This window comes from Dicentrarchus labrax, unplaced genomic scaffold (assembly GCF_905237075.1).
Source record: "Dicentrarchus labrax unplaced genomic scaffold, dlabrax2021, whole genome shotgun sequence".
Classification (NCBI taxonomy): domain Eukaryota; kingdom Metazoa; phylum Chordata; class Actinopteri; family Moronidae; genus Dicentrarchus; species Dicentrarchus labrax.
This window is the reverse complement of record NW_026136721.1, coordinates 6,467,203-6,591,123: the sequence shown is the minus strand read 5'-3', so window position 1 is coordinate 6,591,123 and position 123,921 is coordinate 6,467,203. Positions and strand designations below refer to the sequence as shown.

Below are 123,921 nucleotides of genomic sequence, written 5' to 3'. Positions count from 1 at the left end.
TCTCTGCAGGGGACAGGCGTCTGGAGAGGAAGGCACAGGGCTGCAGCTTCTGGTCCTTGGGGGATCGCTGGGAGAGTACTGCCCCAATGCCAGTGTCCGAGGCATCCACCTCTACCACGAACTGGAGGGAGGGGTCTGGATGATGCAGCACCAGGGCAGACGTAAACAGCTCTTTCAGGGCTAGAAAAGCTGTTTTGCTTCAGGGGGGCCAGGTGAACGGTGCTCTCACTGAGGTGAGCTTAGTCAGGGGGGCTGCTACCTTGCTACAATTTCTAATAAAGCGGAGGTAAAAGTTATCAAACCCCAGGAAGCGCTGCAACTGTTTGCGAGTGGTTGGTCTAGGCCAATCAGCCACAGCCTGAATCTTGGCTGGGTCTGCTTTAACCTGCCCCCGCTCAATAATAAACCCCAGGAAAGTCACGGATGTCACGTGAAACTCGCATTTTTCGGCTTTAACATAGAGCTTGTTCTCAATATTTCTCCATGGCTTCGCGTTCTGGTCTGGAAAGGCGACTAGATGGCAGAGTGGAACCAGGGAGCAGCTCTATAGCACAATCGTAAGGCCTATAAGGGACGGCATGATGTTTACTAAAAATCGCCCCTGGGTCGTGGTATTCTACAGGGACGGCAGATACATCAGGGGGCTCGGGAGGTTTGGGAACAGTGGGAGGCGAAACACTAGTGGACTGGAGACAATGTGAATTACAGTGAACACTCCAGCTAATGAGTGAACCTGTAGACCAGTCGAATTGGGGATTGTGAAGTTTAAGCCAGGGATAATCTAATACAACAGGAGCGTTGGGTGATGAAATAACCAGTAAACTAATCTCCTCACGGTGATTACCGGAAAGGATAAGAGTCAGAGGTGCGGTTTGATGAGTAATGTTAGCTAGATGTCTGCCGTCTAAGGCATTAACGGGTTGATTGTCAGGGAGTTTGATTGTGGGAATTTCGGCCTGAAGCACGAATGCTGAATCAATAAAACTCTCCTCCGCACCCGAGTCGACTAGTGCCGTGAGGGGAAAAGAGTTTAACTGCCAGTGAAGGGACGCATTTAATTGCATGCGAGTAAGAGGGGCTGAGGTGGAAGTGGCGACTTGGCTCACAGGAGTTCCACCATTCTCTGGTGAGCCTAATCTTTTGGCCACTGGGGACAGGCAGCCAAGAAATGACCGTGCTGGCCACAGTAAATGCATAACCTGAACGTCATCCGGCATTGGCGTTCTGCCGGAGTGAGGCGGGTGCGACCTAATTGCATCGGTTCCTCTACGGTCTCTGGGGATACCTGACACGGGGGTCGTTTGGATGGGACTACCGGCTCGGGACCTACAGAGGTGGTGGCTCTGGGTAGGGCATGGAAAGGAGAGGCTTGTGGGCGGCCCCACTTCTCACGGCGTCTCTCACGAAGACGATTGTCTAGTCTAATCGCTAGTGAAATTAGCTCCTCAAGACTAGCAGCGCTATCCCTAGCCGCTAACTCGTCTTTCATAACATCGGACAGCCCGTGTACAAAAATACTCTGTAGCTCCTCCTCTCCCCAACCACTTTCCGCTGCTAAAACTCTGAACTCAACTGAGTACTCAGCTACAGAACAAGGTCCCTGTCGAAGATTTAGTAACCGCTTAGCTGCCTCCTTGCCTTGCACTGGATGGTCGAAACTCTTCTCAATTCATCAGAAAATCGCTGGTAAGTATCACAAAAGGGAGAGCACTTCTCCCACAGGGCGGTAGTCCACTGAACTGCTTTCCCTGACAACAGGCTAATCACAAAAGCCACTCGGGCGCTATCTGAACTGTAGGCTGACGGCTGTTGTTGGAAAACTAGCGAGCACTGAAGCAGAATCCACCCACAAGCCCCCAAATCTCCAGCATAGTGGTGGTGGTAGGAGCTGTGGGAGGGGTGGAGACCGGATCGAACTTGGATCCAAGGTGAGCCACTCTGAGGCGAAGGTCTTGGATGGCTGCCATGATCTCGTGGAGAGCCCTCTCATGTTGACCCATTCGTTGTCCCTGGTAAGCCAGTGCGTGTCGGACGGAGTCTGGGTCCGCTGGGTCCATATTGGCCAGATTGTTCTGTCAGGGCTAGCTGACTGAACCCAAGAGCAGACACACAGACCAGATGGATGGTTTAAGGGTCTTTATTCCACACACACACACACACACTGGGGGGGATGAGGGGCGGCCACGACAGGAACAAACAGGTGAAATGGCAAGAGAGACCGGAGACACGGAGGCACAGGAGAGCTGACTCTGGAAATTGGACTGCACACGAGGGTTCCTGGAGCACAGGAGAGAAATGGTTAGATGGAGGAGCTAGCGCAGGTAGATCACGACAGGACATATAGGTGAAAGCTAAACACTGAAGGGAGCCACAAAAGTCACCACTAAGTTGGCTGAACAATCTGGCGATGAATGGGAGGAAGACCGGGGTTCTTGAAGGCTGAGGCTGATGAATTGATTGAGCGCAGGTGAGACAGCACACAGGTGAGCTGAATAGAGGCCGCACCCTCATCAGACACACACACACACACACACACACACACACACACACACAGGGAAGGAGGAGAAGCAAAGGGAGCAGGAGGGGAGCAGAGCCATGACAGCACTTTCCTTATGCAGGACCAGGCTGTTTATCAGAGAGTGAAGCCTCTGTGAATGAATAATAATCAAAATTGAAAAACTAAATTTTTTTTGTTTTCTTCACTGAAATGAATGAAAAGCTGAGATATAGGCATTCTGTGTACTTGAAAAAAAGTTTTCTTATTCCCCTTAACATCAAGAAGGACTCACAACCCCCTGTGAAGCTCTGGCGACCCCTAGTGGGGGTCACTGACTTAGACCTTTTAAAGGATGCGTCTTTCCAGTATTTTGTTTGCAGTGCTAAACCAGTCTTACAAGTTACAATGTTGAATATCAAAAGCATTTCTCTCAGTCAGCAGGCTGATTGGCAGCAGGAAAAATAAATGACAAAGCCATGCAGCCCAGATTCATGTCCAAATTAAAATCAGTGATCAGTGAGATTGTCATAAAAGATAGAGAAGCACATTGTAGCACAAAAACCACACATACCCGGATCCAAATCCACATTAGTCATTAGTTAGGTCATTGACCTGTTTCCCTGGGCCCAGTCTAATTAATGGTGTCTAAGTGTCAAATGGCTAACAAAGGAGCCTTATCTCTCCACAAACATGCTTTCCCTCCAGCCACTGTGTGTGTGTGAGTTTGTGTCAGTGAGAGAAAAAGCAATGGAAAGAGAGAATTGTTTTTTGTTTTTTACAAATTACAACATCATTTCCATTTTCCTTTTGGATATAAGCATATATGGAATATGTAAGCTGGAAATATTTGACAACCTTTTTATAAACTTACAGTTGCTCTCTTTGAGCCAACATAAAGAGAGTCATTCCCATGGCTCTACATCCTGCACCATTGTGTAGTATACCTGCACAGTGACTGTTTCTATGTATGGTCTTTACTCACTAACCTGCTGTACATTTGCCAGGGCCTAGCACATACAGTGCCCAAGGCAAGTATCCTTTGGCTATAAGAAGCATCCCCCTTGATACACGTTATTTTTAATTAATTAATTACCACATTTTAGACTTAGTGATAGGCGTAAAGGTCCAGTGTGTAACACTAAGAGAATCTATTGTCAGATATGGAATATAATATTTATAGGTATATTGTATATTCATAGGTATAACTGTATAATCACCTGTATATAATTCAATTCAATTCAATTCAATTCAATTTTATTTGTATAGCGGCAATTCATAACAGAAGTTATCTCAGGACACTTTTCAAATAGAGCAGATCTAGACCGAACCCTTTATAACATTATTTACAGAGACCCAACAATATCACCATGAGCAAGCACTTGGCGACAAGGGCAAGGAAAAACTGCCTGTTAAAAGGCAGACACTTCGGACAGATCCTTCAGCTCTAGGTGGGTGGTCGTCTGTCTCGACCAGTTGGGGTGAGAGAGAGAGAGAGAGAGAGAGAGAGAGAGAGAGACAGACAGACAGACAGAAGGACGCACAGCAACAACAGTATTGGTAATGGCAATCTAGCAGGACCATGGCAGGAGGCTCCACCAGGATCGATAAGAACCTGCGAGACGAGAAAGCACAAGAACTCCGGGGAAGAAGTGAAGTTAGTAACATGCATTAATGGGACATGAATGAGTGCAGAAAAAAAGAGGAGGAGAGGAGCTCAGTGCACCATGGGAAATCCCCCGATAGTCTAGGCCTGTAGCAGCATAACTAAGGGATGGTTCAGGACTCACCTGATCCAGCCCTAACTATAAGCTTTATCAAAGAGGAATGTCTTAAGCCTACTCTTAAATGTGGAGAGGGTGTCTGCCTCCCGAACCACAACTGGAAGCTGATTCCACAGGAGAGGAGCTTGGTCACTGAAGGCTCTGGCTCCTGTTCTACTTTTAGAGACTATAGGAACCACAAGTAGCCCAGCATTCAGAGAACGTAGTGTTCTAGAGGGGTAATAGGGTACTATGAGCTCTTTAAGATATGAAGGGGCCTGACCATGAAGAGCTTTATAGGTGAGGAGGAAGATTTTAAATTCTATTCTACATTTTACAGGGAGCCAGTGCAGAGAAGCTAATACAGGAGAGATGTGATCTCTTTTTCTAGTTCCTGTCAGTACTCGTGCTGCGTTCTGGAATTAATTGGAGCGTTTTAATGGACTTATTGGGGCAACCTGATAACAAAGAGTTGCAGTAATCCTGCCTTGAAGTAACAAATGCATGGATTAGTTTTTCTGCATCTGTCTGTGACAGTATGTGTCTAATGTTTGTAATATTATGTAAATGAAAGAAGGCAGTCCTAGAGGTTTGCTTTATATGGGAATAAAATGACAAAGATAACTCCAAGATTCCTGACAGTGGTGCTAGAGGCCAAGGTAATGCCATCTAGAGTAACTATATCTTTAGACAGTGAGTCTCTAAGATTTTTGGGGCCAAGTACAAGAATTTCGTTTTTTTCTGAGTTTAACATCAGAAAATTGCAGCTCATCCAGGATTTTATGTCCTTAAGACATGTTTGTAATTTAGATAATTGATTAATTTCATCGGGCTTGATTGATAGATATAACTGCGTATCATCTGCATAACAGTGAAAGTTAATGGAGTGATTCCTAATAATGTTGCCTAAAGGGAGCATATATAAAGTAAATAGTATTGGTCCAAGTACAGAACCTTGTGGAACTCCATGACTAACTGTAGTATTTATTGAAGATTCATCGTTAACATGTACAAACTGCGAACGATCTGATAAATATGACTTAAACCAGCTTAGTGCGGTTCCTTTAATGCCAATTTGATGCTCAAGTCTCTGTAAAAGAATATTATGGTCAATGGTGTCAAATGCAGCACTAAGATCTAATAATACAAGTACAGAGACAAGTCCATTGTCTGAAGCAATCAGAAGGTCATTATTAACTTTAACCAGAGCTGTCTCTGTGCTGTGATGAACTCTAAATCCTGACTGAAAATCCTCAAATAAACTATTGTTATGTAAAAAGTCACACAACTCTTTGGTGACTACTTTCTCCAGAATCTTAGAGAGGAAGGGGAGGTTAGAAATCGGTCTATAGTTGGCTTAAACCCCTGGGTCAAGAGTGGGCTTTTTAAGAAGGGGTTTAATTACAGCTACTTTAAAGGACTGTGGTACATACCCTGATAATAAAGAAAGATTAATCATATCCAGTAAAGAAGTGCCAATTAAGGGTACGACTTCTTTAAGCAGCCTAGTTGGGATCGGGTCTAATAGACAGGTTGATGGCTTCGATGTAGAAATTATTGAAGTTAACTGATGAAGATCGATAGCAGAAAAACTGTCTAAATATATATCTAAGTTTACATTGACAGAAGTCCCTGAACTTGGAGAGCCACTGATAACTGTTGATGGCAGTTGGTGATTCATTTTCTCTCTAATAGTAATAATGTAAATTATAAAAGAAGCTCATAAAGTCGTTTCTACTTAGGTTTATGGGGATATGTGGCTCAATAGAGTTGTGACTCTCTGTCAGCCTGGCTACAGTGCTGAAGAGGAACCTAGGGTTATACTTATTTTCTTCTATTAGTGCTGAGTAATAGGCTCCTCTGGCGTTACGGAGGGCCTTTCTATAAGTTTTAAGATTATCTTGCCAAATTGAGCGATATTCTGATCATTTGGAAGAGCGCCATTTCCTTTCAGATTTCCTAGCTTTTTGCTTTAATTGGCGGGTTTGGTGGTTGTACCACTGTGCTAGTTTCCTATGTTTTAATAATTTCCTTTTTATAGGAGCGATAGAATCTAATGTTCTTCGTAGTGAGCCTGTAGCACTATCGACAAGATTATCAATTTCGGAGGGACTAACGTTATTATAGGACTCTGTTAAATTCAGACATGGCATTAAATTAAACAGTGAAGGAATCTCCTCCTTAAATTTAAATTTAGCGCTGTCGGATAGACAGCTGCTGTAGGAAGTTTTGCCTAATGGCTTATAATCTAATAGTATGAATTCAAAAGTTATTAAATAATGGTCAGATAGGAAAGGATTATGTGGGAAGACTATTAAATGTTCAATATCAATGCCATATGATAGAACAAGGTCAAGAGTGTGATTAAAACAATGAGTTGGTTTATTTACACTCTGACAGAAGCCAATTGAGTCTAATAATGATATAAATGCATTACTAAGGCTGTCATTGTTAACATCCACATGAATATTAAAATCACCTACAATAATTACTTTATCTGATTTAAGGACTAAACTTGATAAAAACTCAGATAATTCAGATATACATTTTTTTTTTTTTTTTAAATTAATTTTTTTTTTTTTTTTTTGTTTTGGGGGTTGTTTTTTTGTTTTTATATTTGTTTTTTTTTGTTTTTTTCCCTTTCTTCTTTTTTGGTTGTTGGGGGGGGTGGGGGGGGGGGGGGGGGGTTGGGGGGTTTGGGTTTTTTTGTTTTTTTGGGGGGGGGGGTGGGGGGGGGGGGGGGGGGGGGGGGGGGGGGGTGTTTTGTTGGGAAGGTTTTTTTTTTTTTTTTTTTTTTTTTTTTTGGGTTGTTGTTTGGGGGGGGGGGGTTTTGTGGGGGGGGGGGGGGGGGTTGGGGTTTGGGGGGGGTTTTTTTTTGGGTTTTTTTTTTTTTTTTTTTTTTTTTTTTTTTTTTTTTTTTCCTCTTTTTTTTTTTTTCCCGTGTCTCAACCCCCCCACGCATAATCCCCCACCCCCTTTTTTTTGTTGGGTTTTTGGGGGGGGGGGGGGGGGGGGGGGGGGGGTTTTGGTGTTTATTTTTTTTTTTTTTAACAAAAAAATTTTTTTTTTTTTTTTTTTAATTAAAAAATTTTTTTTTTTTTTTTTTTTTTTTTTTTTTTTTTTTTTTTTGTTTTTTTTTTGTTTTTTTTTTTTTTTTTTTGTTTTGGGGGGGGGGGGGGGGGGGGGGGGGGGGCCTTTACACCCCGGCGGGGGGGGGGGGGGGGGGGGGGGGGGGTTGGGTTGTTTTTTTTTTTCCCCCCCCCCCCCCCCCCCCCTGGCGCACCGCGGGGGGTGTTTTGGTTTTTTTTTTTTTTTCTCCCCTACCCCCTCCCCCCCCCCTTCCTTTGTTTGGTGGGGGGGGGGGGGGGGGGGGGGGGGGGGGGGGGGGGCCCCCTTTTTTTTTTTTTTTTTTTGGGGGGGGGGGGGTGGGGTTTGGGTAGTTTTGGGGGGGGGAAATTTTTTTTTATTTTTGTGGCGAGTGTGTCTTTTCCCAATTTTTTTTCTTTGCTCTTTTGGGGGGGTTTTTTCCTTCTTTTTTTTTTTTTTTTCTCTGACATGTATGGGGGGTGGTAGGGTTTTTTATAGATGGGGTGGCCTTTCCTAATTAATCCAATTTATTTAATAAAAACAAGTAACTCCAAGGAAGGAGAGAACCCTCTCAAGGGGGATAAGAAGAAAGGGAGAGCATGTGAGTTAAATATGATTGTCACAGCAAAGGGCTGAATACTTAGACCATGTGATATTTCAGTTTTTCTTTTTTAATAAATTTGCAAAAATTTCTACATTTCTGTTTTTTTCTGTCAAGATGGGGTGCTGAGTGTACATTAATGAGAAATAAAATGAACTTTTTTGATTTTAGCAAATGGCTGCAATGAAACAAAGAGTGAAACATTTAAAGGGGTCTGAATACTTTCCATACCCACTGTAAAATCAGAGTACGGTCCAACATACTCCTTGTTGGACAACCAGGTCTCAATAAGACAAAGTAAATCAATATCATAATCTGATATTAATTCATTCACTAAAACAGCTTTAGAGGACAGAGACCTGATATTTAACCGTCTACATTTCATTCTCTTATTTTGTGCTACTGAGGAGTTGGTTTTAATTTTTATTTGATTTTTATGTTGAACTCCTCTTGTTTTTATTTCTTTAAATAATTTAGGTGGTCGGGGGACAGACACAGTCTCTATGGGGTTTTGGGTGGGTGACTGTTCTAAAGAAAGCGCAGAGAAGTGTGTAAGACAGCAGCTCTGCTTCCTGGTCCCAACTCTGGACTGTCAGGTTTTAGAAATAAACTTCGCCATATTTCTAGATAAGAGAGCCGCTCCATCCAAAGTGGGATGGATGCCGTCTCTCCTAATCAGACCAGGTTTTCCCCAAAAAGGCTTCCAGTTATCAATGAAGCCCACATCGTTTTCTAGACACCACCGCAACAGCCAGCGGTGGAAGTTCGACATGCGGCTATACATGTCATCACTGGTCACATTGGGGAGGGGTCCAGAGAAAACTATGGAGTCTGACATAGTTTTAGCATAATTACACACCGACTCCACATTAATCTTAGTGACCTCCGATTGGCGTAATCGGGTGTCATTACCGCCGACGTGGATAACAATCTTACTATATTTACGTTTATCTTTAGCCAGCAGTTTTAAATAGGATTCAATGTGCTAACTTCACGTTTCTGACTATGGAGCTGCCAATAACCAGAGTTGGTTCCTCAGCGGGTGTGTCACTGAGTGGGGAAAATGTATTGGAAACGTGAATCTGTTTGTGGTGAACTGTGGGCTTCAGCGTTTTAGTCTTCCTTCGCTCAGTCACCCAGCTTCCCTGTTTTCCGGCTGCTCGGGAACTACCAGGGGATCTACCGGGGGTACTACCGGGGGACGGCTAGCAGAAGCTACCTTCGGTCGGACCGCACCGGCTACTGGGGGCTGGCTAACTATAGCGGCTAAAGATATCTCAGTGGGGCGGTACTGTTCCTCTAACTCACTAAGCCTCGCTTCCAGCGCAGTAAAAAAACTACACTTAATACATGTACCATTATCATTAAAGGAGGCAGAGGAATAACTGAACATCTGACACACTGAGCAGGACAGAGGAGAGGAAGAGGAAGAAGCCAATGCTAACTGCTAATGCTAATGAAGCTAGCGTGTATGAAAAACTTTTGAAAATAGCGAAAAGTCGCTAAAAGAAGGAGTAACTCCAAGTGTTTAGATAGAACTAGTCTACGTTTAAACGTTAAGCTGGAAAATAACCGCTGTAACGAGTAAAACAAATTTAGATTTACCATTCACTGACAGAGCTACAGCACCAAACAGTGTACACAGAGCAGGAAGTAAACCGGAAATGAGTCAGTACGCTTACCATAGCCAAGCCGGTAAGTCAGATGTATAGTCAGATATAGGAATTGTTGTGTTTTTGTTACCTAACAATGAGCTGCTTTTATCTACAGAGGGAGCGGGTTCTCTTCTATGGCATCTTGCCATGATGAACCACCATGTTCAACACTCAACAATCAACTATCTTCAAGCTTCCTATCCAAAGTGTCCTTATATCTTTCTCAGCTCTGATTGGTTGTTTTCGTCCGAGCCCGGTGGATTCTTGCAGATGCCATTAGGAGCACTAGGAGGAGCCAGAGGAACCAGATTGTTTTACAGATTATCTGTCTCATGTTCTTCTGTCAGGATTTAGTGAAAGTTTTAGCAAATATGACAAAAGGTTATTTTCTAAAAGTTACAGACTTAAAGGGGAACTTGGCAACTCTAGCCATTTCTTCGCTGGTTTTCACTTTTGTCGTCGCATGTTTTCTCAACGAGCTCCCCCTACAGCTCTGGGATGTATATTTCAAAACACTCGTAAAAAAACTCACTTGCGGCACCTTCCTCCCCCTTTCTAACGCTGCTGATGTGCATTTGTTGCCGGGCAACTTTTTCGTGTGGAGCAATGTCTACCGAGGTGGGTAATACATTCATCGTCGATTGTTCTTATAGCCGGCGTGGCTAACCGGTATTGAGGGGGGCATGTGCGTTTATGTGGAATTGCTGTAAAGCAGTTTGTGTTTCTCGCTCGTTCTTGCTTTTCACGATACTTCCCATTGCCAACTTAACGGGATGGTAGTCCCAAAGTTGCAAGGTTGGTTTTCCGCCTGGGGATGCTAGAGGGAGCTGGGGAAGTCACCATTTTCACCAGAACAGGCCATTTAACGATTCAAATGATTTCTAAACGGGTTTATTAAGTTGAAATAGTTCCCAAGTTCCCCTTTAAAATCTTAAAAGGTTTATTCTTTTACTTCTCTTGCAATATTAGCCTATTTAGTGCAAGTCATGTGTACATACAATATGTGGTCATTTGATTATATAAAACATGCAATATGCTTTTTATATATTTGAATTTGTGTGTGTTTTTGTACTTTCCAGGCATCTGTTTGTTTCCATTTATATCACACTTAAACACACTAAAAGAGACTTCAGCCCCCTGCTACCCTGCTCAGGATAAGCAGGTATAGATGATGGATGGATGAATAGTTTTTCTGCACTTGAGCCATTCAGACTTCCATACAGACCTTCAAACACAGTATAAAGTATATCAGGCTAAGGCACACACACACACACACACACACACACACACACACACACAAAATACCCTACTACCACCCTGCCCATTGTTGTTCAGTTCCGGTAGAATAAAAATTCCCACAGTTGAAATGGGTGGCTGAGTACACACAAATATGACAAATATTAAGCATTCCCCCCAGAACTGTAGAGCCTTGGTGGACTGGAACTGCAGTCGTGGAGTCACTGGGAACCCCCGTTAACTCTTTAATGTCCTCAAGAAAAAGGAAATGTATTTCTTGGAGGCAGTAATACCAATAATCAATATTTTTTCATGCCCACACAATTGTTTAATATAGGCTTACCAAATGATTGTGACGACACTTCATCTTAAAAGTAAGTATGACAAATAGATACAAGTAGTTAGTAGGTAAGTAATAGTTATATTATTTAGTTAGGAATGAATCCTTTGAATCACCTGCTCTACCTCCCGAAAAAAGATTGGCTAGTCAGGTGTCAATTAAAGCTAACTGCACAGTAGTTCAAGTCTGCTGCTGAACTGCTGTTTTAAACAACGTGCAAAGTATATGTATCAGGATCCTCTGACTCCTCCTAGTGCTCCTAATGGTATTTGTAAGACATTTTAGATTATTTGATTTTCTGCCACAACAGGTCAGTGAGCCTACAAAAAAATTGCTAACCATTGCTGATTGTTCACAAGTCCATTAGAATTGAGGTAATGAATGCTAATAGCTAGGGGTGTGCTTCTCTCCCCGGACGAGCTGAGCTGATATGTATGTATCTAGATACACGGCTATGATACGCTTCAGGGACAATGCAGTTTACTATGGAACAGCGATTCAATGCGATACAATCTCAATCTGATACAGTTCTTAACATTTGTTTAATGTAGACACTTATTATCCATTCTAAATTAAAATAAGCCAGTTCTGTAAAAGTGACATTGCTTACCTTCAAATACATACATTATATAAAACACCAGGGAATCCTTTTTTATTTCTTTATGGGAACAAAATGGAAGACGAATGTCTCATTGCAGAATTACGCGTCATTGTGTAACAGCCATGTTACGCTGATATTACTCTTGTTGCTCTTGACCCTGGCGCTGACCTTTTACCTCTGATTGGAGTGGAGACGCCATTACCAGCAAAGCTTCAGTCAACAGATTCATAACTTTAGAATTGGACCATCAACCGGTTCATGGTACATTTATAGTGCTATCCATTTGTCTCGTAAATCCCCCGCACGAGTTGCTCTACTGCGAGAATGTGACATCATTGCCTGGCTTGTACCACTTATAGCGTTCCAGTTGTCTTTGGGCATTATGAGTCGGAAAGAAGTGCAGCAGCTGTCTTGTTATTGCTTGTGGCTCTTCTAAACAAGCTCAATGTGAAATAATAATGTTTTTCTACAGAAACACTAACATTTCAAGTAATTCCGTTATTGCAAGTCTTACATTTCAATAATATTTTGCCATTTTCGCCTATTTCAATTTCAACAAGTGCTGTGGCGTTTGTCTCGAGCCACCAGGGGCAGTGGCAGGCTAGTGTTATTGTTAGCTACATTAGCCTATTTAGCAAACCAGCTCGAAAACAAAACTTTACTTGTATTGCACGCACAGCAACACCGTGCAATACATAAATTGGTGACTAAAGCAGCAATGTAAACAAGTGTGTAAGAGCATTTAAAATCGACATTAAAACGACCAACGTAGTACAAATACAAAGAAAATACATCTCAATATGGGCACTGCCATCTTTGTTTTGCGGGTCGTACGTTCGTCCTCGTTTAGCTCGGTGTACTGTGAGGAACCCCGAGCTGGACGGCTGAAATTACGACCAAAAGGGGGTGTGTCTCGGTGAAATGTCGCGAGATAGCTGCGAGATTTATACTTTCCAACTCAGGCTGGGGGTTTACGAGACAAATGGATAGCACCATCAGATCCATCCAGGGGTCTGTGTACTGATGCAGTCGCATCTATAACGTTAAAACTAAAGTTCTGACTTGTATTGGTAAACCTTTACACCACTACTAATAGCATCTGATTTGCATTTATACAAAGGCCCACGATCAGATGCTATTATTGAGATAACATGTCCAGATACACTGCAGATTGTTCGATAATACCAGATACTTGTTGTGGGCTCCTTATGTCAGGACACCATGTTCTGTATTGAATTGTATGAAGTGAAACTTGCAACTATTTGTAATGTGCCGGTCGGCAACATTCCAATTTACACCACTGCGACTAGACAAGACGATGTATTGTCTCCATAGCAACGACTCAGCAGGCTTTTCAGTTTTTATTTTGTTGCTGGACATAATTTGTAGTGTCTCAAAATATGAATGAGGATATAGTGATAGTGAGTTGCTTGCTACAGTTGTATTTTCTAGTATGGATGAAACAGTGAAAACATAAAGATATATGGGTATTCTTCATCTGAGTAAGTTTTAAGGCTTGTGTCATACAGACATTGCTGTTCCTCAAACAAACTGATGAGGTGATCCTCTCTTTCCTGTCTGCCATTTCCACTCACTCACAGTTAGTAACTGACTTGACCTGTTGACTTTGCCACAAGTTGATTGGGTGTTAAAAGCGGTGACGTGCTTTATGTTCTAAAACCGGTCACTGGAGATTTGACAGTTGTGGCAATGCCATCGGCCAGCTTGAGTCGTTCTGAGATGGGTAACTTCACGTCGCTGCAACGTCTCCCTGCAGATGGTTTCATGAATCTTTGGTCTGAACTGAGCTTTACTTGATTTACATAAAACAGGCAAGACTCTGTCACTATCTGACTGGATGTCCATCACAGTGTCGGTATGACAAGCCTAAATCAAGTGTCAGGTCTTTAAATCAGCGTCCAAGATTGCCTAAAATGCATCAGTAATCAAATGTTAAGTATGGAGGATGTAGGAGTCAGTTGGTGGATAATCTCACTCTGAGCTCAACGTTTCAGTTAATACCCAGGAAATGGCTGCATGTTAATCCCTTCTGGATATGCCTATATATCTCCGATTCTGGGTACTGCCGGCCACACTAGTTGTTGTTGTCATGGCAATAAGTGATCCCCCAAACACCGGGTCTGGCCTGCAATTCTTTGGATTGACCCTTGACCTCTGAGGCACAGGCCAATCAAAACAATGCATAGCCAAAAAGTAATCTCCGCTTGGTCCTAATGAGGAGCACGGGACACACACACACACACACACACACACACACACACACTTATCTGATGTTTAGCAGCCTTAAGGTTATAAAAACAAAGATTTCATACAATATGCACATGTTTCAGTTATAAATTGTCTTAGTAGACACAAAATAAGTATTTTTTCCTGAATGACCCCAGTTTACTGTTGTTCCTGCTAACTCCCTCAGTTTAATCCAAACTGAATATACCCCAAAGGAAAAAAGTCAATTCAGGCTGTTGCTGTTAGTGTGTGTGTGTGTGTGTGTGTGTGTGTGTGTGTGTGTGTGTGTCGTGTAATACTTTGGAATGCCAGCCACGCTAAAGGATTTCATATCCCTTAAGAGTGCAGAGTGGCCCCTCACACACACACACTCATTCCTCACTATAACAGAGTCTTGGCTAAACCTGGAGATGGGGAGGGACCCCCTGCATAGCACTATATTTCCACTTCCCTAGAGTGTGTGTGTGTGTGTGTGTGTGTGTTCGGCTTGCGGCCCAAGGTTCAATAACTCTGCCGCTCCATCTCTCTCTGCTCCATGCCAAGTTATTTCAGCTGAAGCCGTTCACCCTGTTCACCCCAACGCTGCTACCCATCAGCCCTGAATAGCTCCTCCGAAATGTAATCAGCTGTAGACACATTCTGAAATAATAATAATAATCCCAGACATTTTCCTAAAAACAAGCAAAGGATATTTGTGGTTTGAGAAAACCTGAAATGGGTTCAAAATTCATACTTAGAAAATAAAAGGACTGACATTAGGTTTACCCAAAACACAACAAAAAGAAAAAAGAAGAAATCTGATTGGTCGGCTATCTCCTACATGTATCTGATGCCAGTGGAGCCCGTCAAAAGTGACGACAACATGGGAAAGTAGAGAAAAATGAGAAGGCTCAATTATCTGCTACTTTTCAGAAATACACACAAATCTAAAAACCTCATCTCAAGTATTGCAACAGCGCAGAAACAGTCTGATAATGGGACAAGGCAGATCTTTCCACCATCGCTCTATATCACAAAGACAATGAAAGAATGTAAAAAGAGTTAAAAATAATTAAAGCACTTAAGGGATCAGGTAGGCATCACCCATCACATGTGAACCCCTTGCATCAGGTATAAATCCACATACTAACGTAATTCTTTATTACGGCTTGAGTCTAATGGCAGTTATCACCTCTACTGGAAACACTATTTTGTAACTATGTGAGTTTTGTGAAGTGCTTATTATTGAGGATAAAAAGGGTGTAAAGTTGTAGACACATACTTTCGTCTCTTTTTTACCCTAAGCTCGGCCAGCAGTGTAAGTGTGGACCTGCAGACCCTCTCATATAAAAGCCTGCAGATGTGCACTTCCTGCTGTAACAGCACTGAGGCTTTGCCAAACGTAACACACGCTACACTGAGTCATCCATATGAGTGTGGTGTGTTTAACTAATTTGTGTTTGGTTAACTGAGTACCCTGAGGACCATAACCAGGCTAATATAATAATAAAACAACTCTAAAAAATGAAAACCATACATCATTAGAGAGGGAGAGCAGGTGAGCAGAAAGGGCCCTGCAGTTTCATTCAGTATGATTGTATTTGTATATATTATATATATATGTTTTAAGGTCCAGTGTGTAACATTTAGGAGGTTCTATTGTCAGAAATAAATAATATTCATAGGTATATTTTCCATTGTGTATAATTACCTGAAAATAAAATTGAATATTAGAATGAGCCATTTTTATGTACAGAGGGAGCGGGTCCTCTTCTAAAAGTGTAAAAATATAAGAAAGAATAATAAAATAAAATATAACAAAGATATAATAGAGAATAAAAAAAGTATTATTAAAATATATACACTATATGCAGTATGCAATAGAGGAATATAGTGTGCAAAAAATGTTTAAACAGTGTATAACTAACTGTACATGTAATTATTACAAGGTAAAGTTTGCGCATAGTAGGTTTAAACAGTCTCACATCAGTGGAGGTGGGAGGTAATGGGTGCTATGGTTGAGGATCAGTCTGTGGCTGAAAGTGCTCCTGAGCTGCCTCAGCTCAGTGTGGAGAGGATGAGAGGGGTTATTATTGTTATTATTATTATTAATATTACAGTTTTCCTCAATTGTTTACACACAGTTACTGGTACTTGAGACACAATGACCACAACGTATGTAACTCATGCACCAACCCCCTGAACCAATTCTGCTAAACTACAAGCACAATTCCTGCTTTACACTACACTTTACACAAATTGCAGTTCTAAAACACACTTTTTTCAAAACACTACAAACAATTCTCTGCATTTGAAACAAAGTTCATGAAGAAAATATCTTGTTTTCACGAGGAACACACTGTCATTCAAAATTCTAAAGTTAATTGCCCTACTATGCACACTGACTCATCACATGGGCAAACACCTGTCACAAAGTGCAAAAAAAAGTATATATTTGTTACCGTGTATTTAAGGCCTAAGTCATTATGATGAATGGAGAAGAAGTGTTTTCCATTCATCATATTGTTTTACATTGAGCACATCAGTGTTCAACTGGTTCTTATAAATGTCTATTCATATGATGGTTTGTGTGTGTCCTTTGAAAACAAAATACTATTTTGAGAAGAAATAACATTGTTTTGAATGTGTGTTTTTTGATTTTAGTGTAGAGTTCTGAGAGTATGAGGCATGCTTTCAGAAAATGTGTGTAAACAATCGAGAAAAACTGTATTATTACTACAGTTACTATTATTACTATTGTCACTGCTCATTGTCCCCCATCGTTGCTGTTGTCGTCGTCATCATCTTCCTCATGTTCATCATCATCAGTCACTACTATTAGTGTAGTTGCTGCTACTGTTGTTGCTGTGCAACTGTCTGTCTGACTGTCTGTCTCTGTCTCTGTCTCTCTCACCCCAACTGGTCGAGAAGCCACCCACCTAGAGCCGGAGATCTTCCCTAGGTTTCTGCCTTTTAACAGGCAGTTTTTCCCTTGCCCTTGTCTCCAAGGTCTTGCTCATGGTGGTACTGTTGGGTCTCTGTAAATAATGTTATAAAGAGTTCGGTCTAGACCTGCTCTATTTGAAAAGTGTCCTGAGATAACTTCTGTTATGAATTGGCGCTATACAAATAAAATTGAATTGAATTGAATTGAATTGTCCATAATGGCTTTCAGCTTCCCTGTCCCTCTTCTCAGTCACAGCCTCCACCCTATCCAGCTCCATCCCCACCACCGAGCTAGCCTTCTTCCCCAACTTGCCCAGTCTGTTAGCGCCACAAGTGCCGATGCAACCTCCCCAGCACCACAGCAAGGAAAACTACATACTTGGAAGACTGACTTCAAACAACTCAAATAACTAATTAACACAGAGGCTACATGCTTTATGAGCTATACTGCAGTCACCCACCAGGGGGCGATCACTTTAGAGAGCTGTCATGTCGTCCATCTATATATGTGTCGATGGTGGTAACACAAAACTGTTGTACTGCATTATTTTCAAATGCTCTGTAACATTTTTCACAATGTTGTTTATGGACCTCAAAATTTATCATGGAGAAGAGAGTTTATTTCTGGTCAGGTTGTCAATTTGGGGTTTGGAAAGTTTACTCTTGATTGTCCAAGATTCAGTCTGAAGAGTTGGACACCATTTTATATCAGTGTGGCGGGCCAAACGAGAGGAAATTTTCCTTTTTATGCCTTTATATCTTTATCCAGACATCCCAACTGTCCCGGAAGCTCCGGGAGTCTCCCGCATATTGATAGCGGCTCCTTGACCCCCGCAAATGAGATCCAATCTCCCGGAATCTGGAGCAAGACCGCGCACTAGTGTGTGACTGCGTGCATGTGTGTGTGTGTGTGTGTGTGTGTGACTATAAATGCAGCGCGTGTGAGAATGCGGCAAAGTATTAATGCCCGTCTTGACCGGGTGGCGATGTTGCTGCTGCCTCTCAGGCGCATCCCCTCAAGTCTGCGCCCTTAAAATAGCATCTGAATAAGCGCCACTGACTTTAGACTAGGTTTTTCCTGGTCTGTGGCGGAATTATTTTCTGAAACAGCAAAATAGCACCAGGGAACATTTGCGCCGGAACACGCCTCCTCTTTTCGCTGAACCGCCCCCCGGAGCGCAAGTTCATTCCCTAATTTAAGGACGTGCGTCAGTGGAGGGAAAATTCCAATGTGCGTCGAGTGCAAAATAGGAATTATACAAGCGCCAGTGTACAAAGTCAATTGCGCTGAGTACAAGATAGAGCCCAAAGTGTCTTTATATCTTTCTTGGCTCTGATTGGCTGTTTTCGTTCAGACCCGGTGGATTCTTGCAAATGCCATTAGGAGCACTAGGAGGAGCCAGAGGAACCAGATTTTTGTTCATATTTGTTTTCAAATGGATGTTCAAATGGAGGATTTGGATGCTTTTCAGAATGTGTGGGATAATGAATGCATGATTTGGAAATCACTTTTGCAGGTGTGTCGCTTTCATTTATTTTAAGTTAGTTTAGTTTAGTTTAGTTGATTTTGTCTTTGTTACAAATTATAGTAAATGTGGATTTATTTCTATTTCTGAGTAAATGCTTAAAAACGTCTCTCTGTGTGTCTCTCTACCTGTCTGGTGAATGCTGGGCTGACCACTGCTCTTTTTTCCTCAACTCAGTTCTCAGACTCACATGTGAAGCAGAGCAGTGTGAAACTCACAACATTCAAAAAATAACTTCCTCTTCGACCTTTCTCAATAAAGCTACACTGAGCTTTCATTAGGACAAAGCTTAAGGATGGAGTTGTAATCAATTACCTAATGTAAAGTGTCACTTATGACAAAAGTATAAAAGTTCAAGCTAAATAACTGCATGAGTTTTAAGCTGACCATTTTCAGCTTTGAAAATAATATACAAAATTTCCACCAAATATAGCCTCATGTCTTTTCTTTGCCCTCTGTACCCGAGCTTCCCAAACTTTTCCACGCCAAGGTCCCTGAAATAGCATTTCCTTAGCTTATGGCTGGAACTGGAGGGTCGTCGGTTCAAGTCCAGCACAGACCACAGTATGGACTGGTAGCTGGAAAAGAGCCAGTTCCACCTCCTGGGCACTGGCTGAGGTGTTGAGGTGCCCTTGAGCAAATGAACTGCTCCCAGTGTCTACTGTTTACCATACTGTATGTATCATATGTATCCATTATGTGCAATAAACCATTCTAATTCCATACATTCATTGGTGTGGTCTTTGTTATTAAAAGTAAAATATGAGACAGAAAAATGCCTGGCCACCCCAACTGCCACCCCAGTTTGATGTGAAATTCTGTCAAATTTAGCACATTCATTTAGATTAACATATTACATAATAACATATAAAAAATTGAATTTTACACTTATAATGTGTCTGTTATGTTCGTTATGGCTAAATTTGAGACTTAGTGATAGGCTTAAGTTCAATGATCTGTGATATGATGTCAAAAACATAATCTAATCTAGCTCGGAAGATTATTTCTTCTACTTGTGTCATATTTAAACAAGCTAATATTGATTTAGCATCTCAAAATATTGAGCATCTCAAAATATTAACATAGCATCTCAAAATAATGATATCAACATTTTCCTTATTACAATGATTTAAAAGGCTTTTTTTCCATCACGTTGGGCTTCCATACCATGCCCCCTGTGGACACCCCATGAAAACTCCTCTAGATCCGCCCCTGCTTCTGTGATGAAAGAGCTGGCATCTTTGCTGCAATTACTATCAAATGACGATAGAGGTCAGTAGAAAACGTGCTCATTTTAAGTTTTAAGTCTGTTACTAAAAAAAGCATGCTTTTATTTTGAAGGCAGACCGTCTGTTTTGCTCTAACTTTGCGCAAAATGCTCTGAACTGACCGCCGGATTTCTCTGCTTCCATCTGACCGGGCTTTCATTCATAGCTGGGTCCGTGTGTGGGGAACAAGTACTGGACCCTGACACACACACACACACACACACACACACACACACACACAGAGAGAGAGAGAGAGAGAGAGAGAGAGAGAGAGAGAGAGAGAGAGAGAGAGAGAGGGCCAAATGACAGAGGTTGATCAGCGGCAGAAAGAGAGGGGAGCACAGACACAGGGGAGGGTTCTTTAAATTTCTCTTTTTTCTTCTTTCTCGGAGGATCACTGTCACTTGAGGACTTATTAAACATGCACCTACTGGGAATATCTCTCCTACTGGCTTATCTCCTCTACAGCAACCTGGCCAGCGACTTCAGCCACAGCGACTACTATGATTACTACGAGCTGCAGGAGCAGATGGACGAGCCGGTGAGTCTGGGACAATGTGAGCACAACTTGTTTGAGGTGAACCTGGCCGCGTCTGTGCGTCCGAGCGCACGCAGCGGTGCGGATCCAGGGGACCAGCAGGGTCCAGTATGCGGCTTCAGAGGGGTTCGGAACCACACAGTCAGAATTGAAGTCTCTTAATTCAAGTGTCAGGTTCTTAGTGGAGTATAGGGGATGAAATATGAAGACTAAATATATATACACACACACACACACACACACACACACACACACACACACACTTATTTCGCTTTTATTTTAGGCTTGTGGGTATGCAGCCTACACTGTTAAAGCAAAAGCAAAAACATAATTTCAAGTTTCTGTCTTCATTAAATGTTTTAGTTTTAAGTCAAACTCAAACTCCCAGTTTTCAAATAAATTAATAATAATAGAATAATAGAAAAAATAATAATAATTATAATTTCATTTAATTTTAAAGCACCATAATGAATAAAGAAAAATATTTCTAACATTCAAAAGATTTTATTCTCAATTACCTCAACAACATTTTTTTGGTCTATTTTAAAACTTTAAAGTTTGAGTTTGACTCAAAACTCAAAACAATGAGGTAAGACTGCTGTCTTGAAATAATTAGAATTTTTGCACAACTTGGAATCAATGGACTGCCAGGGATCTTGAGACGATCCCACTGTTGTCCATCACAGCAAATCTAAGTCAATAAAACTCAAGATGTTGGTAAAGGAGGGACTGTGGATCCTTCCATCCCCCCTACTGATAATCCATTAGAGTCATCTTTTAAAGAAAAAACATTCTCTGATTTCACCTTCTCAAATGGGAATATTCTATGGTTCCATTACACCTCTATGACAGTAAGCGGAATATCTTTTGGTTCACCTTGTTATTTTTGCGATTCTGCAGCTAAAAATCGAAAGATAGTTCAATATCTCAATTAAAGATAAACACAGGGAGGTGAATCTAAGGACAGACAGTGTGTAGTGGAGAGTAAAACCACTTGAACTCAGCAGAGCCCCCTGCTGAGGTTGGCATTAATCCCAAGTACACTGTAGTAAAATAAAATCATTCCAGTTGGGTCAGGGCATAGAACATACATTATTGCTGCAATAATTTAACGTTAAAAACTTGGCATTACAGCTATCACTGGACAACAACCATTGTATATCCAGGTAAGTCAATTAAAAAAAAAATGTTGAAACTGATTACATTGAAATTTAGGTAAGTAAGTTAGTTAAGTAACACTAACTCAATTTTGCAAGTTAAATTCTTGATCAAGTAGCTTCAGTAGTTTAAAGTGAGTTAATTTTGTATTTTTTACTTGTAATCTACTTGAAATTACTAATGGAAGCTGCTAAATCAATAATCTATTTGAACTTAAAATGTTTTCAGTGTAAACCATTTCAACAATTTTTCAATTCATGAATTCAAAGCCCAAGGAGACGTCAAATGTCTCTTTTCATCGGTGCCTGGTTAGCTCAGTCGGTAGAGCTGGTGATCCATATACACAGTGGCCCGGGTTTGAGCCCAACCTGTGGCCCTTTGCTTCATGTCATCCCCCCTTTCAGTCTCCATCTATCTCTGTCAAATAAAGGCATAGGAAACTACAATGATTGGTCAAACTTGCAGTGATTGGACAAAACTTAGATTTAGTGGTGCAACTCTGTTGCTTCACCCTATTCTAAGCGCGGAGGAGAAACTACATTGGCTGCAACTAGTGCTAATGCCCCTATCTAGAGCCAGTCTTTAGTTTGTCCCTTCTGGGCTACTGTAGAAACTTGGCGGTTCAAGCTAGGTAACAAAAACACAACAATTTCTATATTCAGGTGATTATACACTGATGAAAACATACTTATGAATATTATATTCCATTCCTGATTATAGATCCTCCTAAATGTTACACACTGGACCTTTAACAGCTGACAGCTTATCGATTAATTGTCAGATCGTTGCACCTCTATTTCCTTGACATAGATCCTGGGAAAATATACCAGTATGACCAGAACAAATAAAAAGAGGAACCACTTTCCTCTCACTCAGTTTGATCTAACTTTCCAAGTTTTATTCCCCTGGTGTGTGTGTGTGTGTGTGTGTGTGTGTGTGTGTGTGGCTTTGGACGAGCAAAAACTTAGGGCGTGTTAGTAATAGTCGGAGCTCCGAATGAGAAACCGCAGATCTCTTTGAGTGTATTTTCCTAACTGATTGTAATGTTCTGGTGCGCAGGATATGGTTAAAGGTTTAGCCTAAGCTCTCTCTGCTGAGCCTCAGGATCTGAGGGGTCACGGTGAGAGAGAGAGAGAGAGAGAGAGAGAGAGAGAGAGAGATGCACAAACACTGATCACATTATGAAACAGCCATTTATTGTTTCACCCACAGAAGGTAATGCTGATATCTACTGGCTTTTGTTAACCGGTTACTATCCATCTGTCAGGTTTTATAATAAGAGTTGGATCGATAGAGCATTGAAACATACTTTTCTTTAATGTCGTGCCAGCACAGCAGATTTGAACCGAACTGCCAGAAAAACTGGACAAGAGAGGAATGGAAACACTGAGAGAGAGAGAGAGAGAGAGAGAGAGAGAGAGAGAGAGAGAGAGAGAGAGAGAGAGGGGTGAATATTTTCCAGGGGGAGGATTAGGAAGGAGTGTTTTCAAATTAGCCAGAGAAAAGAGCCAATGAAGGCAGGTGTCACAGGGGTCACACAAGTGTGTGTGTGTGTGTGTGTGTGTGTGTGTGTGTGTGTGTGTGTGTGTGTGTGTGTGTAAGGGGGGGGGATAAGTGCTAAGCAGTACCATGCAGCCATTTGATCACAGTAGACTCTTAATTGGGATGATGAGTTTTTTCTCCCAGCTCCTGTCTTCCACCTTTAAAGCACTCACAGTTATTGTGAGGAATTTAAGCAGCAACTGATACCAGCTCTTCCCTGCTGAAACCTCAGATAGCGGTCAGGTGTCTGAGGATTAATAAAACACATGTACAGTTTTTACTTGAGCTTGTTGGAGATATTGCAGTATGGGTAGGAATGAGTGTTGTTTTTTTTTATTTAACAACCCGTTTAATCTGCTTTTCCACACTTGAATTGCTTGTTTCATGCTCAGAATAAGTGGTTTGGTCTGTTTTGTTTAACTCAGTTCAAGATCTCAGTTTCAAGACAAAGCCATCTCTAACACAGTAACACAGTAATTGATGAGTAGAGCCTGACTGATATGGGACTGTTGAGACCGATACTGATTTTAGAGGGCAAAACTTCATCCATTATTGATATGGTGGCAGATACAGTGAAACTTTGATCTGAAATATTCTATGTGGATTGTGTGATTTAAACATTTTAAAAGGTCCTAAAAATATCAGGAAAACTCAATCTGATCAATATTCACAAGAAATAATCTGCCCCAAATCCATCCAAATCACTCATTTAACACAAACGTCCTGCAGTTATTGTGTTTACTGAACAAGTTTCTTATTGCTGATGATAAAGTGTCTGTTGCCCAGGCCTATATTAAAATATTGGTTGACTGGACTTAACTGATGGAGTGCACCAATCTGGTGCAATGATTAGCACTGTTGTCTCACAACAAGTCATTATCATCGGTCACACTCATGCAGAAATCCCATATCCTAATCAACTATAGGGCTGCATATCTTTCGCTATAAAACCCTTGTGTGAGCTGGGATCAGCACCAGTGCCCATCAGAATGTTTTACTTGCAGTATGATGGATACAGATTTTCAGCCTGTTAGTGTTTCGTTCTGAGGTTTGGTTGGTCAGCCCATTCATCCATCCAATATGCTGGTCTAAAGGAAAGTGCCTCCTCAGCTACTGATCAGATAGATGTGAAATTTGATATGGACATTCATGGTTGACTGAGGATGATTCCTAACAACTATGAAGGAGGCTGCTTGCAGGGCTTTACAGAGTCTTGTCAAATGTATTTTTATTGCCAAATGAATCAGTGCTACACTGGGTTTCTGTGTGCAGTCCATTATCATGAATACATCAGATTAACTTGATTCCAAAAATGTCACAATGAGTTCTGGCCTGGAATGCTCAAGTTCTGACAAGGAACAACAGTGCTGTATATATCACATCAACATGCTCAGTGAATCATCTACAAAGCTGTACATAGTTCAGTTTAGACCCCCCCTTTGAGTCATTTGACATACAACATTTGGCCTCTTATGGAGGAAAAATCCCCAGTCATCCTCTCCAGTGAACCCTGTTCAGTACCATTTGTCTTTGTGAGTTTCCTAGTGGTTCCTCTTTGTTTTTTACCTCCCTCCATGTTTTCATTGGCTTTCCACATGTACTTTTCCTTTTGACCTGCAGGATCTGCTCCAGATTTTTTTTTTGCTTCATTGCTTTGGGTTTTTCTGAGGGCAAGACCTACCAACCCACCGGTCCTGCACTGAATATTATTTCAAACTAACAGTGTTAGTGAGTAATAACACGATTTCATTTATTAGTACTTTAGTAGTACTTCTTTTAAACATGTGCATGCGTGAAAGCTGCTTGCTGTCTGTTACGTTACTCCAGCCAAGTAATTTCCCCCTGGGATTATTAAAGTACTTCTGATTCTGATTCTGATTCTGATTCATGGAGTTCTAGATGGAAGGAATGTGGGGTACCACATGGCAATACAGTGAATGCCAAGAAGTTTAGACAAACACAACAGAATACTTTAATGTTAAGTCATACTTGTTGTTATTGGACACAGTTATCAGTGCTATCTTTTCTAGATTGTGATAATGAGCTTTCAACTTCAAGTCTCAATTCTGTTCAATTCAGAACAGAATCTTTCTCATATCAACACTGTCTCCTAAAGACCTTAACATGCCTTTTGCACTTATCCATGCACCATCTCTGCAACCAGTGAAGTGTTCACACTGATGCACCTTCATCCTTGGAGGATTTGCCATTGCACTTCGACCCTGTAGTTGGCGATGTGAACAAAACTATAGCTACACATACAATACTGGAATTTATATACAGGACTTGTGTTGATACTCATCAGCGTTTAGGTTTTAGTCGCATCTAGCATTGCAGATCACAACCATTTCAATTCCACTCAGCCTTCCAAGCGTGTAGAAGAAACAGTATTCAATTCAGTTCAATTCAATTTTATTTGTATAGCGCCAATTCATAACAGAAGTTATCTCAGGACACTTTTCAAATAGAGCAGGTCTAGACCGAACTCTTTAAAACATTTTTTCAGGTATTGGTATCCAGTTTCTAGCCACCTGATGAATGTTACTGCAATACTCACTTTCTTTTAGCTCTGTTATTAGGGACCGAGCCAGCGACTGCTGGGAGGCCCTATTGTATCTCTAGGAATTATTATTATTTGCTCTGGATTCGACTGCATATTTGGCGGCCGCAACATGCTTGAAAGCTCAGGAAAATTTGCACAAAATTCAATCGTTCGAGAACTCAACGTATGCAATTGTCCCCGTGTACGGGCACCGCTAAATGGCTAAGCCCCGCCCCCAGAATCAGCCCCCAAGACACATACGACTGACGTGTACAAAAATTGGTACGCATGTCTATCATGATGGGACAAGCAAAAAAGCCTCTTGGACCCATAACCCAAACCCAACAGGGAGTTGGCCATTTTGAATTTCGTGTTTATTCTCTGCAAATCTTTCGCCTTGTATTTGAACGAACTCCTCCTAGGGAATTTATCGGATCAACTTCAAAATTGGTCGGTACAGTCAAAAAATATTGCTGATTAAAAGTTGTGCTATTTGTGACTGTAAGTTGAAGTGCGTGTCCATGGATTTCCGTCAAAGTTTGCCAGGTTGAATCGAATGTCCCTCGGCTTCTGGCGATGAGGGCTTGGGCGTGGGGTGACGTGGTGTGGCGCGGCTGTGGCGGGTGACCACCGTGCAGGCCCCGACGTGAGTCGATGGCAAGGTCCCACCCCCAACGCTGCTTGCAGCTTTAATTCTTTCTGTATTTTTCCTTACTAATGCCAATTCCGATACAGAGTACTGATCCTATATTTTAAAAAATAGATACATTATTATCTTTTAAAGGTATCAGTGTGTAACATTTAGGAGGATCTATTGGCAGAAATGTAATATAATATTCATAGGTATGTTTTCATTAGTTTATAATTACCTGAATATAGGAATTGTTATGCTTTTGTTACCTTATAATGAGCTGTTTTTATCTATAGATGCTACAGGTCACCTTCCATGTAGTCCACCATGTTGAACCACCATGCTTCAACAGTAGCCCATACAGACAAACCTAGCATTGGCTTTAGATAGAGGCATTGACATGTATACTTGCTGATACCAGATACCGCATTTTAGTATCAGAGGAACTTCCAGTAGTATGAACCGCCCGGCACAGCTCAGCATGTGTTAACCAATACGTTATACTGCTGCTGTTACTTTTTAAAGTAATGATTCTTTAAATCTCAGTGCAAAATTTCAGTGAAATTATCTACAAATGATGACTGGGTTTTAAGTGCGACTGACTTAAACGCCATCGCTTTCAACTCCACTAAATAAAATCCTGCAGGCGGTAACTTTTGGCATTTTCAGTGGTATAATTGGGAAACTAGACATACTTGTTGTTCGTAGAAATCGATCATAACATTGTGGTGCCTTTCCCTTGACATATAGCTCAGCTGACCAGGGGACCTGCAGTGTCTCCACCAATAAGATTTGAGCAGGACAGTGAGGCTACAAAGTGTAGAATTATTATACTGAATAGTGCATAATGATGTACCAGGATATGATCCGAACTGTGAGTATTTTGATCCAGTGCACCCCAACCAGTTGGTCACTAACTTTGTTATGGAAGTATTGACGACAAAAGATTTGAGAAAGCTGAGAGCAAATTCTGAGCGCTACTCAGTCTGCAAGTCAACATTTGAGAGCCAGTGCTTTATTGGAAGTCTTTTTGCATGTGCTGTTATTTCCATCTGCTTTTCCTTGACTAATACAGTAATCAGTGGATATGTGAAATTTGAACTTTCACATGTTCACATGCCAGTTTTTACAGTCCAGTACCATTAACAGAACAGTACCATTCAACAACAGATTTAGGATATATATCCTGCTGAGATCATTTAAAAAAATATGTTGGCGCTCTTGTTACACTTACAGACACTTGTTCAAGTTGAGTGTTAGATTTTCCATCAGAGTGCACAGAAACAGTTATGTTTCAGGGATGAATCTTTACTTTTCCTCCAGGAAACCTTGGCCAAGTCAGGGTGAAAAAACCTTCTTCCAAGTCAAATATTACTGTTATCTTTGAAATTCAATGATGGTTTAAAGTGATGATGGTTTCTAGCCGCGCACTGTAGTACACCAGAAAGTTTCCAACCTTTATGTAATCTGTGGATGACCCTGAACTCTGAAGTAGACAGATGGATGTGGTGAAACACTCGACACAATGTCAGCATCCTTCTCTCTCCGCTTTCCCAAGTCTGTCTCAATGTCTCTCTCTTGTTCTCTGTGGACTTATGTTGCTCCACCACTCTTACTTCATCATGATGAAGATGACTAAGAACAGAAAAATATCAATGCTTTTCTCTCCTCCTTTAGCCTTTATCCTGACCCAGTCACCGCACACATAATCTCCCATCTCTCAGTTTCTATTTATTCTCTACCCAAATGCTTCACCTCCTCTCTCTCTTTCTGTGTCTCTCTCCGTCTGTCTGTGTCTCTCGCCCATATTTCACAACCCCCTGGAGTCTGCAGAAGAATGTGGTGTGTAATTAGCGATCATTTCGAAGGAATTTTCTGTGATTACTCTGTGGACAGTCCAGCTCAATCTCACTGCTCCGCCTGAGTGTTGAGATTCATGTCCATTGGCTCCAAACACAAACCTTGTTAACTATAAAAATAACTGTATAAAATGTAAAATGTTCCTCCAGATTCAAACAGACGTAGACATTGTGCGCTTCTGTTCAGCATCTGTTTGGCTGCCTTATAGTATGTGGTTCAAAAGAAAATATTAACATTTTAATTTGCTAAAAGTTCATATTTGATAAGATGGACACAGCTAGTGATAGGCTTTGGTCATTTTGGAAATTCTAACATACAGCATACAGTCCTATATTAATTTCTTGATCTATTTTCAACAAGGGGACAAGGGGAGCCCACATCATTCCAGTCTTTGGGGTGGCTGTGGCTCAGAGGTAGAGCTGGTCATCCACTAAGCGGAAGTGTGGTAACTTCAGCTGGAAAAGAACCACTCGACAATGTCTTGGCCGTAGTTGCACTTTATATAAGGATGGCAAAATGAACATTACATCTAGAGCTCATCTGTAACATCTCTGTCGGCTGGAGGTCAAGCGTACAACAACGCCTGGGGTGGAAATGTCCTTCAAAAGAAATGCAACATATGCAACATCGACCCCTGGTGGGCACATGGCTCTTGTGCTCTTATTCTGAAAAAGATTAACTTAATAATGTTCACATTACAACAGGAAGGTTGGTAGTTCAATCTGTGGCTCCTCTCGCTGCATCTCGAAGTGTCCTTGAGCAAGACACTGAACCCCAAAGCATCATACACACTCATCATACTGAAGTGTGTATGAATGATTAGCTTCCGTTCTGGTGAGCAGTTGGCACCTTGCGTGGCAGCCACTACCATCAGTGTATGAATGTGTATGAATGACATGACATGTAGTGTGCAGTGCATTGAGTGGTCGAAAGACTAGAAAGGTGCTATATAAGTAAATGGACCTCTACTTGTATAGCGCCTTTCTAGTCTTCCGACCAATCAAAGCACTTTTACACTACGTGCCACATTCACCCTTTCACACAGTGATGCAAAGTCCATTGAACAGAAACTAACATTCATACACATTCACACACCGAAATGGCATACTTATTGCACCTCATCCCTCATCTGTATCTATACTATTGGAGCAATTTGGGGTTCAGTATCTTGCTCAAGGATACTTTGACATGTGGCACCAGGAGCCGGGGATCGAACCCACAACCTTCCGATTAAGGAACGGGATGAGGGATGAGGTGCAATAAGTATGTGTTTCTAAATGTATGTATATTTTTTATGTATTGCAATTATTATGGCCAAGATAATCGTAACATAAAATTTTGGTAGCGTCCCATGCCTACATTGAATACACAGAAAATCCTATCTGCCCAACAACTGGCGATTGCATATATTCACACGTATAACCCCACCCCTATCAGGACCCCTCCAGGTTCAGCCGGAAGGTGCGACCCCTTGTGTCCAAACTTAAGGGTACAGTTCCATTCAGGTCAAACAGAGTCAGGGTGCTACTATTGTATATTTTAACATATACACGGAGCCTTAATTAGTATCATTGGTAACACCTGTGTATACCCTAATATTTCATGACAAAATTGTTGCTGTCAAAAAGGTCTCTTTATTCTAGTCTGGAGGAAGCAGTGTGTAGCTTTTAGTGACATCTAGTGGTGCAGTTGCAGATTGTGACTCCCTCGTTCCACCACCGTCCTTCCAAGTGCAATGGAGAAACTAAGGAGGCTGTAAAACTTGTGGAAACGCTAGAACCAGTGAGGTTTTGTCTGTTCTGGGCTACTGTAGAAACATGCCGGTTTAACATGTAGATAGAAATGTCTCTTGATTCTAATGAAAACAGGAATCCTATATTCAGGTGATTATACACTAATGAAAACATACCTATGAATATTATATGCCATTTCTGCCAACAGATCCTCCTAAATGTTACACACTGGACCTTTAATTTCTCAATTTGTTTGTTTTGTTTTTTAATTATTTTGGCATTTCAGTGTGTATAGCGAATTATAAAGGACAGGACATGACTTATTTTTTTGTATTGTGCACAAATCCCATATAAATACTCAAATTTGTTTTAATACTTGTCTCATTGTATTCACATGTATTTAACTGCAGTGCAACTTTTTGCACCTAGGCAGCCAATGTATCATTTCCTGATAGTACTTAAATTTCCTGTAACAATACACAGATGTCCTATTTGGAAATTATTTCTCTAGGGCAAACTGGATGATTATAATATTGTGTATCTATCCAGTGACCATTAGTGTAGTGCTCAGAAAGTGACTGAATTACCTACTGTTTTCAGTGCACTTGTTATGGAGCAAAGCCTGCGAGCTGGTTCAGGCAGTCAACTCAAGCTGCGCTGCTGTACACATGACATACCTCACTCCATAATCAGTAACCAAGCGCACCCTTCCAACCTGCATCTGTATCGCTGCCTGCTGCTCTGTAAGCTATTGCTGCCTGCTGCTCTGTAAGCCCAACCACCAACCCAGCATCCACCTGTAGGCTCCGGCTAGGGGTTTAAAGAATTTGCCTATCACCCCCAATATCTCTATGTAAACATATCTGCAGGGAATCATGAGGTCGGAGCCTAGATGCCAAAATCTAAATATGCTATACTGCTGTAATAAACATTTCAAACGTGAGTTGGCTGACTGTTGTTTTTACTTATGTAACTTAAATGCTGTCTGGAAAGACACCTTGTACCCATTCTGCCCATTAAAAGCTGCATTTTCTGTTAAGTATGGTCATGAACACACATTTGTCCATTTATCCTAGTCTTCATGAAGACATTGTTATTTGTTAATCTGCTTGCCTCCATCTTGGCATGTTAGTACTGTGTTAGACTGTGACTGTGTTAGCAGTGTTAGACTTATTTGGAAGTGAGATCGGTTTATTCAGCATGGAATTTATCAAAAGTGCAGTGGTTGCGGTCTCTTTTTAGTTACCTTGGTTCTCATACGCAGCTCTATTGTCGGACGAAACTTTCATTATATCCTGACAGAGGCAGATCAGAGCAGGAGGAAGCCAGACGAATCTGATCTTTTCACAGATTATCTGCCTCATGTACTACTGTCATAATACAGTGAAAGTTTCAGCAAATTGGTCAAAAAAAAAAAAAGTAGTGTTTCAGAAGCTTTTCCTACCCCTGTGTTGTATATGATCATAAATATTGCCTGACTGATATGGGATTTTTGAGACAGAGACCCATTTTAGAGGGAAAAAAGTTTTTACATTAGATAACATATACGTAATACTAATACAACCAATATGTCTACAATAGCAGCCAACTGATATATCTGCCGGGCTCTAATTATAACTTTCAGTCCCTTAGTTTAATTGAAAGATTGTCCAGATGTCATTCAGGTGACACATCCCATCTTTGCCAACATCATATTATACAGTGGTGGTAGCCTGCTCATTGTAACATGGTCTGCCCTGTACAGACGTGTGTGTGTTCATCTCTAACCACTGTAGATGGAAACCAGGTGAATGAGATTACTCACATGTGTTGGTTATATCCAGAACTCACACAGGCAGAGACAAGTTAAGGTCTATAAACTCTCACTCACTCTTTAAATGGTATCATCATTTCGAAGCTGTCCACACTCAAACAAATAACCTCTTTCTTCTTTTCATCCTTTCTTTATCTCTTTTCTTCCTTCCTTCTATGCCAAAAACTACCAGAGTGACCTTAGTACCTGATTTGTTATATATTATGAAACAGTGATGGTAATAATAGGATAGAGGGACAGCAAGTGGCTAAATGAAGCCTCAATAATGAGATCTACCAGCAAAAACTGTAAGATTTGAATCTGACATCTTCTTGTCAGAAAAAGAATTTAAGCAAAAACCTGTCCCAGATATCCCTGATATACACCCAGTGGCCACTTTATTAGGTATCCAATGCAACAGCTCTGCCATGAGTTCTACTTTTACAAAGCTTATAGATACAATAATTGTTGGTTGTTGGCTCAGACTTATGAATTAAGAATTACATTTTTCAGAGTTTTGTGCATGTTGCCTACCATATGTTGTTTACTTGTGTATTTTGTTTTGGGTTTCTCCAATTCAAATCTCCTCTAACCTGCCTCTGACTAATGACTGACTTCTGGCCTGCTGCCGCAATGTTGATCTAGCGCGAAATTTGATCTGGAGGCTGCACGCTGTATTTTATCTTGAAAATGTACCCTTTTCTTGTTGACTTCCTGTTAGTACAATCTTCTCTGTGCTACTTGACGCAAGTGAGTCACGGCTTCCGTCAAAAATAGACTAGACGCGGACTCTACGCAGAGCAGAGTGGAGGCATACTTCTGGTGGAATTTTGAGCATTGTCTAGAACAGACATGAACAGCTCCAGCAACCGCCAGAAGTTGTCGCGTCTGTGCCGGATGGGATTTGGGGGTTAGCCATCTTTAGCCCTTTGCTAACCTAAACCCTTAACCCTGACCCAAATATCTAAGTGATATTTATAGATCTGTAATGTCTCATTCTCCTCGATGTATCAAGGACCACAGTATAGTCTTATTGTGCCATCAATGAGTTTACAAAATGTATTCAAACAATGTATTTGTACCATTACTGTCTCCTAACTGTCTGTAAACCATGTCCCTGTGGTCTGTTGTGGAGGAGTTTATAGTTTAAGAGGAAGGGTCAAATATAACTGGATAATATTAACAGCCAATAAACCTAGCTTCTACCATTTTACTTCAATTGCCTGAAAGGGAAAAGCATTATCAAGTAAGGATGCACCAAAAATTTTGGGCTGAAATCTAAAATAACAATTTGGCCAATAGCTGATGCCGATATATGTTTATGTTATTATACATTTTTTATATGCCTGTGTTTTCCTTTTAGAAAAAATCAATTCAAACCAAAATGAAGACATTTATATTTTATATTTTTTTGGTTTCATAAGGTGTAACACCGGCAATTTGCTGCTGTCAATCAAACAGACATCGACACACCTCTTCAGTTGGCTGAGCTGAAAATGAGCATTTCTAATACCTGGCAAAAACCTTTTTTCTATCTTTTAATAACAAAAAACTATTAACAATACATTTAAAAACAATATTATTTTTTACCACAAGTCCACTTTTTCAGCTAATATGTCCATCAACAGGCCCTCAGAGCATCCACAATGAGCCAGCTCTCTGTCAGGATGAAGCTTTACATTGTTACATTTCTTTTTGATAATCCCAAAATAAATGTGACAGTGTTCTTTTTGTAATTTCTAACATCTATCGTGGGACTGATACCTAATCCAAGCTAATGTAACTCGATAGCCATCCTCCCTTTCCCTCCCTTCTCTCTTTCATTCCCTTATCCATTTCTCCCATCCTGTCCACCTCCCTTCCTCCCTCTATCTGTTTGTGTCTGAAAGAATTGTTGTAAGAAAAAACTGTAGAAAAATATTTTTCTTAAAGATTATATACTCTTCCATGTACCCAGCCAAAATAAAATATATTCAGATTTTTCTTAAAACCAGCTTTAATAGCTTCTATGTGATTCAGTCCTCTGGGACTCATTTTGGCCAACCAGTGTTACTGCAGGGCTTTTTGACTCTTGATGCTCTTTGAACTCAAAGTATGTGGAGGCCCATTCAGAGTGCGTTGACATCTGAAGGTTAACCAGTTGGTGTTGGACCCTCCAAAGACTGACCCGCAGACCTCACCAGTTGGGGCTGTGTGGGTCTGAATGGGAGGTTGGGGGGAGCTGTGAATGGGAGTGAATGTGGGTGACAGTGGCTCAATGAGGACAGAATGCATAATGAAGTGAGATTGTCACAGTTGAGAGGTTCAAGAGGCAGTCTAAGTCTAAAAATTTGTAGTTCAACTGAAAACATAGCCAGCGCTGTGGATCCCTTATTTCTTCCTTACATAAATATATGTGTATCTCTACTCCTTCATGGTGACGCTCACAAAAGTTTATATAATTTAAGATTGATGTGTGGGACGCAAATGTAATGTGTAATGTGGTCCACACGATTAAAAGCACAATACAAGCACAGGTGATTACATCTTTTTTTTTTGTTTATGAAACAAGTAGGCAAAACTACAGAAGAGGATTAGGACCTCATGGGAAAAATTTACTTGAGTTCTGAGTTTAAAGTCGGAATTCTGAGTGGAAGATGGGTAGAGCTGTGAATGGGAGTGAATAGAGCGACTTTAAAGTCAGAATTCTGACCTGGTGGTAACCAGAAATGTAATTTTTACACTTTTATGTATTTCTCCCAGCAGATTGACCACATCCAGCTAAAATTTGGTCAGAAGAACCTTAGATTGTTGACAAGGACATCTTATGAATTTTTATTCAACTGTGTTGCTATAGCGACATGGCGAATATCACCTTGTCGTTTAACATTTGATTGAATTTTGCTGTGATTTTCTGCCATTTTTTCGCGTTGTACTTGAATAAACTCCTCCTAGGAAATTTATTGGAACTACTTCAAAATTGGTCAGTAAACTCAAAAAACATTGCTGATTAAACGTTACTCTATTTGTGACTGTACATTGAAGGGCGTGTACAAGTCGTGCCTTGAAAGTCGGCCATTTTGACTTTCGTGGTAATTTTCTGTGATTTTTCGGGTTTAATTTGAACAAACTCCTCTCAGGGAAATTTATCGGATCTACTTCACAATTGGTCAGTAGAGTCAAAAAATATTGCTGATCAAAAGTCGTGCTATTTGTGACTGTACGTTGAACGGCGTGTCTGTTGCATGCTGTCAAAGTCGGCCATTTTTAATTGAATGCCAAACTGACACCCTTTTTGGCTATTTCAGGGCTTCTATTTAAACAAACTCCTCCTAGGGAATTGATCAGAACGACTTTAAAATTAATGAGTACAATCCAGAAAAGTTTAGGATGTTACGTTTTTTAAATCTTTACATTCTATCAAACAGTGTGTCTGTGGCGTGCCTTCAAAAATCAGTCTTAAACCCTAATCCTACTCCTACTGCTAAACCTAACTGCAGTACAGATGCTCCATTTGGAGCCAAACTTCACAAGTGCCAATCATCTAAGTGCCAATATTCAGTCACTTTCATAGAGCCAACTACTGGCAACAGGAAGTACGTCTTGTGTGGCGATTGTGTTGTCATGATGTACTAGTGCGTGACCCGACAGCTGCACACCCTGACGTGCATGGATTGCGAAGGCCTGATCATCACTGCTTGCAGTTTTAATTAGGGCCCGAGCACAAATCGTGTGAAGGCTTTAGGAAGTGAGCGCTGCGTGGCGTTTTGATCTGATTTACGTGAAATGTTCACGTGTTACGTTGGCACCTGACGTGGCTTTAATATTATAATTATTATTTTAATTTCAGTGAAAATCTGGACATTTTGGTGTTTTATAGATGTTTGTCAAACCTCAGGAGCTTGAACTGGTACAATCCCAGACAACCAGGACATTTGGCCATTGTAGCCAAGGACACCAAAATGTCCAGAACTGAACAAAAAAACTAGGCTTTCTGACAACAGCTGTGAAAACAGAAGTTGAACAATCAGCCAAGTAGCATGGTGAAGACACCCCATGTACTATAGATCAGCTAATTAGTTAAAAATATGCAGCTTTAGTGAGAAAGGCATGGAAAATACTAGCCTTAACACTGAGATGCAGCCATTGTTAATGTAAGTTACACCTGTGTTTGAGAAGTCAGAATTTCAGCCTTCAGCAGTGAGGTTTTCTTTCCGTTGTGTTTTCACTTTATTGCCCATCTCTTGTCCCTCTAACATAAGGAGGAGATGTATGGAAAAGATGAGAGGAAACATGATTTAGTGAAACGAGACGTTCTTCATTCGTATCTGAAAAATTGTCAGTCTGTGATGATGGTGGCACAGCTGGATCAGCTGTCAGCAACTTTTTGATTTGCTTTTCCGTTAAATGCTTCAGTACAATTTGGGGATTTGTAGTGTAGTTTGTGTTTTGTGTTTAGAGTATAGTAAGGCTCCTGCCAGTTTTCCATGCAGCCTGTTCTCATCTTTGTTGCTTTGTTTTCTTCGATGCAAGTTCTTCTCTCTCAATGTGCTTTTTTATGTGAACTATTATTATTACCCTCATCCAAGTAAGTGCTAGAATTCCTTTGGTGCTTCAATGACTCAATTTACACGTGGGGATTTTTCTGATCTAATCTAATCTAATCTAATCTAATCTGATCTAATCTAATCATCTATCTCAAATCTCGGTTATTCTCCATTGTCTCTGGGTGTTTCTCAAACTGCACCTTGCTCTCTATAAATTGCCGTAAGTATTACATTTTTTTTCTATTTCTGTAAGGAGTTGCAGATGTTTTCTGTCTGTCTTTGTGTGTGTGTGTGTGTGTGTGTGTGTGTGTGTGTGTGTCTGAACAGCTGGTTTAACACTCAGATTCTGCAACACAAAAAAAGGTTTGAATCAATAGGCAGTTAAAATTGAAATGTGATTAAAACTGACAGCGCTGCCACGGCATATGTGAGTGTGTGTGTGTGTGTGTGTGTGTGTGCGTGTGTGCGTGTGTGTGTATGAGTATGTGGGTATCTATACGTGTATGCGGAGGTACATGTGTGAGTATTTGTGAAAGTCTGCGTGTGGATGTGCAGGGTCCAGTTTAGCAAAACTACACCTAACACTCACCTAATTCTAAGAAGAATTTAGCAATAGTTCCCATAATGCTTTGGGGGATGCAATCAGGACATATGGAAAACTTTTAGCCTATATTTGTTTACATTTTGGAAAATTGGTGCCATTAAAAGTCAGCTGAATTAGCAAGTATTAGCGATTTATCCTGTTTACTTTTGGATGTAAAGACGGCAACCACACTTTGCTACAGAAGAAAACCTGATGATGCATCTGCAAAATAATCCTAAGCTGTAGAGACAATTGATTAATTAAAATTTTTGCGGCCGATAAAAGGTCCAGTGTTTAACATTTAGGAGGATCTGTTCTGCGGAAATGGAACACCTTTGCATATAATCACCTGAAAATAAAAATCGTTGTGTTTTCTAGTTCATGTTCATGTTTCTACAAAAGCCCAGAATGGATAAACCAAACACTGACTCTAAAGATTAATTAACATCATCTTTAAAATGTCAATATCAACTCAGCCAAAAAAGGCATGATGCCCTTTCCAACTCATATTCAGGAGTTGCCTGGGACAGAAAGTGGGCACTTAATGGAAAAGGAACGGGACTCCTCAGATCTGTATGCGTGTGAATGTTACTATTCATATATGTTTTCATTAGTGTATAATCATCTGACAATAAGAATTTTGTGTTTTTGTTTAGTATTGATTTGTGTTCACAGTGCCTGCAAAAATGCAAAAAGCCTCATCTACAGCCAGTGTTTGGTTTGTCTGTTCTAGAAACATGGTGGTTCAACATGGTGGAGTGTGCCAGATGAAAACATACCTATGAATATTATATTCAATTTCTGCCAACAGATCCTTCTCAGTGTTACACACTGGACCTTTAAGTCTTTAGAGAAAAGGCTACGGCATCATTAAAAAAAAGAGTTGTTTGCTTTCTGTCAGTGGATTTTGATGTAGATGGTGTGTAAAACATTTTGGCGTTATGGTGGTGCTATAGGAACGATCACATCAAAAACATCTGCACAGCTTTACAAGGGACCATGCTGATCTTCACAAATTTCTTAGAAATCCAGAGAGAAGAAGAGTGAAGAACTATTTCCAGCCTCCACACTCACTTTCAGACTGGCAGCTTGTATCCAAGAGTCCTCAACTGTTTACTGTTGTAAGACATTTTTTTGTCTGAAGCTGTTTGCTGCTGTAAACATCAGCAGTGAATGACATCAGCGGTTTGTGTTGTCCAACATAGCATGCTGTGGTTACACAGCCTGTGTAAACTGTGTGTGTGCGTGTGTGTGTGTGTGTGTGTCAGGGCAGACACACGATCAAACACTTGACTGTTAAACAAACAGATAGCCATGATGAATTTTTAACTCTTACACACACACACACCGAGAGAGAAACATAAAGTACTGACTTTTGGAGAGACCACCGAGCTAGTGGTTTGTTTGGCAAAGAAAAGCTGTGGTTACTGGCTTCACATGCTCTTGCAACACACACATTATACACACACACCTCAGTATAACATTTATCCATGAGCATCAAATCTGACGTCTTATGATACAGTCTGTGTATCTGAGTTGCTATGGGTTTTTATGTTTGTTTTTCTGTCGCTGAACAGCAAAATGAAAGGGGCAGGAAATGGGCATCTTTGCATCAGTTCAAGGTATATATTGATGTAACTGTATTTAAATAATTATGTGTAACTTGGGCATGAACAAAAGAAGCTGTGACTTTACATTGGTTTGATGGACTACAGCAGTGAAGCTGTTTAATTAAATTCAATTCAATTTTATTTGTATAGCGCAAACTCATAACAGAAGTTATTTCAGGACACTTTTCAAATAGAGCAGATCTAGACCGAACTCTTTATAACATTATTTACAGAGACCCAACAGTACCACCATGAGCAAGACCTTGGCGATGGTGGCAAGGAAAAACTGCCTGTTAAAAGGCAGAAACCTAGGACAGATCCTCCGGCTCTAGGTGGGTGATCGTCTGCCTCGACCAGTTGGGGTGAGAGACAGACAGAGAGAGAGAGAGAGAGAGAGAGAGAGAGAGAGAGAGAGAGAGAGAGAGAGGGGTAACGACAGAAGGACAGAGACAGACAGACAGAGGTGCACAGCAACAACATTAGCAACAACTACACTAATAGCAGTGACTGATGGTGATGAACATGAAGAAGATGATGACGACAACGGCAACAGCGATGGGGGACAATGAGCAGTGATTATAGTAATAATAGTATCTGTAGAAATAATAATAGTAAATAATAATAACAATAATATCAGTAATATTAGCAATGGGAGTCAAGCAGGACCATGGCAGGAGGCTCCACCAGGATCGATAAGAACCTGCGAGACGAGAAAGCACAAGAAGTGAAGTTAGTAACATGCATTAATGGGACATGAATGAGTGCAGAAAGAGAGAGAGAGGAATCCAGGAATGCAGAGAGAGGAAGGAGTCTAGGCCTGTAGCAGCATAACTAAGGGATGGTTCAGGACTCACCTGATCCAGCCCTAACTATAAGCTTTATCAAAGAGGAACGTCTTAAGCCTACTCTTGAATGTGGTGAGGGTGTCTGCCTCCCGAACCACAACTGGAAGCTGGTTCCACAGGAGAGGAGCTTGGTAACTGAAGGCTCTGTCTCCTGTTCTACTTTTAGAGACTATAGGAACCACAAGTAGCCCAGCATTCAGAGAACGTAGTGTTCTAGAGGGGTAATAGGGTACTATGAGCTCTTTAAGATATGAAGGGGCCTGACCATGAAGAGCTTTATAGGTGAGGAGGAGGATTTTAAATTCTATTCTAAATTTTACAGGGAGCCAGTGCAGAGAAGATAAGGACATGCAGAGATTCTGGATGTCAAAAAGTGACTGTGTCTCTTAGCAGAAGGGTTAGGGGGTCACAGACTGTATGATCAGTAGTGGACTGAGCTTCCAGGTCTGAAAAGTATAATGGAGAATTAGGGCCACATGAAAAATGAAAAAAGAGTTCTGAGTTCATGATTGACATTCATAGTCATAGTTCACATAGTGTAAAACTCTTTTTTACTATTTTATATTTTTCTATTCTATTTTTTATTTATTGTGTTCTTTTCTTATCTGTTGTGTTGTATCTGGAGCTGCTGTAGCAAGGGAATTTCCCCATTGTGGGATCAGTAAAGTCTATTATTCTAATTAAATACAGTACAATACAATAGCAAATATACGGTAAGTCTACCATTTAATATAAAAAAAACATTTAAATTATGATAATACTTTAATATGTAAAGTAACATTTGTATTAATCTTGAATGGTAGAACTATATTTGCAATTGCCTTTGTATTAGAATGAGATATTCCTGGTGACAAATTTTGTTGTAGATTAAATGAAGATGAAAATTTAGACTAATCAAACAGATGCAGATGAGAGGGGACGTGTTAGAGGTTAAAAGAAAAAATAACAGCACATCATGTTATATCTTAGATAGATGTTATATTCTGGTTTATTGTTTTTCAGTTGATCATATTACATAATATAATGTAATAATAGTAAATTGTGTTTTGTATCGGAACAATAAACTTTGACTGTTATTGTCTCAAAGGAACCAAAATCATAGATAGCTGCGAGCTGCATTAAAACATTGGGTTTATTTTTATTAGTGTCCTGAATGTTTAATATAATGTCTTTAGAAATATGCTGGATATCCTGTCTTTGATGTGCTGTGTGTTTGAGTGTCTGACAGGTCTTTTCCACGTCGGCTGTGTCTGAGGGTTTTACCATCTGTGTTCAGAGCAGTCTTTCACTGGCTCTGTTTCCTCTTTGGAAAATAGCTCACTGTTTATGTTAACTGTCAGTTTTGCTGCAAAAATTAGCAATCTTTTGTTTTTTGTGGTCCCCAATCAGTTTATAGATGAGTGAAACAGCTCCCTTTTTAACCTTGCACAGTCTACAATGATCTATTTTGGAGTGAAGAAACGTCCACCCTGTGTTTTTGAGTAGTAAGCATCATTTTCTGGATGTGAGTGCACCCGTCCGACTCTTTTCTTCATGTTTTGTGATACTTGACCCCAAAAAACTTAACTCCATGTCCATTTACAAAGATTTCAACCTCATGGACAAATTGCTCAGTTGCACATGAAAACCTGACTGCACCAGATGGTTTGTAACCCAGAACCATTTGGGAAAGGGCAGGCACTTTCAAAAAACATTCGGCAGGTGATTGGATGAACCGTATGTTTATCACAGGTGAACTTCAACCAATCATATCAACGAACCATATACTGTAGTCAAACTACAAACAAAACTAGGGGCCGGCGCCACTCTCCTCCATCGAAAACGTCCTCCTCATGGCGGTCCGAAGCTCTGATGCTACCAGTATAAACACCAACGTTCCCCCGGTGCTCTGAGCACCCAGTCCCAGCATCCAGGACAGTATGGCTAAGCTAACTAGCTAACAACAGCTACATTTGTCAGCAGTTACTTTACTGTTCATCAGGAAACTCTGTAAATCACGTGGAGTTTAGGAGGATCATTTTCTCCACAAAATATGTTGGTGGTGTGTGACTTAGTGCCGTAAAGCATAAAGCACTTGTTCTGACCCGGAGCCAAAGGTTACATAGAGAAAGAATAGGAGTACAGAGGCACCATTCACCCTCTCACAACTCAGTGTAGCATCAAAATGATTTTGAAGGTAGAAAAATTACATAATGGGGCTTTAACAAACAGTGTCTTGTTGCTTTTTGCAAGTTTAATGACTACCTGTCATTTAACCAAATAGGTTACATTATAACAACCGACCCATCTCCATGATGACTGAGCAACTTCCATCTTCTGAAGTCTGTGAGATGCAGTTGTAGTCCTGGAAAAGTTGACTTTAATTCTGAAACTAATCTTAACGTAGATGGTAGACAGGTGGTAGGTGATTTAGCAGTGTAGAATGACCAAATAGAAAGGCATGAATAAGGTTTCTGTAGGACTCATTGGCTTTTGAGCCCATTTAGACTTTAACATGTATCTGGATATTTGAGGCAATCTGAACACGGTGATCTTAAACACAGTCAGCACTAATGTACATTATCTCTTTGATTTGAGATAGCTAGACAGTTCAGTCTGGATCTTTAGGCAGCAACAGATCTTCGAAAAACTCTTGGGATATAAATCCTGGATCTTTTCCCAGAACCTTACAGTTAGATAAAGCCTATGTGGTTAGAAACCTCAGACATCGAGCCCCCAGACCCAGTGGATGAGTGTCAGCTACTGACATCACACAGTGGAACTTCATTCTCTGGTTTCAAGCTTTGGGCAGCAATCACAAATATCACTGGAGCTGTCTGATGTGTATAGCTGTCTGACTTTTCAAATGGCACCTTTGTGTTGACAGTATTTTTTTTGTAACTGTCTGCTGCAGCTTATTATTGCTATAGGTCTAATATGTTCTGTGTCTGAGGGTAATTTCTACATAAACTGTTTTGTTGGATTTAGTTAAAATCTGGTGAGTTTACGCGTTTCACGGCCATCACAGTTTCTCCTATGCTTGGAAGGGGAGGGTGAAGCAAGGAAGGTGTAATTTGCTACTAGATGCCCATATATTCTACACACTGGTCCTTTAAGCTGGTATGAAAGCAGTCAATTAAACTCTGGTGTGGACTACACAACCGGACCAAGACAAGGGATGTAAGAAAATATCAAAACATGAGTATTGTGATATTTTGTTTTGTAATATTGTATTGATTCTCAAAAACACTACATTTTTGTGTTTAAACCCCCAACCACTAGATAGCAGTGCTGTAAACGTAAACTGAGGGCTATCATGTTGGATGTTATAGGACTGTGATAAATAGAAATGCAGATTCCAAAAGGTCCGTGTATCTTTTGGTCATTCGATTTTCCTTTCAGAAACGGGTATTAAAAAACAGAAAACGAGTGGTTATTTGATTTTCGTTTTAAAATACAAAAATTAAAATTGAAATACACAGCGTTTTTCTTTTTCATGGTCAAAAAGGGATGAGCAAAATTAAAAAAAAAATTCTATTTCATATAACAAAAAATAAAATCACTAGAAAACAGAAACGGAAAAAAGGCCTGTTTTTTTATATTTTGAGACCAGATGTTGTCATTTACAGGACGGTGCTGTGTAGAAGAAACAGTAGGCTAGTAGACTGCGGTCAAGCAGTCTACAAAATAACAAAAAATAAATTGGTACAGTAAAAATGCTTGATATTAAGTATGCTTGTAGTCTCATATGTGTAAAAGTCAAATATACCATCAGTAGCCAGGAAACACTGAGCAATATGTTTTTACAGTACCTCAAATATATGCAATCTCTGGAGGCATAAATATGAGGCTTTTATTTTGGCATTTCTCCACACTGTTGCAGTAAAGATACTTGATATAAAGTGTTTTTTTATTCACCAGGGGCACATGAAACACTTTAATGTAACATATTTTATTTTAAATGTAGGTTCGAATTATAGCTTACTGTTCTAAATACCTTTATTTTGAAAACCGGAAGTAAATACTTGTACACTCGAAATTTATGGCGGCTGATTTGACCACGGAGATCGGACTCACGGCTGGATTGACCGCAGTCTACTAGCCTACTGTTTCTTCTACACAGCACCGTCCTGTAAATGACAACATCCGGTCTCAGAATATGAAAAAACAGGCTTTTTTTCTGTTTCTGTTTTCTAGTGATTTTTTTGTTATATGACATAGAAAATGAAAATCGAAGAATCTTTTAAATTTCGCTCATCCCTTTTTGACCACGAAAAAGAAAAACGCCTTGTATTTCAATTTTAATTTTTGTATTTTAAAACAAAAATAAAATAACCACTCGTTTTCTGTTTTTTAATACCAGTTTCTGAAAAGAAAATCCAATGACCAAAAGATACAAGGACCCCAAAATTAGATTTTTTAAAAGCTTGGTTATAGTTCGCAACATGTTGAATCGTAGCCCCTGTATCATGATGCATATTGTATCGGCAGAGTCTTGCCAATACACACCTCTAACCAAGACAGCTTTCGGTTTAGTTTCAAGTGAACTCTAATGTGGTTTGCTCGTGTTGTGAAAGCAAAGCAAAGTAGATATGTGATTTTAGCATAAATTCCTTCTGTGGATTGCGACCTGTTATGAGAGATCTCCTCATTGAATAAGCAACTTCATGTCTTCAATATCTTTCAGTAATTGAAAAAATTTGATTAGATATGAATGGAAGGATTTCCTATTAAGGTCCAAGATACTGTATGTAAATACTGTTTCTCCCTCTTCACAAGGTCCAGTAATGCTAATTATCAAATAATTTCCTAGTGAGCTCTTTATGACAAAGGTTCAATAAGATGCTGCAAGACTTGTCTAAGTCAGTCACCTCAATTTGATCTCCATATGTGGGTCCTTGTAAAGCTGATGATAAACGAGTTATCTGTCCGTCCATATGACTTGTGATTACATCTCCAGTGCTGGATTTTTGTAGCCACATTTTGAACCTTTCCAACATGTGACGTGACTTTCATGTGTTGCTGTGACTGCTGGTTCTGTGATCTGAGATTACACAACCATGATTTTGTGATTTTAACCATGAACTTCTTGTCCACTGACATAAACTACAGTCATGTTACAGACATTGAATAAATACAAATGCAGATCCCACTGTTTGGGATTCGAAAAGTAAACCTTTTAATTTATATTTTATGGTGGCATGTTCTTTATACAATTTTTTTTCATACTATACTATACTAAGTTTTCCTAAAATTTGATTGTATATATTGCTTGCTGAAATTATCGCAATATATTTGATGGTAACCCCTTTATTTCAATGTCTACTGTATTGCCAGATTCTTGGTAACACAGCCCTATTTCTTACATAATAATTATATTCTTAGAGAAAATAGTCATTTTGACTCCACATTTGTATTTTATTGCTTTTATCTCTAAGAGTTAATGTTCTGTAATGGTTTTGAGATCTTGAATTTGTACTGGTCTATGTACATTTAATTAAGAAAATGCATGAATATACGTATAGTATATATAGTAGTCATCACAAGGCTTTAAAAGTGGTTTGAACAATTGACCGAAGCTGCGTCGATAAGGACAGTCTCTTTTTAGCACAAGAAGGATTGCACTTAACTTCATGCTTTTGTATTGTTTGTATGGATTAGGTTTTATGTCAATTTAGTGAACTAAGCCTCTCCTGCTGATGAATATTGGTTTTAACATTTGAAAATGCTCAACGCTCACTGCTGAAATACCTCACGACCATAACATAACACAGAAATAAATGTTGTGAGCTGTTTTCTGTGATGGATGACTGAGAGGTTCAAGCCTCCAGAAAGTAGATTTTCACGGTTTACTGAAATGAACTGCGACTGGCTGCCTCTACGTTTGGCCATCGATCTGAACACGTATACCACACTTTTTGAAAATTGCAGCAATTTTAGCACACACACAGTTTGAAGTTAATAGGCTAAAACATGTAAAAACATCATTTGGATGACTTTAATATAAAGCCAACCATAATAAAATGTTTTGATTAGTCTGGCAGTCTGAGCAGTGTTGATGTTCCAGAACAGTTTCAGGAAACATCAACAGCAGGAAAGGACCGAAATGGTGAATGTGTTCACTGCAGTCAGGTGACAACAGGGTCCTGTTAAGAGTTGCTGCATTCTCAATTGTTTGTTTCGGCTTCTTTGAGCCGATGTGACGGAAGAGAAGCAGCTCTTTCCCACGTGAAGGGACAGTGTGTGTGTGTGTGCATATTTGTGTGTGAAAACACCAGTCTAAACATACAAGCAGAAACACACAGAATCAGGGGAAACTGAGACAGGACACATACAGAAAGACAAACACACACACACACACACACACACACACACACACACACACGAAGAGACGGAGGAAACTGAGACAGGACTTATACATATACGTAGAACAAATCTGTGTAGACAGAAGCAAAACACAAAACATGCATATGCATATAGAAACACATAAATACACACATTGTTTCTAGTAGGAAATGGAGCGTTGAGTGTGTTATCTCTACAGAGGCTATAAACAGATTTAAACAGGCCGTAAAATACAATGGACTGTTTCACTCTGTTTGACTAATACAAAGGCCAGTCAGCATGAGTGTGTGTGTGTGTGTGTGTGATGGCCTTGCTTGCAGCGAACAGTCATATTGTTCCTGTCAGAGTGATTGTGTGGATGTTGGCATATATCTCTCATGGTACTGAAGGACAGGAAGCGAGATAACATATACATACACTGGCCACACATTCGTCAAAGAAGAAGAATTAGTTGAACTGTGAACCAAGTCTTAAAATTAGGTTGCAATGCAGCTAGTAAATGTCCTCCTGAATTATTATTTTATTATTATTATTATTAAACTGACTCTCACTGAGTGTATTTAGCTTGGGCCAGTAACATTTGCACATTGTCACTTAACTTCTGCTGCTGGACTTCAGCTCCATTATGAAATTAACATTGGATCACAAGAGTGGCAATCAATACTGGCCCACAGACTACAGGGTGGGACAACTACGTAATTATGCATTTTGAGTGAAGTATTCTTTATTCCTTACTCCATCCAACTATGTCAACAAAATCAGCTCGTACAACACTACTGAATGATGAGCATCAACAGGGATTTAGAAGTGGGAGTAAAATGTGGCTAACACGTTCCCAACTTGTCAAATGGCAAATTAGCAAGACTAAAGATGCAACATCCACAACTTCCAGTCAAGTTAACAATAATAAACATGCAACATCTGGTTAGACTTCCAAAATAAAGCATGTGTGGTTAATGTTGTGAAACAGTCACAGTTTGATTAGGTTTAGGCACATAAAGTATTTGTTTAGGTTTAAGAAAATAATGGAAGTTACATTTCATACTTGATGTAACATTTCCCAAAAGAAGTTTACTTTTGGTTTCAAAGGTGCCAAATGCCTCCATGACCTGGGCTCAAATCAGACTCAAATTTATCAGATTATCAGACCCTGTTCTAAAGTTCATTTTAGAGTAATAAATACTAATCTAAAAAAATAAAATAATTTCTTATTTACCATTTACCATGTTTTGTAAGAAATTAAATGGTTATCAGTTTGGTGAAGGGCACATAATGACTTGGTTAGGACTTGGACTTGATTTGGGACTTGTTGGTCTTAACTTGACTTGGGACTTCATAACCAAGACTTGAGACCACCTGTGACTTACTTGTGACTCGCTAAACAAAGACTTTGTAATGTGCTCTTTGGATACAGCTGTGTCAGAGTTGAGAATTCAGGTAAGAATATACAGGAACAACTGCATTCTCAGTGAAGATGTCTCTTGTCCCTTTCAGGACTCTCCACTAAAGCCAGACGTGGAGCAGAAGTTGCGTTCAGCCTCCAATGTCGATGAACTGATGAGTCTCATCTATCCTTCATACTGGGCAGCTCTGAAGTGCAGATCTAAACTTTCGGCTGCCGCTTCCTCCTCAGCCACCAAGCTCTCTCAGCGGCCACAGCCTCGCCGACTAAGGCCACTGGCTGATAAAGAAGAGCCGACATTTGCTGCTGCCTACCTCAACTTGGATGTCCTGAAAAGTATGTTTGAACTTATTTTAATACTTAATAAAAACTAGGGTCAGCACATCTGCACCAAATGTTTCCCTGTGGTGGTCTTTGAGATGCTTGCTTTGCTTTTGTTTCTCCACCAGTTAGAGCCCCATATTAGCTAGGCTATAATGACAGACTGGACTGTGGACTGTGGACTGTGGAGTTTTACTTTATATCACTACAACTTATTTCCCTCAAACTCAGACAACTATATGCATCATATTATCGTTTCTATCTTTCTTTGGCATCAGACTGATATGTAAAATGTGGATGCAGTTATATCATAATCAGTGCTTCTGTTTTAAAATAAAAGAAACATGCTTGACTGATTGACTGTTTAACATAATATGAGGGACACATTGCACAATGAAATGACAAACTGCCACTTCTATAAAACAGCTTACTTAACACCTGCATCTATTGCCCATTTAGTGTCATAGTAATGGCCTATGTAAAATTATTTACTCCCTTGCTTTAAACTTTGCTTTGCCCTGACCCAATTTTAAGAACAAATAGTAATATACTTTAATGCAAATAAATGTCAAATGTTACTAGTTACAAACTGTAACCCTCACTAAATTAGAATTTAGTGAGATTTAGTAAAAAGAATAAAGTTGTTCCCCTTTAAATGGATGCAGGTCTTTGAGCTTAAGGACCTCGTCTACTTTTACGCTTGCCTATCCTTATGTCACATTTTGTTCAACAGAGCTCTTCAGCCGAAATGTCACTACCCAAGTTAGTGATAATACATATGCAACGTCCATTTAGATTTTCAAAATAAAGCTTGAGTGGTTAACGTTGTGAAACAGACAGTTTGGTTGGCACAAAGACTACTAAGGTCAGGTTTACAAAAACAGAAAGTTATGACTTCGTAGGTAAGTTTGTATGGTCTTATCAGGTACTAACGTATACATTAACGTACAGTACCTCATGTAACTTCAGTACATGAATAAAACGTAACTTACACAATGTACCTGACATGACTTAAGATAAGTTAACTTACGTACTTAACTTCAAAGACTTACTTCACACCACATCTACACCACTACCTCCATATGTGGACTTTCTCACCTGACCTACAGTGTCATATTCTGAAGGGCAGGGCCACTGACCAAGCTGCAGTATTTGATGACTTGGGAGTGCGAAAGGATTTCTCCAGCTCAAACAAGCAATTTCACTTATCTAATAAACAAATATTGCCCTAATAGATAATTTATCTTTATCTATCTCTAAATTTTCATTGACCACACTTCTGACTTGGCCACATGTTTGTGTACTTTTGCCTTTGTGCAGCTGAGAGAAGAGAAGACCTGATGCATAGCTGTTGTGTTGGTCTTACTTTCCTTGTGTATGCAGGTATAGAGTCGGAGTGGAGGAAGACTCAGTGCATGCCCAGGGAAGTGTGTGTCGACGTGGGCAGGGAATTCGGGGCTCCCACGAACATCTTCTATAAACCACCATGTGTGTCCGTCTATAGATGTGGAGGGTGCTGCCACTCTGAAGACAAACAATGCAGGAATATCTCCACTGGTTACCTCAGCAAAACGGTAAGCACATTCTTCTCCTTCTATAATATGGATCTACGTACATGGGATGCTTGATATGGAAAAGTTTTGAACAGCCAAAATTCTATAAGAAAAGGTCTAATTCATGTTTCAAAGGTTTGGTCATTTTGACCACACTAATGCTGTTCTTTTTTTTATCTGGCAATGTTTTTCTGTCTCTTTGGTACTCTTTCAGCTTGTAGGGTTCTGAAAGTGTGAAATTGTGTGAAATCAGCTGATTCATGGTGCTTCAAAGAACGCCGTCAAGTACACATGGAATACTACATCTTGCAATAGTTGTATAGATGAAAAAACAAAGCGGAATCTCAGCTTGTCAGGCTCAGTTAACATGTTTATGTAATGTAATACTAACATTACCATTTTAACATAACAATAATAATGAAACATGTTAACGGATTAAGGCTGTTATTTTTTCAGTTGTCAACAGCACCAGTGTCCCCTGCTGGAGTACAATGGTAGTTAAAATTTTGAATAAAACATGACAGGCCTACTATCAGGCTATCATGATACATGATGCTATCATGTATTGCCAAAGGTTGGACAAGTGGAAATTTTATACTGCTTGTGGGTGGTGCTGAATGAAAAATCTAATCAAATTAATTTAGATTCATCCTCTGGGAAGGCTGAGCATCATGGGAATCCTCTGTGTTTGCTGTCACCATCCATACGTTTACTTGTACTTATGTAACCACCTTACAGACAGCTAGCTTTCTCCAGTGAGCTCATGTCTTAGCTGTCATGTAAACACTAAATTCCCCCTGGAGAATGGCGTTTTCTTGGCCATGCATATGGGTAATTGCATTCTGCATGTGCATGACAAGACTGAAGACAGGGAAAGCAGCAGCTGGATGAGAGGGGAGATAATTACACAGATCGGTATAATCACCTAAATATAGAAATTTGTGATGTTTTTGTTACCTCAGAATCAGCCGTTTTTACCTACAGATGCAGTTGGTCACCATGTTGAACCGGCCATGTTTCTACAGGCTCTAGATAGGGTCTTTTTGTGAGTTTTGCAGCCAACATAGTTTCTGCTACACACATTCAGTTAGTTGCAATCTGCCACTAAATCCTAAATGTGCAGTAAGCAGTTTTGGAGAAATATAGTTGATTGTTGAGTTTATTTTTCAGGTCATCAAGTACTGATGCTTTGGGGTTTTTTCCCGTCAAATTACCTCTGGTTCTTGAACCAGTTTAGTTCAAGATTCTCTGAACCTTGGTGCTACCTAGTGAACCAGCTCACATTTACACCAGTTTTGAATAGCAAACTAGGTGCATGAGCTGGAACCGAGCCAGTTCCCTGTTGGTGGAGAATACTTACTATATATGTATATATATGTACATATATATATATACATATATATATATCCTGATTAGATGAAGTGGAATTGGGACACCAAAAAAATCTTCTTCTATGGAGTCCAACATTAAGAAACTGGGAGAAACATGAGATCCGGTACACACACACACACACACACACACACACACACACACACACACACACACACACACACACACAGGTACTCAAGGTGCATCTGAGCACACTGACTGAAGACGAACAGAAACAGTTCAGCTGTATATAAAGTGTTCACATGTCAGCTGGTTACTTCAGCAGATGCAGAAGCTCTGCAGCACCCTGGTATATGTGTGTGTGTGTGTGTGTGTGTGTGTGTGTGTGTGTGTGTGTGTGTGTGTGACTGGTCTCCAGAGTATAATTGTGGTTAAAGAGAAGGAGTTACTAGCATGCGGTGATTTTTAATTGGCTTGTTATGTGGTCTGACCAGAGGAATACTGTGTGTATGAGTGTGTGGTCAGACTGAGCTTTACAGCATGCTTTTTCACTCAGTTAGGGGCTCTTTTTGAGGCTGCTTGTTCAGTGTGGGACCATAAATCACTGCTGAAAAGTGATTTGACTGAGCTTGTTTAAACTGGCCCTAGAGGTTGCTTTGTGTGTCACTGTAAAATAATAAATCAATTATAAGTTAATTTTGAGATTTTAATATTGTGTCAAAATAACAAGTAGACCAGAACACTTTATGTAGTGTAATATGATAATCTGTAAGTTTGCTTAGTTATTTTAATGAAAAAGCAAATTTTAGTTGTCATACATCATTGGAATCACGTAACTGCAAATAAGCTAATAGTGCTAACATAAAGTATTAGGGGTTTGCCAGTACTTTTTCTTTTGGTTTTAGGGCTGATACAGATATCAATAATTAGTAATCAAGGAACCCAATAACCAGTTTTCGAACAGATTTGCAGTAAAAATTTTAATGTGAGTGGATACATTTTGAATAACCAGTGACAGAGTTTAACTAAATACATTTAATTAAGTACTGTATGTGAGTAGAGTATTTTGAGGTACCTGTACTTGAGTATTTCCATTTTATCCTACTTTATATTTAAAATGAGGTATAGCTATTTACTTAAAGATCTGAGTACTTTAAATATAACTTAAATTACATGCTGTAGCCAAAGTAGCACATCTTTAAATGTTAATATTTGATCAGCAATAGGATAAAATAAATAACAATACCAGTAGATCAGAAAAGGGCTGAATATTAGATCTGAAAATTGGCTGGACCAAATATTGGTCTATCCCTACAAAGTACACAATTCATCCTGTTAGGGAATTTATATTTAAGCCTGGAACAAATCCATCCACATCCAGATATCAGAGCACATGTTTTCTATAAACATTTTCTGAAGAAGATGATGCGGGACGTCTGACGTCTTCCTGCAGCTGGACAAGGAGCTGAGCGCAAAACAGTACACACAGTGATGACATTCCTCGATAACATTACTGAGAATCCTTCCAAACACAGCTGAAGATGCATTACATAATGTGTCGGATAATACACTAAACTGCACCAAAGCTTTCACCTGCACATAACATAGTGTGTGATGTAATGGGCTGCTGCTTCCCAGAAGAAATACTATTTTTAATTTGATAATAATAATCACCTCTAATGCGGGACAGATCACAGTCAAGTGGTGCTACGGGGTGGCAATCAGAAAGAATACACTGTCATTAGGGGTGTACAGATTTACTGAAATCAGTTTTGACGTTATAGTTGGAACTACATTGGTACACAGACCCCTGGATAGATCTAAATTAGGGATGCACGATATATCGGCATTAATATCGGTATCGGCCGATGTTCGTCATTTTTTAACATATCGGCATTGGTCCGATGAGTAAAATTGGGCCGATATCCACAACCGATGTATATCCTCTAGTTGCTGTTTGTGTGTCAGGAGAGGGAGAAGGAGGGGAAGGGGGATTTGGCCATGTGTATTTGTTTGGGCACGCGACAGTGGCAGCACAGGATTGTGGGATGTTAAACTGAAGAGGAGAAAAAATGTCAGCGGTGTGGGCGTTTTTCACGGTGTCAAAAGAAGACACTCGAAAAGCAGTATGCAACACCTGCAAAGTTGAGGTAATGTGAGGAGGATGCCGCGTCAAGTCATTCAACACCATAAATTTAATATGTCATTTGAAAAACCGCCACCCAGAACTACACAAACAATTACAGGAAGCAAATGCTGCTAACGTTAGCCAGCAGGCAAAAACAAAAGCAGGTGCAGCTGGGAGCCCGATACAGCAGGTACTCGACCAGACCAAGGAATTTGCCAAGGACAGCGCAAAAGCCAGGTCAATAACCAACAAGGTAATGGAAATGATTGCTCTTGACAACCAGCCATTTTCCATAGTGGAGGACCGAGGATTTCGGCGGTTGATAGAGCATATTGAACCCCGCTACAGCCTGCCAAGTCGGCGCTACTTTTCCGACATCTCCCTCCCTGCTTTGTACGAAGTCGTGGCCACGCATATCCACAAATTGTTGGACAGTGTGACTGACATTAGCTTCGCTACGGATATATGGAGTTCGGACGTAAGTCAGATGAGTATGTTGAGCCTTACTGCTCAGTGGATTGATGGAAACTTTGAAATGAAGAGAGCTGTTTTACATGCGCAAGAGTTTGCAGGATCGCATACGGGGGTCGCCATCGCTGGCGCATTTGACTGCATGTTTGCTACGTGGAAAATTACAGTGCAAGTTGAAAAAATGTGCACTAACAGTCAGGACATGTTTTGGATATTTTGATTTAGCCTTTTTCACAGATTTGAGTTTAACTGGAGTGCACAGAGCTGAAAACATGTTGCCATGAATACTGGCATGTTTGATAAGTGGTAAAGGTTGGTTACTTATGTTTTATGGTAGCCCTGTAACTTTGTTATTTGGAAGTAAAATACGTTCTGAAAATAAAGGAAGACATTCAAAAATTCAGTTTGCATGATTTTCAGTCTGTACTAAATTTTATCATCTCAGAAACTTTTTTAAAAAAAACATATATCGATATCGGTAAATATCGGTTATCGGCCATAACAGCAAAATTAATATCGGATATCGGTATCGGCCAAAATTTTCATATCGGTGCATCCCTAATCTAAATGTACCATCTACTGGCCGATGGTCTGATTTTAAAGTTCATGGAAGCTTTGCTGCTAACAACTTTTCCACTCACGAGAAAAGTAACAGGTCAACGTGAGGGTCTTGCAATGAGAGCGTCAAGAGTTAGTGCACCGTGGTGCGAGGGCGGTACATTAAACATGTCCAACAACGGCAACACAAATCTATCTTCTATCTTCATCTTTGGAAGACAGTTGGACTCTACAAGAGAAAAGTAAAGTTGACCTGGTGAGACAGCATGGTGACACCTATGCAGACGAGGAGGAGTGTGGATCTGTGGATGCTAATACAGCTCGCACAAGCAAGAACACACAAGATATGTTTCCAGCCACAACTTAGATACAATTGGGCGAGGTCTAAGCTAATCACTGCAGAAAGCCTTTTTTGGAGTCTAATTGTCTATTGTCTATTGAGTCCTGCCTCGTTCCTGTGCCAAAGACGCCGCGTCCCAGCAGCCCTAATGACTACAGACCGGTGGCTCTGACGTCCCACATCATGAAGACCCTGGAGAGGCTCGTCCTGGAGCAGCTAAGGCCTATGGTCAGGCCCTTCACCGATCCACTGCAGTTCGCCTACCAGCCCTGCCTGGGAGTTGAGGACAGCATCATCTACCTGCTGAACAGAATCTACACCCATCTGGATAAGCCGGCGAGCACTGTGAGAGTCATGTTCTTTGATTTCTCCAGTGCTTTCAATACCATCCGTCCGGCTCTACTGGGTGAGAAGATGGCTGCAATGCAGGTGGAGGCCCCCATCATGTCCTGGATTGTAGATTACCTGACAGGCAGACCACAGTACGTACGCCTACATAACTGTGTGTCTGACAGGGTGGTCAGCAACACTGGGGCCCCACAGGGGACTGTCCTCTCTCCCTCCCTCTTCACCTCAGACTTCAACTATTGCACCGAGTCCTGCCACCTTCAGAAGTTTTCTGATGACTCAGCAATAGTTGGCTGCATAGATAAGGGTGATGACAGTGAATACAGGACTGTTGTGGGCTACTTTGTCACTTGGACTTAGCTGAATCATCTGCAGCTCAATGTGACAAAGACGAAGGAGCTCATTGTGGATCTGAGGAGGGCAAAAACACCTGTGACCCCTGTTTCCATCCAGGGGGTCCCTGTGGACACTGTGGAGGAGTATAAGTACCTGGGGGTGTACTTTAATAATAAGCTGGACTGGACTAGAAACACTGAGGCTGTCTACAAAAAGGGCCAAATCCGACTCTTTTTCCTAAGGAGGCTGAGGTCCTTTAACATCTGCCGGATGATGCTGAGGATGTTCTATGAGTCTGTTGTGGCCAGTATGATCTTGGGGGGAGGGGGAAAAAAAAAAAAAAAAAAAAAAAAAAGGAAAGGGGGTGGGGGGGGGGGGGGGGGGGGGGGGGAGGAGGGGAGGAGGGGGGGGGGGGGGGGGGGGTCCCCCCAAACAAGAGGCTAAAAAAAACAACAAAAACAAGAACCCCCAAAAAATTTTTTTTTTTATATTAATATATTTTTTTTTTTTTTTTTTTTTTTTTTTTATTTTTTTTTTTTTTTTTTTTTTTTTTTTTTTATATATTTTTTTTTTTTTTTTTTAATTTTTTTATTTGGTGTAAAAATATTTCGGGTTTTAAAAAATTTTTTTTTATTTGTTAAAAAAGTATAAGCACTGTGCCACATGATTTTCCTAAACACAACCTCAAAATTGACAGGGTACATTACAGTACAATTACAAGCATTTCATAAGTATCAAAAGCTTTTATTGACAATTACACTGAGTTCATGCAACAAGTCAATATTTGCAGTGTTGACCCTTCTTTTTCAAGACCTCTGCAATTCTCCCTGGCATGCTGTCAACTTCTGGATCAAATCCTGACTGATGGCAGTCCATTCTTGCATAATCAATGCTTGGAGTTTGTCAGAATTTGTGGGTTTTTGTTTGTCCACCTGCCTCTTGAGGATTGACCACAAGTTCTCAATGGGATTAAGATCTGGGGAGTTTCCTGGCCATGGACCCAAAATCTTTGTTTTGTTCCCTGAGCCATGTAGTTATTACTTTTGCTTTATGGTAAGGTGCTCCATCATGCTGAAAAAAGGCATTGTTCATCACCAAACTGCTCTTGGATGGTTGGGAGAAGTTGCTCTCGGAGGACGTTCTGGTACCATTCTTTATTCATGGCTGTGTTTTTAGGCAAGATTGTGAGAGAGCCCACTCCCTTGATTGAGAAGCAACCCCACACATGAATGGTCTCAGGATGCTTTACTGTTGGCATGAGAGAGGACTGATTGTAGCGCTCACCTCGTCTTTTCCGAACAAGCTTTTTTCCAGATGCCCCAAACAATCGGAAAGGGGATTCATCAGAGAAAATGACTTTACCCCAGTCCTCAGCAGTCCAATCCCTGTACCTTTTGCAGAATATCAGTCTGTCCCTGATGTTTTTTCTGGAGAGACGTGGCTTCTTTGCTGCCCTTCTTGACACCAGGCCTTCCTCCAAAAAGTCTTTGCCTCACTGTGCGTGCAGATGCACTCACACCTGCCTGCTGCCATTCCTGAGCAAGCTCTGCACTGGTGGTGGCCCGATCCTGCAAGTGAAACAACTTTAGGAGACGGTCCTGGCGCTTGCTGGACTTTCTTGGGCGCACTGGAGCCTGTTTGGCAACAATTGTCCTCATCAACACCCACACCTGTGTTAACGGAGGAATCATTGAAATGATGTTAGCTGGTCCTTTTGTGGCAGGGCAGTGGAAATGTTTTTTGGGGATAAAGTTCATTTTCAAGGCAAAGAGGGACTTTGCAATTAATTGCAGTTGAGCTGATCACTCCTCATAACATTCTGGAGTATATGCAAATTGCCATTATAAAAACTGAAGCAGCAGACTTTTAATATTAATATTTGTCTCATTCTCAAAACTTTTGGCCACGAATGTAGACCTACATCTGCAAATGCATTTTTTTGTGCATACTCATATCTGTGTGTTTGTGTGTGAGTGTACATCCTTCAACAATGCGTAAGCAGCAGAACAGAGGAAAGTAATAGGCAGCACACCCTGAGCTGAGGGATAGGCACAATACTGATACATTAAACCTGTGTTAAAGGACCAGTGTGCAGGATTCTGTGGCATCACTGCCTGAAATGGGCCAGTACTCATGAGTATTGGGTACAGGCACTTCATACCCACCATTGAGGTCATAGTTATTTTTTCCAAGGGGTATACCATTAATAAGACCCTAAACCCTTGCATGCAAGTTCAGTTTTTGGACCTTGGTATTCCTTAAACCTTGCATACAGCAATACTACTGAGGTACACTTAAACAACTGCATTTCTGTGTAAACACATAGGGTTAGGGTTATATTGTGTTTAGGGTTAGTATGAAATAAGGGTACTGTCACCTCTTTTGGGCCAATTCAGTGAAAAAAGTCAAAAAGACTGAGGTCAAGTGACATCAAACAGTCAAGTGGCAGATCGCAACCAACAGAAAATAACGCTTGCCTTCCAAGCATGTAAGAGAAAATACGGTGGCCACAAAAAATGTCAAGGCCCTATCTAGAGCCAGTGTTTGGTTTGTCCATTCTTGGCTACTATAGAAACATGGTTCAACATGGCAGACCCTCTCCCTCTGTAGATAAAAATGGCTCACTTTAAGGTAACAAAAACACAACAATTCTTATTTTGAAGTTATTAGACACAAATGAAAAAATACTTCAGCTAACTCACGTTTGAAATGTTTATTACAGCAGTATAGCATATTTAGATTTTGGCATCTAGGCTCCGACCTCATCATTCCATGCAGATATGCTTACATAGAGATATTGGGGAGTGATGAGCAAATACCTAAACCCCTAGCCGGAGCCTACAGGTGGATGCTGGGTTGGTGGTGGGGCTTACAGAGCAGCAGCAGCAATAGCTTACAATACGGATGCAGGGCAACAGCGGCATTGACAGAGCAGAGGGAGAGCTAGGAAATTGTGCAATTTGAATAGACCGCCAGATTGGAAGGGTGCACTTGGTTTGTGATTATGGAGTGAGGCATGTCATGTGTATAGCAACACAACTATTTTAAATAGTAAATAGTAGGGAACTATTTCTATCAAATAAAGCCATTGGTCATACCTACACAGCAGACAGACACAGTTAGCAGAAGAAGAGAAGATACATACTTTATTAATTTATGAAATTCTTCTTTTCACTCTTTTATTCACACACACACAAGCAGGCTGAAATACACACTTCATGCACTGTGGACATGCAACAGGGGAGAGATGGGCTCGCCACGTTAGCGGCGCCCATGAGTAGTTTCTTGGGATTAGGTTGCCTCGCTCAAGGGCACCTCGGCAGTGCACAGGAGGTGAAACCCCCCCAGCTACCTGTCCACACTCCATATTGTGGTCTGTGGGATTTGAACCAGTGACCCTCCGGTTCCCAAGCCAAGTCCCTACACACTGAACTACTGCTGCCAGTAAAGAAAATGAAAAGCCTAGCAGCTAAGGAGCTTGGTATTTTTCTTTCTACCGTAAAGACAGAAACGTATTGAATAACGTATCTGATTGAACTTAAGTATGTTACGTAAGTTAACTTGTACATTACTTAAAAGCTTAAATCCTGTAGTTAACCCTCTCGCAACCTTTCTGGAGGCATCTGCGGTCAATACTTTCAAGATAAAGCTAAATGTAAAATAGTCCAAGTTTGGTTAGGTTTAAAAAAGATTATAAGTTATGTAACATACCTGACATTACTTAAGTATGCTACGTAAGTTACGTAATAAGAAATTGTTTACTTTTGGTTTTTACAGGACACTAAAAGCAGTCCGGTGGGTTAAAGTCCTGTGTTTATTTGAGCCATCCATCCACCCCATCACCTCTAAATGCAGGTTGTTATACTTGACTTCAACGGCAGGTGCGTTCAGAAATTACGCTCCTGGACATAATTTGAAGCAAAGGGCCACTGACCAAGAAGCCATGGTGTGAATGAGACCAGGCTGCATGTAAACGACACATAAGCTGGTGATAGGATATTGGCTGTGTTTTTATGCTTGTTTTAATGATTTTCTACCCATTGAAGGCCAGACATTGATTAATGAAGCAGCTTAGTACAAACCACTGATGTATACTAAGACACACATTATGAATAAAATACTAACATTGACATATGCTAAAATAACTGAAAAAAGGAACCATATTAACAGGGTAATTAGACCCACTCACTATTACTTTATATAAGGTTCGTAACACTAAAATACGATCTGTAGCATTATAGTAATTTCATTCGCATATTTCAGCTAAATTTTACATAAATAAAGTAGCTACTGTGCATAATTGTATCAAGTGGTACCTAATTGTGATTCATAGTTCTTTTGACTGTGAGATGGATGTTGATGGCTGTTGAGGAGCGAATAGCTGTTTGCAAAGTACTTCAATCAGATTTAGATTGGTGTTTGAAAATGCTTATGTGTCGGTAAACACCATTGCTGTTGGAGTAGCTTAAAATTCAGTTAAAAAACAGACTGAAAAGGCAATGCCTTGTTGCTTATTTGACACCATTGGACAATGGTGTTTGAATGGTTTTTGGACCACAGAATCAAGAAACCTGATGAAGCATGCCACTCTTTAGTTGAGGAAAGAAGAAAGGAGGCCAAGGTTGAAGATGAGAGGCTTTCTCCTGGCAGCGGTAACAAGACTGTGGGTGCTGAGCCACAGTCGTTTTGAGGTTTTTCAGAACATTCTTTCTCTCCGCTAGTTTTTCCTAACTGTTTTTGGCTGCAATCTCACCACTGGCCTTTTGGTTTGGAGATTTACATATGCCACATAGTAAATCGTTCCAGTTATGGCAGGCTAAATAGACAATGTACAGCTCAGCTGAATTCTAATGGCTTTTTGAAAGCGATTGCAAATAACTTGTCTCGAAATGGATGTATGAAAAGGTGAGGAGTCAAATGTGGCTGTTTCTTTGAACAGCGCTCTGCGGTTTGTTTCGTCATCCTGAAGGTTTCACTGTGCTGATTTTCTTTGGCAGCGGCTTGAAGCAGCTGGCAGGAGTTAAGAGGTTTCGACACTTAGCGGGTATTAGAAGTTGTGCTAAACTGTGTAATTTACAGTTTGACTGACTGTAAGTATCTTTAAGCGTTTATGTCTGTCTGGTGGTTCTCTGCATAAAGGTTTAGTTCAACACCTGCACTGTTATGGATTTTCACTATGCAGATGTTCATGTGCCACTTTCTCTTCAACACCCTTCTTTATTCCTTCTCTCACTCTATATTGTGCCTAATGTGTTATGGTTTTGTCTATGCTACAGTACCTCCAATACACATGCTATATTTGAGATACTCTATACTCTACCCTCTAGCAATGGGGACCAACAATGGTAATGTCAACTGGTCTTCCTCTCCTTCAAATGCTGCAAAAGGAATTTGCTGTGCATATTCATGGTCCCTAAACAGTAGGCATGGGATAATATGAACATTTTATGAGATGATTATCTTTGTCAAAATGATTGCAATACATGATATTGTTACGATAATCATGAAAATATACCTAATACTTCTAAAATGGCACTAAAACATACTCGAATCACTTTACCTTACATTTAGTTAAAAAAAACATATATTTATTGTATCACAGACACCTCATCTCCCTGTTCTGTTTTTTGGAACCTGTACTATTTAACATTGAAGCCGAGCCTGACAAGAATATGATTTTGGAATGACTTGAAAGATGTGGTCTCCCTTTGTTCAAAATAAACCAGGAAATCAATATTGGACTGTATGCTAGGGAGACAAGTTTTTCAAGTCATGTGAGGATATTCATGATTATCCAGATTCACAATTATCTATTTATGTGTTTTTATCGCTCAAATATTATATATATTGTCCCATCCCTACTACACAGTGAATCCTAATGCATTTGATGACCTTCTAAACATCATCATCAGCCAGACATTTCCACATTCATGCTCCTCATGGTGTGTTCACACCAAACGCGAAGTAAACTTTTGCCTTGCGTTTACGCGCACACTTACTTGTGGAATAATTTGTGTTTACTTACCGATTTGTATTTGTCGGGTCCGTCTGCAAGATGACAAACAAACAAACCATGGAGCTCACAGCAGCGCACTGACCAGACTATGGGAGGTAACTCCAGAGTTGTGGGAGAATCATTGAGTCTGTCAGACACATTATTTGGGTTTATTTTAAGTGGCCAGAGAGTATTTTTACTTTTGTTTGCTTCCTTGGATCCGAAAGTTTTTTGGGGGAGTTTGTTTTTGTTGAGATAAGGACTCATTCACTTCTAGTATGAAAACAAAAGTCACATAAAAATGAAAAAAGTCATGAAAATTGTATGAAAATGTAGCAAAAGAAAAGAGCCAGAGTAAGAGTGGTAGGAGATGTGGGGGCGCAATAGCAGCTAGTGTACAGTACATAAATGCACAATAATCCAATGAAATTAAGGATGATATCATTAGCTTAGTTTAAGCATTATGTTGAACTGCCATTTTTCTACAGTATCCCAGAACGAACAAACCAAACCCTGGCCTCCAATAGGGACGTTTTGTGAGTTTTGCGGCCACTGTGTTTTCCTACGTGCTTGGAAGGGGAGGGTGAAGCGAGTGGGTTGCAATCTGCCTCTACACTGCTAGATGCCACTAAATCCCACTCACTGAACCTTTAATGGTGGGACACAGGCCAAAAGCAAACACCAATTGTAACGTTAAGATGCAAAATGGTACTAAGATTGATGATGGTACCTTGCAGTACTTATGTGTTATGCTATGTATCCTCAAGGATCAATACAATTTCATAACATCTCCACAAGCTGGAGAGGACAAGACTTCAATAACAACAATGCTTGGTTTGTCAGTGACAGGAGGTATGAAGAATACAATACAAGCAAATATATCACCACACATTTCAGAAATGTGTGCAGGTGAACTTTTCAACCCGGTGGTGGTCGCTGTGATCTCAAAGAGCTCTCTTTATGTATTCTGTAACCATGGTAAGCACTCATCAGGTCAAAAAGACTTAGGTCAGCTTTAATGATATCCTCATTAGGATGAGAGGGAGAGAGACAGTTTAAGCTGTTTAAGGGTCTTGAATAGGAGTCATTGAGACTAATTAGTTTCTATTCATGCTGTTCAACTCTGTGATTGAAAGAATGAAGTGGCTCTCAGGGTTTCTCTCCCATTCTGTACAACAGTTTTGTGTATCTTCATCAGTGCCATGTGAAAACCCAAGCCCAACTTCTTATTACTCCTTTTGGTCTTCAAGTGGCAATCCTTCACATTCTCGCTTATTGTCTGCAGTTCAAAATGGGATTCAAGCTTCAGGTTGAACTCCAAGTTGACGGCTCCTTGTTAAAGAGTCCTTGTTAAAAGAGTAGACTTGTGATGGACTACCCCTATTGAATGAATTTGAAGTCTAGACCAGTTGAAGTGAGCTCCAGGGACAGTGTTGCTCTGTGTCTGTTGGATGTGTAATAAGCTGTTTGCTAAAAAGTTAGCCATAGCAGCTTGTGGCTGTGTACAATATCTGTTAGCTTGATTCGATGTTCGTCTGCCCCTTTATGGCCAAAATAAAATTAATGCAGCTATACCAGCTAGCCAGTGTAGATGATCATCTGGTTGATAAAGTGTAACTGAACCCCAAAATTCAGCTAGGTCCCTCCCTCCCAGCAAATGTAAAAATGTGTGTTTGAAGGGGAATGTTAACACCAACTAGAGTGATAGACTGCTAACCAAGCTAAACAGCCATGAACAGCTGCTGCTCTCCGTGTCCATGCTGGAAACACAGAGTCCAATGGAGCTTTTACAGTCACTAGAAGCATATTCATGGCTGCTTAGCTAAGAGAGACAGGGGTCGTGGAGGTGGGGTTGCTTAGTGAAAAAAGCTCCCACCACATATGTCACCTGCATCCAGATCAGCCAGTAGCGAAATTCAATTGCAATAGCTGGATTTCAAAGGGGGTGGGTATGCATATTTATAGCATATTGAGTAGGATTCAAATAGTTTGCACTAAAATGTCAAAATGTGCAATCTGGAGTTCCGGTTATGGCACGCAACTGAGTGGACGTGTGGGGCTAGGCTCCGGTGGAATTAATATATTTCTATTATCTATATCGAGCTTATTTGTGACATGGAATATTTCATAGGCCTAAGATACATTTCACATGATGTCAAAAGGTCGAAGGAATGGTAATGGTAAATGGACCTGTACTTGTATAGCGCCTTTCTAGTCTTCCGACCACTCAAAGCGCTTTTACACTACTTGCCACATTCACCCTTTCACACACATTCACTCAGTGATGGTAAAGCCCATTGGACAGAAACTAACATTCATACACATTTACACACCGATGCACGGCATCAGGAACCCACAACCTTCTGATTAAGGACTGACCCGCTCTGCCTCTGAGCCAAGGCCGATCTAAAGACGACAAAAAGACAGACTTTGAAACTCTGCATGGGGATAACAGGGAAGACCAGGCAACTGGCGAGATGCTAACTCAAGAGGATAGCCTCAACGAAAGCCAGATCTTAACAGCCATACAATCCCTGAGGAATGACTTTTCCACACAGCTACATGAAGTAGTCTCGTCCAACCGAGAGATAAAAGAAGCCATAGGGACATTTTCTGAAAGACTCACAGAGGCAGAAACCTGTATTAGCACAGCGGAGGACCAGATAACTTAGCCAACGACCCTAGCCGATACCACACGGAAACAAGTCCAGAAACGTACCTCACAGATTGAAGAGTTGGAAAACCGACAACATCGTTCCAACCTGAGGCTGGTTGGATTACCCGAAGGGTCGGAGAATGGAGATGTGCGTGCATTCTTAATGACATGGCTACCCAAGGCCCTTGAATATGGAAGCAACAAGACAACCGTTAACCATCGAGCAGGCCTACAGGCTGGGTAAAATGCCACAGCAGACACAGGATCAGCAGGGGTCGGTTGGACCACAGCCACGGATTCTCATGGTGAAATTCCTGACATATCGAGACAGAGACCGAGTTATGAAAGCAGCGCGTCTGAAAGGTAGCCGTGTCATGTTTTTCCCTGATCTGAAAACTTTCTGATGGAGTGAAACAAAGCCTGCGCCAAATGCGTAAGGAGTATGGATTTATGTTCCCGGCTAAATTGCGAATTCTACACAACAAAACCTGCCACTACTTCACTTCCGCAGTCCAAGCTGAAGAATTCATTCGAAAGATTAAGAAGGCGGACATCAACCATAATGCACATCAAGAGTCATCAGCTGAAGAGCCGCAAGTAGGCCTATCAGAGAACTCTGACTAAGTGGCTAGATAGACTATCCTACGTTGTTCTCTCAGAGTCTGTTATGGTAAGCTTTAACTGATGGCGAGTTTAAATTATGGATGGCATAGACACTCTGTCTAGGCTGCTGTCCACTCAAGTAGGCTACTGTAACTAAGATTCTACTGGGTCACAAATGAACATTGTATTTTACATCCGCATTAACATACATTCATCGGAACATGCCTGACCTAATGTAGTTTATTTTTTTTCTAAGTGCTGGTTGCTGTACTGCTCCTCTAGAGGATCAGGCTACAGTCTAATCGGGATCCAGTCAATGGGAGGGAGGGGAGATGTGCGTGGTTAACTGCACAGGGTTTACGCTAGGCCTATTTTGTTATTGCCTCATTTGGGAAAGGCTTCTGTTACTTCATGTTCTGTTTGTTTGTTCTGAAGGAACACTGTTCATTTTATTACAAGGCATGGGTAAAAAGGTGGCTGCAAATAAGCTTAGTTTACTGACTTCATCATGAGCGGTGACACTAAAATAAATATTATTTCATGGAATGTTAGGGGTCTTAGGAAAATAGTGAAATTAAATCAAGTGATATCTAGGTTGAAGCAACTAAAAGCACAGATAGCATTTATTCTAGAGACCCATTTACTTTCCACCGAATACATTCCTTTAAAAAGGAGATGGCCAGGTCATATCTGCCTCAGTCTCCTCTCAAGCAAGAGGGGTGGCAATACTTGTACACTCATCTGTTCCATTACGGGTTTACAATACCATACAAGACACCGCAGGGAGATTTGTTATCGTCCACGGCTCTTTATTAAATCAAAATATTAATTTTGTATGTTTATATGGTCCTAACGGTGATGATACACAGTTTTATAATAACTTGTTTCGAACTTTATCAACACTACATGGTCACATTTGTATGGCAGGGGACTTCAACTGTACTCTTAACCCAACACTGGATAAGTCATTAGGCGTGGACACCTCACATATGCAGAGTAGGAAAACAATAAAACACTTTATGGGCGAGTTAAATCTTTGTGATATCTGGAGACGTAGGAACCCTTCCAGATGGGAATATTCACTCTGCTACCCATAACTTTTATTCCCGCATAGACTATTTCTTCATTTCTAAGCCTATGATACCCAATGTGAATGACACAGTGTATAAAAGTATTGTCATTTCAGATCATGCTTTACTACTTGTCAATTACACTGTCGAGGCAGCTACTAAGGGCCCAACCATATGGCGATTAAGCCCGCGATGGCTACATGATAATGAGTTCTTCCAATTTGTTGGAACTAATATTGATATCTATTTTAAAGTGAACACTACTCAAACATCAGCGTCTATGAGCTGGGAAGCATTTAAGGCCCATATATACGAGGGCAAATGATCAGTTATACAAGCAGCATCTCTAATAAGCAGCACCTAAAACTGTAGAGTTAGAAAAAGATATCAAAGAATATGAGACAGAAATTAACCTTAATGATACAAAAGAGATTAGACAGAAACTGGCCATTCTAAGAGCACAGTATAATGAATTATCCACAAATAAAGCATTATATAGCATAATGAAACTGAAACAGACATTCGATGACCAAGGAGAGAAGGCAGGGAAACTTTTGGCTTGGCGTTTAAAATCAATGGAGAATGAAAGATCAATCTTAGAAATTGAGTCAAAGAAAGGGACAACTATTACTAACCCACAAGAAATTAATCGTCTTTCTAGTCATTCTATTCTAAATTATATATGTCAGAAAGTCCAGCCACATTTTACATGCTCCACGGCTTCCTAGGTCAGATAGAAATACCGGTCCTATCACAGAACGCAAAAAAGGGGCTCAACACCAATTGTAGTGTCTGAGTTTTCAGAGGCCATAGACAGTATGAAAGGAGGGAAAGCACCAGGACCTGACGGTATTCCTATTGAAATATACAAAAAGTTTAAGGACTTGCTGTTGGTTCCTTTATTGAACATGTGTGAAGAATCAGTTGAAAAGGGTGAGCTGCCATCATCATTACGGAACGCACTTAATATTAAAGCCTGGAAAGCCTGGAAAGCCTTCCACAAAGTGTGAATCCTACCGTCCCATTTCTTTAATCAACAATGATGTGAAAATAATAGCAAAAGTTCTTGCCAGAAGGTTAGAAACACACTTGCCATCTATTGTTCTCTGGATCAAAATGGTTTTATTAAAGAAAGGCAGGGCTCTCACAATATCCATAGGCTGATGAATATTATATATGCCAAGAAAGAAACACCTGATATGGCTGGGATAGGACTTGATGCGGAGAAGGCCTTTGATAGGGTTGAGCATAAATACCTATTCGAAGTGCTTAACCGTTTTGGAATAGGCAGCTACTTCCTTAGTTGGATTAAAATCTTATATCATGACTCAAAGGCTTCAGTGATGACCGACTATAGGGTTTCAGAACAGTTCTCTCTTTCCAGAGGTACAAGGCAGGGATGTCCTTTGTCCCCTCTTCTTTTCGTCCTGGCCATTGAACCTCTAGCAATTGCGATTAGAAGCAACAGTGAGATAACTGGTATCAAAATTAATAATATTGAGAATAAAATAGGATTATTTGCCGATGACATAGTTCTATTTCTGAAAAACTTGAAACAATCTATACCTAATCTATTAAATTTAATAGGAATATATGGCAGCTTCTCAGGCTATAAGGTTAATGCTTCTAAGTCTACAATCCTTTTTCTGAAAAGATCTGAGAGATTAAGTCCTCCTCTATGTACACCTTTTAGGAATATTGTGGATAGCTTTACATATCTTGGTGTTAAAATCACACCTTCAATAGAATCCATGGTACCTACTAACTATAACCCTGTGGTTGAGTCAGTAGTAGAATCTATTAACAGATGGAAATCTTTACCACTCTCTATGATTGGACGTATTAATGTTCTGAAGATGAATATTCTTCCTAAGTTCCTATATCTTTTTCAAACCATCCCACTTGCTCCCCCTTCTAACTTCTTTGTTAAAATGAAACAACTTTTTTGTAATTACATTTGGAACAGTGGACGCTCAAGACTGCACATGACCTTGCTGTACTTACCATATGACAGAGGTGGGTTAAAGCTCCCTTACCTCCAGGGATACTATTGGGCAGCCCAACTAAGAGCAGCCTCATGTTTGTTTGAACACCAATCACTGCTGCACTGGGTAAGGATGGAGGAAATTAATTAACTTCTAAAATCCCCTTATATCTCTACCTTTATTCAGCAAATGTATCCACTCTGAGAAAACACACTGCAAACCCCTTTGTTAGAAACACACTGATAGTATGGCATGAGGTGTTAAGTTATCTTGGGGAAAATGCTCCTTTATCCCCATTTTCACCTATTTGGGGGAACAGAAACTTCACACCAAGTACTAATGACCTTGGTTTTAAGTTATGGGCAGACAGAGGTATCAGTAAAATTTCAGACCTGTATGAGAATGATACTCTTTTAAGTTTTAATGAGATTAAGCAAAAGTTTAGCATTGACTCTAAGCATTTTTTCAAGTATCTCCAGATAAGAAGCTTCATAACAAAGATACAGAACTCTGTATATCTCCCCGGTCCAAATTCTTTAGAAAATACAGTTTTGAGTCATTATGGAACAGCTGGACTAATCTCAAAATTCTATCAGATTATCATAGCTGCATCAAAAGAATCCTCAGAGGATAAAAGACTAGCATGGTGTTCAGACCACCAGAATCACTGTGTGGAAGGATATATGTTTCCAGTGCCAAGTACAAACAATAAATACTAGGTTCAAACTCCTCCAGTATAAATGGGTGATGAGAACATACATTACCCCAGAGTTACTACATCGCATTTACCCTAATAATCCGGATACTTGTGTCAAGTGTGGTATACAGAAAGGTAGCTTGTTTCACTGCCTCTGGGAATGCACCCTCATTCAAGAATTTTCGAAAGAGATTATTACAATTGTATCTATGTTCATCAATGAACAACTTCCACTATTTTCCAAACTTTGTATTTTTGGATGTTTCCCAGCAAGCTGTACATTAAACAGTAGCAGGAAGAAGATGGTTATATTTTGTCTTTGTCTTTTTGGCTAAAAATAAAATTGCACTGTCATGGAAATCTGTTCACAGACCAAGCAAGCAAAGCTGGGTTGAAGGACTACTACAATGCCTTGCTCTAGAGAAACTTACATATGTTGTTAAAGGGAAATATAACACCTTTGTGAAGATTTGGGATTCATTTATACAGTTTCTGGAGGGGGAGGATTTCATTCCGGCTTTGTAGTCTACTGTTGTAAAAAAAAAAAAAATGTTTTTTTTAAATTTTATTTGTATATATATATATATATATATATATATATATATAAAACTTTTTGGTCTGTAATGCTGTTACTTGGAACATTGTTTCAAATTATTCATTAGGTGTATGGTTGAATAGTATTATTTTCTTTTGTACAAACTGATCAGAAAGAACAGTCTTTCACTGACCAAATGACTGAACTGGGTCTGGCTACTGATTGTAGTAGTACTGTATTGAAAGTTTGGTGCGGTAGAATACGTCTCTTTTTGCAACAGCTGGAATAAAATACCACCACTGTGGAACTAAAGGGATCGCCCAAGTCATCAAGTTTCCATTCATTGGTAGATGCTTTAAACCACTCTCACAGAGAGACTTGGCACCGTGTCCAGTTGTCCTATACTAACTGCCATCAAAAACTATTTGTGTTCATTCTGTAAGATTTTGTTTTTCTGGTGGACATGCATTATTTCTAAAACACCATTTACCCAGCGTAGTCCAGTGACAACATTAAGCTTGTTATATTTGTAACTGGGGAAAATCTGGAGGAAATCATAGAACAGTCTGGGGATTCAATAATTTGTGTTTTGTCTGTCTGCTTGACTTTCATTCCTCAACCAGTAGGCACATCTTAAATCACAGAACAGTTAAGTTTGGTTTGGATTATGGCAACAAGATTAATGTCTGATTTACAATGTTGGGACAGAAACAAGACATTCTTATGAAAGAAGTTCAAGTGGATGTTGAACTGGATTATTATAGGAACTTTATGCAAACCTAAAAGACAGTAATTTCTTCCCAGTTTAGCAGTAAGGACACATTTTCATCAAACTGAAGGCAACATAATGCTTTTTGCACCTTGTCTTGATCAGCCTCATCTGTCTCTGACTCCCCTCTCTTTTGCTCTTCTTCCAGCTGTTTGAGATCACAGTGCCGATCACCCAGGGCACCAAGCCGGTGACCATCAGTGTGGCTAACCACACCCAGTGCAGTTGTCTGTCCAAACTGGATGTCTACAAACAAGTCCACAGCATCATCAGGAGAGCCCTGCCTGAGTAAGCACAAATACTCACAAACTGCAGACAGTTCTCTCATCTTTGCAAACAGTGTTCAGACCCCAAGGAGACCTCCGTCTACTTCTGGCTACTGTCTCCTCAGAGCTGTGTGTGTGTGTGTGTGTGTGTGTGTGTGTGTGTGTGTGTAGGACAGGAACAGCCTTTTCCTTTTTCCAGCAGAGGTGTTCTTATTGGCAACACACACACACAAAGAGTGTTTGAGTCTATTGTTACAGAGGTTGCTTCCTGTGTGTGTGTGTATACAGGGAGTGTTACTTTGGGAAACACTTTTCAGATAATCTCTTGATTAACTCCGCTGCACCATGAAATGTATGTATGTTCCTGAGTGCATACCTACATAAAGCATGCTGTGATTTATGACTCCTCCATAACACTCTCTGACAGTAAGGATCCCACGAGGAAGTGGTTCATGGTGTAGTTCTTGGCCTGTGTCCTTTGAAAACAGAAAGATGCCTGTGTTTCATCATTTTACAGAAAAACTGATTGAAGCAGGCAGCTCAGATACCTTTAATATAAACATACATATTTAGAACCAGACTAGTTTAATATTGTATTTGGTTTGGGTGTTTTAGTCTATTAATTATAAAATGTAAATTGGTATCAATGCAAAGTTTATCCTGCAGAGTGCACAGCAATGTAGAATACATCTCAGAGTGAGAGAAAAAGCTACTAGAATTGGTTGACAATGTATATGTTCAATTATTTAACATGTTAACAAATATTAAACTTAAATATTCTTCAATAAAGTTATTTGTTTAAGAAAACAGCCTTCTATGTACCTTTGCAGAGTCACATTGGTACAAAATCGGTGAACTATACTATTTGACTATTTTCATCTGTATCAGTTGGACTTTAGCCCATTGTTGACAATCATTTTCTAAACAACATAAACATTAATTTTAGATAAAGATCACTTAAAGGTGTGTAACATGTAGGAGGATCTATTGTCAGACATGGAATACAATATGCATAGGTATGTTTTCAATAGTGTATAATCACCTGAAAATAAGAATCGTGTTTTCATTAATCGGTAATCAGCCGTTTTTATCTAAAGATGCCACAGGCCACCTTCCGTGGAGTCCGCCATGATAAATGGCCATGTTTCTACAGTAGCCCAGAATGGACAAACCTAAAACTGGCTCTAGATGGGCCACCGTAGTTTCAACACACTTTACGGCCAATTCCCATTCCCAAACGGTCAAATACAGACGCTTGCAATCTGCAACTTCACCACTAGATGCCACTAAATCCTACACACGGGTCCTTTATATTTATTTTTGTGACCATATTTACTGAGCAGGACAATTATTTTTACAGTATAAAAATAAACTATGTAAGAAGCACTGTATCTAAATGACCTCAACCATATCTTTGTATGTCTGAGCTGCTGTTACTTATCGGCCGACACACTGTATATTTCTATTCATATCTTTAATAAGCTGATATCAGTCGATATATCTTCTGTATATAGTTATATATAATTAATTTAGAGGAAATCTCCTGAGGAAGACATTCAGTATGGTCAGCTCTTTTTCCAGTCCCCTTCATTTGTCAAATCAGGTGAATGAGCATTGTGATGAACGATGGTCAGATCCTGGTGCGGATGAAATCCAAGTAGATGTTACTAGAAGAAGCCCCTGTGTGCGTGTGTGCATGTGGGTGGGGTGCGGTACACTACCGGAGAATAATGACCTGTTCAATATGGAATGTGCACTTATACTGTATGTTCCTTCACAATAAATCCAAACCAAGGAAAGACATGAAGGGTTAGTCAATAAAGGCTGTGTGTGTTTGTGTGTACATATCATTGGAATGTAACCTAATGGATGAGTAATATAATGATCTGCTATAATATGACAGATGTTCTGTTAATGAAAAGGGAATTATAGGGATTTAGACAACTTCAGACTTTCAGATTGACTCATTAAACAGATCTTTCACTCCCCATGTATCTACAGTTTCATTCTTCTCACAGAGCTTTCTGTGGTTTAGTTTTTCTCTCTGGATCAGGCTATTTGAGAGGCAGGTCCGAGAAATTAAAAAGGGCACCAGAGTGCAGAAAGTTGCGTGCATTTATGGTGAAACATTTTAGCCAAGGTTAGAATTAGCAACTTAGAGGGCACTTAACATTTTTTACACTGGAAGGGCACCCTAGAAGGCATTTCATCCTATATACATCGATTGCCCTGAATCTACCAGGGATCTGGATATTGCAGTGGCTTACAAAATCCACTACAACAACATTAATCGGCCCTAATGTTATGGAGTGTGTGAGAGAGAGAGAGTACGATCACTTGTGATGTTAGAGGAATGTTGATACGTGCTGGTATGTGATATTATATACACATACACACACACACACACCAGTGGCATTAAACCCAACATGTCAGACCGTGGCTGGAAAAGGAAACGCACTGTAGAGATTTTCACACCAACAAATGATCCAACATGTAAGAACACACACACAAGCATGAAGCACACGTATGTTTCACATTAGGCGAGTTAGAGTGAGAGAAACGCACCAGTCACACAGCAGCCGTTTCTCCAAAAACCTCTCTTTCTCTTTGTCCTGTCCACTCTCCATCTTTTCCTTTCTATTTGTCCTCTCAGCCCCCCATTAGTGTGCACGTCTGTCCGTGTGTCCGTGCCACTGCAGCTCTAATTGAAACCACACTGTCTCTTTTCATCGCCAGACTCTTTCACAACTTCAAACAATTTGTCTGTCTGCAAACACACCGCCTGCTGTCTGTCTCTGAGTCCAAGTCAACGGTTCCCTAAATGCAGACCATTCTCACATTGTGGTGTTTGATACAACTGACTAACTTTTTCTGTGTGTGTGTGTGTGTGTGTGTGTGTGTGTGTGTGTGTGTGCGTGCAGTATATTCAGAGGGAGTATATTTTTCTTGGCAGTTTGTGGAAATCCAAACAATGTATCTGGTTTCCGGAGTAAGTTTAGCATCAGACTGGAGTTTGTTTTCAGTAACATTGATAATCAGAATTTTTTCACAGTATTGTGAAGTTGATTTTAATCAACCACAGCAATATAAAGTGACTTTGGAGGTAATGGTTTATAAAGCCTTTTGGGTTGTATGTGGGCTGTGCAGCCTTATCGCACAGCAGCTGACTGTCTGTGGCTTTAAGGAACTGTACGGAAATTATTGGGAGGTTATGCACTTTTTCTTTTTGCTGAAGGGAGAGAGTGAGTTTTAGAGCAGGGGGTCTAATGTGTTTTTTTTTCAGCCTTTCTTTGTGAGATTTATTATATGAGAAAAATCTAATAGTTACATCAAAAAGTTGGCTTTTGTGTTTGCCACAGATAATAAAGGTGATCTTTGGCAAGAGGACGAAAGTTATTTGTTCTCTATTGTAAGGTTTTAGGGATTTAGCAATTCTTTACTCAACAACAGAGAGTTGATGTATTTTCACCATTTTGTTATGTTTACCATACATATATTATTTTAGGGCACGAAGAAAATATTAATACCACCTTGCTTTTTTATAAAATTATCATTCTTATATTTAGGGCTGTAGTCAACCAAAGAAAATCTAGGTTGACTGAAATTCTATCTACTCTAACAAATCGATTTCACGGTGGGAAAGAATTGGACATTATTTCTAAGGTAACTAAATCTCTTACAGTGCACTGAGGGCTCTCTACCTGCTAGCTGCTGGGTGATAACCCAAGGTACAAAACATTGACGAGTAAATAAATTCCTGCACTGTGACCAGTTCTTTTTCACACATAGTAATATCGTTACTTTCAGGACATAACAAGTATATTTATATACGGAAGCAACACACACAACTTCATAGCTTAGATGTGCAGATATGAGGCCAGCATTTAGACGATTAGAGAGGTTGTGGCAAACCTCTAGTTTTACCAAACTATATTTGTAGGAGAGGACAAAGTCAAATGTTAAAATTGTTGTCGTTGTTAACGTCCATTCGATTTTGCAGAACTTTGACCTGCCCTACTTACAGTTTTTTTAATGCAATGATGGACTATAACCTAAATTTAATGTGTAGTAAGATTTAAATTTACCTCCACCTAAGCACTGCCAAGTCCTCCGTGTCCCTACGCTTCTACCTGTAAGTAACCCTCTAAAGTAATTTCTGGATGTACACGACTGCCGTAATGTTTTGATATGCCATCCAATCAGGTGATGTGGTATAAAGAGTGAGAAGGTTTGCATATAGAGGAGGTTGGGGTGGAAGGATGGCTCAAACAGAGGACTTCAACTCAGGACACTACTTTTCGGGAAACCAAAAGTCACTGTGGCTGTGGCTCAGAGGCAGAGCGGGTTGTTTTCTAATCGGAAGGTTGTGGGTTTGATCCCTGGCTCCTGGTGCCACATGTCGAAGTATCCTTGAGCAAGATACTGAAACCCAAATTGCTCCCGATGCCCTGCATTGGTGTATGAATGTTAGTTTCTCTTTGATGGACTTTGCCAGTGAATGTGTGTGAAAGGGTGAATGTGGCACATAGTGTAAAAGCGCTTTGAGTGGTCGGAAGACTAGAAAGGCGCTATACAAGTACAGGTCCATTTACCATTACTGTTGACTACTTTTTAACTTGCCAAAGTTACGTTAGGCATATTACTTACATTAGGTATGAAGCCTAACTTATGTTTTTTACATTACATATGTAACATTACTAATGCTACCTCCTTATGTTACATACTTATTTTAAACAAAACCACAATCTTTTACTAAACCTAGCCATGTAGTTTTTGTGCCTAAACCTAAACGAACTGTCACCACTCAAAGTCATAAAACATGACATTTTGAGAATCTGCCTCTGGATTCCATGAATGTCTGAAGGATCTTTGAATCATCATGATATAATAGAGAGCATTCATATGACACATTAGCTGATTACTGACTGCTCATTTCTTGTAGAATTACTAAAGTTATGTAGCAGAGAGACATGTAGCAAATATGTGTATGATTGTAATCTTTCAAAGTGTTTTTGTGCGTGCGTGTCCTGCTGTTTCTTTAATTATTAGTTGCTCATGACAAGTGTAGAGTGGAATGAATGAAATTAAATTTCTAAATCCACATCTGATGACTTATTTCCTGTCACTTTGATACTTGCATAAATGGAACTTGCCAGCTGCATTAACTCTTTAAAAACCTATATTGCAATAAATACTACAGCAACAGGCAAGCATGTGCAGTCATCTTATCCAAAGCTACACTTGGCTACATGAGGCTATTATGATAATAAGAATCCACTGATCAGACAGCTGGAGGGCCATCATGACAGTCTTTTAGAAGTTTCAGGAATGAGAGAATATAAGAAATGGTGGCCCTGACATTGTAAAGAGCAGTCAGTGGGGAAGATGTGAGGTGGAAGAAAGACTGAAAGGAGACGTCAAAGGATGAAGAATGATTAAAGAAGAATGGGGAAAAGAAAACAGGAAGAGTTTAACTAAAGAAAACAAATACCAAGGTCATGTGGTCTTAACACAGCAAACAGCAGAGACTTTTCTCCACCTATCAGAAGTTGACCCCAGAGGCCTGTCTTTGATGGAGATGTTTATTTGCCCACAATCTGTGTCCTTCCAGTCCCTAAATCAGCTCAACTACTCTAAGCTGTATTCTATCCATTTACCATTAAAATGTCATGCAAATGCTTTTTCCAGTCTCTCTGTCCAAACCTCTCAGCAAACAGAAAGGTGATAGACGATTCTACAACACTGTGATCTGTGTTGTGATGAGATTTTAGAATTTTCACTGCCACAACTTTTCAGGGATTATTCAGTAATTTGTCTGCCAACTCCAGTGTTTCTGGGGGCCGGACCTCACTGATCACTGTACAAAAAAATTTAGTTGGTTGGATTTTGGTGAAACTGGATAATAATTTATGAAGGAAGTATTTTTCCTCTGACATCCTCCGGCTGCTCTGCCTCAACTCCGCTAACTGCTGCTGTAGCTGCCATTAGAAACAAATTTCCTCCCAGGGATCAGTATGTATATGTAAGTATTTCTGATTCTGATTCTAATGCCACAGAACCGGGCTCAGGAGCCTCCCATTGAACACGGCCGAACTGGGAACGAACACACCCTCCGAGACCGACGGAGGCTAGTTTGGCAACAGCTGTACTGACGGGATTTACGGAGTTTTCTGATGGACTTGCTAACTGTTAAGTGTTAACTCTAGCTAACTGTCGCTGCCATAGCTAATTTGTGCAGCAAACGTTAGCTGACTTAACCGCAGTCTTATATTCCTTCCCGGTCTGGCTGTGCTATTTACTGGGAGCCCCCAGTCCGGCAGATTCAACTAATAGGACTGCTATAGCTGCATGGTGGGGTGACATAAAACACATTCAGTGCTATTGGCACATAAATATCCAGAGTAAGCATTGTTTTAGTTTTTAGTACCAAGTGAGTTACACTGGCGAACAAGGCAAATAGTAAAAGAGGCCCTGTAGCTTATGTCATATAGAGCCTAATTATTTCAGCAAAAAGGGAAAATAAGAAGCTGAAGTCAGCCAATGAGATCATTTATGGTGATCTTTCTCTTTGCATTGCATGACCTTGTGTTTAGTAGTGTCTGCAAAAGCAGGTGTTGGGAAGGAATGGCTAGTTAATAGATGTTAGATCAATGGAAACCATATGATTAGAAGTTGAATCAGGAAGATTTCGGAGTCGAGGGGGTGACAATCTTTAACTACAAGAGGACATTTAGATTCAACAGTTTAAGAGTTGAATCCAAATCCAAAGGTTGTCCCATCTGGATCCACCCAGTTTTTAACTCTCACACATCTGTGTTTTGTATGTATGTATTTGTTGCTTTCCAGTCACTTTAAGGCTAAAACCCTTTGGTAGTGGAGCATTCTTAGATTTGCAAAATAAAAAAAACAAACATTACTTAGGGGTAAAGGGGAGTGTTTGAAAAAATTACATATTTTTTTCTTGTTTTGTGTTTTGCCATTGACTAAATGGTTGAGATGCAGTACAATCCTAATCTCCTCGTTTAGTTTTGCCATAAATATATATATATATATATATATAAAGAATAATTTTTTTTTTATTAAAGAATAAAACACTGTGTACATTTCTAAAGATGGATAAATACAGCATTAGAAGGCCTGCCACTGTATGTAAGCATTTCTCTCTCCAAACACATGACATGTGGAAAGTAGCAATCCCAGAGGTTTCTTCTTTTATTTGAAATCCAAGAGATATCTCATTAAAGATAATATTCTGACAATTCCCTCTCCCTACTGGCCGTCTTGACTGAAGCTGACCCAAGGAATCCTCTTTTGATTAAGGTGTTTACAATCCTTGAAACAGCTTATCATTGGCAGCGGGTTAAGAGAATTAACATTCACTCGCATACAGATCTGAGGAATCCCTTCCAATCTTTCCAATTAAGTTCCCGGTTAATATGCCAGGCAACTCTTGAAGATCAGATAGAAAGAGATTATCACATTTTTTTGGCACTGATTTTAGTGTTATTAGGCTTTGCTATAGGCTTTAACATTTTGAAGGTCGTGTAGAATTAATATCTGAGATTGGATTAGACTGAAGTTGTTAGAGAAACTTGGAAAATTTGGACCTTTGCAGTCAGTTATTAAAGAGTAATTTAACACCTACTGAAAAGCAGTGTTTTGCTTCCCTCGGTTTCAGCTTGCAGCCTGGTAGTATCAGCTAGTACGTATCAGTTAAAGGTCTAGTGTGTAGGATTTAGTGGCACCTAGTGGTGAAGCACACGTACACACATACTGTAATGGTTCACACAGACACACGCTAAATCATGTCACCAGTGTGCCAATTTTTTTTTTTTGGGGGGGGTGGCAACTTTATAAAACATACTGCTGACAGTAAAAGTCAATAGACGGACACATGCACATGCATACATTTTTGGCCCAAGTAGGAAAAAAAAAAAAATTATTAATTGGTAAATGGACCTGTACTTGTATAGCGCCTTTCTAGTCTTCTGACCACTCAAAGCGCTTTTACACTACGTGCCACATTCACCCTTTCACACACATGGAATAGGATATTTCACATACCATCACCAAGCATCTAAATGCAGTCACCTTACCATATACAGCAGGTGGGCCCACCTCAGTCTGATCTGTGATTTTTCATTGCATACAGTAAAGGGGCCACCTCTGGGGGTTAACTATGCAATTTTAAATCTTTCTCTCTGTGTCTCTCTCTGTTACAGGTGTCCAGTAGCCAACAGGACATGTCCTCCTGGTCAGACTTGGAGCAGCAGGCAGTGTCGATGTGTCAGCATGACCACCAATGTGCACCACAACCCCCCTCCCCCACCACTTCCCCCTCCGAGGCCCTCCCAACAGCACCTTGGTGAGTGTTTGGACACGTAGAGGACGCTGTTATTGCTCATTTTTCAGGAGGAAAATCAACAATTACAGCTGCTGATAGGTATACAGTAGGTCTAATAGCAAGGAAGTTACCCTCAAAGCCAAGACTATTTAAGCAGAGTAGATGGCAGCTTTTGGAAGCTGTGTGTGGGTCTTTATTTTTCCATGTCCATAATACCTAATGTGTAACCTAAATAGATGCAAATTAATGATGCAGATAGAAAAACAGAAATTACACTGTGATGAAATCAGCTGCATTCCTTACATCTACCTCTCTGAGCTCAATGCGCTACAACCAATGGGAGCACTCATGTGGGTAATCTTTAACCAGCATTCTAAAGACTGTATACACAAGAAAACTGAAAGAAAAGGTGGCCCACAGGTGGTGGGGAGGGCCTCATCTGTACACTGTAAAAAACTGTAGAGAAAACTCATAATTTCAAGACAGCTATCTGCACTAAATGTTTGAGTTTTAAGTCAAACTCAAGTTTTGAAATATAGTAAAGGTTTTGCTGACCTATAATCTTTAGTTGAGGTAATTTACTTTCTCTTTAGAAAAACTAAAATCTTTGAGTTTTAGAAAGAAAAAAAATCCACATTTCAGAAATTGTTCATAGTGAGCTCTGAACCCGATTCTTCAGTTGCAAGTCAACAGTTGCAATTTAAAATATTAAATTATTAGATATAATTTTTTCACTTTAATGAGTTTGCTTAAGAAATTTTGCAATGCAGATTTTTACTATAACTCCTAAGAGATTCATGTTTTTCTGAAGAAGTAAGCTGATTGCAGCTGATCGTAAACAACACAGTTCAGCTGGTTCCCTTCAAGCATCCAATTGGCGAATGTGATTCAGGGTACCTTATTTAAGCAGCTTTAGCATGCCAACACATTCTACTTCCTCTGCAAGCCGATTTGCACATGCACATAGAAGAGCATGGAGGTGTGTTCTCATATGGCGCGTGTCAAGCGCCATCCCTAGCACAAACAGGAAGCACCATGTTGCAGTGCGTCAATCTCCTGAAGCTGGTCAGCCTTGTGGAGACAGCAGATCTGCACAGATGACAAATACTTGTTTGCTATAATTACCTACTACCTATGACTCGCCAGGTAATGCCTTTATGCCATTATAATGAATAATTTCAGGCGTGGTGGCGCCGGGAAATAGGACAGTGCTGTGAAGCGGGCGCGTCCATGCATTGCCACTATGCATCTAGTCACCGCTAGTGTGGGGGTTATACATAAAGGCAGCTGTGTTGATGCACGATGTTCGGTGCCAGTGTGTTTTAGCCTTTAGGCTTTCCACATATGCATGTGGTTGGGCAAGTAGGTACAGAGCCATAGCAGCAAATATAACATACTGCACTGGGAACTACAGTTTTCTGCAGATGAACTTAACACACACTATTAGCCATCTTTCTCCATGAGAGTCTTATGACAGCAGAATGTCCATGTGTTCTCTGAGGAGTATTTATGACTGCACTGTGTGTGTGTGTGTGTGTGTGTGTGTGTGTGTGTGTGTGTGTGTGTGTGTGTGTGTGTGTTTTGTGAGTTCCTCACTGTGTGTGTTTGGCTATGATAACACCCCGGACTCAGTGTAAACAAATGAGAAACAAAAGAATGTGGGGACCCCGGAGAAGCAGATTCCACAGATACTCATGCATATCAATACACACTTACACTGTATACATTACAGGGCCAAAACAAATCATCTGTGAATGATAGTAGGAGATACTTGTAGTGTCAAATTATATTTCAAAAGAAAATTGAGTAACAAAAGCGTGAGTGGGTGATTGGGTAGTTTTAGAATGAATGTGAAGAAAATATGAGTTCTCATAAAATAATGGCTTTTGTTCATGAAATTTGCTGTGCAAAGTTTTTTAAAGAGCTCCATGACAGGGAGATGAGCCAGACTACTCATATTACTACAATACAAGTAAAGGTGCAGTGTGAAACATTCAGAAGGATCTATTGTGAGAAATGGAATATAATATTCATAGGCATGTGGTTGTTAGTGTATAATCACCTGAAAATAAGAAGTTTCTACGGTAGTCCAAAATGGACAAACCACACACTGGCACAGGTTAATATTAAATAAAGTATTATAAGGGTAAAGTGTACCAGTGGGGTGCAAGTAAAGTGACAGCAGTTTTATGGGGATGAAGCTGTCCTAGTGGTGTGGGACCAGATGTTGCAGTATGTCTTCCAGATGGCAGCAAGAACATTGTGGTCCTTGATGGTCCTGTTGGCCTTCCCACGATGCTGGGTGTAAAGGCCCTCCATGGATGATGGCTGCTGATGTACGGAGCGGTTTTCATACCATACCACAGTGAATGGGACAATAGTGGAAAGAAATCTTCCACAGGCAGATAAAACCTGTCCGTTAAGCTGTTAGATGAGTAGGGTTGAGGGCTGAGATGTAACAGTATTTGTTTGAATCCAGTTCACCGCGTCAAATCCTTCTACTGCTTGAGCCAGAAAGTGCATTGTGTAACAGTCAACAGTGGGTTGTCATGTCATTAACTGTGGTATAACTTCAGAATTTAAATACAGAAAATTTGACATTTATTGCTTTTTCTTTTCTTTGATGTAATTGAAAACAAAACCTAAAACATTTACAGTTAATGTAAATGTTGATGATGTTAAATGTGGTAAAAGGTCATTAAAAAGACAACAACAATTATATGATAAAACCTGTGGCAACCTTGGCCAATCCTAAAAATGGTAAATGGTAAATGGACCTGTACCACCTGGACCACTCAAAGCGCTTTTACACTACATGCCACATTCACCCTTTCACACACATTCACTCAGTGATGGCAAAGCCCATTGAACAGAAACTAACACATTCATATACATTCTCACAGCAATGCACGGCATCAGGAGCATTTCGTGGTTCAGTATCTTGCTCAAGGATACGTCGACGTGTGGCGGGAGGAGCCGGGGATCGAGCCAACAACCTTCCGATTAGTGGACGACCCGCTCTTTACTCTAAGCCACAAAAGCACCCAAGGGCTATGGGAACCACTGCTCTGTTATGAGTTGGATGGCGCTGTGCAGTATATCAAGGACAGATATCTTAATCAATACATTTGACTAGATTGATCTGTGGACCGACTAAATCACCCTGAGTCTGTTGCGCCATCGTTAATTTCAGCTGTCGGGGCAGCAGATTCACAAAGCAGCAACTTCTCATGATGGAGAGAGACCCCCAAGTCACCCCTCGAAGATTAGGACATAAAACAGAAATTTGGCAAGTAGGTTTGACAAACTATGGCATTAGTCCAGCAGAACAGACCCTAATATTAGGATATATTACACAAGAACTCTGTTGAAGAGTTCCCCAAAAACATGTGTTGATAGGTCTGAAAAGGCAAGAAATTACCTTGAAATACAGAGTGTGCACGACAGGATGGTGTTTAAATAAGGAGGTGAAGATGAAGACGAAATGATGAAAAAATAATGTGAGGTGTAGAAGTGCATTACACATACATGGAACTTAACAAAACACAACTCATAAAGCCAAGTTCAGCCAGACAGCGAATACAGGCTGTGGGAGATATTGTCAGAAACTAAAAACTAAAACCCCTGATTATCTATCATCTACAAGAACTGAGTGCCCAGTGCCATCTATGGACAGAGTTGCTTTCTCTATCAGAATGTCAGTGAGAACAAGTAACTAGGGCTCCCACTATGTAATAAAGGCTTTTTTACTTTACTGAGGATGCGTGGCTGAACTTTTGTTGGAATCCATTCACTTTTTTCAGGAACATTGGTGGCAGATTCATTAGCACTTCCAAGTTCATAACCAACAGCTCATTCTTCAGGTTACAAAATCATGTAATATATGTCTCAAGAAATAAATGCCTAATTTAAAGCTAATATAATAAAACAATTTGAACTTTGGTGCCCTCCAGAGGTAGTATTCAGAAACACTGTGGCAGCGTCACAAATTTTCACTTAATATACTTACACAATACTTAATATCCGTTCTTTTTTACCTTACTGAGACTATTCCTGCCTGGGAGGCTCAGTGCCTGCCAGGGACAGGCTTGTATCCTGTTGGTTTAATAGTTTAGTGTAAAGTTATCAGTATATTTTACTTTGCAGTGTTAGCATTAAGACTTCATGCAGCCTGGATTAGTACAAGTAGATTTTGGGACATTGTCAGTTCTTAGGAACACTCAGTAGTCATTATTATTCAGGAATGTGTGGCAAAATTTGGCAGTATCAGGAATAGAGATTTAACCAAAAAAAAACTTGAATAGGCTGCTACAAACCAAGTAATATTCCCCAGTCCTATACTGGAAACCAGAAATCATGTCCTAAATAGACAATGCAGCAATATCGTTGGTTTGATAATTGGTTAAAAAATTACAAACTGTGAAGCTTGGTAGTGGAACAGTTTTTTCTACAAACTGTTCCCACCAGAAACAATGAACAGGAGCTTCCCAAAAACAACAATGACATTTTTTTCCAAAGATGGTTTCCATATAATATCCTGGAATGGAGTAACCACAAATTTGTAGCTTAGTTTCCACATGCCGAGATAACACTGACCACTCCACTAGGGACTAGTTTTTGTACGTTTGCTTATGTTTATGTGTGTTTACAGAAAACTGACCTCTGCCAGTGACTGTCACACTGAATCACAAACAATATTGTCAGCTAACCCACAATGCATCAGCACTATGTGATCCTGCATAATTATAGCCTTTTTATATCACTATATTATATCATGATTGTGCAAACCATTCTGTCAATATGACATTCCATTCAAATCTTTCAATATTCTCGTAATCCACAAACCCATATTCAACATTTCTTGTCTGTAAATGACGGTAACTGTTGTCCCTTCTTGGAAGGGTCTGTGCATTACAAATTGTTGTTGTGAGGTGTAATGGGGCGGCTGTGGCTCAGAGGTAGAGCCGTCCACTAATTGGAAGGTTGGCGGTTTGATCCCTGGTCCCTCTCACTGCATTTCGAAGTATCCTTGAGCAAGACACTTAACCCCAAATTGCTCCCGATGCTGTGCATTGGTGTATGAGTGTGTATGAATGATTAGTTTCCATTCCGGTGAGCAGTTGGCACCTTGCATGGCAGTGCAATGTGTGTGAATGGGATGAGTGTGGCATGTAGTGTACAGCACACTGAGTGGTCGAAACTGTATAAGTACAGTCCTTTTACCATTTAATGAACATTTCAGGGTCTGGTGGCAGCTAAAGTTATTTTAACCTTAAAGTTTCCACATAAATTGTGCTTCTGAATCAGTAATTTGTACCTTCTAAGGTAAGTAATTAAGTATTGTTGCACTTTTTTCCCTTGAATTAATACTTTGTTCCTTCAATTTATAAATGATTTGTACTCTTGAATTAAGTAATTTGTTCTCTTAAATTAATTATTTGTTTCCTCAAATTACATAATTTGTTCCCTCAAATAAATTACATCTGCCCTTGAATTTACCAAAAGGGTTACCTACTGAGACTTCTCCATATATTATATATGTTGTGAAGATTTTGTTCTCTGCTTGAAAACAGTAAATTAAGTTCTGAAGCTCATTACAGTGATTTAGGTAGTTACAGCCTGTGTAAGTACATACTGGAGTAGACACAGCTGGCATTTTGTCAGCAGCAAATTGTGTCTTTGTTATCTGTGTTTGTTCATCTGTAGACACACACACACACACACACACACACAGTATGTGTGTATGGAACAGTCTGAACATCCATTTGCCAGACCTTCCTTTCCTCTCCCTGTGTTTCTCAGCTAAAAGCTGATTTGCCAGTATTGAAAGAGAACCATCTGTGTTATCCCTGAGGAAACAGAGAACATCGCTAGTCCATTTCAGGAATGTCTCAGTTTCATAGTTTATCAGTGTCGTCAAACAACGGTCACGCACACAGTTTTTTTTAGATGTGTTTTCAATAATAGCAAACATTTACAACAGGGTTTTGCATAATTTGTTTTGTAAGACTTTACAACAGCAAGTGACCACATGTAACCTTTGCATTTCCCTTAAGTGCAATCATTCTGATCACAACCGCGGCTTCCAGCACTGCAAGTCTGAAACGATTTGCGACAAAAAGTTTTTTGCGAGTTTAATTGTGTTTAGCCTGACTCATAGCTGCTAATTAGCTAACCATAGCTTGTCAGTCTCCTTTGGAGAGTTAGCATTAGGCTACCACAAGACACCAAAGTAACGTTACATAAACAGGGACTTTTTTTTCTGCAGCAAACACAAAACACAAATACTTACAAATAATATTTCTGGAATGGGAGAAATATTGTGCTACTGTTGTTGTTGTTGTTGGGTTTGTTTATTTGCTGGGTTGTATGCAGTTTTAAATTAGGAAATCTGCAACTTTCTTTTAAGGGTACAATGGCCAGTTCAAAACAGGGCACCGGCCGTTTGACCGTGGTATAATCCCTGCTCTGTCAATTGACTATGCTGGGGAACTCTAAACTGAAGAGACTAGAAGCATATGAAAAGGAAAGAAAAGAGAGATAGAATACTCTATGTCTCCTGTTGTTTAATACAAACCCAACCTGTGTCTCTCCCTCTCCCTCCATCTCCACAGACATATTCTCAGCAGATGTGTGTGGCCCAGGTAAGGAACTGGACGTAGAGACTTGTCAGTGTGTGTGTCAGCGTGGGGATCAAACTCAAGACTGTGGCCCTAACCGACACCTCGACCCCAACACCTGCCAGTGCGTCTGCAACATCCTGCCTGCGCCCTCCTGCCCACCAAACCATGTCTTTAATAAGGAGACCTGTCAGTGCACGTGTAGCAAGACGTGTCCAAGGCACCAGCCCCTAAACAAAACAAAGTGTTCCTGTGAATGTAACGAGTCGCCCAACAAATGTTTCCTAAAAGGAAGGAGGTTTTACCAAGCCACTTGCAGGTAAGGAGCAATACCGATCAGTACCACTGCCATTTAATTATCTTTAGAGATTAAAAATGTCACTTTTAGCAGGAAAGTACCCAGCACTTAAAGAAACTTTTCCTCAGCTGGGACAAACATGAAGACCAGCTGAGACTAATTTAATTATATTTATTTAAAGCTGCAGAAGGTAACTTCTATAAAAATATCTTTTTGTCATATTTATTGAAACTATATCCTGACAGTAGAACACGAGACAGATAATGTGTGAAAAAATCAGGTTCCTCTTTCTTTTTCTTTTTTCAAAGAAATTTAAATTTAAATTTAAAACATACAATACCATTAAAATACAAGACATTTTCAAATGAAAATACTTCAATCAATCAATGGGATTGATGAAATGTAATTTAAAATATGCATTTCACATAATATTTAGTGTCAGTATGCCTGCTACATAGTCACATAGTTCTGACATACATCCATGTTCAGCTATGAGCTAAGCTGAGATGGCAAGATAGTAAGCGGAGGTAAAATAAATGGTTCAATAACACTGCAATCATAGCTACAAACAGGGACTATTGGTAAGAGAAGTGTGGGTCAGACGGACCCCTTTTCCACCAAACTAGCTCTGGTTTTCGAAACAGTTCGGCTTATGTTTCCAACAGTCAACAATAAACACTCTTCTCATTAGGAATAAACCTGCCTCCTGTGTGAACTCTCTGTAGCTGAATAGGGTCAGCCCTATCTAGAGCCAGTGTTTGGTTTGTCCATTCTAGGCTACTTTAGAAACATGGCAGTTCAATATGGTGACCTCCAAGGAAGGCAACCCGCTGCGTCTGTAGATAAATACTCACAATAAGGTAACAAAAACGCAAAAATTCTTACTGTCAGGTGATTATACACAAATGAAAACATACCTATGAATATTATATTCCATTTCTGCTAATAGATCCTCCTAAAAGTTACACACTGGACTTTTAATATAGCTTATGATACTACAAGTCTCTATAGGAACATGCCATGTGTTACGTGAACCCAAGTGTGTTGGCACAGAAGCTTTAGCTTATTTATGCAGTTAGTTGACCAACTTAGCATACATTTTTTCTATATTACCGTAACTATGCCGAGGCATTTGGCGGCCAATGTTCTTGTTATATTTTAGTGGTTCAGTGGTTGCATCATCCTGGAGAAGTCAACCCCCGCTCTAACACCAACACACACACTTGAAGGACCAGTGCTCTGGCTAAACACCGCCACTAATGTGCTCTAATGTGTTTAGCCTAGGGTGGCCATTCGTCCGGCTTTAGGCCGGACAGTCCGGCTTTTAAATGCCCTGTCGGATTTTGAGAAAATAACTAAAAAGGTCGCCTTTTGACACATTACCTCGTTAGTTTAATACTTATTGGCTAAAAATGTGTGTCAGACTAAGTCATTTCATTGGTTACATTTTCCTATGACCTTTCAACACATGGCTAATTTTAATATTCAATGAGCCATGTGTTGATTTGCAGATCACTGCAGTTGCTACCACCAGGCTGTCAATCAAGCTCTTAGACAGAGAACATAATGTGGGTTGTTGGACTGAAATTCTGAAAATGCACATACTCATATATAGATAGGCAAAGCCATCTGAAACAGAAGGTGCTGTATTTTTTTTACCCTTTATCTATCCAGATAAAAACATTAAGAACAGTTTCTGTATGATGTTTATTAGACCTATGTAATCTGAATTGGAAGGCCACGTTGTCATGAGCTGTATCTTGTATATTTATTATTAGCTATGTGGTATGTGTATGCACCTTTATGTCATCTGGTGGAAAAACATTAGAATTTAAAACCGGATCATACCAAACAAATATCTGCTTGCGTGTCCCTGTGTATGCAAAGTGTCCTCCTTTTTGATGTGAAGGAAATGGCCACCCTAGTTTAGCCAGAGGAAAGCACCGGTCCGGCAGGGTTAGGTGGTTATTGCAGTGAACTCGGTGTGTAATACAAGACCTCAGTGTGCTAATGGCTTCTCCTAGCTGTCACTTAACCATTTCCTTTCCCCGCACAGGAGGAAACACACACACATACACACACATCCATCCATCCCGTTCATTCTTGACCCTTTGTGACCTTGTTTGAGAGTGATTTATGGGTATAACGTAGCTGTAGGACCCTAGTGTCTAGGATCTGACACTTGTCTGTATGTGAATGTGAGGAGTGTGTGTGTCTATTTGATCTCCTCTGTGTATTTCATCATAGGTTCATAGGTCTATTTAAGTAACCGTATCTAAATATTCTGTCACCCACAAAGTGGCACCCTGTGTAGCTTTAAAAGCAGTGGCAATTACACGCCAGTCCTAGAATCTTTGTCTTGTTGACATGTAAGTGCGTATTCCAGGGGGGTCCGGCCCTCCAAGGCTTCACATGTTTTGAGAATTCCATGGATCCACTCATCTCCACTCCTCAATCATTTGAAGGTGGAACTATAAGGCCTTGACTTTGGGCTGGGGTTAACCAGAGCTTTTGAACGCCAATACTAATGTTAGCCCTTTCTCAATAACTGCATCAGAAGTGAAACTGTAAAACACTTCTTCCCATTGGACATCCTGTTCTGGTGAAAGCTCTGGTGGTTTAGGCATGGGCTGTAAATATCATAGTAGTTCTGAAGGCTGTAGCTTTTACTGCTATGAAATATAAACCTTAGTTGTGACTTTTGACCTTTAGAACCCACAAGAAAGTAGTTAGTGTTTGTCTTTGTGTGGCAGCAGTGCTTTTCAATCATTTGCAGCAGTGTTTGGCTCGACAGAAAATCTACAGGCTCCTGGGATACGGTGGAGGACATTGTGAATACTGGCTATACAATGACAGTCTTTAGTTTTCATTCGCACCAGCAGCGCCTGAGCAATGGAGCCAGCGGAGCAGCTGCACCAACCACCCTTAGATTTGGGAGAGCAATTGTGTGCTTTCACATACGCTTTTTGATCATACAACTTTCCTATTTTAAAACATTTGAGCTAGTTTGGATCAGAAGTAATTATATATGGAAGTTTCATATGTAGTATATTTATTAAAAATTACCAGTGTTACCAGTCTTAAAAAACTTATATTATAATACATATATATATATTATTGTTGTAAGGTGGGTGCGCGCTATTCAGGGAGCATCAAAAACACTTTGGTAATGGCTGAGAAAACTCATAAAGAGGAGAGTTGAGGCGAAAAAAATCCAAGCTTGGACGCAAATACAGTGTCCCTATGTATTATATTGAGGCCGAATTGACAAGAAGGCCCTTTCTTTTTTATTTTTTTTTTTAAAATTTTTTTTTATTAATTTTTTTTTTTTTTTTTTTAAAAAAAAAAATTTTTTTTTTTTTTTTTAAATTTTTTTTTTTTTTTTTTTTTTCTTATATAGTAAAAAAAAAAAAAAAAAAAAAAAAAAATTTTTTTTTTTTTTTTTATAAAAAAAAAATTGTTATATTTTTTTTTTTTAAAAATTTTTGGGGGGGGGAAAAAGGGTGTTGATTCTTAGTGGGAATGATAGTATTAGAGATGCTTTACATTACATGGAGGCCTTTGATTGTGTTCATATTCAAACATTGTTTAATGGAGCTATACATTGGTTGAAAATATGGTTGCAAATTGCAAAAATGTATGGGGCGCCCTGATAGCTCACCTGGTAGAGCTGCCATGTACCAAGGCTGAGTTCTTGCTTGACTTAAAATCGTTTCAGAAACATTTTTTACTGTCCTGTTTAGCTGTAATACGAGATTGTGTATGATCAGGCTAGCCGCCATTGTTTCCTGCTATGGACCACTCAAAATGCGCAGCCAATGAGAGCAGCGGTACTCCACAGACTAATGGTGGACGTCACTATAGGTTCAGACTTTGAAACCACTCTACTTATCTAACCCCATTAAAAAGTCTCCGTTACTTGTTGTAGTCATGGTGTGTATTACATAGCTGAGAGCTGCAAGCCTATGCCAACCAGCAAACCCACCTGGGTGAGGACAAAACCGTCAATTCATGAATTCAGTGGTACTTTTGTTTAATCTTTCTCTGCACACAAAGTTAGATCATTTAAGATCTGTGACAGAGACACAGTCCTTCCAAACCAACAGTGATTTTTCTCACCAACACAATCTACATTTTAGACATTTTACATTGATGTTATTAGTTTTGAAGCTAAATCCATTTTTTTCTTTTTTATTACAGTTGTCTCAGGCCTCCTTGCGAGGTGAGGAGGCGGAGGTGTGAACCAGGTTTCTCCTTTAGCGAAGAAGTGTGTCGCTGCATACCATCCCATTGGAGACGGCTGGACTAATTACCGACTCACCGCTCATGAGGTGCTAATGAACAGATAACAAACTTAGCAAGTAGAATTCACCACCCATCCATCCCCTGTAGACCTGCTGGTCACGAGTATCCCCGTCAGCTGTGATGGCAGCTAAGTGTGCAGACCATGGTGAAGGTGGGGAACCTCAGTGATCGGAGTGCAGATATGGCGAACTCTGCTGATTTTGAAGGTGGAATATGCACTGACTCGGCCATGAGGACGTTTTAATGGTAGAGTGCAGCCCAGAAACAGAAGGATGGAATGAAAGAGAGAGAGAGAGTCAACACTCGACACTTGTTTTAAAATATTGTCTAAATAATTTGTTTTAAAATATTTGGGGGGTTTTGTATTAATTATGTCTTAGTATTCTTATGTCAGATATTGATTATATAATTTATTAAATGTTATTTTTAAACCTGTTTACTGCAAGTTCAATCTTTTTCCATGAAAATACACTGTGATCAATATTTTTGTATCCTGTATAGTATATATGTAAAATAAAATATACTAAATATTGTATAGATTGTCTGTTCGCATATTATATTGAGGGTATTCTGCTCTTAATCCACCACTCAGCATCAGAAAAAAACTGTTGTAAGAAGTTGAATGGCAGGTGAAGATAAAATCTGTGGTCTCCTTGATCGATTTCAGTTTATTCATATATGTGAATATTTGCTGAAGATGCACATATGCTAAGAATGGACTTTACAGTGAAATAGGAGACATATTGTGTCCAGCAGGAAAACTTTAGAAATGAACAACATTTGCATATTCAAAGGTTTTAATGTGGAAATACTTTTTTTATGGGAAAAAAACACGTCAGACATTACATTATTAATACATTATTGTTCCAAACTGATTATTTGTATATATGTCGTAATATATGTCTGGAGGAGATCTTTAATATTCTTTTTACTTTTATTTATTTCAGGGTCTTGGTACCCATAGTTAATCATATTCCGTGAGTATAACATATGACACCAAAAACTGATATTTTCACAAGCTTTGAAGAAGAAAGGCTGACGACAATTCAACCTCCCTTTGGTAAAATATAAAATTTAGCACTATTTCTAAAGGAGAAGAAAGTCAGCTTAATTTGTAATAAAATGGCTATTCTAAATCAATGTCCATACAGGCCACAGTTATCTAAGAGAGAAAACTTATTTGCTTTTGAACTGGAATAAATTGTATAGATATGGATGCATTATGTTACTTTTTACAGTTATAGTTTTACATTATTGAAACTCTACAACAGCTGGTTTTTAACTCAAAACAAATTCATGTTTTCCTTTTCACCACCATCAAGTTTACTGATTTCTCTTCTGGGTTCAGTTTTGTGTCATAGCAAGGTCATCCACCATAATGATTACCTCACTTAACACATAGCATAGCATATTAAATGAACTGTAACCTGTGGCCAACTGGTAGCAAGGACACATTCAACAATACACTGCCACTTTGGAAGATGTTGAGCATTAATGCAATGTAAAGAAAATGTGATTTGTAGGGGTGAGACATTCTCAAACGCTGGCATTCTATGAATAAAAGAACAATCTATCTCAAAGGTTTTTCAATGCAAATGACTGGGTACCAACGCATTCTGGAAAACCTGGACATTTAGAGACTAGTTTCCCCATCATAGAAACACCTGGAAACTGACTAAATTGACCAGATATCCTGGAAATAATCTATGTTGTCCTGGAAATTTAGAATTTTATTTTTGCCCCTCATTCAGATCTCCTACCTTTTTTACACAGCAATGTTAATTGTATTCAGAATTCAAATTAACACCTTGACTTTCTAGAAAATACATGTTCTGTAAAATGAAATAAATCTGAATTTTAACTGTTACTTACATATGTGGTGTGGCAAAATGACACTGTTAAAAATAAACTGTAAAAACTTCATCATGAATCTGCATCATTAAAAAATGAGAAATAAAACGAGTTAAAAGTGTCAGCAGTAGGTCTGGTATATTATATGGCCGTGTGTGAGCAAGTGCTGCCTTGTATTGTCAAGAAAAACTCCTGGAAAATGCCCTGGAAAATGATTTGTCTGCAAAAAATCATTGCAGAATTCCCAAATTCAGAGGATGCTGGACAGTTGAGTCATAAAGACATGTAAACTAACCATATTATTGTTTCCTCCTCATTTCCTTCCTGAACATTCTCCAGGAATGACTCGTCCTCCCTGCGGCTACACAGACAGCAGGGTACAAATGAAGGTTAACGTCATGGAAATATGAAAACATCCATCAGCTTTTTAAATTGAACTAAGATGTTTTCGCTCTACAGATTTGCCCTCACTGAGTAGGATGAAGAACCCGGCAGTTAAATCTGATAAAGTCACTGAATGTCAGGCCTTGTCGGCTGGGTTCGATGCAACCAAACTATAATGCTTTTGTGGTTCTGGGAGTTGTTGAGATTGTAAAAGACGTGTGCCTGCTTGTTAAAGTCTCGCCCCTTTTCGTTCTGTGCTCTAATAACAGTTGAGCAAGGCTCGGTCAGAAAATTGGTCAACTTTCGCCTTTCCTATACTTAGATATGCTATGTGCTAGGCTTGTCTGTGTTGAAAAGACAACCACATTTTGATGGTTAAACGATAAAAGTGACATGTGATATATAGTCACATCTTAATCAGAATCAGAATCTCTTTTATTGGCCAAGTATGTGTGCGCATACAAGGAATTTGACCCTGGTTTCACGTTGCTCTCAATGTACAAACACAGATTAACAGTATAAACAAACAGACAAGTTCAACAACAAAAAAAACATAGACTAATATGTACAGTTATGCATATCTATAAACAAACATTTGTAGACAGTAGACAATAGTGCAATTGTGCAGAGTGCAAAGGATGCTGAAATACATATTTTACGTGCAGGTATCTTTATGTACATTGGGTAGGTGGATATGACAGTATATACAGTATGCAACTAAACAGAATTTTCAGCAATGGGAAATAAGTAATGAATAATTTCATTAAGACACCATAACTTAAAATTAAGTTAGCTAATGTTAGCAAAATGCTAGCTAACTAGCTAACTATTTGACATTCGTTATTAGCAAGCTAGTTAGGTGGCAAATTAGCTTGTTAGCTAATGTTCTGCTACAGCTTTTTTTCCAAATTAGGGATGCAGCTTTGGACAAGCGGTCCCCAATTAACTGATCTTTAGTTTGAAATGTGTCCTGAAGGTGGCCTAAGTCAGACCATACAAAACACACACACGCACACACACACACACACACACACACACACACACACACACACACACACACACACACAACACACAAGGACTTCCCTCAGAGACAGATCAGTGCAACATGCCAATCATTCATTGTGTGTGTTTGCATTCTGGCTCTGAGTGCAACAGTGCAGTGTGTTTGTGTGTGTGTGTGTATAGAGGACTTACTACTCTGTACACACATACTTTATATTTTATAATCCACTCCAGATGTAGAACGTTAGTTGTTGAACCACCATCACCTCTCCTGTGAACCCAGCTAGTGTGTGTTTTAATGTTTGTATCTTTAGTTGTTTGTGTCTCACCAGCAGAGTCAGACATCAAAATAAGCTTAAGTTTTTGTTGTCATACACACACACACACACACACACACAAACACACATACATACACATAGACATTTATTCTCTGACAACAAGTTATTTTTACGGAAAGAAACTAAACTAAAATTTGATTTCAGGGGAGCTCCAAATGTCAGAATATCATAACATTTGTTCGATGGGGGCTTTCAGATGCTTGTTATAGTTCACCATTAAATCCACACAAATCCATATAAATCCCTCATGTTACTTAACGTGCAGCTGTAGCAAGCAGCCAATAAATGAGCTGCTTTTACTGAAATGTCAGTAGATCAATCCTACCAAATTGTGAACAAGTGAGTTTTTCTTGTTTTTAATTTTTACCTTAATTATTCTAGTAGTTATTTATTGTAGTGTTTTTTATTGATCTTTCTCTTTGTAAGTCCTGGTTTTGAGAGCCTAGAGGCCATTTATAATCATCCATTATCATGTTTGTATTATGTTTGTCTATTGTCTGAGTTGTTTTTATATTTCTATCAAGAGGAATGCCTTGTCTTTTACTGCAAACCAAGTCTACCTTTGGGTACAAATAATGTAACCTTGAACCTTGAATCTTAAAACACAAGACCCCCTGTCTTTAGGTTGGTGGTTCCCAACCTTTTTGATGATGATGAACATGAAGAAGATGATGACGACGACAACAGCAATAATGGGGGACAATGAGCAGTGACAACAGTAATAATAGTAACTGTAGTAATAATAACATTAATAATAATAATAATAATAATAACAATAATATCAGTGATATTAGCAATGGCAGTCAAGCAGGACCATGAGAACCTGCGAGACGAGAAAGCACAAGAACTCCGGGGAAGAAGTGAAGTTAGTAACATGCATTAATGGAACATGAATGAGTGCAGAAAGGGAGAGGAAGGGAGGAGCTCTGTGCATCATGGGAAATCCCCCGATAGTCTAGGCCTATAGCAGCATAACTAAGGGATGGTTCAGGATTCACCTGATCCAGCCCTAACTATAAGCTTTAACAAAGAGGAATGTCTTAAGCCTACTCTTGAATGTGGAGAGGGTGTCTGCCTCCCGAACCACAACTGGAAGCTGATTCCACAGGAGAGGAGCTTGGTCACTGAAGGCTCTGGCTCCTGTTCTACTTTTTAAGACTATAGGAACCACAAGTAGCCCAGCATTCAGAGAACACAGTGTTCTAGAGGGGTAATAGGGTACTATGAGCTCTTTAAGATATGAAGGGGCCTGACCATGAAGAGCTTTGTAGGTGAGGAGGAGGATTTTACATTCTATTCTAAATTTTACATGGAGCCAGTGCAGAGAAGCTAGTACAGGAGAGATGTGATCTCTTTTCCTTATTCTTGTGCTGCAGCGTTTTGAATTAATTGGAGCGTCTTAATGGACTTATTGGGGCAACCTAATAATAAAGAGTTGCAGTAATCCAGCCTAGAAGTAACAAATGCATGGATTAGTTTTTCTGCATCTGTCTGTGATCTAATTTTTGTAATATTACGTAAATGAAAGAAGGCAGTCCTGGAGGTCTGCTTTATGTAAGATAACTCCAAGATTCCTGACAGTGGAGCTAGAGGCCAAGGTAACATCTAGAGTAACTATATCTATAGACAGTGAGTCTCAGAGGTTTTTGGGGCCAAGTACAAGAATTTTGAGTTTAACATCAGAAAATTGCTGCTCATCCAGGTTTTTATGTCCTTTTGACGTGTTTGTAATTTAGATAATTGATTAATTTCATCGGGCTTGATCGATAAATATAACTGTGTATCATCTGCATAACAATGAAAGTTAATGGAGTGTTTCCTTATAATGTCGCCTAAGGGAAGTATATATAAAGTGAATAGAATTGGTCCAAGTATAGAACCTTGTGGAACTCCATGACTAACTGTAGTATTTATGGAGGATTCATCGTTAACGTGTACAAACTGATAACGATCTGATAAGTATGACTTAAACTTAAACTTAACTTAAACCCACCGACCAGCAACAAGGTTAGGGTTAAGGCTATAGAGGGTCTTAAGAAGAGAAGTACACCCTTCCTCAACACCACCAATCATGTTCTGAATGTATTCATTGATTTCAAACACGATCAACTTTATAAAAGTGGATATTATTTGGGGCGCCGGTATAGCTGGTGCCCCACGTACAAAAGACTGAGTCCTTGCTGCAGTGAACATGGGTTCGACTCCAACCTGTGGCACCTTGTTGCATGTCATCCCCTCTCTCTCTCCTTGCTTTCTTGTCAATATTGAGTTGCCCTGTCAAATAAAGTAAAAAAAAAAAAAAAAAAGAAAAGACATTTAAAAAAAAGGATATTTTTTTAGTTGAATATTCTCATGACACATAGCTCCACACAGATGTACCAACAGCTGTCTGAAATGTGATGATGGAAGGTCACGACTGCCAAGTAAGAAGCTCAGATCTGGCAAAATGTCGTACAATGTTCTTCTTGTCCCTCAATGAAATTATTGGTTCAAACATCCATCAAGGGATTTCTTATTTCTCTTCAAACATGGTATATGTTTTGAGGAAAAACATATAACCACTAATTTGTTGACTTTATTTGAATTAGACTTGTACAACAAGTGCTGCAGGAATGAGACTTGACGACCATTCTAGAGAGAATGCTCAGATAATAGAACCAAATTCAGCTCGGTATATTTTTGGTACTCCAAAGGATTTCCGGTTTCAACATGCTCTTCTTTTATTTTGCAAAAAATGATACAAGGAACGCTTCAAATAAACAATAAACACTCAAACACTCACTTCATTGTCAATCCTAATTAAAAGAAAATGGCCACATTACTAATCATATTCTGAAATCCAACATCCTCCATTACTGCATAGGGTTGCATATCTTTTGCTGTAACCATTTTTTTCTATCATTGCCATAGGCACCACTAAATGCATAACGCCCATACATCAGACTGAAACAATGCTGGTGGCTGTAAATGACTGTCTGTCCACTTGCCATTCCCAAGACTGAGGCTGAGCCCTTGCTGCAGCGGCCCAGGGCTCGAATCTGACCTGCAGCCCTTTGCTGATCCTCTATCTCTCTGCCCCCCCCCCCGTCCATCTTCAGCTGTAACTCAGAGATAATGTTGTCAAAGCTTGTCCTATTTATCCTGTGCAGACTCTGACAGGGATGAAGTCCTGGCTGCTCCAGTGGTAATAAGCAAATCCAGGTTGCTCAGCCCTTTAATCAAAGACCTTAAAACAAGAAACTTGATGGCTTTAATCAGTGTCTGAAATAGGCTGGTACTCACTCTCAGTACTGAGCACTGGCACTTCTGATTTTTGTCCACACGAGTACCCTTACTTCTTATTGAGTACCACCGCATCTGGCGAGCATGGCCGTACCTACCATTGAGGTCATGAACAAAAAAACAATCAGAGCCAAGAAAGATAGTGGATTGATAGGTCTCATTCCCAAATAGTCAAATACTAACGCTGGGAATGACCCTCAACAATGAACTGTCTTTAATCCGCCAACACAAAGCGATTTTATATCTTTCTTGGTTGCTTTCATTCAGTCCTGGTGGATTCTTACAAATGCCATCAGGAGCACTAGGACCCTGATTTTTTCACAGATTATCTGTCTCATGTTCTACTGTCAAGATATTGTGAAAGCTTCAGCAAATATGACAAAAAGTTATTTTTATAAAAATTACCTACTGCAGCTTTGACTTACTTTAAAACTTTAGTCATTTTAACTTGCACACGATACTTTTTTTCTTTTTTATACCTTTATAAGTTCCTTTAAAATCTTTTTGTTTGTTTTTGTTTCAGTTTCCAGGAAGCAAAGGTGGGACAGTTGTAGAGGCTCCAACAAACACCCACAGCACACACACAAACACCAACCCACCTCAAGTCCCTCCATAATAGGGAAGGAAGGTAACGGAGCAACCCAGATCTGCTGATGAGAAGATAAGATGTTGGCACACACCATGATTGTGTGTGTGTGTGTGTGTGTGTGTGTGTGTGTGCGTGCGTGCGTGCGTGCGTTCGTGCGTGCATGAGAGAGAGAGAGAAAGAGAGAGAGAGAGATGTGACGATAAAGCTTGGTAGCACAGAAAGCAGTTCACACCATATATTACAGTAAAGTCCAGTATTAACAATCCCACTCCCTTCCTGCCATTCAAACCCTTTTTGACTTATGACCTGTGTGTGTGCAAGTGTGTGTCTGTGAGAGAGAGAGAGAGAGAGAGAGAGGGAGGGAGAGGGATGAGAGAGAGAGAGAGAGCATATAGGAGGGAAATGGGGGGTACTGGGTGTGTCAGCTGCTTAGATAATACAATAGAATGAGACGCTAAGTATGCATGTTTGTTTGTGTGTACATAATGTGCTTGACTGGAATGTGAGCAGTTTTTCGTACTGTTTTCAAATTGTGTATGCAAAAATCACTTTATTCACCAAGGAAATAGTGATAGTCCTACATATCTGACTTATGAATAAACTGCAAAAAATCAAAATCTGAAATTAAATTATGAAAAACTGTTTGAGTTAATCAAAAATATGAATGTGTTGAAATAAAAATGATACGATACAGATACAATACAGAATTCACATGCCAACTGTACTTACATTGGTTCCTGGCAGACAGACAGCTTTTAATAAGCTCCATGAGTCAGACACTGGCACTGAAATCAGAACAGGCAGCCACTTAAGAGTGAATGATTGCGTTATTATCCTGCCAGCAGCAGGGATGATGACATTAGCTGGTAGGTTGCTCTGTCTATCACTTCGGTCCAGAGCAACATATTTAAGAGAAGTTCTAGTACATTACAACCTGGGTCTTATTCACATAACTGAGACCATTCTGACTGTGGGTCTTGCTAACTCTGCACGCACCACCTCTGAGCTTCCTAACACTTTCAAAATAAATGTATACTTTACATAAACAATTTCTAATGCTTGCCTCTTAGTCCCAACTTAAAACACAGGAATGTTTAGCTATTGCAGTTAATTTCATCGGGATCTACTTACTGATAAAATACTGACTAAATAGCTAATCTAGGGGTATTACTTCTGTGTTTAGACTCAGAGACTCTACACTAGGCATGAGATAATCTGAAAATGTATGTCACAATTATCTTGGCCAAAATAATTGCAATACACATATAACCAATAACCATCAAAATATACTTTAAACTTCTAAAATGGCTCTAAAACATACTCACTTTACCTTATATTTTATTAAGAAACACATATTTGTTGCACCTCATCGCCCTGTTCTGTATTTTGGCAGCTGTGGTGCAGAGGCAGAGCGGTTGTTGGTTCATTCTCCGGCTCCAGGTGCCACATGTCAAAGTATCCTTGAGCAAGATACTGAACCCCAAATTGCTCCTGAAGCTGTGCATCGGTGTGTGAATGTGTATGAATGAGTTAGTTTCTGTTTGATGGGCTTTGCCATCGCTGAGTGAATGTGTGTGAAAGGGTTTAGTTTAACCTGGTTTTGTGATGGATACAACGGTCAAAGCCGAGTATTGTAATTCACAAGTATCACGATAATGGAAATGAACCACGATAAATTGTGTTTATCACGATATGTGGAATTATTGTCCCAGCCTAACCCTAACCCTAACCAGTCAGAACATTGTCATCACACAACAACATGGTAAATTAAGACTGAGATCATAAGCCTTCTTAATTAGCACATTCCATTGCAGAACATTCTATTCTAGAACGTGATATTTTGGAATATGAATCAGATTGTATTTTTTATTTTAATAGATTAGAACAATCTGTCCTAAATTACAACATTCTGTTTAAGAACATTTCATTTTTGAATAGGAACAGGATATTCAATTTTATTGCTATATCCCTAAATAGAATCTTATATATTCGAGATTTGAACATTTCTAGAACTAGAACATTCTACTCTAAACCATTCAATTTTAGAATAGGAACTAGATATTCTATTCAATATTCTAGAAAAGAATCTTTTATTAAAAAAAATAACATTCTAGATTGGAATATTTCATTCTAAATTAAAACATTCCATTGCAAAACACTGTATTCTAGAACATTATATTTTGGAGTTGAATTAGAAAATTCCATTCCAGAACAATCTATTTCAATCTATGATGTTCTGTTTCAAAATTGTATCTAGATATTCTATTCCATTTCTATATTCTAAAGTAGAATCTTGTATTCGAAAATAACATTTGAGACTTGAACATTTACCTCTAGAACATTTTATTCTATTCGGTGCTTTTTTATATTTTAGAATAGGAACTGCATATCTTGTTATTTCCATACTGTAGAATAGAATCTTCTATTAGAAAATAACATTCTAGATTGGAATATTCTATTTTAAATTAGAAAGTTCTGCTGAAAACTTTCTATTCTTTTCTAAATTACATTTTGCAATAGATATTCTACTATATTTTTATATTCTGAAATAGAATCTTGTATTATAGTAGTGTATATACTATAATTTTCGATTAGAAAATAAATACTTTCAATTCCAAATTAAATGGTAAATGGACTGTAGTTCCTTTCTAGTCCTCCAACCAGTCAGTGCTTTTATATTTGTATATTTTGGAATTGGAAATAGGTTATCTATTGTACTTCAACATTCTAGAAAAGAATCTGCTATTGATTGTCAGGATTCAGAGGGGAACCCAAAAGCAGATCGGACAAGGGGTGGGGAGTAAACAGTTTATTTGACGAGTGAATTTGTGAAGAAGGGGGAGCCGGCAGGCGAGAGTGGGAGTCCCGAGGTGGGGGTGATCCAGAGAGTGGCTGGCTGGCAGGCTTGGAGTGTGGGGGATCCAGTGGCTGGCTTACAGGAGGCACGGGCTGAGTGGACTGGTTTCCAGGGACGATTCCTGAGGCAGAGAGACACGATTAGTAGCAGACGGAAAGTAGATGGCTCAGGCACGCGCCGAGGAATCCAGCACCTCTCCTCACGTCCATACCCCTCCCAATCGACCAGATACTGGCAGCCACGCCCCCGGCGGCGAGAATCCACAATCCGATGAACAGTGTAGGCAGGCTCGTTATCGATGATCCGAGGGGAAGGAGGGGGAGGAGGGGGTGGGAGCAGAGGACTGATGAGAACAGGCTTAATGCGGGAGACATGAAAGGTGGGATGGACCTGGAGAGTGCGGGGCAGTTTGAGGCGGACGGCCACAGGGTTTATCACTCTTTCAATGACAAAAGGGCCGACAAACTTAGGGGACAGTTTCTTAGAGTCCGTCTTGAGTGGCAGATCCTTGGATGAAAGCCATACCTTATCTCCCACAGCGTATGTAGGTGCAGGAATGTGTCTGCGGTTGGAGTGGAGCTGGTACCGCTCGGAAGTCTTGAGCAGGGATGTGCGGGCTCGGTGCCAAGTGCGGTGACACCGCCTGATGTAGGCCTGGACTGAGGGCACAGCGACGTCTCTCTCCTGTGAGGGGAATAGGGGAGGCTGATAACCATAGAGGCACTGAAATGGGGACACACCTGTGGCAGAGGTAGGCAGGGTGTTGTGGGCGTATTCGACCCAAGGGAGTTGAGTAGCCCAGGTGATAGGGTTGGATGAGACCAGACAGCGGAGGGAGCTCTCCATCATCTGGTTGGCATGCTCCGCCTGGCCGTTGGACTGGGGATGAAAACCAGATGTTACACTATCAGAGGCCCCGATGGCAAGGCAGAATGCTTTCCAGACAGATGAGACAAACTGGGGACCCCTGTCAGACACCAAGTCACTGGGCAGACCGTGGACATAAGATCTCCCTGACAAGAATATCAGCTGTCTCCTTGGCAGAAGGGAGTTTGGGCAGGGGTAGGAACCTAGCAAACTTACTGAATCGATCGACTACTGTGAGAACCACTGTCTTACCCTCAGACTGCGGCAGGCCAGTTACAAAATCTAAGGCAATATGGGACCAGGGACGTCGAGGAATGGGCAGGGGGTGTAGTTGTCCGGTGTATCGAAGATTGGAGCCCTTGTTCTGAGCGCAGACTTGACAGGCTGAGACGTAGGACTTGGTGTCAGCTTCTAAAGATGGCCACCAAAAACGTCTGCGGAGGAAAGCTGAGGTGCGAGCAATCCCTGGGTGCCATGTCAACCTGGAAGCATGAGCCCATGACAACACAGAGGGTCGGACAGACTGGGGCACAAACAGGCGGCCAGGGGGGCCGTTACCTGGATCGGGCTGGGTCGCAAGTGCTTCTCTGACCTCCTTCTCCATGTTCCAGGTGATGGCACCAACAACACAGGAACGAGGAACGATAGTATCAGGCACTTCGTCCGAATCCTCCTCCTTGCAAAACACTCGGGATAAGGCGTCTGGTTTGGTGTTCTGGCATCCAGGCCTGTAGGTGAGAGAGAACATAAAATGACCAAAAAACAAAGCCCACCTGGCCTGGCGTGAGTTGAGTCGTCTGGCAGTCTGGATATATTCCAGGTTCTTATGATCAGTCCAAACCATGAACGCATGTTCAGCCCAATCCAACCAATGGCGCCATTCCTCCAGAGCCATCTTCACTGCCAGCAACTCCCTGTTACCTACATCATAATTCCTCTCAGAAGGCGGCAGACGACGAGAAAAATAGGCACATGGATGCAGTTTACCGTCCTGATGGGAGCGCTGTGAGAGGACCGCTCCAACCCCGATGTTGGAGGCATCCACCTCGACCACGAACTGACGGGTGGGATCAGGCTGGGTGAGGATGGGAGCCAAGGTGAACAGGTCCTTAAGTCCCTGGAATGCGCTCTCTGCCTCAGTGGTCCAGGTAAAGGGTCTGTTAACAGAGGTGAGTGAGGTCAAAGGTTCAGCAACACTGTAGTTCCGAATGAACCTCATATAAAAATTTGCAAACCCAAGAAACCTTTGTAGCTGCTTTCTGGACTCAGGGCGAGGCCACTCCTGGACTGCTTGGACCTTAGTTGAGTCCATCTTGACCTGTCCGTGTGGGACTACGTACCCGAGGAATGAGACGGTGGAGGCATGAAACTCACACTTTTCAGCTTTGGCGTAGAGGCGATTCTCCAGGAGTCTCTGCAACACTTGCCGGACATGCTGGACATGCTCAGTGGGGTCCTTGGAAAAGATAAGAATATCATCCAGGTACACAAAAACAAAATGGCCCAACATATCTCTAAGAACGTCGTTAACTAGACACTGAAAAACTGCAGGTGCATTAGTAAGTCCAAAAGGCATGACCAGGTACTCAAAATGTCCTAAAGGTGTATTGAAGGCCATTTTCCACTCATCCCCTTGTCTGATGCGCACCAGGTGGTAGGCATTTCGCAGGTCCAATTTCGTGAAGATAGTCCTCAGTGTGATTACCAGAGAGCTGGAGACGGACTGGGCAGGTCTTGGAAGTCACTCTGGCCAGGAGTCTGCCGTCCAGAGCGTTAGCCTCTAAGGGGACCTCTAGAGGCACCGTGGGGAGGCCCAGCTGTTGAACAACAACAGAATCCAAAGAACTTTCGTCTGCCCCTGAATCGATTAAAGCCTGCAGTGTTATGGACTGACCTTCATGGGACAGAGAAACGTGAAAAGGGGCCCGCTGACGGGAAGCTTGGGACACAAAGGTGCGGCTCGCTAGGATGCTTCCTTCTACTAGCGAGCCTGCCTGTTTGACTGCCGCTGGGAGCAGGTGGCGATGAAATGACCGGGCTGGCCGCAGCAGAGACAGCTGTTTGTTCTCCTGCGCCTCTGACGCTCCTCCTCATCCAACCGATAACGGCCTAGATGCATGGGCTCGGGACCCGGGGAGCTCTCTCTCCTGGAGAAGTCCTGAGGAACTGGAGCAGGGTTAGGGGGTGCAGAGCGTACCAAACCAGCAGAGCGGGGAGCCCGGGAGCGTTCATAGCCTCCAGCCTGCTTACGCATCTCCTCCGTGAATGCGGCGTACGTGGCGGTGATCAGCGACTGCTTCTCCCATGCAGCGGAAGCCCACTCTAACGCTTCACCTCGGAGGAGCCCAATCAGGTAGGCTATCTTCGACCTCTCAGTCGAATAGGTGCGGGGCTGCTGATCAAAAACAAGTCCACATTGCAACAGAAATGAGCGACATTGGCCAAGATTACCGTCATACTTCTCAGGTGTGGGAACCCAGGGCTCCCGATCGGAGGTGGAGGCAGAGGAGGAAGCGGTGGCAGCAGGGGACACGTGTACCGGAGCGGCGCTGGTTTGAGGGCTGAGTTGGGCTTGGATGGCGGTCAAACTGGTGGCGAGAGTCTGTAACCCAGTTGTGATTTCGCTGAGGGTTTTACCATGTTCTCCTAAAACAGACTCTTGATGGGTTATGGCTTGACGTACTCTGTCCAAATCCGCTGGGTCTGTCATGGCCGGATCGTACTGTCAGGATTCTCTTTTCTAGTCTTCCGACCACTCAAAGTGCTTTACACTACGTGCCACATTCACCCTTTCACACACATTCACTCAGTTATGACAAAGTCTATCGAATAAAAACCAACGCATTCATACACCGATGCATAGCATCGGGAGAAATTTGGGGTTCAGTATCTTGCTCAAGGGTACTTCTATGTGTGGCGGGAGGAGCCGGGGATCGATCCAACAACCTTCCGATTAGTGGACGACCGCTCTGTCTCTGAGCCACAGCCGCCCTATTGAATATTGATATAGAATAGATTAGTTAGTTCCTTTTACAAAATAGTAAGTTCTAGAATAGGATGTTCTGCAAAGGAATGTTCTAATTTAGAATGCCTGTTATTTTCAAATAGAAGAAACAAACTACAAAAACTCTGTCCAGACAGTGTCTAGGGGACCAACTCCTTTAACACAATGTAGCCAATCAATGATGGCTTTATTGTACACCATCACTCTGTATAAAAGAAACAATCCTATCTGATTTATACCTAGCTACCTAATATAGCTAGCTGAAAGCCATTAGCAGGACAGGTTATATGGGGGAAATTAACAAACCTCTGTACTTACAAACAATGCTTCCATAAGTTATCCCAAAAGAAGATCAGTGTAGATGTTTTGGTAATCCTGTCCATTCCCACCATGTTCAAAAACAAAATGGCCTCCTACAAGGTTCAAAGGGCAAGCAATGAGGCCAATATTATGTAAACAGAATAAGCACAACCTAGTGGCTGCAGAATGAACTAAAAGTTTACCTTTGACTTTGTTTAAAATGGATATACTCTCATAGGGACACAAGGTAGTCGAACATCCCATTACTGTGCCTCCCACTGTTTTATTGTCATGAGATGGTCTAAATGCTGATTTATTTAACACTGGAGAGAATTTATTTTATATTAAGGGTTTATTTTGCATAAAAGCGGTCAAGTTTAAAAAGTCACATTGAGCCTGTGTGTACACAGACACACATCAGGTTTTTATTTAACTCATGAGTGTGTGTCTCCTGTGGGTCAATAATATTCAGACCGTCTACTAGCTGTGAATAATTGTGAATGAAAGCAGAGAGATTAAAAACACCTGTCTGGACAATGTGTGTGTGTGTGGTGTGTGTGTGTGTGTGTGTGTGTGTGTGTGTGTTTATGTGTGATTGCTTTGCAATTCTTAGTCCCAATCTTGACATCTATAAAATCATCTAACAAGCCGTCTGACAGAGGCAGACTGCGCGACTTTACAAATACAAGAGTAAGTGACAGTGTGCGATGCAAACAAACATGGTGAGTCAGACACACAAGTAAGAAAACTAAATATTTTAGTTTGCTGTTCAATTCCCCCTGTACACCGCATTCCTGTGTGTCCCCTCTGTCCTTAACTGTAACCGGTTTTATGCCAAAGAAAATCAAAGAGATAAATATTCAGGGTTTCAAAACAGTTAGTTTTTTTATATGTCCATCAGATGTTCATTCTGATGAAGGTAGTAAGCATCTAGAGCAGCCTGTCGACAATCATGGGACACTAAAGCCGCTTTCTCATATGAACTTTGACGGCATTGTCCAGAGTTTGTGAAGTGAAGCCAATGCAGAACTGTCTCCATGGGCTGCAAAAAAGATGTCTGATAGAACTGATAAAAAATCTGAAAAAATTGGCCCTACTTCTGACTTCATTTGCTCAGTTAACAGTTTCCTAATGAGTTTATTGTCTCATCCTCTAGTTTCAGTCTTCTTCCATACAGCATGATTTTATTTTTGCAAATTATGGTCCCATTTAGAGTAAAATAGACAATAACTCCTTTAACACACTGTAGTCAATCAGTGATGGCTTTATTGTACACCACCACTCTGTATAAAATAAACTATCTTGTGATTGACAAGTCACTCTCAGTCAGTCTGTCCAGCTCAACGCACCAAACTCAGATCAAACTGTCAAACTAGGCAGTGCTGATCAGATATGAATCAGTTAAGTTATCCTTTATTGTTCCCCAGGTGAATGTATTCTCTGCATTTGACCCATTCCAAGTACTAGTACCAGTACAGCCAAGGCACTGGTTCAGATCTGGGGCACTGACTGGAGAATTATCCTAACATACATACTTTTGATGGTGGGGGAAACCGGTACACATGGAGGAAACCCAAACGAACACGGGGAGAATGGTGGTTATGTTGCCATGTACTGTAGCTGTTGCTTTTCTCTGTCTTATTGCAGGTGAGAGACCAGATGATGTTAGAGTAAATTAAAGTAATGCCACATTTTAGCAGAGCAAAATTACATGTGTCCTGTTACATTTTGTGTTTTTAAATGATGTGGAAATGAATTGCCCTAATTGCTGAAATATAAAAGGGCCTCAAAGCAGAATAAAACTAAAGTCTAAAAATACACTTAGATAAAGTGTTTTTTTTTACAGGGAGCCTTCTGTTTTTTAAAAAAGAAAACAAGAACCAATCACTGATCAGTTTTGGCCCTTAAAAACACCTGAGATCACCTCAGAGTGTTCACATATACAGTATATACTGTACCTTTTAAAATGGACATGTGTAATGCTACAACCTGCAACAAAAGTGAAATAAAAAGTAAATAAAATTATATTTTGTGTTTAATGTGGACCCAGAATCTCAGAGAGAACTTTGTAATACTCCAGCTGCAACAACAGAGATTGTGGGCAGACTTAAAGAGTGTGTTTGGTCAATATGAGTTTGAATATAAGGTCAGTCTGTACCTCTGAAACCTCAACACCAGCTGACCCTCCACTAACCCTTCGACATGCCTGTGAGATGGGATGCCTATCATCCAAAATTTGTTTTTTATGTAACATACTTGAAGTGTTTGCTTGCTGCTGTGATGCGTGTGTGTATGTGTGTGTGTGTGTGTGTGTGTGTGTGTGTGTGTGTGTTATAGAGAGACAGAAACACAGAGAGAGAACCAGAGAGGCAGAGTTAGTACTCCTCTCCTCTGGTTATGAAAACACAGCTACCGCCAGCACTGGCAGACACTTGGTCTAGCTAATATTAAATCCCTGAAAAACACACATTATTCTATACAAGGTTGTTCATTCTGACCTCTAAACATGGGAATGAAACAGTCAATCACAGGGGACGTAAAAATTTAATGAACGCAAACCTTTATTTATGGCAGATCACCTCTCACATCATTGGAAGAATGTTTTCAGTGGGATCCCCTGCAGTCCAGGGGCATGTCCGTTCAGGGAGGTTGTCGTATCAAATATTTGACATCTTGATTCACTTTATTAAAGTGCTGTATGCTAGAGCATTATATCTTTCAGCAAAGTAAGGAAAATATGCATAAGCACACATGCAGAACAAGACAATGCAGAAATGTATAGCACTAACTCAAATATTTATTTATGAATCCCTATTTATTATGAATGGCAGAAGTAGAATTCTAACATGTTCTGAAAAGAACTAGAATAGGAAATGGGACCCAACAAGTAAAAAGAGCAGTCATATGATCGGACAGACTGTAATTTAACCAAATTTCTGTGAAAGAGAAAACAAAGGTTGAAGGTTGAAACTTATCACCCAAAATGTCCACTATAAACATCCGCCAGGTCGCACTGGCAGGAATTCAGAAAGAGAAATAGCAGAGAGACTGGTAAAGTCTCAAAATGAAATACAGAGTGCAATGTTCATGCTACATCAACATCATTGGACAAGCAACACACTCTGAAGACGCTCTGCTTCTGAAACACTCCCACTGGGATTTGAAGATGGGAGCCAAACCATGTCGCAGATGTCACGTATTAAAGCTTAAAGCCCGGTGGAATTTTAGGATCAGTGTTCAATTTGGATTTATTGCTCAGATCAGATTTTTGTTTTAATGTGGCCAATATAAGATTTTGGATGAACAGGTCATGGTCCAAAAGTGACCCACATGACGAATGTTAATGTAGAGTGATGTAAAAGTCACCGTTCACACTGAGGTTGCAGAAAGTGGCCATAAAATCACATATCAAGAAGTCACATATGAACAAAACAATCAGGGCCACTTGTGCTTGCAGTGTAAAAGTAACTTTTGGGCATGATTAAGGGTTATTACTGACATTTCAGGTGTGATCCTTCTACATTTTACCTCCTGACCTTATTTGCACCTTGGATCATTTTTAGATTGAAAATGATTTGTTGTGGACCTGTCTTGTGTCTACGTCTGTTTTGAATAGCGTTTCCCTCTCCTACAAATAGCGTCAGGGTTAGATTAGATTATGGTTTCACTGCACTCACATATACAGATACAAAGTAGTAAGCATTCTTTGGCTTCACATGAAACTGTAGTACTGTAGTTATGCTGCACTGAGCACGTCATTCTCATTCTCTGCTCCGACTAGGGGGTCCAGGGGTCAGCATAGTCTGAGGGTCATCCTATGGTGAAAGAGAGACAGATTCCTAATGTTTTTTTAAGGTTATCAGAAGGCCGTGATTCACCAAACAAAGGTTTTCGAAAAGTGTTGGTTCCATAAAGTACATTGTTCTGAAAGAGAGGAAATAATGTCACAAAAAATGCTGTCATATTGCAATATAACATGTTCACCTTGACTGTGTCTGAATAGCTCCCAAGCCCTGACATTTCCTTAATGGTTCCAGATTACACATACTGTACCAGCCAGCAAGCTATATTGTAGTTGACAATGCTTAGCAACAAGACTTTACCTCCAGGAGACAAGAAATTGCTTGAAGCCTAAAGTGCTTCCAGACACTTCAATGTCACAACAGTTACTCATACAAAACTGTGGCCAACAGAGTTTGACTGGTTTTCCTAAAAAATGTAATCCTTCGCTGACCCAGAGAGTCAAAAGTCAAGTTTTCTGCTAAAATCCATACTGTGACATTATTGCCTTTTATCTGCAATAGCTCAACAGTTGAAGGTCAGAGATTATATTTGTGGGCCTTGAATGTTGAACATAATACGCAGAACAAGGCAGTTGTCAGTGAAACTTGACATTTGTCTCTAGCTTGCCAAATGTGGCTAAATACCACTTGTTGGTCTGAGTGAGAACCCACAGAGGTTTAACAATGGTCCATATCTCAATGTTTTTTCAAAGATAGTGATGTTGAATGTAAGTAAGAAGCTGCACAGAACACCAGCAGCACCGAGCTGCACTGCTGCCAGCAAATACAGCAATAGGGTCCTTCTGTTAGAAACAGCTAAATGCAGCCATCTTGTGGTCTTATTGAAACATTACAATGGAGAAGGATATGTGTGTGGCATTTATAAATTAAACAAAGATATTTATTTATCATTATACAACACAAGGTTGTACAACCAAATGTTTAAGAGAACAAACTGAAGATGGATCTCCACTGATACAAAAACATATATTTTTTTTTTTTATTCAGAGCTGTTGCATGAGGTCAACTCACAATTCCTCTACCGTTAAAGGTTTATGTACCTGATGAATAAACTCTGCCTACAGTCCCAGCAGCTAGCCAGTATTGGAAGACTACTGACGTCCCAGGTTTACTGATTTTGTTTAAGGATGCGCTGAACCGGAAATACTAAAGGCTAAAACCTGATGTTGACCTCTATAACAGTGCTTCCCAACCTTTTTCTACAAATGGACATTTTATATTACATTAAAAACTGTACAATGAACCCAAATAGTGTATTCTCAGTAACTGCAAGACGTTTGTGTAAAACAAGTGGTTTGGATGCATTTTGAGCAGATTATTTTCTTTTTAGGGATCTTTATAAACTTTATCGGTCGGTATTATGTATTTTTTAATCATTTTTAACAGTCATACATACCTAGTAGGCTTCTACTTGTCTAACTACTGCTCCATAAGATGGGGATTCAAGATAGGGTCAGAATGTCGTAGTTGCAGTTGCAATTTCAGTTTCAGTCAGTTTTAGTTACCTGCTTTGGCCAGTTGGTAATCCATTGCTTGACTTAGAATGTTTTGTCCATGAAATCCTCTTGGTCCAAATACCATTTTCTGAGACTGTTACTGTTGGAGAATTTACCACCCACATCAGCCTGCCAAAGCTAACTGATCTGACTAACAGCCTGTAGATTAAGACCATTGTGTTCTACGTCTAACCCTCATCATTAACCTCTTCTACGGTAGATTGATGAAAGTTAATACGCTGTGGGAGGGCCGAGCCTTCTGGGACTGTATTTGCTGTTAAGCAGCAGGTGGTATCCCAGCATTCACTTCTGTGGCTAACACTTTTTCATCTGACCTGCTGGGTTAATTAGCAGCTGCAAATCATTTTTTGGTGTTTGATTTAAGCTACGGGGAGTACGTGCCACATGAGAGGGGGTGTACTGAAGCAGCTAAAATCACATAATGTCGGCCACATTGGCAGTCACACAGAGGGCACTGAAGTAACTGCCAAATACTTTACTAGAAAGGTCTAAACAGCATGTGCTCTAAGTCTTTTCCTTTATATTACATCAAGCCTAGAGCCCAGAGCCCTGACAACAGGGCCATCCCAAATGCTTCACTCCTGAACAGGTTGCTTAGTGTTTTGCTGAGGGATGATTTACAGTGATGGGATGCATCACCGAAATGGATGGGCAGGTCAGAGTACACTGATCTTTAATCACCTCCCCAGCACTGAAAAAACTCCTCCTGAAAGGCACAAAACCCCTCCAATGTTGCTTCCAGCAGCTAAAAGTGGAAGTCAAACATTGCATTTACTCTAACCTCTGCAACCAAGAAAACATATTTTGTACTTGTACTTTGAGAATCTTACAGTTTTGCAATCACAAGGGCATTAAAGGGATAATCCAACCCAAAACAGAATATGCATTATGCTGTTCTGTTTATTTATTATTGTACATATACAGGCATATATACATACTTATAAGTAAGTAAAGTTTTATTTATATGGCACTTTTTTAAAACACACAGCTACAAAGTGCTTCACAAAACAACAAATAAATCTAAACACACACATATACATACATGTGTACATACACAATCATATACACAGTTTGACTTAGCAAAGATTTAACCTCAAAACAGTAACATATTAGTTGTTGTGGAGATCAACTCAAATCTATGGATAAAGTGACAAAGGAAGTGCTTCATACACAGCCAGCCGGGCTATCATCATGCATGTCCTCTGGAAATACTATCCCAAAGCTGGGATGTGGAATCAAGTTAGAGAATCTGATAAAAAAAAATTTGGGGCATCAAATAGTGTTGATGGTGGATAATGGGACAGTGGACTGGATGGTTCTCACCTCGGGATTTGGATAGATGTAAAACTGGTTCACTGCATTCATCATTCTAGTTCCCTCAAATCTCTGGTTTGGCAGTGATGTGGGGTCACAGCAATTGCTGACTGATATTTGAGCCCTTCAGAGCCTGCATGAGCAATATAGGATGTCTGATACCGATACCGAATTTAGAGGGGAAAAAAAGATTAAAAAAATACTTTTTCTATATGACTCTGCAAAGATTTTTTAATGCTTTTTTAAACAAATAATTAAAGAATATTTAAATTGAAGATAATAAGTAAAATACAGATTTCTCTGGACTTAAACATTGTTGGAAACATTTGGGATAATGTAAGTACACAACAATAATTGTAGTGTTTTTAAAAAAATGTATGCATATATATTCTAATGCTTAAAGCTAAATAGAAATATTATAGCATTAAATATACTTATTAAAGAATTTGGACAAATATATGTATTGAGTGGCAGTAGCATAAGTACCAATGGTGCAGGGTCTGATGCACCGGGGCCTAAAGGGTCGATGTGGGAAAGGGGCATCTGCGGCATGATCATAGGTGAGGCCCCTCACGCCCTATTCTGTCACACATTTGACTATACCAATGCACACAGGCTACACAGACAAAAGATGTAGACCTCCTGAACACAATCCAGGTCCTATCAACATACCAGTATGAGTTTGACCAGGTTAAGCGCACTGCTCATGCAGAGAGATGGGGAGTGCAGAGCGAGGTCATGGAAATTTGCAAAAGAAAAGTGAAACACCACTTCAATGAACTTTGTAAAAATGAAAGGCTTAGTAATGGTGAGAGCCATTTCAAGATGTCTTCAATGGCACCGTTAACATAATGTTCACTTCTATGCATGGATATAATGAACTGCTCCATTCAATATCCACCATGGCACACAGGATGACGCATGGTGCCTCACAGACCGCTACAGCAGGGATTTATCCCCAAGCTTCCTCATGCTCATTGTAGGCCACAGCTCAATGGCAGCAACATTTAATAGTGATATACTCTCAGTACAGAAGAGCAGAGCCAGGAATTGAGCAGTGTTGTTAATGACTTTGCTGAGTGCAAGGCCCGTAGGATAAACTTCTAATGGGTGAGTACAGGTGTCTCTTTGTTATGGAGCGGGATCAGGGCTTTAAATATATATCAGTGACATTTTTACCTCTCATATGTTGGAAAATGCACACTTAGTGTAATCTGTGATAGCATTTGGCTGCTGTGCCATTGATAATGAATGATTTAAGCAAATGCTTGTGTGATCAGATGTCTTCATCCATTCATTCACACTGTGTGGGCCTATAATGAGTTGCTGTGCTTTTCTTGATTACTGTTTTGTTCCGTGGTTATTGACATTGATAAATTTGGCACTCTGCTGTACATGGTGCTGATCAAAGGCAGCAGGAGTGTGCTGTTTCGGGTGGAAAGCTTTGGGCGATGGGTGGAGGGGTGCGCACAACAAAAATATTTGCATCGGGGCCAGTCACAAGTATGTCACACTGCTGCTGATCTATTATATTTTTGGACATAAAGAGACACATTTTGGCTCATCTCTTTAAACAGATATGTGGATATGAATCAGTTCATAAAAAATAAAAAAAAGTTCACATGAAACGAAACCAGAGTGCTTTTTGCTTATGCATATTTAGATATTTCCTGTAAAAAGCAGTTAGGGAGGGACTTTTTGCGGTAGCCATTAGCACTGTGTGTTAAATCCCCCCCAGTCAAACATCTGGGACTGAATGTGACATTCGATTGCCAACGGAGGACAATTTGACAACAGGGAATACGGTACCTAGGTGTTACTGGGTTTAGCTCCTGCAACCCTGGGGCTAAGTCAGCTAATGTTAGCTGCTGAAGCTAACTAGCTAACGGCATCTAACATTACTGTTGGTGACAGCTTTATTTGGCAACAAGTCCATCTGGAAACTCCATTGATCACCTCGGTATCGCTGTCGTCAAACTGTCCTCTGTCTCGGATGTTATGTTCACTGGGCGGCTGCTGAGTCCTGTTCTGCTGCAGGCTAACAGCAGCTACATTAGCAGTTAACAGAGTTGAGACAGAGCAGCCGGAGGACGTCCAGACAATATTCTCTGAAGATTGATTGACAGGGGAATGTCATGATATTATTGGTTGAAATCACTTAGTTCATGCTTACGTGAGCATTTGTACATATTTTGTTTTACAGGAAGACAAAATGATTGGAGTCATCAATTGTTTGGCATCCATTGTTAAATCGGGGTACAGCAGGCTAAAGGATGCAATCTTGGAGCGTTAAAATTACATTTTTTTATTTCCCCTGGACTTAGCCAATGGGTTCTGAGATTGCATTGCGTTCTGTCTGCATGCAACCAAAGCCCACTCCAGTGTTTTTGGTCAGTATTACTCTATACACAGAAATCTACAATGCCAAAATCTTCTGTATTCATATGCAGATATTTGTGTTGTAAGATGTTTTAGTGTTGTTAAAAACCTGCAGTCAGAATAAGTACTGCCTCCTATTACTCATTTGCGTCAATGAAAAGTACCAGAAAAGTTGTTCAAAGCAATTACTTAACCTTCCTGTTTAAGCATTAGATATGTGTAGTGAGAACACTTTCCAAACTGATATGTTAAACCCAGGGGTGGCTGGCCCCTAGTGGGCGATAGTGCACCGCCCTCCTTCAGCCACACGAAAAAAGAGGGGAAAAAATAGTTTATTTTGCTTAATCATAGACTGTATAAAGGTCTTAATATTATTTTCCAGTCAGCAGCCTGAATATCACTTTCCAACCAGTAGCCCCGCCCCCTTGGGGTGATTTCAGTCAAATTGAAAATCGCCCCAGGCACTCTCATAGACTTACATGTTGAGATTCTTTTTTTCAAATTTTGGACCCTTCATTTCATTTCTATGGGCTCCGGGAAGGCTTGCCCCAATGTGATTTCGTCATACGCACTGATGCGTGCTCCGACGATACGCACAGCGGGCGAAAGCGTCGGGAGACCGCAAGATTAACATGGCTAGCAACTGCAACTCCATTATTTCATTGAGGGAATTAACGTTCAGTCGTCGAAGCAATGTTGAAAAATTGGCTATTAAAGAATTCGGACCACCCAGACCCAATTTAAATATCAAGCAGGTGTCAACAAAAGCGGGGAAAACATACAATCGAGGATTTTCCTGGAGCTGGTACGAGCGGAAAAAATGGCTAGCAGGGTGTGAGGTGGCTAACGCTTTGTTCTGCTACCCCTGTGTCCTAATCCACCCTGATGGCGCCAAGACGGACACCGCCTGGACAAAGACAGGTGTCACTGATATGCACCATCTCTCAGAAAAGGTGAAGACACATGAAGCATCTAAAACCTTCGGCCTTTGGGAGAGTAAACATTGCAACACAGAGAGCTGCTCATGTAGCACATGAGAGCTACAGGCTCGCTGTGCGTCGTCACAACGATGAGATGAGCAAGAACCGGCATATCCTAGGCCGCCTTATTGGCTGTGTAAAATTCTGTGGCGTGTTTGAGTTAGCTTTGCGAGGCAAGGATGAAAGCGAGGGGTCCAGCAACCCGGGGATATTTCGTGGACTGGTCGACTTAGTGGCATCGCTGGACGAGGTGTTTGAGGAGCACCTAAGAACAGCCACAGCCTTAAAGGGCATGTCAAAGACTGTGCAGAATGAGCTGCTGGATTGCATGGCATCTGTCACCAGAGAAAGTATCTTGGAGGAGGTTAAATCGGCTAGATTTGTGGCAATCCAAGCAGATGAAACCACCGACGTGTCTACACAGACTCAGTTGGTGCTTGTGCTGAGATACATGGACCGAAAACATGCTGTGCAAGAACGGTTCTTTGAATTTGTCCCCATCTTGTCAACAACGGCCGGCTCCATTGCCGATGCAATTTTGGAGAGACTTAACAGCGTTTTCACTGATGATGACAAGTGCAAACTCATTGCGCAAGCTTATGGTGGTGCCAGTGTGATGAGAGGAGAGAGGGCTGGTGTGCAGCAAAAGGTACGCGAAGAGTACAAAAATGCCCATTATTTGCATTGTTATGCACACCAGCTGAATTTAACACTGACATGGTGTTCATCAAACGTGCCCTGCAGAACTTCACCAGCAGTGTTCAGGCCATCAAGTAAGATAATACAATATAGTAATTATAATAATAATTATGCACATGTTCATTACTAAATGTCTGCATGTTGTGATGGTAATAATGTATAGGAACTCAAAAGTAATGAACCAATTTAATCATCTGCATTTGTGTGCATAAGTAAGTTAAGCACATCCAGAAATAGAGATATTGTTTTTTGTCAGCCATTTCCAGAAAGTTATGCAAAAGAGACAGTTTTTATTACTTACTAGTATTACTGTTTTTTTTTTTAAAGACAGGAATTGTTGATAATGACAATGACATACTGTCTCATTCATATTCTAACACTTTTGATCGTTTCCCCTTAGGGACCAAAGCTCCTCTCAACAGCAGCAGCAAGAAGCACCAGGTACCACAAGATCAAGGAGAGCCTTAGGGGAACAAGAGAAGCAGAGGCTGTCAAAAGAGGTATCTGCATTCACTGCTGACCAATGATGAAGGCATACTCAAGTGTTGGAACCAAGTGATATAAAATCACAACCTCTGTTTTTACAGAGTTAGATTCAATAATGGATGGTATTCATTTTTTTTACTCACCCATTACTTATCCATTATACTCACAAGGACACAGTATAAGTCTGCATGTATAACAAAATGCATACTTTGGAACTTTGAGACAGTAGATACAGTAGATCTTGGCCATATTCATGCCAACACCAGTAGAATATTTTTTTTAGAATTGTGTGTTACTGACTATACAGTTTTATAATTTGAAAAGATCTGCGACACAATCCTGGGCCATGCCAAAGACAGGTTCTCCTTCACCAGCCACCTTGTGAGTGCCGTGCTGCTAGAGGGAGAGCTGTTTGACCGACATCTGAAAACATTCCCTGAAGAGGCTCTGAATACCACCGTGAGGGCATACCCCATGCTACACAAGGAGAAGCTCAGGACTGAACTTTCTCTCATCTATGAAAGTCCAGACTTCAGGGGCTGCTGTGGTGCACTGGCTCTGTACCAGGTTCTATAGAGCTACAACCTCCAGGAAACCTTCTCTGAGACTGTGGTGCTGTTGAGCATCCTCATAACCACTCCGATGACAACAGCTGAAGCTGAGAGGTGTTTCTCCACCTTAAAGAGAATCAAAACGTTCCTGAAAAATACAATGGGACAGGAACGTCTGAATGCATTGGCCATGCTTTCCATGGAGAGAGAACTTGTCAGGAACGTGCCTGATTTCAATGAGAGGGTAATTGATCACTTTGCCTGCTTGAAAGAGAGGCAAACAAAATTTCAATACAAGTGATGAGTGAGTGTGTTATTAAATGGTGAGTTGTGTTATGTTGTACTCTCCAAATGTTGAATTGTAAATAGTTGTATTGATTGCATAATGCCAGCCAAATATATACTGAATATGTTCTGGAAAGATTTGATTAATTACAGTTTTGATGATAGTATAATATGTTTTGATTTGATTATCGCTATGGCATCCATGATGGCTATAAATTGTAGACTGTGCTAACAGTGATTTCATGGGCAAACTAGTAGATGACAATGTATGTCAAGTGTTTTATTGTGGAACCTAATTTATTGTATTTGAGACAATTAAATTGATATAGCTTTATAAAAATACTGTACAGTATGTATAATTCATGTCTGGTGTTGCCATCTAGTGGTTGAACAGGAAAACCAAATTAAACAATGCAATTTAACACTGTCAAGTTAGCTATCTGACTTTTATTTATTATTATTTTACCCATTGAACGGGTCATCTTAGCCATCATCGCAACAGTTGACCCCCCTGAGAAATTTGTCAGGAGCCGCCACTGGTTAAACCATGTATCAATGCAGTAAACTTTAGTTATAGTGAAGTTACAGTTCATTTAGAGACTGCTTGAGATTCAGTGCTGAGCAGTTGTCTGGTGTCATTTTAAAGCAGTAGTGGAGACAGGGTCGTGGATCGATCTATCTGTCTGTCTGGGTTTGTGTAAAACCAGGGAAGCGAGTCATGTTTTCCTGCTTCCTCAACATTCCCATCCCGGAAGTTTTTGATTGATCCGGACTGCTGTCGGATCGGAAGCTCAGCGTGCAGATGGGAATGAGAGGCACCTCGTCACGGCCTGTCAATCACACCCACCACCCACACGCGCACACACACTCTGAGCAGCTTACACACTTCATAGACTTGCCATTTCCCTACGGGAGAATAACCACAAGAATATTTAGTTCCCCCACATTACCAACCACCCACAGACGCACTTCCGCACACACAGAGGAAAGCTCAGTTATCTGGCCTTTTTTTCCTCCGCTCTTCTTGTCTCTCTTCTCTCATGTGGTAAATCTTTGAGGTTTTTGACAGGAACACAAGTAGTTTTTCTTTTTTTTTTTTCTAGTTTCATCACTGTCCTCCTGATCACTCTTTGAGAACATGACGGCACACTGATGTAAGATGCCTCCAGCTGACCAAAGAGCTGGAAAACCTATGATTTTAAATTCAGTCCTCAGTGGATGGAGCTCACAGTATTCAGAAGTAAACAGTATTATCGTGTTGTCACAGTTAGGAGGTCACTGATGATGAATGCTGTTGAAAGGAATTAACTGAAAATGCGCATCTGGATTTTTCAAAATCTATTTCCTATAAATGATCAGTAACATATAGCAACATTCTGGTATATTACTGTACTATTCTTCTGACAGAGACATCAGGACATCCGTTATAAGATCCACATATTTAGGCAAGGCAAGGCAGTTTATATATAAAGCCTGTTTCATACACAAAGGTAGATTCAAGGTTCTTATAATTATAAAAATAATAAAGAGAGATAAAATTAAGACAAAAGAATGGGAAAAAAATAGTAAAAGCACAATCATAATAAGACATTCAGGTAAAATAAAATAGTTTTCAGTCCAGATTTAACGACTGCAGCATTCCTAAGACCATCAGGCACGTTCTAGCACTCTGCTGCGTAATGACTAAAAGCTGTTTAGATTTGATCTTCGGCACCACGAGCAGTCCGCTCCCCAGAGATCATACAGGTCTTACAGGGTTACATAGCTCAAGCATATCAGATATATACTCAGGGCAGACTAAAGATTTATACAGTAAATAAGTAATAAAAGTTTCAAATCAATTCTGTAGCTTACCGGCTGATCATTTTGGTCTTGGTCCGAAACTCTTGCAACTGAAGTCCTGTCAGAAGTCCATTGCAGTTGTCAATTTGGCTAGAAATAAAAGCATTAATTAGCTTTTCCAAGTCTTCCTAACTTAGGTGATAAAGGCTGATTTGATTATTGCTTTAACTTGACTGTGACAACCTTCCCGTTGGAGTCAATTAAAACACAAAGGTTCCTAACCTGCTAGTGTGTAGTGCCCTCTCCCTTCAGGTGAGCAGCAACCTTGACCTTTCATCTTTTACTTTAACGTGAATGGGGATACAATGATTTGTGATCGTGCAAATGTTATAGATCAGTGGTTCCCACCCTTGGAGTCGGGACCCCCAGCAGGTGTTGCCAAAGCTTTACAGAGGTCGTGAAGCCTTCTTGATTTTAAAGGGTGTAAGAAAATGTTTAAAATACTGTAGAAAAAAATAAATATTTACAGTATCTTTTTCCCTAAAAATATCCCGAAAAGTCATCTCTAATGCTAACAGGAAATAATCTCCAGAAAATAATTTAAATTGCCTTTTTGACGCAAACATCCTGCAGTTATTTTGTTCACTATTCGGGTTCATTGCTGTGATTACACGGCTTGGCCACTATGTCAAATTGACTTCCTGGGGGCTTACATCCATGTGACTGTAGCATAAGCCCACTTGTTTTGTTGTGCTGACGGTATTGTACAGCTTCTCTCCAGTGTGTCCTCTTCTGTTATACGCTACTCACTTTTAATTTCCTCTCCCCCCCTTTCCTGTTCTCCCCTACTCTGTCATTTCCTTTCCTCCTCTCATCTGCTCTCCTCTTCTTTCTCTCACCTACAGACCTCTTCTCTGTCTCTTCTCTATCTCATGTCCATCTACAGTGTTTTATCTCCTGCACATATCAGTGTCAAGAGAGATTTCCTGACACGCAAATACGCATATGCATAAAAACAGTATGGGGATTTACTAATTTGACCCTTAAATCTATTATTAATATTATTAATCATCCCGTCTTATAATTACATTTACTGTAGGGCCAAACATTGTGATGCTGGCTGGTGTAAATTTGCATGTCAAAGTTCATCAGGGTTGAAACCTACTCAAATTTTCCATGCAGATAGCACTCTGGAACCTGGTTTCCAAAACTTTTAGGCACCCAAAAACTCTTATTTTTGTCTAAAGGCAAGGCCAAACCACAACAAACGTTTACCATTTTATGCAAAGATTGTTGCCTTAAACAGGGCCAAAGACTACATTACAAAAACTAAAACACTGGTGAGCAAAATAGCATAACTAGACACAGCTGAAACTCCTCAGGGCAGGGCAGACAAGCAAAACTTGCAGGAATATAGACAAAGACAGGAAGTGAAATTACTGAGACAAGAGGAGAGGTGCTAAAATTAACTAAACTAAACCCAAAACCATGACTGTTGAAGGAGTTCAGGTTAATAGCACTCATCCCTCAGAACCATGCTGTAATGTTGAAGATCAGTATGGTTGCCTAGTTTCCATTTTTCTTCCTTTCCTATATTCCTTCCTAGTATGAAGGGTTAAAGGGGCAGCAATTTAGCACTGCCCTCCTAAGAAGTAGGGAGACGTGAGATTAAAAAAATATCAAAATCAAGACAGATCGGTCAACGAACAACTTTAACAACGTAGTATAAGTCAAACTTCTGTTAGAAAATGATTTTCTGTAAAATATGTCCAAGATAACCGTGATGACGTCACCAGTGTTACTTTTTCAAACTCCCCTTTAAGGTTTTCCTCTAGACTATCCTTCAGTTTGTGATCAATCAAACTGCATCACATCAAAGTTTTGCTAACACTGACTGAACCTGCTCAGACTTTTAATGACAGGACAACAACAGCCTTATATGTCAGTCTAACCCTGTCACCAGCACATGAAAACAAACAGTAGCAGGCCTCCCACTATGTTCTTGTAAGGCAGCCAGGCAGTAAAGCAGTCAGCCAGCCGGTCTATGTTTAGCAGGAGCACTTGCTAATTGGCTGTGTGTTGGTTGATCTGGAGAGAGAAGATGACACTTCTTGAAGGTATAGAAGAATCCCCAGAGCATCCTCTCTTTTTCTGTTCTCACTCATTGTAGCACACAAATGCACACATACACTGTGTTGTCCAGGTATCATTTATTCTTTCTTTTAATATATGACACTGAAATGCCACAGCTAAAATAAAGTCTTTGAATAAATACATGTTAAATTAGTCATTTTATTAGTCACACTGTGTGTGTGTGTGTGTGTGTGTGTGTGTGTGTGTGTGTGTGTGTGTGTGTGGTGTGCAAGAAGAAATGACAGCTCATTTAGAGGGATGAAGCAGAGATGGAGAGATGGAGACAGAACAAATAAATGTCTGCAGGGTTATTATCCAGTTCTGCTGCTTCTATCGCTGCTAACTCTGAGCCAGAAAACAAAAAAGACACTCAGAAATATCTGACAAAATGGAAATCTTGGATGTAGCCTCTCAGGGTTCCAGTAGGGTTGTCGAGGGGGTTTGTACGGTGGCCGACAAGGGCAAACGCGCCGCAAGCGGCAAAACGCTACAAACACATGACATGAAGAGGGTTGCAGTGATTTTCATTAGTGTATAATCACCTAAATATCACCATTGGGGTTTGTTTCCTTAGAATGAGTCTTTTATAGCTACAGATACTGCAGGTCGCCTTGCATGGAGTCCACCATGTTGAATCACCATGTTTCTATAGTAGCCCAGAACGGACAAACCAAACACTGGCTCTGGGTATTTGCGTTTTTTTGCATTTCTGAGGCTCCATAGTCTCACCTGTGCGCTATACACCTACATGTTACTAACTTAAACTTGTTGGTGCTTTCTCATCTCTCAGATTCTCATGGATCCTGTTTGTGCCTGATGCCATGTTCCTGCTTGACCCACATTGCTAATATTGTTATTATTATTCATTAGCCATCATTCATCATCATATCTGTCTCTGGCTTTCTCTCTTTACCCCTGTCTTTCTGCCTCTTAAAAATAAGTTTTTCCTTGCCGCTGTTGCCAAGTGCTTGCTCATGGTAAATCATTTTAATTTTAAGTATGGTCTAGAACTGCTTTATTTGAAAAGTGTCCTGAGATAACTGAATTGAAGAATTTAATTGCAATTACGCCACTAGATGCCACTAAATCCTACACACTTGTCCTTTAAAATTTTGCTTTTGTAGTTTTAACAAATTTGAAACCTTCATGGTTTATAAATTGATAACAAAAAAGGAATAATTTAGTTAGTTTGTTTGTGTTGCGCCTCCTGCAGTATCCAGCTATTTTAATATGTCATTTTAAACAAGTTTATATACCGAGTTTAATGTGTGTCATAGGCAAAAGTACAGGAAGCTCCATCCCCAAATATAACATTCATATTCTTTGTCCCCTTTCCACCCTCATTTTGGAGCAAATGAACCTGGCCAATAATATTTATTTTCAGCCTAATCTTTCTTCAGCCCTGCCAAGCAGTCCTCTTCTTTTCTTGAGATCATAATCTTCTTAGATTTCCAAACAAATCCTTTTCTTCTCCTCCGATCAGAGCACTGAATGGACAGATCGATGGGACTTAGCCATCAAGGTCTCCTGGCAAAGAAATGTGTCACACTATTTAAAGTAAAACAAACCAAATCTCCCAAATACATTCAGAAATATCCTCTTGACACATCAACCCAGGGCCTGTACCCCTGTAATCTGATCGGTCACCCCAAGTGCTACCCCATTATCCTTTCCTCCTTCACTTTGTCTTTCAGAAGCTGTAGTTGGCTCCGTTTTGAAGCTAGAGTGAAGATACTAGACAACCTAGCACATCCATTGGTACCAACCATGTAATCCTAGCATGTCAGGAAGGGACTCCAAAGTTTGGCTAAATCTTGGCGATATAAAAACTGGCGTGGCCATTTTCAAAGGGAACACTTGACCTCTGACCTCAAGGTATCTGAATGGAAATGGGTTCTATGGGTACCCACAAGTCTCCCCTTTGCAGACATGTCCACTGTGTGCTAATCCCATGAAGTTTTGGGTAAAAACCATGCAGTTGTTTTTTTTTTGCATGTGGTATAAATGTTATTTTCACCTAGTGTATTTGAATATTTCTGCACACTGTCAGGTGTAGTCCATAAACTGTATCCAAATTGGGAAAAATATTGCAATTGGGAATGACTGGAAAGCTGAGACACATACATCATGTCAACCCTGCATAAATCGGTGCACCTGAAACTACTACTCCTGCAGGGAAGCATAGAGATTTATGCCTTTAATTGAAGACCAGTTTGCTGACAAAGTAACAGTCAATTTGATGTTTAGCAGGATTTAAATTGGCACTACACACATTTAAAGAATGAATTCATTTATAGCCTCCTTTTCTGACTGTTCTGTTTCATTACAGACTAAATTAACTAAGCAAATTGCCCTGATAAATGTTATTGTACAAGTTCAGCAGCTAGAAACAATTCAACAATTATGGAGATGAACAATAACGGAGCAGTTTTACAGCTTCTTCTAGTTTTTTCTTTACTGGGCTTAAACAACTACTGTCAATGTATTTTTCTATTCTATCTCATCAGCACTATTTTCATTCTGTCTCAATGGACTGGTTAAAGAAAGACAATTACATTAACAAAACTTAATAGGTGGTGGTTCTTCTGTCATTCATCACAGTTGTAGCTGAGTTTCCAAAGATCTGCAATGAGCTCGGAGGTACACAGCCCCTAAGGGAACATGGGGGACTAACAAAATAAATGGGTGACATCCGACACAGTACAAAACCAACATTTTCTCTTGCAATACTATGGTATAGCGCATTGGTCATTCTGTCCATTGAAAGCCAGCTAATTTAGCAGCTACATGACTTCATACATAAAGTCATTGAAAAGTCTGCCCAGAGGCCCTGACACATTGTTGAGCTGGATCGACTGATATAGATGGTAACTGCTTGATCCATCCACGTTGAGCACGCTTTTGGTAGCCTCAAGGGTTGCTGGTGGCGATTTTCAGTAAGCAGACACAGCTTTGTATCCCTTTGAGCCATGCAAATGTCTGTGCAGTGACTGTTAAACTGCCCCGATACACAGGACACATTTAAATTTTTCGAGGATTAAAGTCACAGACTGGTTTCATGGTGTGGTCCAGCAGGCTGCTCGCCCAGCCAAGCACACGGACCACCGTCCAAACAGCTCGCCAGGCACGAAAACCAACTGTCCACCCAGTCGGCCGCACATACACAGCCTCGTCAAGACACAGAAGGAAGCGTTAGTCCTCATAAGACACATAATCCCAGGAAGCAGAGGTAATGAACTGCTTTGCTATTAACTAGCTTATGATCTATCATTACAGTAGTGGTATTATAAATAAAGGGATGCTGTCCAGTCAATAAAACCCCCTGTGTTTTAACTGATATGTTCCACTCATGCCTGCAGCCAACACATCTGTATGGGTGTGTGGTTGCATCAATAATCTGAAATTCACAGATATATATTATTTTTTCCTTTTTAACCGTCTGTACCTTAATTTAGACAGTAAATGTGTTCAAAACATTTCATGCAGAGCAAAAATAATTACCAATTCAACCATGTTTACCTTGTCATTTATACAACAGTTTAAAAAAAACATTTTACAAAACAAAGCATAAATATGCGCAGATATTTGATCAAGGTTTTTATTTATAGTAGCCCTCTCTTGTCGTGTTGACATGCAGCATGAAAAGGGTCTTGAAGAGCAGGAAGTTCATATATAAGATATGAGAAATAAATTCAGAAGGCATCAGTATATTTGAATGCAGACGTGTTTAATTGCAGTTGACAATGAATTATAATGAGCAATATTCAAACACTATGCCACATTCTTTTTTATAATAAAACAAAGGCTTGTCTTGGACTATTTAATATATTCAGAATGGAAATTAATTAAAACAACAGAAGTTTGGAGAAGATGTGCTTATTTAATCAGAGACAAACTTTTCACTCATACCGTGATGCTGTATTCTAGTATGTGTGTTTGTGATAATAGAGTTGACATAAGCAAAACATTTTAGCCTCTCATTCAGATTTGCCTGCATAAACCTGGGTTTGTATTTTGTTTGAAACTCAACTGTTGGTAGGATAAACTGTATGAAACTTCAAAGCAGATTTACCAGAAGCAAAGTGGAACTGACTTGCAGTGACTTGTAGTCAGTTTCCCTGAAACCATGGGGCCAGTAGGATTTATCTTCTGGTGACCATGGATGGTGTCAGAATGTTGTCTGATCCATCCAATAATTGTTGAGATATTTTAGAAAGTGGTGGACAGACTCATCAAGCCATACTGTTCTTACTAGAGGCATGGCTAAAAATGTAATCCATTGAGTCCATTTATGAATTTTAATGTAGAAATTATAACTATAATATAGTTTTTGAAAAATAACGTATCAGACACACATTATTGCTTTTAAGCAGACCGTATGTATATGTTTTAATACATGTCTGGAGGGGATCTTTAAAGCAAATTATTTATTTATTTATTTATTTAATGCCTATTACAAGCAATGATGGAAGCTAGAATTTATATATTTTAGTTTGTTTGTTTGTTAGTTTTAGTTATATTTAGGGACTGGACAATATTAATGCATATCATGATAAAAAACATTTATCATGAATTTCCTTTATCGCACTTATCGTGACTATCCTCACATGGCTTGACTTGAAAAAGCTGTCTCTCCAGGAAACTGTCCTATATTGATGTCCTGGTTGAATTTGAACCTGGGGACAAGGGGGAGCCCACATCTTTCCAGTCATTCCAAAATCCTAATCCTGTCACCATGGCTGAAGGTTTCAGCTTGCCCATTGTATCCCCCCCAAAAAAACATTTAAATTGGATGTGTGGAAATAGCATAGATCCCAAAATACAGAACAGGGAGATGAGGTACCTATCTGTGATGCAATATATATGTGTGTGTTTCTTATTAAGATGTAAGGTTCCAGTATGTTTTAGTGCCATTTTAAAAGTATGAAGTATATTTTCATGATTATAGTGATAATATTGTGTACCTCAATTATTTTGACCAACATAATGGTGCCATGACATTTTCATATCGTCTTATTTCTACCCTATATATATGTTTGTGGCCAACTTGTAGGATGTGGACCACCCCCAGTGTAGATTTATGTGAAAATGCCACCACCAAGTGGATTTCATTATTAAATTGTATAATGATATTGTGACAGAGTAGCAACACAAATTTGAAT

The 123,921-nt window shown here is 40.2% G+C and overlaps 1 protein-coding gene across 1 annotated transcript; it reads left to right on the top strand.

The window, feature by feature from the left end:
- The first annotated feature begins 19,932 nt into the window (after window positions 1-19,932).
- On the top strand, window positions 19,933-90,279 carry vegfc (vascular endothelial growth factor c). The gene is made up of 7 exons (XM_051386426.1): window positions 19,933-20,284; window positions 46,922-47,165; window positions 48,534-48,724; window positions 68,672-68,811; window positions 77,012-77,154; window positions 83,748-84,072; window positions 88,252-90,279. The coding sequence occupies exons 1-7, from the start codon at window positions 20,165-20,167 to the stop codon at window positions 88,358-88,360; spliced, it is 1,272 nt and encodes a 423-aa protein (XP_051242386.1). The 5' UTR covers window positions 19,933-20,164; the 3' UTR covers window positions 88,361-90,279.
- The last annotated feature ends 33,642 nt before the right edge of the window (window positions 90,280-123,921 follow it).

Coding starts and splice junctions, on each gene's coding strand:
- vegfc (XM_051386426.1), top strand. CDS start 20,165: ATGCACCTACTGGGAATATCTCTCCTACTGGCTTATCTCCTCTACAGC. Junction 68,812..77,011: donor ATCAGGAGAGCCCTGCCTGA/GTAAGCACAAAT, acceptor TCTCTGTTACAG/GTGTCCAGTAGCCAACAGGA. Junction 77,155..83,747: donor GCCCTCCCAACAGCACCTTG/GTGAGTGTTTGG, acceptor CCATCTCCACAG/ACATATTCTCAGCAGATGTG.